A 144,179-nucleotide genomic window follows, 5' to 3' on the forward strand; every position below is an offset into this window, starting at 1 on the left:
GAATATGGCGCACGAAGTTTTCCTCTCGCGACGCGAGCGCACGCGAGGACAGGCGCACGGTATAAAGCGCATTTCGAAGATTTATCGAACGAGTTATAAGTCGGCGGGCGGTTCATCGTAAACGTAACAATATCCCTTATCCTTTATTGGATATTTAATATTATCTTTTTATACCTTTATTACCGTATATTATATTTATCCTTGCTCCCTTATTGCCCGGGCCGCCACTCCTTATTAGCATTTTACATTTTTATCGCGCGTTATTATAAATTACCGCGGTAATCGTAACGACGTGAGGATCTTAAATTGCATTCACGTGCGCGAAACCGGCTCGCGAATTAGATGTGGGTTAGGGATCCCAAGGACGTACGCCACGCCGCCGCCGTCGTGACTCGCCGATCGGTCTCCTCTTCGTCTCCTCTTGGTCTCCTCCGGTTCTCGCGCGCTTCTTTTTCTTCCCATTGCTTTTTCTCTCGGTTCTCTCTCGGACCCATCGACGGAGGAGAGCCGCGCACGTCTCTTTTCCTTCTCTTTCTCTCGCCGCGGCGCGTTTCTGCCGACACCGGTTTGCGGCGGTCGCGTGCCGCAACAGGCTCCCTTCGCGCGAAGCGGATCCGAACGCTTTAATGCTCATCTCCCGAGAACGAGGCGATCCTGTCAATATAAACGGCCACGATTTTCTGCGTGAGAAGAACCACGCGCCCCCCGGGTGGGCAAAGAGAGAAAACGTCGAGACTCTCGAACTCTTCCTTAAATTCTACCGTAACGATTTCAATGTCTACCTTCTGAATATTTAGGGAAATGAATCGGAATTATTATTCGAATATTCCTGAAAAATTGTATTCCGATAATTTAATGTTAATATTTACTCACACGGGCGACACTGTGACACGTTTGGTGTCGCACGCACGCCATTATGGTGGTGCAGATACTGCGGTGGTCGCAGGGATGTTTGCCGATTATCTGATCAGGTTGAACCGCGGGAGACGACCACCGTCGGAACGGAGAACGGTCGCGCGATCGCAACCCCTTAGGAAAATAAATAATATGGTAATCGGTCGGTGTCATCTGCGCGGCCGCTGTCGATCTCAAGGGCGGCCGCATCTGCTCGCCTCACTCGAAAATTGATAGTGACGTGATACACACCTCGTCCTCGGATATTACTCGCACGTAGTTGGATAATCGTCTCCTTGAGAGAAGAATGCTCGCCTGTAGCTTTATGTAGCGGACGTGAGTGGTGTCGTGCGTCCCGGGCTGACTCGATTCTCCCTAAGTAGCGCGCGAGTAAACTGAAATTAAGCCCGTTTTTCATGCTAATTTTATATAAAATTTACGAGGCTCAACGAGCCATATACTCGGATCGCCATTAATGCAAGTATCTCCAAGGTAACCGGGCCGAACGAGAGCGGGGAAAAAGATAAAGCGGGTAGGAACAAATCAAAGTCAATGAAGGCAGGATTGGAATCAACCTCCGTGTCCGTTCTTGACATTCGCAGGCTTAATAAAGTCGTCTCCCCCGAGGCTCGAGCAGAATCCTTTCACGTCAAGATCGCGCCAGCAGGTGCAACCGTAAGAAATTCGTGTTATTACCGTTGACGTTCCGTAATTATTAAATGACGAGCTTAATTGCCGACACTCGTAAAAACTCTCTCCGCGGAGAAGCGCGTGACCGGATCTCCCACGTCGCGCGAGAAAGTTCATCGGTGACTCTATCGCGGACGTCCTTACGAATGTCCTCGTGCATCCTTGAACGGTTGCACCAAATGACGCGCTTCGTACGAAGAACGAGCACGATCGTAGCTCCCGTGGACCTCGGTATAATTGACGTCAGACGGTTTTTGTACAGGTGACCACCGTGGAATTTCACCAGAGTCGAGAGAGAAAGAAAAAGAGAGAGAGAGAGAGAGAGAGAGATTGGAGGGTTAGAGCGCCCGTGCACGGATTCCCGCGGAGACTTGGAGCGTCGAGATTGCAATAAATCAAACACACTAGTCGGGGATCCTTAGAAGGTGGAGTGAAAGTCGGAGGAAAGAGACGGGACAAGAAAGAGCTCTGTTGTGACGTTAGATGATAATTTGTCTGGGCGTTCCGGCAGTTTGCAAGATTTAGGCACAAAGATCTCTATGCTTCAGGCACGATAGCTTTATCCTGAGTTCCGAAGCTAGTTCTTCGACAGTGGCAGGTTCTTCAGAAATAATGAAGTCTGCATCTGTCCGCTCTCTCTTTCTCTCTCTCTCTTTGTTTTTCTGTCTTTTTATATTCGAAGAGTATTGTGTATATCAGAGTATAAGTACATTTATAATAATATAAGAAATAATTATGATTTGATTGTGTTTCTTTATCACGATATTAGATAACTGGAATTGGATAACAAGTTCTACATAGTAGATGAAAAAAGGTTCATGATAAATTCTAGATTTTATTATCCTAAATGTACAGGTAACCATCGTGGAATTTCACCAGAGTCGAGAGAGAATAATATTGTACATATATTTTAATATAAGTATTTTATTATAATTGAGAATAATGTATAATTTTTAATAGCGCGAAATTATACATATATGTGGTTTCTTAGCGTAATTGCTGAAAGGCGCCAGGTGAACCCTTGCATTTTGAAAAAATTTTCGCAGACCGTGTTGCATGCACCTATCCCGCTCGCGGCACTTACATGCGCGTGCACAAATGCGGCTAGAAAAATGTCGCAGCTGCAAAACTGTGAAAAAGAGAGAGAGAGAGAGAGAGAGAGAGAGAGGAAGGAAGAAAGGAAAAGAGGAATAAAGAGGTAATGAACTCGACCGTTAAGGTTGCTGCGCTGACCATGAGTAAAATATAATTACAGCAATTCTTCTCTATCTTTATACGGCTCGTTATCTATCACTCAACTTATCGCGTATCAATCGTCCTTTATATATAAATAACATTCGTCTATAAAAATGCAAATAAAGACATGTTGTATTTATCGAAGCGTTCAACAACTGTAAGAAGTCTGTTAACCGCTTTTTTCTCGAGAAGCGGATAAATAAATCGAATCGAGAAAAAAATATTTTTCTTAGCAGCGACAACTCTACGTTGCTGTTGTCATGTCGCGACAATCTAGTCGACGGGAAAAGTTCTGTGTCGCGCTCGCTATCGTTTCGTTTTCATAGATTCAGTAATGCTACCCCCATCGTCTCTTATCATGAGACTTTACGGATACCCGCGTGGCACCGACTCGCGTGTAAAAAAAAAAAAGAAAATAGAACAAGTAAAAGGAGAGAGAGAGAGAGAGGAGGGAGAAAGAGCCTTATCTGATCTTACGTTTCACGACAGATTAATGTGGGATCGAGCCGCGATCGAGCACGGCGAAGAAGTCACTGCGCCTTTTATTACTCGCGTGATGGATCACTAATATGGGATCCGCCACACGCACGAGAGGAGGAGAGGAGACGCCGAATGATCCGATTGTCCGCGTGGTCCTTTCGACGCGCGTACGACGCGCACGACTCTCTCGATGTATCCTTTTCATTTTGTCGTTCCCCCTTCTCCCCTCCGCACGTCGAGAGAAAGTCATTCTGAAAGAAGTGCTCCGTCGCTTCCTTGAAATCGCGGATTCCCAGGCGATTATATCTGTACGAAGAGTTAGATCTGGACACGGACGACGCGCCCATTGTCCCTCACCCCATATCGGAAGAATTTCTTCTGTCCGTGCCCCTTTCCCCTCCCCCTTCTTCTTCTCTTTCTTTTCGTCTTTCTTTCTGCGCCGTTTTTTTTTTTTATCGGGAGGACACCCCCTTTCGCTCCTCTCGCGAGAAGTCAATGGCTCCGGCTACGACGAGGTAGCCCCAAGCTGAAACCCGGTCTGAATGAAGACCTCAAACCCGAGGAGCCCCCAGGAGAGAGGGAGACGCAGGTAGCCCTTCTCTTCCCTTCTAGGTGGGCCAGCACGACCGCACTCCCAAAACCGGCTACAAAACGTTTTATTTACGCAGTTCGAGGGGGAGAGTCCCTCGTCTTCTTCGCGGGCCCCGTTCCGCTTTCTCACACACTTCGCGGAGCTTCTCGAGGCCTCTCTCTCTCTCTCTCTCTTTCTCTCTTTCTCTCTCTTTCTTTTCTTCCTCTCGTGCCGCCTCTCGAGGGAATCGCGCAAGGTGTTACACGAACGACCTGATTTCGGGACTTTTGCAACAAGTGCTACTGTGCTGCGATCGGCCACCGACCGAACGTGTAAACCTCGTGGCTGCTTTCAGACGGTGACTGAGATGCGGAGATTTCCCATTCTTGCTTCTCCTCACGAGTAATCGCCATTGAGAGATTCCTCCACTCGTCATAATTTCTTCGTCTTTTGTCATTCTCATTTAGAACGTCGGATTCTCGTTAGACGCGAAATCGCATCGATCGGCGTCACAAGAAGCGCAAAACGTGGTGATTTTCTCCTCGATCCCCGCCTCTCCCTCATCGCGCGAGTGCACGCGTTTATAATTGACGCTAATTGGCCGACCAATTTACGTTAGGCCGAGCGTTACGAGCAGCTAACTAAGAAGACGCTCTAAGAGAGATGCGACGTTAAATGGCAGTCAGAGATTATTCAGTTAATGCGAACGATATCTTCAAGTTACCTGGAATTGATCTACATCGGTACTTCGTAAAACCTGTCCTGGATGTCCTCGGTTGCGCGCATAATTTTTACTCGAAAAGATCGTACGGAGATAATTGAATTTTAATAATCCGTACGCGTTAATTCCCAGCCAACACCAACTGAAAATTACACAACTGTTACATAACTCATAACAGGTAGTTGATATTTGTTGGGTTAGATCCTTATTTTTCGTATTTGACTAATTTATGCGTCTGCAATAATTAAAATGTTAATGGGCTAATTCATTCGTATCAGAGAGATACGGTCTATTTCTGGATCCTATTCGGGACACCTTTATTTATGAAAGGCGTTTATAAGCGAAGGATGCGATTACTCGCATCATTAAGTCGATCGTACGTCGATGGACGCACGGGGGGGGGTGGGGGATGAATCTCGCGCGATGTCGAAGGCAACGGAGGAGCGAACGGGCCCGAGGAAATTGAATTTACGATACGTGATGCGCAAGCACCAGCTGTTCGTACGAAATTAAACGTCGACTTAATGTTGCGCGGCACAAATGTAAGTGCATTCGTGCCCTTGACATAACGCGTTCGGGATATCTTCGTGCTCGTAAACGGCCGTTTCACAGCGCTTCAAAGCACGGCGATCATTTCTCTCGGACACACAGTCCACCGTGTGAATAAAGCGACTTTTGTCATACAACCGCTGAGATGTACCTGCGCGGGTGCGATAAAAGGAGCCCGAGGAGTCGATTCTCATATTTCCAATTGTTTTTAACGCGCGCGCGATTATCGTGCATTTTAAATCAATTTTTTTCACCTTGGTCGATCACGAGCGACGCGATAATTGCTTTTCGTCCGACGCTGCGAGAATTCCATTCGCGGTCGTTGTTAAGGGAGTTTCTTTGCTCAGGCACAACAAGTGGCACAGGGATTCGAGTAAAGAAAAATATTCAAATGACCATTTTGTTGCCTTTTTTTTGCTGTACATGGTCTAAAGTTAATAATGGTGAATATCAGAAAAAATTCGAAAGTACTACCCCCCTTCATACAATATTATAGTACAACTTATTACATTAAAATCTCCATTTTATGGCAGCCATATCATAAGTTGCATAGACCAACGTTATGATTATGAGAACTTTAATATTGTTTAAACAAACTGTGACCTATATTATTGAACAACTAAAAAAATATGGTTGGGTCCAAAAATTGCTATACGTTATAGTGATATTATGGTTAATAATATCTTAATCTATAAATGGCATTCATGAATGGCAATTTTTTTTTTTTTTTTCATTGTGGGAATAAAAAATAATTTAAGCGATACGCAGTTTGGCAACTCTCACCTCAATCAGTAATTTGCCAAAAAAAGTAAGAGCAGTTCCATTCCGAATTCTAAAAGCGTCGGGACGAGATGACGTGGAGGTGACGCGCCAGTCCAGCGGCAGCGCAGCTTCTCGGGGTTGCGAAAAACATCCCATTGTATGGCGATTCGCCAAGCGGCGTGGGCTTGCGCGTTTAAAAGGATTTTCATTGCGTGCCGAAGGGTTCCGGGCGAGCCGCTTTTCACGGGCCGTGAGTGCGGCAGGTCACGCATCCATTGTGGCCAAGAGCTTAATGTCGTTACGTGGAGTCGCGATGTTATACGAGCGCATTATATGGCGACGCGCCGTGCGACGGCGCGACCACAATACGCACGTTGCATCGATATTCATAGGGAGAGACATTCGACCCCCTTAGCCCCCCCTCTGGCCCCTTCCTTCGCCTCCCCCTTCTTGCCCGAACTCATCCCGTCGGAGCAAAAGGCGCGTGCTCCTCGTCCAGGTGATGCCAGACTGGTTGCCAGACTGCCGGTTGCTCGTCCGCCGTTCGTTTTCCTTCGTCCTTCTCGTTCGCCTCCTCTCGCTTTCACTCCTTCGCGCACGCCCACGGGAGAGAGAACATATGTTTACGAACAATGCGATTTCAACAAGGGCGCATTCTCGAAAAGCCAACAAACCTCGGTGATCGCGCCTCCGTGATTCGACAGCTCGTCCGATTCACCCTCGCTTTTCTATTTCGCCGTTTTTGTTTAATTGCTTTCACTATAGTTTAGTTCTCTCTGTGTGACGAACACATAAAAATGTTTATGAAATTACACGAGAGATATCAGCACAAAACTCCAACTATGAGTGAATAAGGTTCATCTTTATTAACTACATTTTTACATATCGGTTTACATTTGCCTATAATTTTTAAATAAGATATTGCGGAAAAAAAAGTTTTGCTAAACTGTCTAAGAATTTAGTTGGATGTAGATCTGAAAATAATTTTGTTAGGCCATCAAAATAATTAAGGCACTTGAAAATTTATTCAAATAGGAGGACGCTTGAATTGGTTGTCAGAATGTCAAAACTTTTTACAGCATTACGAATTATGCTTGAACGTCTTACGTAATCATTTCAATGACTTATAAAAAAAAATTATTTTCAGATTTGTATTTACAGCTAAATGTTCAGATACTTCGGCAAAGCCGTTCTTTCTGTGTGTTCTTGGTAGAAGAAAGTGAGTCACATATGACAAAGGATCGTCGTCTCATTATCGTGATGTCGTTAAGGACGATGGAGAATTCAGAAGGCCCGCCGGCTTATCGGTGAACGTATGTTTCTTATCGTAACGCCAGTGATCTTTAGGGTCGAGCACGATCGGTTCTTTATCCCTCACCGTTAATCCCCTCTTAAGCCGCGATAAAGACCGCCCTTAAAGATCAAGTAATCTCGATCCAATGGCATTCGCGTTGCTCTTAATTATCAAGAATTCTCAGGCATTTTGTGTGTGATGTGATCTCTACCAGATGATGTGCAGCTTATTGCAATCGTATTCGTAACTGTTGCAAAATGCTTCTGTAGGAAATAGCCTTTTGACCTTAGTAAGCTAAAAATGTTATAGTACGTAATCAGACATGTAATGAAAAAAATGGCAAGATTATTATATTTTTGTAAGGATTTATGATATAAAGTGAACTGATTGTATAATCAAAAAATATGAAATATAGAACGAAATTATAAATATGACAATTTTTAACTATTTTAAAAATAATAAAAACTTGCAAAATATTATTTTTTAATAATTAATGTTTCTTAATCAATTTTATAGATACCATCTAAATAACATTAATCTAATTATGTAACAAATTTATTTTTAATATCAATTTTTATAATATTTAAAGATTACAATTGAATTTTAATATAAAAATATAAAAAATTCTTAATTATAAGTTTCTTCTTGTAAGTATTCTGACATGGAGAGAATTTATTGTTATTAATTTTAAATTTGTTCACAAAAGTATATAATACATATTAAAATTCAATTATAATCTTCAAATACCTTGTCGCACTTGAACATTTACTTTAGTTACAAATCATAAGCCACAAATTGAAAATTAAAGATAGCACTTCTGGTGAGTCGAATAGCAACACTCGCGCGTGGCAATTTTTAAGATGAATAATCTTGCGCGCTCGCGAAGGTCATAATGAGATGAGGAAACACTGCGGCAAAAGAGAATCACGAGTTGAAAGGTTAACCCGAATGAATTGCGTGCTGCGCAGGCTGTGGCGGATAATAAAAAATAGTAAATATAATTTCGCGAGACACGCAAAGAGCCGAGGAGATGCACAAGCGAAATCGGACGTCATACCTCGAGACCGCATCTGCTCACCTCGTAATCGCGAAAAATTCTGTCGCGGAAAAAAGTCGGCAGCTGCAAACCGCCACATCATGTGGCACACGCCGAACGTTTACTAGCTCACGCACGGTGCACGACCGCGCGATTTCACGCCTATTTCAATCTATATCTGCACGTTGGATCGCTGTATAATTATCTCTCTTCTTTACGCATAATCACACACGCAAATCACCGCTGTCGCACATTTGTATCTTTAAACTTTGAAGCATGTGGCAAAGAGGTTTATAATAAATTAATTTGTCGAAAGCTTAAACATTATTAAAGATTAGTAATAGCTGAAAAATCAGGCAGACAATTTTCAACGTTTATTTGAATACAAACCAAGTAGGAATATTTATAATAAAATAACAACTTAAATGGTACACATTTGGTAACACTCTCTCAATTGTTTATATGCATACAGAAATATATGTTATTTTATTTTAGTCGATAGCTTTAGTGGAATTACGAGTACGAAATTAAGGTGCTGATAAGACGAGATAAGCGACCTTCGGGGCAATGTAAAACATCTATTTTTGTTTTAATTGGCGACTGACTCTACTTGGTGATCGAACCAGTTTCTCTGGTATAACTGACCTACACTTAGCACGTCTTGTAGCACGCGTAAAGACAGCTTTTGAGAGGAACAGTTTCTGTCGTCTTGTTCGCCTCAGGCGCATCGCCGACGAGTCGTCGAACTCTTTATGGTGCAATCTTCTGAGTTGGGTTTATGTCTCTAACCTTTTTTTCCCCCCTTTTAAACCATAGATCGTATTCTTTGTCCGTTTTTAACTCTTTTATTTTTGATTCGTCTCTATCTGCACTTTCCTCTTCTTATCAAAATTTTATTTGTCCTTCCTGTACTTGTCTCGTTGTTTCCCAATTTCTTCCTATTCGTCATTTTCTCCGTCCGTCGGTTCTCCTTGAGACGCCACGTTCGGCTCCTTTTCTTCTCGGTATTAACCGTGAAAACATTTGACGTGTAATAAGGCGTCGCGTCGAGTGGAAGCAAAGATCTTATTTAGCCCCGAGCGCTGGGCATGAGCCTGTTATTAAAGGAATGCTGAATTTAAAGGAAATGAAAGTGCTCGTTAGGTGATTACGCGCTGAAGACGTATCAAATTGGCACGTAATACCTTCGCACGAAACTTTTTTTTTTTTCATTGTTTCATCGCCTTGAAACTGGCGCATCTTTCCGAAGGATTTTAATTAATTTATATCTCACATCCGAAAAAAAAAGGATTTAAGTTTGAGACAGGTCGTTTACGGATACGCCTTACGCAATTAAGTCCGGCTTAAAATTGTGTTTGCTTTTAGAAAGACTTTTTTTTTAATCTCTCAAATCACCGGTCACCTCAATCAAGCCCTCGATAGAACGTTTAAATCATCATGTGGCATCACGTGACGACAATCGTGTTTCAGTGTTTTAGACTTTCCCAAGCTCACGTTTAAGTCAAGTGCCGAACGTCAAACCCTCTTTATAGTGTGTGAACACGGCGGTCGCTACAATAACGTTGTTCGATCCCTCGAAAACCGCGGCGCGTTCAAGTAGTCTCGATAAGTGTACTTGGAACGATCAATCGTTCACGCCCGTGTCGATGAAACTAGAAAATTTCTTCAGGGTTGACAAATTCCATATTTTTTGTCCATGCCAATGGTAAAAATCGGTTTTTACCAGTATAATCCGGAAACATGCACCGTGAACAAATGATCTTTTCTATTAAAAGCGATAAAATATATGGAAAAATATTTTTATCTTGTATCTCGCCATTTAAATTTAATTGACGAAGAAATTTTGAAAATAAAAAGTATTAGAGACTTAACAAGAATTTTACAAACTCAAAAATATTGCGAGTACCGAGTATTTTTTACATTAACACATATACATATTGTATAAATAAATTAGCTTTGCGTTACAAAATGTTGAACGAGATGATGAACATGAGTCAGATTTATATTGATAACAAAAAAATGTTACATTAATTTGAATGAACAAAGACTGTTATTGTAAAGTTCTGTTACTATCGATTGGTTTCATTTTTCTTTAAACACACAATATCAATGTATTATTTCGAAACTAGAATTTATTTACCATGACTTTTTTCTATCCACTGTAGATGCCAATTATATAGATTATAAATTTCCTTCTTTCTGAAAGTCAAGCCGTTACTCTGAACTATGCTAAAATTTTAATAAACAGAACAATTCGTTTCTTTTACGTACGTAATTAGCATAGGTAAATGTGTCAAATACCAAGAGGGTAACAGTCGCCCTTCTGACTTCCTCTATTCCAAGTTTGCCTGTACGTTAGGCACTAACCCCCGCTGCTTCGCTGCCGCGTTCCCCACTGTTTGGACAAATTCGATGCTATCTCCGAAAATCGCCTTGAATGTACCAAGACGCGAATAAAAGGAACGACAAGAGACCCGATCTCTCGGCGTCGCCGATTGGAAAAGCCTCGGCTGTGTTACGATTTCCTGAATGGATTCGGGCCTCGTCTATTTGTAGCTTTTTATACTTGTGACATTTAGGTCTTACTCGAGCGCATAGAATGCCCGGCGTGTCGCGTTTCAAAAATACCTTCAGTAGCGGGCTAGCTGACGTGCGACAGGTATTTTTCCACACCGTTCGATCGGCCGCGGGGGCATTTAGTTTCGCGCGAATTCAAATCGAAGGGGGAATATTTAGGGCGGCCGAGAAGATTATCGCGGTTCGGTGGAATTTCGTAGTCCAAACTGTCCCCCCACGTGCTTGTACTTGAATTTCATTCTTGTAAATCGATAAGCCGGAAGTCACAATTCGACAGGTATATACTCCGCGTACGGGTGCTCTTAATGCTCTCGTCGTAGCCGCGATAAAACATTCCCTACGTCCGTCATCTTTCCGCCGGTAGGCGGTTTTTCTCGCGCGGATCGAGGGGATTATCATCCCCCGGGTGAGACACGCTTACGCCTTCGTGCATTCGCGCGTAGTTTCGTGAATATCCATGCGACTCTTCCTTCCTCGTCTCCCGCGTATCCAACTGACATTTTAAGGACGCGCCGACGACGCGTGTTGGTTTATATACGGGCTATTTGAGGGCCGGCGAGAGGGGCATTCTTAGGGCTGTTTCTCCACCGTGCACTCGTTGCACAATGTAACATTATCCCCCTTTGTAACAGCGCAGTCTTTGGAGTGTCTTTAATGCGAAACCGAGCGCGAACACGCTTGCCGCCCTGCATTATTACTTTCCTTCTTTTTTTTTTTCATGAATAATCCCGTTACGAGCATCTAAGAGACCGGAACTTTAAGGTGGCGTTTCACTTTCTGTTCACGCGTACGGAGAGAATTTGTCTTTATATTTTAGATATTATTACGCAAAACATTATTACAGAGATTCCTTAATCTATTTGAAAATTTATCGATAATTTTAAGATTATCAGTAAATGTTGTCAATCTAGTCAACTTGCGTCAGACCATGTTGTCCCCAAAATATTTCGGCACACGCTAGGTGTCATGGTTGCTCGTTAGTATTCATTGTCCTCTGGTTGCGAAAGTAGTTGAAACCTAGCGCTTGTCACGGATTAGGGAAATTTATGTAGGATATGGAACTCCCCTACTCGATACTCATTATTTCCATTTTCATCACAGCGCTTTGCTTGAATCGACCGCAAATTTGAAATAATATTCTATCACTGTTTAACAGACACATCGAATATTATAACATTTAATTGATCTTTAGATTTTTACAAAAATAATTATGATTTTATAAATGTAGTCGATATTCTGAAAAAAAGAAGACTACGAAAGTCTTGCAACACGGAAATGGCTAATTTCGGTCACGTCCGCCCTCCGGACGACTTCCCACTAGAGCAGCGGTGAAGGAGCGCCGAATTTCGTTACAATTGAACGTTTTGCAAGTAAGGGGTGTGTGTTTCGCGCTCACAATAAGTCCCTGAAGTGTCTTTAGCGCGTACGGTAGCGCGCCGTTCAATGGCCGCGGCTCACAAATGCGCAGCGGGGTGTCCGAGGGGCCTCTCTCGAGATTCGCCACTTCGATATGAATGTCGGCGATCGGGAGAAAAATTAATGTCTACTCCGTCACGGCTCCGGACGATTTCCCGCGGCCAATACTTTACCTCACAGGTCGGGACTTAATATGTTTATTGCTGTGAGAATGTCGGCCTCGGATAGGTAGATTTTTATCTGCCAACGCGCCTTTTAACTCGTCTCTTTCTCTCTCTCTCTCTCTCTCGTAACATTCAACAACTGAAAAGCATATCCGGATTCTTACCCTCGATTCGGCTTTCGTTTCTGGATCTAATGATGTTTCTTATGATATCGTAATTTTTCATGCCGCTTTAGTACAATATATCCCCTGATTTGTGAAATATTAAATAAGCGTTATTGTGCAAGTGTCTGATTAGCGCAAACGGTAGAGTAAAAATTATTTTGTCTGATAATTGGTTTATTTCGTATCAATAGAATTAATTAAATTATCAAATAACTTCTTTGTGAAGTGCTTTTGTAACATGATATACATATGTATGCAATAATACAATTATATGAATGACTACATTTGTTATCGCCATGATAACGTCCCATACGCTTTTGATTAATTATATCTGGATAATATATTTGAGCGTATTAATTGATATCAAGTCGGTCATCGCTATTTGTTATCATCTTTTAAAAATAAAATTTTTAAAAATACAAATTAGTATTTGTGAGTTCTCTCTGTATAGTGCTTTATTTTTCTTTTTTAAAAGAAATGCAGCAAATTGCTAGCAATTTTTAATTAAATTAATAATTGAATAGTAAGTAAAAGTACTTAATATTTACAAATTTAACAAAAAATTCATTTAAAAATTCTATCAAATAATGAAGGATGATGACATTTATTTTAGAAATAAAATATATTACATATGTGTGTGTGTGTGTGTGTGTGTAAACACACACATACACACACAATATAGTATATACATATATATACACATATACTTTTTCTTGTACCGTTCTACCGATAGAAACGATCTCTATACAAAATTTGCTTTGTGCAAGCTAAAGGCATCTATTGGATTAAAGAAGAACTAGAATTTTAAAGTAATAATCATGAAAAATATATGAAACTTAATTTATTAATTTATGTATTTTTGTATTTAGAAAATGCAAGAAAGAGATGAAAAATTTTGTGAACGGACAATTGTGTCTACCAATCAATATTTGAGCGTTCAAGAGAAGAGTATTGAAATACCGATAGTCGACAATAAAGAGTTGAAGTAAAAATTTACTTTGATTTATATCTATTATATTTTTTATTATTTGCAAATAATTTTATCACTGATTTGCAGTAGTATACTTATAGCTGTGATTGACAAATTATAAGTATATCACTGAAAATTAATGTATTTTTACTGATTGTAACTTAGAAAGTACTGAATGTATTGTAATTCGCATTTTTGTTGCGCGCATTGCTTAGGAAAAATTTAATCGCGCGCATCGAAGCTGTTACGCTAAAAATAATAGAGCAGATATCTGTCGGACAGGCACCGTATTTATCGTATTCTAATGGCCAAAATGTCATTTCGAAACTGAGCGTGCGTGAAAAGAACGTCTATTCTAAATGCTCAGGCGATCTTCAACGGAAAACGATGTTCTTCAATGATACCGTGATTGATTTGGCTGAAGAACAAACTATAAATGACGAAGATACTTCTCAAAAGTCAACTGAAAAGACAACCGTTGATTTCGCGATAAATAGCAGCAGAAATAAATTTGTCCTAATGATGGTAATGATAGCAGAGATTCATCATTTGCTGCTAACAAACACGACTAGAACCAGACGATCGTTATATTATGATCTGAAAAATGAGACAACCAAATATTTGGTGCCACATCAAGGATACGTCGATCGTGCGTTGAACGACATTGCTAATTTGTTAGAATGCGCGCCGTGGGATTTGCGTAAGTTTGCTAATAAAATATTAACTAAGAAAATTAATCATAAACATTGATTGAATACCGACGGAAAGAAGTCGTCGAAAAATATAAGAAAATTTTTATTAAGTAATTTATTTCATTAATAACTTAGCAAAAAAGAATAAAACATTAAATATAATTAATAAGTAACAATTCTGAAAAAATGACAAAATAAAACTGGTTTAAATTTATTTGTGCAATTGACATTTTTATTCATATTAATTATTAATTTTATTATTATTACTTACCTATATTAAATAAAAATATAAAATATTGATACGCATTTAGCAATTCTTCCCTACATTCTATGAAATAATTTACTTAATAATAAATATGTGAAAAGAATGAAAAAATATAGAGTCAGAATCGACAACTGAGAATCCTTCCACAGGACTACTCGCGACGACTAAAGGATTGGTGGCAGGAAATATGGCTATCACGCTAGTCGACAATCAAGTCATTGATTGTACGATACCAAGTGGCGCGCAGATTCCGCAGATCATTTCGAACGTAACTTACATTCGTGCGAAAGCCGAGTTCGTCTTGGTCATTGAGAAGGACGCGGTCTTTCAAAAGTTACTCGAGGAAAACTGCCCTCGCGTCCTAAGATGCATCCTAGTGACGGGAAAGGGATATCCGGATGTAGCTACGAGAATGCTGGTTAAGATGTTATCTGAGAAAATGAGTTTACCGGTCTACATACTTGTAGACGCGGATCCCTTCGGCGTAGACATTATGTTAATTTATCGGTAATTTAATAGCCATTATGTTTTATTAAGGTTGTCAAAATTCTATATCAAATTTTCTTTATTCTATATTTTTCGGATAAAATTCATGCCAGTGGTAAAAACCAATATTTTTCTCGAAAAAAAATTTAATGAGAACTGAGTTTTTTTTTTACCTTAGCGCTTTGTCATATTCTTTCTCAAGGCAAAAATTAAATATATTATAATTTACATTTCTGTCACATGCTAGTTTAATTTTTCTTCGAGAAATATTATGTTTACATATGTATTTCTGTTACACTGGGTTTTTCCGCAGCTTCGGCTCATCGACCCTTTGTAAAGTAAACGAGAGCTTAGCTTGTCCTAACGCACGCTGGCTTGGAATCTACCCCTCAGAACTGGTTGCTATAGGAGCGAAAACAATCCCGCTCACCGAAACCGACCTCGTAAAATTGAAATCCATTGAATCCCGGAGTTACACAAACGAAGCTATATCGAAGCAGCTAACCATATTGCGGAAGGGCAAGGCGGAAATAGAAGCGGTGTCTTCCTTCTCAAAGAACTTTCTTACTGAAACGTATTTACCTTATAAAATAAATGGCCAGGATTATATTTAAAGCGTAATCTGATAAGAGATTCCTTTTTAATTTAGTAAGAAAATATTTAGTTTGAATTAATCAATTATATGAAATTGTCATTACATTTTCTCATCAAAGGCGATGTAAAAAGAAAGGAATTTAGTTAGAGCTTATAACGAATACAAATGTATATGTTACTTCAAATATATGTGACTTTTCGTGATTCTAATGTCCATGCTTCCGGATGAACAACTTTCTCGGAAGAGCTTTCGTTGCTGTCCTCTAACGTTACAAGTTGCGGACTTTTATGAAACGATCCTAGATATATAACACTGTCGTTCGATGGCCGTCTCGATGGGACGAGAGATTTGAGCGTCGTCGTTTCTATCTTACTTTTCGAACTCTTCGAACGCGTCTCGTACGGATGCTCGTGCAGTCTTGAATAAATAAAGTTTCATATAAAGTTTCGACCATCCTTCGAATAACGCGTATCACCAAAGAAAAGATATTTTAATTTAAAAAATTGCATTCATACTGGCTCTCCGAATAATTGATGGTTCCGTGCTCGTGAAAGTTTTTCTGCTTTGAATCGTTCGGGAAAATCGTGCACTTCCTTTTTTTCGTTCGACGAGAAACCATAATTTCTCAGGTCTCTCGATGCTGCAATTTTGGCGTCTCGGATTATTACGTGCTGTCAAATCTTCGTCAAAGACGGGTGAGACGGTGAGGAAGAATTAAGAATATATTTCAGATAATATAACAGTTTATTGAAAACACTTTATCCGCCCGTTGTCCGGGCCGAGCTTCGCTGATATTAAAAAACGCAGAATCTTAATAACATGATTATTTCGTGGGTGTTACGTGGAAGGTTACTTGGACGACATCCGCGAAATCGGCGGCGCGTTATTCACAAAAATGAAGTTAACTACAGTCGCTTTCGGAAATTCGATCGAGTGCTTCTGATCTTCACGGTCACTTGTCAATCTGCCGATTTGCAGGAAAGATTTTAAACATTTTTTAATGAATTCTGAGAACTGAAATAAAATAATATCATGAATAGATCTTGCAGATATATTATAAACTTTGAAATAATATTTATGATTTCTATTAAGCGCGTCAATTGTAATTTATTCTTTGAAACAATTTTAAAGTTTCTTTTCTTTATACTGATGAAAAGTGTTCCTACATTGAGAAAAAATGGTTAATTTTACTAAATTTTTTAACTTGATAAAATTCCTTTGGTTCAAGTATTTATTTAAGAATTTAATTGAAATACATAAATCACTTGAACTTCAATTCAAATATTTATATATTTGAAATGCCTAATATTTGAATTGAAGAAATTTAAGCAAGTTAAAAAGTTTAGTGTACGAATAACTTTCTTCTCAGTGTAAACATAATAAAATAAAAACTTGGAATTAATTAATCTGGATTGTAGCCCATCAAAGCTTACTTCTTTTTCAACTTTACCGCTGGTATAAGCCGTTGATTGGCCGATTTCGTGGATGTTTCCGGTGCAGGTCCGTGCGAATATCGCGAAAAATCGAGTAGAAATGACTTTCCGTGCCCGTTCCACGCTACGAATCGAAGGCGAGTATCGACCGAGTAATCCGAACGACATCGTAGACTCTCATGTGGCACGCGTATCAAGCATTTCGATGAAATGGATATAAAAAACAATCTTTCGAGTTTGCTGGACACGCGTCCAAGGGGGGCATAGACGCGTTTGGAGCTACAAATCGTTGAAGAAAAGCGCCACTCATCTCCAAGAAGTTAATTTGCTCTTTGTCGCTAGCTTTCGTTGATCGTCAAACGATTAAAGATGAAAATTTTTCTTAAAATGTGAAGAAAAAGAAACGAAAAAAATGCATAAATTATCTAAAATTTACATTTCTCATAGCAATCATTGCAGATTCTTACGGATGAAATGTTATATTCATTGTTTTTGTGTGAAATCAATATCATAATCAGTTAACTCTAAAAACCTTAAGACGTGAATTAAATGTTAATTACTTTTAGGAAAAAAATAAGGTACGAAAAAGTCAACTCGTATTGTTTGACGATCATTCCGATCGGTCGATCGACCTGTGTACTTGATTCGCATTAATTTATTCATGCGTTCGCACGGGCCCAATCTTCATATTGACTTCCGCGTGAGAAATTTATCTGTTTTTCTTTTTTTTAATATATTGCGCGCGTGTGTGTATGTGTGTGTGTTTTTGCGTGTATCTTTACGTATGCCCATACGAGTGTATTTTTCATTGCATTTCGTTTACGTTTTTTTTTTTTTCTTTTTAGCGGCGATAATACGTTTACCAAAAGCTATAGATACCCTTATGCGCTGCTACCAACATTTCTCTGTTGCGATTAATTTCATAGTTCGCATGCTTGTGTTGCGTGATAATCTTTTTTTTCTCCGATGCGCGCCCTATACTTTTACGTTAAACGATTTACCTCACTTTCTGCCGTTATTATAGTTAATAATTGATTGTGATTTACACATGCATACAGTCTCTCGCTCTCATTCGCTCTCACCATTATTACTTCTTCTCCCCCTCCCGCGATCCTCCTCCCTATATAATTCTCTCTCTCTCTCTCCCTCTCGCGTTTTCTAATCGATTGATCAGCCACACTCTCCCCCGCTTCTTCTCGGGATCGAACAATTCGCGTTTCGATCGCTCACGTTATATTTATTCAGGAATAAATGGAAGCGACAACGAACATTTTGTTTCACTACGAACGACCATTCATTTATCGCGAAATGGAGGAATATAATCCGGTTAAATACATATGTAACGCCTGTTGCGCGTTGCACGTTAATTTCACTGGAAGATTCGTTACAGCCGTCTGATTTTCAATGTTTTAACATCGAGAGATACCGAAAGAAGATATTGGAGCAAATCCTCCCTAAAGGATAAATCCATTGAAACGTAGAATTTTTCTGAGGCCTCCATTGCGCGTTACATCTTTGTACTTTCTACAGTCGACAGCGGGCACATCATCTCGACCTAACGACCCTTCTCGCGTCTATAATACTTTTATCCTCGCAAAAATCGCTCTCGCGAAGTCTTCTCGGTCGCGAGTGGTCTAAGCAATGCCAGACCTCGTCGCGGTTTACAGTACACCCGAAATAACCACAGCGATCATTCACGAGTATTCATTAAAATTATTAAGTAATTTTCTCTTCTCTCCGTTTCTATTTATTATCGTTTGATTAGTTGCACTAGCCTTGATTGTCGGCATTTAAGGGCTGCTGTGACACGCAGCATACACATGGCGACATACGCCACTTCCTCGTCTGAGCGCCTCCTCTAATTAATACTCGGGCTCGTAAGATTATCTTTATCTTCGAACTAGAAATTATATTGACATTTATCGTCTCGAACGTTATCTGCGATTTAATAAAATTTTTCTAACGAAACCATGAAACGTCTTTTAGTTACAAAGCGTATTCTGCAGTGCAATTAATGTGCAATCAATTATTTACATTAATTAATTAGTACAATTAATATAACGGAGATAAATATTTTGTCTCAAATTATTGTAAAACTTTCTATAAATATTTCTGTAAAGAGTTGAAAAGACCAAAAATGCCATTTTTGCTCGTTTGAACCTAATTTGCTCAAAATTCTAATGTGCTATGCAAATTCTCACGTAACATTGTGTTCAGTGCAAAAAATATCTTTAGAGTACGTACTACGGCACCTCAGAAAGAATTTTGGTGTTGATTAGTAATAACAAAACGAGTCATAAATTAAGACTCGTTCTATTAAAGATATATGTAGAGAATTTCTAACGTCTATTTCCAACAATGCAGATTAACTTTAATCCCCGTTTAACTTGCTCCTTATCTTTTTCTAGTTCTAAGCCTTAGAAAAAGATGAGGAATAAATTAAACTGAGAAAATGAACATTAGTCTTTAAAATTCTTTTAAAAACGCAAATAATTTGCGATGTCACATTGTAAGGCAAAACTCCCGAAGTTTTCACACATTTCGATTTTTGAAATCTGTGTAAAACATATGTCGTACATATTGTAAAAACGTCAACGTGTTACCGCAGATATTTCCGAGAAGTTTACGAGCCCCGTTCGACGACGACGTCGCGTTAAAAAAAAAAAAGGTTTCCGAGCATTTGCTTTTACTTAATAGTGGAGCAGCGAAGTCAGTTATATGTGACAATAAGCGTACGGTGTCTCGCCATATCTTGTCTTCCACTGTTCCACCTGAAAGAACGGCAAGCAAGCAGGTACTCGGGAGCCTCGACGTCTCGTATATGCCGATCGCACCTGATCGATGATCGACAGCTAGTCTCGACGATTGTAAGTATATCGTCTATTTAGTATAGTCGTTCATCCATTCGGAATCGATCGATGTATCTTGAAGAGGTATACAATGAATTATCTGATACCTGCACCTTCAACGAGATCCGAGTTGACACCGTGTGTTTGACTAGCGTATTTTCGTAAATCTTGTCGAAAATCGGTTATTTAAAAAGAAATGATATATCACTCCCTTCTTCCTTATCTATGGATCATTCACGATTCCTGCGGAGGTCGGCACGAGACCTCGTCGAAGGTGCTTCACATTTCTCCTGGGTGTATATATATGTACAAATATTCAAAATTTAAACGAGTAGGGAGAAAGGGGGAGGGGCAGGTCGAGATGGAGGGGAGGAGGGGGGATTTACTAAGGATCTGTGTGGAACAACTTCTTACGAATGTAACATTATGATACATAGAACTAGGCGCCAAGCTGTGTACAACACAAAATTCACAGTAGCTGTCTCCGGATTTCTATATATGTATATATATATATAATGGTAAATATATGTCGATGCCTGTGGACGAACGTCACCGCATATAGGCGTACATACTTTTTCTCCGTTTAAAATCGGGGAGGCACCAGTGACGTAGCTAGAAAAAAAGAGAACGTGTGTAAGACGGAAGCTTGCAAACTCTTCTTCCTCCCTGGAACATACGTAACTCGACTCGGGAGACCGTTAAATGCTCTAGAATGCTCAGTCTCGCCGTAAAAGCATCGATCGCAGTCCGCGCAGAGCCGCGGCCCCCCGTATCGCGACGCATCCCATACAGCACCGAAGCGACATTGCAACGTTGTATAGCGCAATGTTGTAGAGATATAGATTGAGAGCTACAATTTTTCTGCGCTGTATGGGATATTGGAGTTATTTATTCGAGCAATCTGTGTGATTCGATAAATTCCGTCGGGTAAGTGGTGGGGGGGGGACACAAAGAAAAGTGCAAGTTTGCAGACTCCCAATAAGCTCTGTACGTTGAAGTGTTATTACTGTATTAATCACGCCTTTAGTCACTCGCTACGAAATTTCAGGCCCTTGTTCCTATGTGTGAACGCCCTTGGGACTTGGAACACAGCAAGACGTTAACGACGAGCTCGCAAACGCTCGGTGTCGTTTTCGCAATCGTCGTCCCGATGGCGCTACGCGAACGACGCGGACTTTGCGAGCCGTCGATATAAGCTCCGCACGTAGTAATTCGGTCTCCGCGCTTTCGAACACGCGCCTCGTTTTCTTCGTTCCGCTTCTCGAAACTCGCCCGATTTCACGGCACGTACGCGTGTTGGTTTGAACAAGCCGCTCGCGCGGTTCGGTGGAAATTCACGTTGCCTGCACAAATCGTGGGCCTGACGCAGACCGGATTTGCGCAGGGAACGCAAGCGGTGTCGATAATGTACAAAAATTCTGTGAAGCAGAAGGGGACATCCGTCGCTCCTCGTTCTCGTCGGATTGTCCTTCGTCTGGATTTCTGGATATTCTCTCTGGCGATATAAGTATCGCTAGCAGCGCATCCAGAGGGAGAATGAGTGATTTTCCCGCGAAAGAGGAATCTTTAGGCAAATGATATATAGTACATCGTACTGATATTGCTCAATACGAATGCTCTACTCTCGTCTTCTCAGTTCTTCCTCCGTTAGTTCAACCTGCGCTTTTTTTTTTCGCTGCATAAATTCGTACATACGCGCGTCAAACGGCGTTTCTATTCCTCTCTATCTTCCCGAATAAACGATTGCTCTTGCTTTCTTTTCGCGTTTAGCAGCCTGACTTACATCGCGATTCAGGCTCCAAACGAGGAGATTATTCTGTTTGCGAGTGTAACTGCCGTGACCTCGAGGACGAGTCTCCGTATTAACGTCCGTTTTAGTTGTATCGGAAATAGACGCACTAGAGACAACAAAGGATTCTTCGGCTTGAGGCACTAGGAGGGATCCAGGGCGAGGCACTCGGCAAGGAAGTCCTCCATGGAACGATAAGCGTGTTCGAGCACACCTCTCAGGGCGTGACCTTCGTCTGCGTAACTCTATTTTTGAAAAGAAATTATCAATTAGCTCGAATGTTTTTTGACGCATCTGCGCTCTCTCTCTCTCTCTCTCTCTCTCTCTCTCTCTCTCTCTCTCTCTCTCTCTCTCTCTCTCTCTCTCTCTTTCACCTGATATCTAAAGATGACTCCCGCTTCGGACAAAGCCTTGGCGAAGGCAACGCCGTGAGTGTAAGGCGCTGTGAGGTCGGCTAGGCCATGTAGAAGATAAAGGCTATGACTGGGCACCAATCTTGCTCGTTGGGTGAGATCAGCCTCTACGTAGCCCTTGTAGTTCTCAGCTGGAGCACCGAGGACTCGTTCCGTGAAAGCGGAATCTATAGTTGAAAAAAGTGATTATTAGCAATGTTAACGAGGTGTCTCGGGCAAAAAAAAAGATACAAGAAAATTTAGACAGAAATTCTACAAAATTTTTGAAAAATTCAGAGAAAGTTTTTAATCAGGAATTTCGTGTTTTTGTACAATTTATATATACTTACTGTAATACATCCAATCGGCGATCGGATTTACCGCGACGCCACACTTAAAGACATCCTCCTGGCTACCTAGGACCATAGCAGTCACATATCCACCATAACCCCATCCCCACACGCCTACTCTGGTGACGTCGAGATACTTATGCGTCTTTAAAAGGTGTTTCAGCACAGTGAGCTGATCTTGCACCTCGACGCCGCCTATCTTTCTAAAGAGATCCCTCTTTCCCTGACCACGGGCGCCGCGTACGTCCAACCTCACGTAGACCACGTCGTTGTGACTCGACATATACGTTCCCCAGTCTATCCGGAACTTATCCGTGACGGCCTCGCTGCCGGGGCGGCCGTTCACCTCGACGAGCACGGGAAACGCCGCGTCCCTGAGCTCCTCCCGCCACGAGGGGGGCAACAGCAGCTGCACCTGAGCCTGCCAGCCTTGAGGTAGTGGCACCTGCCAATAATTGCAAGTTGCACCATCAATGTAAATTTGCTCGAGATTGAAATGTAATCGGAACAATATCCAGACAATATACCCACCTCGAAGTTTCGCTTGAGAGGCAATGCCAGCTGTGACAACTTGTCCGCACGTTGGATTCTCGTGTCGTATAGCACGCGGATCATCTTATGTGTCGACACCGTGTGCACACCGGCGAGAGGGAGACCGGGACCTTCACAGTACAGTACATAGTAACCCTGCGTGTTGTTATCCGTTGATGGACTGACCGAAGCTCCGAAATGAGTGCAATTCGTATAATAGAATCTGCAGCGTCCAAACAAATTCACTCGTTTTAATTTTACACGATCTCGAGTCGATTACATCGATTTGTTTGTCTCTTTTTCTTATAAAGATGGAACTTGCCTACTGTTCCAAAGAACGTCTCCAAGATCGCACGTCACGCACAACGGCTCGAAGTGACGAGGATCGTCCGCGGCGGGGTCGCGTACCACGTATAAATGTCTCTGACCAGGTTTCTTCTCTCTGGTGCCCAGATAATACACGAGATGCGCTTTGGTGTCCCATGCCAAGATCTCACTTACCTGTTTTAGAAAGGGCAATTAAATCCTTTTATCTTATATCGCATATATTTTTTCTTCTAAACTCTGATACGAATTGTCGTCTAAAACAGAGTTTAAAACTTAGAACGTGTCGATTCTAAAAGCCGCTCACCTCGTAACGACCATGGGAGAGCACTGCTATTCTTTGTTGCGTGAGTGTGACATGTTTTATATGCGTGAAATGCTCCTTATCACCCTCTTGCACCGTGGCCAACAGTAGAAAGCTGTCGCCGTCCGGAGAGAAAAGAGGATGCGGTTGGGCGTCCAGCCACAGTCCTTCGGGCGCCCGCTCCACGTGAGTCTCCTCGCATTCCCACGTGGGAGCACGACAGGCCGACACTATAGATAGATTCTGCATCCTTGTCATCCAGACGACGGCAATCTGCGAGGTGTCGTCGCCAACCCAGCCGGCCGATATCAAATAGTATTCTCTGAAAATATCCGCGAAAACAAAACTTCATTGAGTACTCATCAGTCGTACGAGCAAGGCGATATATCTTACGCCTTTGTATACAATTTTTTTATAATTTTTCTGTATATTATTAGTTTAATTAGGGCAAAAGACAAATTTGACATACTGTCCGTTGCGAAAGAACGGCGGTGGCGTCAGTCTCATTTTCGTTGACCATGTGACATTCCCAGTAGCGTTGTAATTTCCCGAGCTAACGTTTCCAAGGTCCATGACCCACAGTTCTACTTCTGGATTTGGCGAACCTGGTCTCGGGTACCTGACCGATCTGGAAGGGGGAAAGGAGGAGCCCGATGCGCTCAAAGGAATCGGACTGGCGCCGTCCTGATTCGGCATACCGAACCAAGGGAATTCCAACGCGGACACTTTGGTGTCGTTGAACGTGGCGTAGAGGATATGCGTGCCATCTGTACTGGGCCAGATCGCTTGCGGTCTCGGCAGAACTTCTTCCTGATACAACCAGTCGGGCACGCCGTTGTAAATCACCCCCGGTACACCCGTATCAGTTAAACGGGTGTCCTCCGTCGCGGCGGGCGTAGCTCTAAGAAAAATGTCGTTCTCGGAGACCATCAGGAGACTGGTCGTGTTGCCCAACCAGGCGGCATATTGCAATCGCGACTGATGCATGTGTCGCGATGCTTGTAGGCGAATGGGTGTGTGATGGCTGGCAAATAAAGAATTACAAAGATTAGCGTATATCGTATCCCGATTCCAATTGTAGCCTAGTATATTTTTATATAATTTTATTCTTAAAAACGCATTTAATGCGGAAAAATAGTGAAAAGACATTTGTATATATTTAAGTAAAATTGTACTCCTATATTTGAATTATTATTTAATATACTTACTCGTTCGTGACATCGTAGACAGTGTAAAGAGCGGTGAAAGTGTTGCGAAAGACCTGCAATTTGTCGACGTCTGTACCATATAAAATACGAAAGGATCGGAAAAAAGAGAAGGTTCATAATACAGGGGGTGAAATGTGTTTTCGATAATGATAATCGACAGTTAACTGCAACTAAATTGCACCGCGTCGTGTTACACATCCGAGCGGTAAGCGACGGATCAGAAAGTTAGGATGCAGCTGCCACGCGAAAAACTTCCCCCCCGAGAAACTTCTACGTTTAAGCTACTTACCGGCTTGACATTGTGCCTGAACAATACGTAACGTAGATCGGCGCTGCATTCGTAGCCCTGAACGTTCAATTGCCTCTGAAAGCAACGTTTAATAAAGATTACGTTACCTTTGAGCAATATTGAGCAGAATCCGATCGAATTTGCAGTTACAATTCGAGAGCCAATTGTATTACTAAAATCTTACTAAAGGCTTTTATAGAATATTTTTGTATCACCAAAAATACTTTTTTCAATCTCTGAATCAATTGTGTATCAAACTAGTTTTTATTCTGGGAGTAAATATTAATAATTCTTTCCACGTATATAGGTAATGTTTTCCTTATATATATTTTAAATTAGTATTTTAAAATAAAGCTAGAAAGATTTTTTGAATTCAACTTTTAATCCAGTGTCCATGTTTCTGTAGGCCTTAATCCACCAGATTTAAATTTTGAAAAAGAACGGACCTAAATTAAGAGATAAAGTGTTTTCATATGTACATAACAGAGAAGTTGTTTCATTATTAATATCCACTGTGCCCGAACACCTGGGTTCTAATTCGAGTCGCTTCTGTTTCATTTTTTTTTCTTTTTTAATCCGCCAGATAATTTTATCTCTTGTTTCATGAGTTTAATAGATTTACAATTATTATTTGCAGTTGTAACCAGCTTTATTATGATTTGTAGCATCACGGGTTTGTTACGTTTATCTTTAGGCTCAAGTCTGTAGTAGAGCCGTGCATAGTAAATATTGTGGACTCATACTCGTATTCAGGGCTGTTTAAAACATAACGATTTATATTCCAATTTAATTTAAATTTAATTTTTAATGTTTAAACTTGTTTATTTTTATTTAAAATCTGGATTTAATCCTCCTTCTAATATTTATTTATATTGTAATAACATTATATTATAAAACAAAATGTCCCTATAAACTGGGCATAAATATTTTTTTTAATTCTTAAAAACATTTTAAAATGAAGTCTAATACAAAAATGTCGAGACTGTAATAGTTTTCATATGGGTAAAAATCATGAATAACAGGACTAGAATTTCACGTGTTCAAGAACGGCAAGTAATGAAATTATTGTACAAATATGTAATGTAGAAATTTTATTAAAATACTTTTTTTATTTGTTCTTAACGAACTTGTTGTAAAAATGGTTTAAAATAATTTTATTAATGGTTTAATATGTATTGATATTAATTAATATTCTTTCTCTTACAAAACATCCTATTGAAAACGAAAAAAAAATATTAGCAAAAAAAAACTGTTGAAAATTGTTATTGGAAATTTAAAAAACAATTAAAATCTAATATTGTACGCTATATTATTATTATCAGTACGTTACTGTCATAATATATAGCGTGTAATGTTGGATTTGAATAGTTTTTCAAATTTCCAATACACTATTATAATTAAAATATTGTTTCAATATATTTTAAAATTTGAAAAATGTTTTAACAAAAAATCACACTGTTTTGTTCTTGAAAAATATACATAATTTTTCTCAATCCTGCTCCTGTCCGAAAGAGTGGCGAGACAAGAGACGGATGCGGCGTATCCTGGTGGACGCCAGATCGGATCAATGCGCCGTACACGCTATTCTATACGTCGTCTCTCGCTTCGAGAGGGAAAAAGAACGCGGATTTGGAGCTTGTCCAGATTAAGTGGATCGGATCTCTCTTGCGCACGCATACTTAGCGCGCTATCGAGATCGATCACTCTTTCTGTCTCATTATGAGCCGCTTCCCTCCGCGCGTTTTCTTTTTTTTTTCTCTCTCACCGCCGAATGGAGACATCTTGTACATTTCATTTCGCGACTTTCCTACATTTCCGTTAATTTTTTTTCCGCAATACCACGATGCATTAGAATTCTCGGAATGATATCGTCAAGACGAAAACATTTAATCGTCACTTCCTCTGCCCCCTCTGAGCCAATTGTAATCGAAATGCCTCGAGATATACAGACACAATCATTGAACCTGAAGCGCAATATCGCAGTATCTAGAATATCTCATATTTACCCCGCGCGTGCCTGCAGCCCCGGGTAAACCGTGGAATGCTCCGGATTCCATTTTATACGCGGTCTAGAGTCTTTGTTCCGCAACGCGCCGCGGGGCACAAGGTTTGCCTATCGGTGGAACAAAACTAACTTTCGATACAAAAGGGTACGGCTTACGTCGTGTGTATAAAAATTTTCTCCATTTGCAAAAATACCTATTCGACTGTTTATCTCAATTAGAAATCTGCCGGGAGCTCGAGAGGGAGAGCGAGAAAGCAAACTGAAAAAGCAGTATTTTGCGTGAACATACGTACATGTCCTTCTCGACCGAACTCATCTCTCGAGGGAACCTTAAACTATCGCGCAAGAGAAATTATCCGTCTCTGGCGGTACGTATTTAACTCTGTTCTTTCTGTTATTCTTCTCTTTCTCACACGCAACATAGAGCACAGAAGTATTGCAGAAATATTTCATTGCAACATTGCCAAAATAGTCGGAGATGTTACTGTAAAATTGTAACACTGCATTTGCTTTTAGAAATAATGAAATACAATATGTTGCAGCAATGTTACAATGTAATATATATTATATAGTACATACAAATATTTATACAAAAAATCATGGCAATTTATTTTCACGACGCGTTTAAAATATTGCTGCAACATTATTAAAATCATTTATATTTTAGTAACGTTCCTGAAACATTGTATTGCAGTATGCAAGATTGCAATGTGGCTGCAATGTAGTTGTAAAATACTTCTGTACCGCATGTGTGAAGAACCTGAATCATAAATGGCTCAAAATTAAAAACTGTCCTCTGGTTGAAAAATTTTGAATCCCGCAAGTTACAAATGTTTTATATTCACAAATCTCTGTCTCAATCCCAAGTTGTTTATGGCTAGTAAAAAAAAGCGCTCGCATATTTACTTCTTCCTCTCTCCTGTAGGACTTAACTCGTCTTCCTGCTCCTTTTTTTTTCGCATGCGCACGTTTCACGGGAGTATATCTCCACTTAGGCAGTTGGCGCGTAATTATCTGGCGAGTACGAGGGTCATGTCTCCAATTAATTCTGGATAAGCGCGACAATAGCTCGGTATCGGCGGATTAGATACCAAGGGAGCTAAGATACCCCGGTGCATCACTAATGCGGATATTCCCGCCGTGGGTGGTGATTTAGGGTTTTGCCGAAATCTGATGGAATAACGGTCTTCTCTTGGTCGAGTAGATCTCGGATCCGGCTAGGATTATTGTCGGGTCGTGAATGAATTTGGCATCCGTTTCCGAAAATTCGACAACTCGTTTGGTTCCGAGTGTATTTCCATTCGCAATGTGTGCCGACCGACTTTACTTGATATGATATTCCAAACAGGATTTGTTTAATATAACGCGAATTAATTATCCTATATAAATAGAATTGACTCTTCAAATAAATATATTTACTTTAAACAGTGTGCAACACTCGTTAACTTCTTCGAACAACATTTAATATTTGATTTTGTCGATGATTAAAATAATCGGTAATAATTATGCACGGGATGACCCCACACATCCGGAAGACCAAATTAATTATAAATGGCACAACTGATCGAAGTTACATGTTCGAGCGTCACATCTTTTATCTCTCACAAGGTTTTTTTCATACGCATGTTGTTGCATAATTTAAAAACAATATAATTAATTCGCGATTGCATGATCATTTTTTCGTAAAAGTTTTATTACAGAGAAAAAAATTTATTTTTTACTCGTTAATTAATGCGTTATTGTTTTATTGAATCATGAATTTGAATTATAAGCGCTCTTTAGATTAAAAAATTTGAACATTTAGCAGTATATTTATTTGTTGTTTGGAATAATTTAAATATTTAATAACACTAGAATAGAATCGAGTATTTTTTGTCTAAATCATCTTTTTTATTGAGATTACGTCTTTATAAAACATCGAAATAAAGTGCAACCAACGTTAAGTCGTAATGATTTTTTAAGAAGCCTGTTAATAAATAATAATTCTCAAGTTTCTCGAGCAAGAAGATTTCAAGTTTTGTGCCTTGCCTTTTAAATTTCCATCTTTAAAGTGATTTTAATTTCCTAACCCACCGTCGCATTAGAGCACAATACTTTTTTTCATAAATAATACTTCTGATCTCTCGATCTATGGAACTCCCTTTCTCTTAAATTATTTTCCTCTCTTTAAAAATTACTCTCTCCATCCATTTTACGTCATTAGGATTTAATTAAGAAAAAATTCTTAGTTACTGCTATAGAAATTTGTCTTCTAGTTACAAATCTTTAAAATATTAAATTGGCGAAAAAATTTCTTGCAAACTTATTGTTAAATTATGTTTAGATATATGCCCAAAAATTATTCAGTTAACGAACATTTTTGGAGGACAAATTTATGATTTAAAATTTATCGTTATAACATAACGCGATAAATGTTTGTAAAAGAATAATGGGTTTATTTTTGGCTCTTGGAGTGACGAATAAAAACGGTACGTTTTTTGTGATTTTTGTCCTGCTGATGCTGAATTTTAAAAAAGTTTTGATTTGCCAAGAAAGTATATTTGAAGTTATTAAATCTAAAGTACTCTTGTTATTGTTGAACTTTACGAACGTATTAATTCGAAGTTTTTTTTGCTAATAAAACATAGTAATGCTTTTATCAACAATTTTATTATTTCAGTAATACTATTGTATTATTTTACTTTTAAATGTGCTTTTGTTACGTCTAAAATATTTTGTTTTCAAGAAAATTACAGATTTATATGTCGTCTCTGTAACTCGATACCTCATTAAAGCCTACGTTTCATGAACACGTATCAAGATACAACACGTATCAAGATACGTACCTCCTAAGAAGAATGTTTCTATAAGCCTCTTATAATTTCTAGAAGCAAAATTCATTTTAACTCCGCTGCAGTAGTAAGCAGCAGAATGAACTCCGAAGATTTCACAGGATAATCACGGATAAATTATTTAATGTGATTAAAGAAATTATTAATGTGAAAGAAATATTGTTAAAACAATTGGATTTTTTCTGTCGAACAATATGATATAACAAACCTAAAAAATTTGTATTCAACGAAATAATGTTTTACTTAAAGCCATATTATTTCTGTGAAGTAAATGTGTGGTCCAAACAAACAGAACAAATACTGAATATAAAAAAAATGTTTTCCTTTGTATTCATATGTTCATTTTAATACTTTCCCGACATAAAATGTTTTTAATGTCAAAATAAGATTCGAGTTTTTAAAATGTACAAAAAAAGAACTCTTTATTCTACTCCAGGAGACCAAAATCAGTTGATTTTACCCATTGTCCTTTATGGCACCACGAGTATAATCGTTGACAAAGTTCACTGCTATGCGACTCAACAAAACCCAAAGTGCGCACTGGCATGCATTGTATGTATATACGTACAAGCGTATGATTAGAGACTAAAAGGGACACGACGTTGTTGCGGGTGTCCAGGAGGGTGAGGGAACCATCGTCGGCTTGGTAGACGAACTTTTCGTGTGTTATCCAAGTCGGTGGTAACCTGTGCGGTGTCAGGTCATCACGAAGGCACTCGTCTAACGTAAGACGCCTGCCACTCCAATAGAGGAGCTCGTCAACGTACCTGTAAACAATAAAAAAGAAACAAATTTACAAAGGCAGTATAAACAGTTTTTCCAAGCATATAAATGGATAGAAACTATTTGGCTTGCTTTGGCATTATCTTTCTCTCTATTATATACCTAATTGTATCGTAGAGAATAGATTACTAAAAAGAAGACAGAGAATAAGTAAGACGAACTCACCCGAGGAGATAAATTGCCGTGACGATGCCAGCGATAACGAAACCGATGACCAGTAGTGAGAAAATTATACTCCGCCAATTGTGGCCGCCGTCTCCGTACGTTAAATCCTGTGAAAAAAGACCTCATACGTAATTATCGATTCGCGAGACCAATCAGTGGGTGTAGTGCACAAGCTGGTACAAGAGAACATGCAGATCATAAGAGAGAGAGGGGGGAGAGAGGGAGGAAGGAAAAGAGAGAAAATAATTTGAAAGTTTTAATAACAATAGGAAACGAGCGATCAATAATGTTCTAATTCTTTCATTTTAAGTTTTTTTTCATAGAGCATCTTCATTGCATATATCATAAAAGTCACAGATGTAATAAATGCATATATATATATATATATATATATATATATATATATATATATACACATAAATATAGATAAATATACACGAATATAATAACTACACATATGTACAAAAAAATAGAATACATATAGATAGAGCACAGTCATTATATAAAGAATAACATGTAGATTATAGTATAAATTATTAATTTTATTACTAACATATATGCAATCACGAAACTAATTTTCGAGACACAGGATTTGAGAGTTTATTTTAGATATTCGTTATTATTATTATACTTCAAATTTATTATTATATTTTTTTAGAAACATTCAAATAGAAAAAAAAACTTTTATTGATGATGCATTTCCATTTAAGTATATTTTATTTTTAGACATAATTTTAGACTTAAATAAAATAGAGATAAAATCGAAATTACGTTTTGTTGCAATTTTATTTAAATACTTTAATATTGATCTAATTTTGTTAATAGTTACATCTAGTAAATCTTTTTAGTTCAAACGCAAGGATGAAAAGTATCACTGATAAATTTCTATTTCTAATCGATTGACTTTTACTGTAAAAAAACCCGTCGCGACATTTTTTTGCGGTATTTTTATTTGATTCTCTTTGTTAAAATGTTTTTCTCTTTGTTAAAATTATAATTCTATTGCTTTTGGGACATAAAAAGGCAATAAATTAATTTATATAAGTATTCGTCTTTTATCAAAAAAGAAGATAAATGTTTTGTTATTAAAGTAAATTTAATTTAATTTAATACACACATGATATTATTTTATTTTATGTAGAAATTATTTATATATATCGCGCGAAATTAATTTGAAATGCGGAAGGAATATACGATGTATATTTATTTCATAATAAATTAAATATTTCATGGCGGAGAGCGACATTTCCGTTCGTATGTGGCATTTGACTCTCGGCGTTCGTTTTTCACAGTGACGTAGTTGCGTATATGTAGTAAGGTCATCATACTACCATTCGCGTATTATCGCATTATTCCTCAGAACGCGCGATTCATTTCCTGCGATTATTACAATTAGCAATTATTGATTCAGGCGATTAATTATCTTCCGCAATTAACGATTTGTAATTGTATCGAGGCGATGGCCATTTATCAAAGTATTTCGCGCGAATTATCCGTCTAAAATAGCAACCGGTCGAATGGAAATTGCTGGAAAAGTATTGCTGTGATTGAGTGACATTTACAGGACAATTATTTAACCGTATTTTTCATATCTTATCGCGCTTCGAATCTTTTTATCTAAGTATAAATCCATTATTTTAGGACGGAGAGCACGAAATAATATATATCGCCGGATTGTGACTTCAAGTAATTATTGTAAAATCCGAAAAAGCCGATGTACTGTGAAACGATTCGCCGAGAAAGAAGGGAAGTTTTGTTTCACGCGCTCGTCAGTCAGCATAAGCCCGCATACAGCTCTTTTCCGGCTCAACGTAATTTCTTTTGAGAAAATCATTTGTTCAATCAAATCTTCTTCACTGTTCGTCTGATTCTCACAATGGATTCTGAAATTTGCGGTAATCTAGGTGAATTTTTTTCAAATAAGAGCACGATATAATTTGCATTATAATAAAGATGACGTTTTAACGCGATTTATTATCGCACCTTCCGCTCAATTTTGTTAATCAGTTAATTCTAAAGTGCTACTCATATGTTTCTTACTCTCTAAATTGCAATTAGTGTATCACTGATTTGGTATAACACTATAACTAAAAAACTTTTCAACAAAATAAACGATGTTTCTTGATGTTTAACATTTGTTTTTTTGTTATAATTATTAAATCTGTTTTTAAGTAAATATTTTTTTAATCTATAAAACATTTCTTTTAATCAACAGAATGTATTAATTTGTTTCGAATAAATATTTAGTCAGGAGTATGCAAATAAATCTTTTTATTATTCAAGTAAAATTTTATTGATTTTATTTTAATAACTAATTTTCTGTGTGTGTATTTATGTAGTTGAGATGTTTCTTAAATCCGCATGCTCGTTTTTCAAGAACAGATTTTATTCTCGTAGATCGCAAAAACGTTTTTGGGGTCGCAACGTTCGATCGCGTTGCCTTCAAGAATATCGTGGTTTTCGATCGCTTTCGATGGTATGTACGTCACCAGCTACGTTATGCATATTGCATACGGGTTATGTCCGGCGGCGCCTGTACAGTCGTTCTTCTGTCCATCCGAATAACACGTGCAGGTCGTGTAATACAGATGAGTCGCACGGTCGCATCGGATTTCGTTACGAGGCGCAAGTTATACGACGCGCGGATCGTACTTGTTAGAGCAGCTTCCGCACATGTTCCTACACGCCAATTTGCCCTCGCTTTGGGTAAGTGCGGGAGAAGCGACATTTATCTTCGATGCATTTGATTTCGGCTGAATGTGGCTGCTCGAGAGGAATGAAAAGTAGAATTACCAAACGTTCCCCTGTTTTTCGGAGATAATTCCCGGATTGGGCTCTGTGCCTCCGGACAAAAGGACAATGGATAAAATGAGCTGGTTTTGGTTCCAGGAGTGGCATTTAAAATTGATGTTCTCTAAATGTAGTTTTTGATCTACTGAATCTGATTCTAACTTTTGACAAATTTGAATTTGTCGCAAAAACATTAAAATATATATAAAGCGAATTATGAAAACGGTATGTTAATAAAAGTATAAAACAATGAAAGTAAAATATCAAGTAAAAATGAATTAATATAATAATGAAATTGTCATTAAATGGACATTAATTTGATGTAAAAATTATCAAATTAATATTATGTCGATATCGATTCGAAATGTCAAATAAATAATTTTTTTGCTAGAATATTCATAGCTCCTTTGTAGATAAAATTTTATTATACATCTATTATAAAAACAAGTCTAATCTAATTTAACTTTTATATATAATCGTTAAATTGTTGCATCTTGTGAAACAGCATAAAATATTTGTATAATTGAAAAAAAATGTTTTACATCAAAGCGAAGGACTTCTAGAAATCGTATACAATAACTTGTAAATATTTTGTACAAATTTATGTTAAAGAAAAACAAACGAAAATGTAGCCTATTGTGCCAGTTATGGAACCTATTGTGTCAATTTTTCAAACATTTATTTTTATGTTGCGAAAACATTAATTATTAGAAAATTGAAAACGATATTATAAAACTGTTATATCATCTGAAAGAGAAATATCATTTTCTAGTTTAAATATATATTTTCAAAGTTTTATTTTTAGATTTTATTTTAAAAATATCATCCAAAAATACAAAGTGCACCAGTATTGGCGACTTTTCTCTAGCGGTGATCAAAATTTAAAATAATTTTTATAATAATGCGTTGGTTTTTAGATATTAATAATTTTTTAAATCTTTTATCAACCAGAACATTAGCTATTAGAGAAAGAGAGAAAAACTATTATGTTTTATTAGTAAGAAAACATGAATTAATACATAAAGCTTAAAAATAATAGCTTGCGGTACTAAATGTTTAATAGTTTAAATATGTTAATTTTAATATTTTCCTGCATAATATATTAAAATTTTTTGAAAACCAAAATCAGATTCAGCAGCGCAAAAACTGTAAGAAAACATACTATTTTTACTTGTCACTTTGGAGACTAAAATCGATTTATTTTACTATAGAGTATCATTTTTGGTGTACAAACATATTTAGAAAAAAGTTGAAACTTGTCCCCAAATTAAAAAAAACTTAATGAAAAAACCTAATGAAAAAGAAATTTATTGACAAACGCATGATTCATCGAATGATTAAATTGCATTACGGGGTAGTTTTCCTAAATCTTGCTGTAAACAAGTCGCTTAATGTAAGAATTGGCACAACCAAGTGTCCATTTACATTTTTTTCGTTACATTCACGTTTATAAAACTCACGACATAACAGGGCAGTCGCAGTTGTACGATACACAAACGTCATAACTGCATCTTATTGTTCGCAATAACTGATGGCTTTGCGTTTGGAAAATAAACACGCGCACAAAGGAGGGAATGTTTCTCTCTCTTTCTCCCTTGACTGCGCGCCATTAGCGAAGGAATATTCCCAGCCTCGAATATAGTTTAAAACGATTTAACCCCCTTCCTCCCTCCCCTTTCCCGCTTTATCTCGGATATTGCCGATAATGATGTTGCTACGAGGTAGACAAACGATCGACCGTCACCGCGCCGATTGGCCGACATTACGCCGCCCGGTAATCGCTTTCGGATGGCCCGACCTGTTTATTCGGATAAATAATCGTCGACGTCTCTGTTCGAACGATTCGCTATTTTCTTCCCCGGCACCCGACCTGCTCCTTCGCGTCGATCGATTTGCCGCCGTCGCTTTGAATTCAAAATACATCGCGTGCACGTGTGCGCGGTACGAGATATACAGATATACAGAGCGGCCATAAATTCGCCCTGGCGCGGCGCGGAACGCGCGCGACACCATCGGACTTCGCGAGCTGATATCTACATTGCGAAGAGTTGCACGATGCGGACATTATTTCGCGAAGATTCACGCTGCTTTATAGTGGCAATAACGCAAACGGCGGAGATGGAACATTCAATTTTTATCATCTTTCTCCCCCCCCCCCCTTGTGCGCTGATCTCATATTTCAAATATTATTCCGCGGTGCAAAATCAGAGTCCTGTAAGTTTTGCTCGCTATACCTGTGGATGCGTTAACAGTTTTTATGTAAATTTTTTATGCAGCAGGTATGTAACATGTGTATACGCGCGTGACTACGGCATAACAATCGTATTGCGAGAAGGTCAAGATAATTTCGCGATGAACGATACTGAACAGTGATGGTGCTTTCTTTTTTTATTTTCTTAGCAATAGTATTCGCTCGGTCATCTTTGTCTTCTTTCGTTTACGAGAAGCGTTTATGGGAAGCGACTTCTATGTTAAATAATATACAATCTTCGTATGATACTAATTTTATTGGTTTTGTAATTTATTCGTCTCATAGTTGCCTTTATCGTATTCAATGAAGATGGAACAATTTTGCGACAGAAAGGGAATTGTAGCTAAAATGAAGATGAAGATAAAAATATTTTTACAGAACGAGTATTTATAGAACGAAAAGATTAAGAAAAGATTTGACAAGGACAAGAGTATTTGATATTAGCCGCCATTCGATATATCAAAGTTTAAGATCTTTCTTACTTCTTAATATTTCTTACAAGGGAAAAGTTCAACAAATATACAATTTAAAAAATTTTAAATTTTTTTTACGTTATTTAAGTATAGAATACATGAGCCTCATCACGAAACAATTTTTTAACTGTTGATAAACAATTTTAAGAGTAAAAAGTCAACAGTAGATTCAGCTTTGATTGAATAAAATTATGTTTAATTATTTATAATTATATTATTGTGTATAATTACTTATAGTTGTATTATATTATTAATTTATATAAAAATTTATTTATAAAATTTTTTTTATTTGGTATTATTTAAAGTTAAAACTAAAGTTAAAGCAAGCACGATATGTATTCCGGTTTATTACATAATATAATAATAGTATATAATCAGTATCTTATGATAATCATGAGATATAAGAATTACTCTCTAAAGATTGTGGTTCAAATTCGACCAGAACATATCAAATTTTTAATTGATCACCACCTCTTGCAAGGCAATAGTAAACCACCGAGAGCACTATTACCGAGACGGTCACCATGCATGAGAGTATGCATCAAGTAAAGATCACGAACTTCAGATTATGACGGATCGACTTGAGAAAGAGATAATAGTCAAAGTATATCGTAAGAAAAAAGTACGTGTCTACATGTATTAGATATACATCAGTGTATTCATTTATTTTAACATCCATTTACTGCAGCACATCAATCTCGATAATCTTTCAACTTTCAATTATTCAGAATCGATTTTATTTTGTTTAACATTAGATTTTTATACCCTAATCAATATACTGACTTTTGTAAACAAATAATGATATTAATATACATATTATATTACTGTTTTATATATACATTTTTTGTTGGATATGTGTAAAATATAATAAATAAGAAATAGGTATGTAGTACACTTACATGATTAGATTTATTACAAAATAAAGCTTTCAAGGATATGTTCACGAAATACAATTCTGTTTTATATGATTAAATTCGGTGTGAAATAAACTTTAATTAAAACTTAAATAATTTTTAATTAAATTGCAAAACAATTTTTTAATTAAAATAATTTTAATTATGAAAAAGATAAGTAGTCAGAATATTTTTTAAAAATTTAATCATACCATTATAGTATTTTCAAAAACATGACATTTTTATTGCAAACATTTTTTTCAAATTTCTCATTGTTTTGTCTTGAAACGTTATTCACTTAAAAATATAAAAGCTGATTTTTTTCAAGAAAGCGAGAGAGAGAGAGAGAGAAAATGCTTTTACTTTCAAAACTGTTTATTAACTACAAAAAATTGTTTTATGATTAGGTCAATTTACTTTATACTTATGCAAAGAATTAAATTTTTTTTTATTTACACTTACCGAATTTTTCTTATCAGTTACTTATTTTATCACTTTTATCTTTTATTTTTCTCCGACATATTATATTCATTTTAAATAAATGCAATTAAAGAAGCTCAATCTTTTTCAATTTAAATATTTAATTAAAAGATAAGAGACTTGCTTACTGCGAACATTCTACATTGTTTGTGTAACGCACTGCATTACGGAAACATAAAAAAACAGTCCAGAGAGCGAAAGAGAGAGAGAGAGAGAGAGAGAGAGAGAGAGAGAGAGAGAGAGAGAGAGAGACGCAAGTACGGTATTACCGCTTTTATTTAAACATTCTGATGTGTTCTTGCGCAAAAACGCGGCCTTTACTCGCAAGAAGAAAAACATACGTTTAAATAAAATCTTTGTCGATTGTCAATTAAACTCCGACTGACAACAGTTTTTAAATGTGAATAAGCTTTCAGTATTTTCCCCCAACTTTTTCAATGTTTACTCTTCTCGTTTTTTTTTATTGCCCACGTCTATTTCACAGCCAGCTGGCGAATAGCCAAACGACGTTGCGAGAAAGTTGGTTTAATACAATTTTTTGCAAAATTTCTCGTGTGACCAATGCCTCACATTAGAATTGGGAACGTTACTTCATAAGTTTGATATATATAGATACTTTTTTAGTACTGACAATGAGTTAAATAGATGCTTAACTTATATAAACATTTATTATTTAAAATATTAAAAAATAAAATTAAATATGTGGCATATGTGTGATAATATGTGCAATAAAACTAAATAAAACTTTTAAGTAAACTTATAAGTTTTTTTATATACTTTATAAATGTTAAGTACATAAAATATGTATGGCCAACTATCCTATAATATTATTCTAGTCATCTTTATTCTAAAAGTTGTGAAAAATGTTCAATGTTCATGTTTTAATTTTTGATAATGTAAAATTTTTATCGAGTATTTTTTCTTTAATGTCGACAGTGTTACATGCTTTAAACTTCAATAAAGTAATATAGTAAACGCTAAAAATAATGAAAATTAAAGTATGTTTTTTGCATTTTAAAACACTATGACCATCATACCCGAGTTTACTCTAATAGAAAACTAAATAAATAACAATAAAAGCAAGATTATATTTCTTATTATTACTGCAAAACTGTACCGGCATTGTCATTATCGTTAGAGACGGAAAAAGTAGCAATAACCATAACGGTATTAGAAGTAACGTGCGTAATTCCAAATCTTCACTATTTACATATAATAGTTTATATGTAAGAGTTTTTTGCATTTCTTTCACAATTAAATAAAACTTTAAGTGCATAATTTGCATTAATTTAGTAAATTTTCAACATAATAGACGGTTATTCTTTAGTACCTAAAAGTTGGAAAGTTTTGCAAAGTTTACGTAAATTGCATTTTATATTGAAAACATAACATTTCAAAGTGTGCAACGGTTTGTAACTTGAATCTTTTTTTTTTAAATAACCAAAAGTAGAAGTTGAAACAACTATTTATTTAAAAGTTATGATAATTTTCGTAAGTGGAACATATATGTCCCTGAAGTACGAAAGGATAAAAAGTTTACATTTTTGTAGCCCGGTTTCCTCTCGTAAAAGAAATACAGCCTTTTAAAATCCTTCAAATGAATTAAATTTCATCGGAGTATTAGATAAAGTTATTAGTTGGAAGGCATTAGTTGAGATAATAATAATAACAACTTTATAAGCGCAATTAATTTGTACTCTGACATTGGTGTGATGATTCGTCCAACAAGTATTCGAGATAGTAGTTCGTCAGACAAAATGCCCGTGCTTATGCATGTGGCACATTGAGCGAACCGAATACAATAGGGATTAATTCAAAGGAAATATCTACAGCGATCGCGCGGTAATCCGAACATGACGGTTTTCGGGTATTCCACCACGGCGTGTAGTGAACTGCAATGGAATGATAGATAAGGCCGTCGCGCGCGCACACAGGCATACCGGCACATTGCATTTATTGCTGCACGTGTTCGCGGTCACGTTGCATGCGTTCGGTTTATTCTCGCCGGTTTATGAAGCGCGAAAAACTGACAAGAGTGAGCTTACTCGTTTCCTCTGTATTAAATTCTAGTGATAGAGTTTTTTTCGATTGCAACGCCGTTTTCCTCAAAGTTTCGGCAAATGGAGTATAAGGATATATGTGTAAAAGTATATTTGTAAGAGAATACTTATAAGGAAGTATGTACAGGAGAGTTGCCGACTTAATTGCTTGTTTAAGTTATTTTTTTATTATATTTTTTATTATATCATAAATGTTGGGAATTATAACTCGGTGTTTTAGCCTGTTTACTGTATTTAAAAGCTTTCAATATAACATTTTTAATATCTAAATTTACATTTTATAATCGTCTGTCCATGTCAATGCAAGCTTGACTTGATGTATACTCTACTAGACATCTACCTGCATGGGAATATTGAAAAACAACGTTTGTTAGCTTTAAAAACAGTTTAAAAACAAGCTCGTCAAGAAATAAATACAAAAATTTATCGATACAAGTACTGATAAATGCAATATTACATCGATGCCACGCTTATATTGACATAGGCAGGTTTTATTTTGAAATCCAAACTAAGATAAGAAATTATTTCTTGCTGATTTTGTATTTTTGCTTTAATTTTTAATAAAGCATTTTAAGACCTGTGTTTATATAAGATTTTTATCTTATTTTTTTCAGCTCATGGGACATACAGTTTATTCGAGCAATCCTGAGGAATTCTATGCATCTAATTAATGGAGTAAGTTTCTTGCAATACTTGCCACGATATATCCTTAGATTTAATTGTCGAATTACCAAACTGAAGAATTTTTTAAAGTTTAAAATACCGCCAGTGCGGTTTTCTTGTTTCGAATTCACCGCTTTGTCATCGGATAACTAAGTCACGAACGGAACGCGATCGTTATTACTGTTACGGCCCCAATAATGCCACGCGATACCATCGCCGTTTCGCGATTCGCGTTTCCAATCGTAGACCGTAACATGCGAATACGCCGCGCGCCGTGTACAATTTCATGTAAAATTGCTGTATCGGACGAAGCTACGTTGAGCCGCGATCGAGAGAATTCGTTGTGCTACGTCATTAATAATCGATAATCCGGTACAGTGTTCGACCGTTCGGAAATCTCGCGGCGGCGGTGGCCGACCGGCGCGTAACAATGCAGTTATTACGGTGCGCGAAATCGTAGAGGCGAGAAAATTGGGCCACGGCACACATCGTGAGAATCCGAGGCACCTGTCGGCGCCAGACGACCCACGTCGGTTTTACGCGCGGCAGAAGTCAGCGTTTACGTGCGAATTTAAATCTATATACTACTCCGCTCTGCCAGAAGTTATATTTACTGGCGTACTTAGCCTGTTCTTTTAAACGTCCTTTTAAATCTGAGATTATCGCTTTACAAGGAGCGATTGTTTTACAGAAATCCGTTCTGACTACAACAAAAGCGTCCGTTCAAATAAATTGCATCGTCCAACGGCTGGTCCCGCACAAAAAACTTTTCAGAGAGAAATGAAATCGAGTTAGAATCCAGCTTAATTTTTTCAAAAAAATTAAAAGTTTTGGATCTGTGAAGATTCAGATTATAAGTATAATATTTATAAATATTATGCAGTATAATACTTTCTCTTTTGATTGTTCTGTAATTGTATAAATTTGTGTGTATTTTCATGCATAATATATTTTGAGAAGACAAGTCGCATTTTCTTAATATTAAAGTTTTAATATTAAAGATGTCGTGTGGTAAATAATGATAATTTATGGCTGTAAGATCCTATTAATTAATATTGTCTAAAAGTATTAGATTTAAACTTCAAATCATATTTTCAAAAAAATGAAAGAGATAGAGGAAAAAAGACAGTTATAGATTAGATGTAGAATTATGGAATTCACAATACCCTTTATTATGTTACAAAAAAAAACAAGAGAAAAGAGTGTTTTACTGCATATTTATAACATTTTATCCATTTCATCCAAATTGATTGGATCTGAATAGGTTTCCCTTAGCCCTTCCTAATGCTTTTTTCTAAATTTTGATTCTTATTTTGTATATGCATGTTAAAACTGAGCCAAATCTTAAAAAATTAATTATCAAGAATGTTGGTTAAATGATTACATTTTTGATTACATTTTTAATTAAATTTTTCTTTTCTATAAAATATATTTTCTCTTCAATTACTGATTATAATAATTACAAAGCTTATAAAATTAATATTTGTTTAATTGTTAAGGTAGAAAAGAAATACGTTTTGTTAAACACAGATGCACTAACACAGCAAGCTTCGAATTAACTTTAACAATTCGAACCATCACATCATTGATTCTGTCAATCATGGATTGTAACTATAACAAATATGATATTTACTTTTTTATCGTTGTGCTACAGTTTCAATAAAATATTTTTAAAATATCGATATTAATTACATCAATGTAATATACACAAAAGGAAAGTTACATGCAGATTGATCAATATCATTTTTTTTATTCTACTGAAAACACACACACATACAATATGTTTGATATGAAAATGATATTCCTTCTTTAATTCGATAACGCAAATTCTTGCGTTATTTCTGTTTCAATCCCGAGCAGAAAACGTATATGTCTGAGATAAAAATAGATTTCCTAATTATCTCAGTGCGATTATCTATCTGGAACAAATTTGGGCATTTTAACAGTACTCTGAGCTACTTGGAAAAACTTTTGGGAAATTTTTACGGTTTGTCGAGTGATCTGAGGTCTGAATTGTAAGTAATAAAGCTGTGATTGCTTATCTTCCGAGAGACTAGAAGTCATGGCTGCCGCCGCTCCCTTCACTGGCGTTCGCGGGGACAAAGATTCGTTTTCGTTTCGTCACGAGCAATTGTCGGCAGCGCGCACCATCGCACCGTTATTTTTTCCCAATAATGCGAAACACACATACACACACACACACACACCGCACCGAAGTTTTCACCCGTTTCACCCGACGCCAATAATTAATTCATCCGTTCGAGAGGCACAGACTGCTGTGCCCGCCTGACTGCCGAGAGCCAAGTTCAGCCGCAAGTAATCCACCGCCCACCTTCCGCCACTCTCCCCCTCCGCGTTTTTCTCTCCTCTCCTCGCCCGCGCGTCTACACGTATATACATTCAGAATGGTAAACACGCGGGCATATGCACACGCGTCGTTACGCCACGTGTCAAAATATCACGCGGTCGATCGGAGCTATTCGCGATCGATCGCGCGTCCGTTCTCCGCGAGTACGATCGCGCGAAGCGACAACGCGCGGACGCGCGATACCAATCGGCGGCGTCCGTCCCCGCGGTCATAATTCCGCGGATCGATTTGTGTCTATGGTCTATGTCACTCTTCGTCGACAATCGTCCGTCCTTCGGAACTATCAGCGCCCGACTAAGCGCGTCCTAGCAGCCGCTTCGTCTCTTCGTCGTGATTTTCTTGAGGGGCGGAGAAACGCCTCGGGTGATAAAGAGATCCCACGGCGGCCGCTCTCTTTTTGCCGTATACTCTCGGACAGGAAGTTCAAAGGGGCGACACATGTGCGCACACGTGTAAGCGAGGCCGCATCACCACACGTACGACGATGGTCTCTCGGGGTCACGGGATCGGTCGTGCAAAAGGGCCGATAATCGAGCGCGAGCAGGCCGCCACTCATTGCGCGTGTTCGACTTCTTTTAACGCGACAAAATTGTCTTCGATGGACCACGGCACATTTTTTGTGTATGTATGCGATTTCGTGAGAGGGAAAAACTGGAGAAAATCGTCTTTTTTTCAAAGAGAATGAGAATCGCGCCATCAGTCATTCATTGAATTTTGTCGACCCAAATACAAAAATTTTAAATATAAAATAATAGCAATATTAATAAATTATGATATATTTTTATTCTTTATTTTTAATGGCAATGCATTAAAATATATTTTTAATCTTTTTATGCACATATTCAAAATGTTAAACGTCTTTGGCATTTTAAATGTCTCAATATATGGTGCAAGGGAAGCACTTAATTATTATGTAAAATTTATTTAAAAAAGAATTTAATTTTAATAAATTGTAAAATTTTTCAAAATAATTTGTGAATTATCGTCCAACATCAATCAATTCTTAAATAGTAAAGGGAGAATTTTGCTGAGTGCAGACTACTTAAAGAGCTATTCTAATTTAGAGCGAAAAAAATGTAACTTTATTTTATACAAAATTTAAAGAAAGTTACCGCATATATTATATATTTACTTATACTTTTGCATATCTAGATACTTGTACATACATTTGTTATATTATATTATTTATTATATTAGAAAATATTTATAAATTTTTGGCATGACTAAATGTGTAATAGTTTTGCTCTTTCTCAAAGTGAATTTGGTGAATCGGTAATAACGTTTCAGTATTCATAATTAAATATACATTTTCAGTCCTGCATAACTGTATACTCAAGTTGTCGAACTTAAAACGTAATCATAGACTAAAGTTAGAATTGATATTTCAAGTTAAATTGATCGTCAATTTGATTTCCTAATAAGTTCTTTATAGATTTTTTTTTAAGACGCTTCTAGCATCGTAATCGAATTGACGATCAATTTAACTTGAGAATATTAATTTTAGCTTCAGGCGTTACAAGTTCAACAACCCGTATCAGCATGCGCAATTATATAGAACTGCAAATATATATTTAATATTAAATATTAAAATTTTATTGAAGATAAAGAATTACTTTGATTAGAAAGAAACATACAATTATGTAAAAGAAATAGGATTTTCTTTTAAACGCACTTATATACGTTTTGTTAATTGTTACACGTTCTTGAAGTTTTATCATTATACTAAAAAAATCCAATGTGGGATCGCAATGTTCATTATTTTCGTGTAGAAAATAATTTGAAAAATTTCATAAAATATTCTACAATAATATAACCTATTAAATTGGTTGAAGTTTGAAATGTTTCTAGAACAATTTTTTTAATTTTTTGAAAATAATTTGTCCCGTTTTTAATTTAGCACAGAGTAACTTTTAATTACCACAAACAAAACGCAATACTTCTCAATCGATACACACATCGGAAGACACAAACCACGATAAATTCAATAAACCACCTTTCAAATTATTTGCAAAATTCTGCATAAAAAATGGTTTGCTTTAGTCCTCCTAATTTTACACAAAGGGAAATTATTATGTATTGTGTGTACAGAAAAACTATTTCAATACACAGATCAAAAGGTATCTTCATGTTTAATAAATTACACTTCAGATCATTTAAAAAATCTTCCTGTATCAAAATCGTTTATCCGAGAAACTGGACAATTGTTCCAGGAACATTACAAACTTTAACAATATATAAACTATCTTTTATGAAAATATAAAAATTCTATATAAAATTGTATAATTGCATTATTATTAGCTGCATAGATTAAAAATCAATAATAACATTAAAAAAAATAAAACGTTAATATAATTTTTGAAGTGTTGTTAGTACGCAAAACTCACTTCTCATTTACTTCACATCTCTGTCACTAAATGTTACTTACACTAACTAAGTAAACATACTAATGAGGCGAAATGATTCAGGTGACCGATAACGCATTCAACAACTCCCCCTTACGACCGTACGCCACGAGCATTAATTCTCGAGCGCGTGTATGTGCCTGGTTGGAAATAATTCGCGCGGGAGTTTCGACGTGATGACAAATGGGGATGAAAGGGGCTTCAGGATGCTCCGTCGTGCTTCTCAGCGAGGAAACGGGAACCGCGACCTCGAAAGTCAAACGCAAACCCGAGGATTTCTACGTGCCGGTCGCGATACACCACAACAAGTCTCTGGGAAATGAACGTACGCGCGCGCGCTGAACTTACCAAACTGCAGCCAGTTTCTACGCGGCGGCAGTGGCAGTTGGTTTCCACCTCGGCGGGGGTAATGCAATGATTTTCCACGCCGCGCGACTGTTCGAGTTAAAGGGGTGTACAACCTGTTATTCTCTCGTTTTCGCACCGCCTGTGTTGGGAATTTATCGCCGTCTTCTTCGGAACGCACACGTTGATAGAGATCTACGTTCGGCGGAACGTCACGTTAAGGTGGAACCGGAACCAGGCCAACCTAACGAGAATGAACGATCGCGAACAAATATTTATCTCTTATAAAAATGTAATACTCCGAGTAGTATTAAATTGGCCAGTAATTAATACTTATTTTAAGTATCAAAAGCACTGCTGTTAGTACTTTTTAAATAGGATTATATTTTTATAAAGAATACACACGAAAGTGTCTTGTTCTTGCTGTTCACCCTGACTAGAGCAGGCTCAATCGCGATATTCGCATGATCTGCTACCGTCCGCGGAGGGTGATGAATAACGCTATCGATCGCGAGATGTTTCAGTCGTCGGCGGATGAAGGGGGGGTGAGCCGGGCGCGTGCTCCGGGTTTCGAGTGACATTTAACCCTTTTGTTAGAAATTTACCGAGGACACGGATGTCGCGCGACGGCCATCGAAACGGCGATGAGCAAAACGGCATTGTTGGTTTTGCGGTGGCGGCTTCGCCGAGCGTGTTGCACTGGCTCGTCGGGGAGGATTCGTATTGGGTTTGCGGGACGCGCGTGTGGGCGTGTGTGCGTTGCGCTCGTACGTGAATATCGAGAAGAAAGTAGGCGAGAGAGTCTCCGATTTTCAATTCTTCCAGGTACCAATTTCTCCTGCCCCTCCCCTTCCCTTCCGCCGTCCATCGTTGTATTATCAGGTAGTCCGATAATCGAGTTAGTCCGGGTCCTTGTGCGCCACCGGACTAACAGAAGTTTCCCCGATTCTATCGTCGGACTGTCCCTCCACCGCGTGCTCCTTGTTCCTTGCGATTCTCTCTTCGTATTTTCTGTCCGCCGACGCGGACGGCGGGTGATAAATTTGTTTACGCTACGTAGGTATCGAGTGGACACACCGCGCACACACGAAAATCGCATACGAATGAGAGGAGCCGGCAGACCTGATCGATCGCCCGCAACATGCGGGCGAGAGGCGGGAGGCGGAGGGGGACGTTTGAAAAATTATTGAAAATTCGACTGGCCGTATTCACACGCAGAAGAAGAATTAGCCAGCAAAATTGAAGTCGTGGCAGCTAAAATGTGCCTTTGAAACAGTTAACGTTGTTGCTATCGAAGCTCATTTTATCAGCTGTTAAAATACAGGTGTTAGAGAAAAAGATAATTACTGTTAAAATCAAAACGTTTAGCTAAATTCATTGTACTATTTTCTTTTCGCAATAGAAACCACAATAATATTTATAGTGAGACCGAAACCCGTATTCAAAATTTAGGCCTTATATTCAAGATTTCCTTAAGTTTCTTTAAATGTTCTATAGCCAATAATACAATAAACCGTAGAACATCTGAAGACTTAAAGAGACCTCGAGTATAAAATCTGACTATGAATATGCGCGTAAGAATTTTAGCTAAAGTTATATGTGCTCCAATGCTAGTGCTTGGAATTTTTTCTATCTAAAGGAAAAAATATCAAGTTTCTTGTGTTTTAAGTAGAAATACACGAAATTGTACTGTCAAAAAACGTTTTATTTACTTTCATGTTGGAGCTTAATTTTAGAAACTCTTTTGCGAGGAATCCTTTCATAAAATAAAATCCTCTTGTCTAAAGACAAGAGTGAAAAGTCTCATCATGCCGCGTCATTTATTTTATTTTGTGTAATTCTTTACTTACAAAAAAACTTATAGAAATATTTTACCGCATTCATCTGTTGTGCTGCGCACAATTACGATTTGAATATTCGATTTCACGCACGTGCATAAGTGGAATTGTTGTCACTTTCTTAGCTAAAATATATTTTTAATTTTATTTTTTAAATAAACTTTATATTTATCTAGATAATTTTACATTATCTAAGCGCGACACAAAATATTTAACTGATATTACTAAATTATTTCTTTGCGTGTAATTACGTTACCAGTCGAGTTAAGCGACATTGATAATGAATTTCTCGTTAAATTGCCAATTACGAATCTTTTGTACCACGTGGAGAGGTATTTTGGGGTTTCGCCGCAAGTCTTTGAACTTTGCGGGAAATGTTTGGACAGCATTAAGTACGAATTATTTATGGTACTTTTGATGAAGGCTCGCGAATTCGACCTCTCGACTGTCAAAGAGCGAACCGTGTCGGTTAAAAGATCCTCATGACGGTCTGTACCTTCAATCGACTCACAGAGTCGGAAGCCAAGTAAAAGTCAAAGTTGACCAAAGGACAAGCGGACACGGTTCGTGGGGGCCACCTTCTGATGATTTTAATGGATCGGCGCGATAAGGTCGCCCATGGTCGTTAACTGCTGCAGTTATAAAACGCAGCTCTCTCTTACAAAGTATTTCGGTCGAAATTCTCACCACGGTCAATTACGACCGCGAGATAAACTCCTCAACTTTTCAAAGTCTCTCTCTCTCTCTCTTTCTCTCTTTCTCTCTTTCTTCGACTAAATACAAGTACAACGAGCGGAAGCGATTTCGATGTAATTGAGAGAAACGCGCGCGGGCGGCATAATAAGAGTGGTTTTGCCGCGATTTATATTTCGTTACTTATGCAGAGGAATAAGAATGTCGTCCTTCGCCGAATCGTAGCCTTTGTTCCGGACGGTCGGTTAATTTAAATATAATTAAACTACTTTTCTCTCTCTCTCTCTCTCTCTCTCTCTCTCTCTTTCTCTCTCTTTTTCACTCGTGGAAACGGAGGAGGAGGTCGCGAATAAACGACGGCTGGAAACTTTAATAGTAACACTTTCCGCGGTCTCGCAAGTGCTCGTAAACCAGAACGAAAATGCCGTCTGACTGTAAGGGGTGAAGAAGCCGTTTTTACGTGACAAGGCGACGCGTGTTTCGAGGAGACACGCGCGCGAATCGTACAACTTCATAAACGTGAGATACTTTCGCGCGTGACCCTATCATCACTTCCTCGCGACGTAACGGCCGCAATTAATTATCGCGTTATTTCGCGGCCTATTCAAGTTTACGCGGACTTACGAAATGCTATGCTTTAGGCGTTGTTTTTACACACACACGTCCGAGGGAAACATTGACGCGTCGCGTTAACGAGGCGTCAGCCGTTTATTTTAATACTCGCTAAGAGCACTTCTTTCATATTCGCTGGACGGCGTATAATTGACGCCTTTGGACGTCAATTAAAAAGTTGAGGTATCGATCCGGTAGTCAAACCTTGTAGAAACGTCGCGGAATAACTGTAAATTTAACCCTTTTGCTAGCAATTTGTTCCTTTTGGCCGAGCCGGACAAACAAACCGACTTGGTTATCGAGATTTCGACCGGATTTTTCTACCGGAAGGCGGTGTTTTTGCGGAAGGTGCGCCTTTGGAATGGAAAGAGCCTTTTGTGAGAGAGAACTAAATATTTACAAAAATCGTGCGGCATGAATATCTAATGTCTACTCGTGATGCGAACTCCACTTCGCCAACTACCGCGTCGGGAACGATACTCGTTATCGAGTTATACTTGTAGTTTATACGCGACGTAACTACGCTATTTGAATATATTATTCTGAGTGGTCACTAATGCCGCTATCGACACTCAACGCAAGTAATTCTACCACTTTGCGAGCACGTGCGCCTGCCGTGGGGCTTAATCGTCGATACGATCCGGCACTCAGACCTAACGTTACCTAGTACAGAATGATATGCAAAATGCACCACTCACAGTCATGACACAAATTATAATTTCCACTGGCAATGATGGGCGTACGAAATTCTTTTTCCGAAAATTTAGAAATAATCTATTTTTGATATAATGGAAGTTTCGAATGTCTTGAGAAACTCTAGAAAATCTTAAATATCTAAAAACGCTAGAAATATCATAGAGACTTTAATCAATTTTAAATAACATTTCAAACGAAAAAAATTTTTTTTTTAATTTTTAAGTAATTAGATTAGTCTCAAGCCCATCACTGTTTTATGCCCTGAAGTTTTTATAGGAAAGTTATTAGATAGAAAAAAATAATGCAACATTTATCTCCACACTTTTGATGTTCCACTACGTCTCTACATTAGACACACTATCATTTCTAGAACGTGTAGATGGGATTGTTTTGTAACTACTTGGAGGATTATATATAGATGAAAGAGAGATTAATAAGACCTGACTTCAGGCATTCACAGATTTGTCATTATGTGTGACTACACTAAACAGTCCAGTACACCGATCAAGTCACTAACACCACAACCTCGTAAGTTTTTCTACGTTTTCCAATCTAAAAATTACGAATATTATCGCACAATACGGTTTATTAATTCGCTCCGCATAAGCTTGATTTCTTTTCGTTCGCGAATTAATAAACCGGTACTGTACCGCGTTGGTTTTCATCAATCGTGCACCTACATGCATTTTAAACCTGATCGCACAGTCCACGAGAAGTACTCGAAGATTAGGATAGGGACCACTTGCTGAGCGATTTACCTCTTTTACCTGGGCTGACTTTGAACGGGGATCGGCGACCTGGACGGTCTCATCGGGAGGCAGCCGCCAGGAGTTCCTCTCGATGTTAACGCTGGCGTTCATAGCGGCCTCCTCCTCCTCCTCCGCCTCCCGTATCCTTCGTCGGTCTCAGCCACTTCGTCTTCGCGCGATCGCTTCCCCAAGGTCCCCAGGGTAACCCCCGGGCCACGCCTGGGGCCGAGGTTTTATTACGCCAATCCACAGTTCCTCACCTGAAAAAAAAACGTAAACGAGATCTAATAAATTTATACGGTAAAATGAAGCCGCAGAAAGATATACATTCAACCAATCTAGTGGTAGCAAAATCACCGAATGACCTGATGAAAACTGATGAATATTGAATTGGAGAAGATGGAATATTGAAGGATGGTAGGAGATAAAGAAGATAGAAGCTATAGATTCATGAGCGGTAGAAACCGGGGGAGTAAAACTCAATCTGAGGCCTAGAAGTTAAACATGGTACAAAGAGATAATAGCAAATTCAACCCGCGAGCAATTTATGTCCGTACGGTACAAAGCTGTATTCGTACGAAATTCATTCGAATATGCAGTAGGTTTCATAACATGTGGACATAACTTTAGAAACGACTTCACAAAAATAATACAAAAACTTCATACACTATAGATCAATTAGGTTTAATTATCAAAAGATTTAGATATCGCGATAACTAACAAATTATCTATCAGTGTAAATGTTATTATTTTATAATTTTATTATCCTTAGAACCTAAAGTATACGTGAATAACCCATAACTCTACATTTAATTTATAACCGCCTTCTTTTTCTATTAATAAAATCTGTAACTCAATAAGCCGAAATGACCAAATATAGTGTATTTGCTGCAACGACGACTAATAAGATAAAATTTTCCAGTTTGAATATTTTTAGTTAATAAAATTTGTAACATTTTAAAATTTAATTTTAATGTAACGATTCGGTTTATTAATCGTAGAGGACTAAAAGTAGGTTATAGTGTGTTTAGTTTTTGTTAGAAGTCTCTTTTTTGCAGACAGTTAAAAAATTACAAATTTTTAATTATAGTATAAGTTAATTGGATTAGTTATACATTTTTATGTTTATTTTTGTGTTTTGATATTACGTCGGAAGTTGTGCCCATAAACCAATATAACATATATTCGTGTGCGAAATTGCAAGAAAATCCAAATTGTTCAAGACAAACAACGATTAAGCCGTACGATTTAATCGAATTTCTTTAGTATCCTTTTATTCGCGTCCTTATATCGCAGGTATTATCAGCGGCCAATCGACGATCGCTTTCCGACGTCGTAATTTTTCCGAAGGAATTTAATATCCGAGCGGTACGCGATTAGTCAACGCTCCGAATTCCGCGAGAAAGTTGTAGCGTTTAATTCGGGATTTGTATTGGGAGGAGAGGAAGAAAAGTTTCTCTGCTAACCCAGTTATTGCGCGTTCTTTTCGGGCAACGGGGCTGCAACGGTGTGTGTTTTCGGTAACTGGAAACGGGATCGCGATAACGAAGTACCGATTTTGGCTGCCGCGAATTTATGGCGCGTAAAAGAAATACAATGGAGTAGCGGGAAGGAGGCGAGTCATCGAGAGGGCGGTCGATCGATCTTTCCGCTCCTGTTTTTCCCGTTGTTACAAGGAATAATGTGCCGCTGGAGATTCGAAGAGAGCGGAAATACATATGTAAAAATTACGCAGCCCGGCTAATATCTTACCGCAGAATTTTACGCGACGCGAAAATCGTTTTACATCGAGTTTTAAATCTCGAACCCGCTTACTCGCTCGTTCATCTCGAGTTATGAAGTGTGAGAGTGATTATCATAATATCATTTTAATACGACGGCAACTGAGATATTATCCTGTCGAAAACTTTGAACAACTTTATGAGGTGATTACGTAGGAAGATTGAACTCTTTGTCTATGTAAACTTATCGAGAATGCGCGCGCTTTGTGCGATTGACGATTAATCATACGTGAAACATATGTGAAACATATGTGAATTTGCACTATCTTTGTATACGGTATACAGGTAACAGGGATCAATCATGTTAAATTAAATATCGAATCTCTGCTCCCTCATCCGAGAGGGCTGCCAGTAAACATCGCTGTTAATCATTATTACCTCTCAGCGCAAACATTCGTTGACAAACATTGATACGTCAGTAAGAGCGTGAGAGTACACGAGGAAGAGATGGTAGAAAAAAAGACGAGGAGCCTCGGTGAGAGGGAGCGTTGTCCTCGTCGTGGGGGATGCAGGGGTAGCGCGCGCCGTGTTAGCTTCACGTGTGACGTCAGAACAGTGTGACGTCAGTAGCGCGGCAGACTGTGTGGGTACACACCCCTCGATAGTGATGGTGGAGGATGGCTGCGCTACGGAAGGGACCATCAAACTAGAGAGAGGGGGAGAGAGGAGAGAGAGAGAGAGGACGGAGGGATAATCGAGAGGTTGCGGAAGTGAGAGAAGGAGAGGAGGTGAACGAGGGTGATCGCGGGTGAATTCGCGGATGCCGCATGGAGGACGGGGTTGACGCAGAATAAGGTCGGCCACCCCGGATCTCCATCCCCCTCCAGATTTCATTCATCAGTCACAGTCGAGCATGGCCCGCGCGGGCTAACCGGATTAATCCTTTCGCGGTTGTCTGCACAGCGGAAAAGACAAAATCGAATGCGACTTGTGTCGCAATGGAATTTGCAGAAGCTGTGATTACGGCTTTTGAAAGGTGGACACGGTGGTCACGTCAAAAGTGTATATCTATTACGTCACAGGTAATACGGCGGCAAATTAATGGCCCCGGGAATTAGAGATGGGATTATTTCCCGTCGCAAGAGAGATAGATCAGGGTGTTTGTCCGAGAAAAACTTTTGGGGAGAAAAACCAGGGAAAAAACCTATAATTTTCCGGCAATTCCTTTTTTTTTATCTTTAAAAGTCGTGGAATTTTACTGGCACTCAGAGAATTTTTGGAATTTTATTTTTAAATTTAAATTCTATTTTTCTCTTTTTAACTTATTTCACTTATCATTTTTTAAACAATAATAATTCAAAATGTTTATAATCGATTAATAGTAAATATGGCATATACATTCATATACATTTACGTAATTCTCGTATTGCTAGCAAATTAAAAAATATATCAGTAACATTGCAAAACGGAATTAAACTAAAATATCTAAATTGACATTTAATCACCTTTCAAATTCGATATTTCTGATAAATAGGATTTGTGTATTGCGAGTGTAACATCGTTATATGCCATTTAGTTCATATTATTTCTTTTTACTTCTTTCTCATATTTAATATTTATATTCTCTGTAATTTTTTTATGATTATATAATTGGGGAAACATTAAAAGATATAATAAAATAAATTTATTTTAAAGCTGCACAAAAGAATTCTTTAATCTCATCTAAAATTTCTTAAAATCCAGGAAAAATCAAATTCCAAGGAATTTCTCTATAAAATTACGAGTAAACATCCTGTAGACGGATCAACTTTACAGCATCGTAACGATGCGAAATGTTTGAGATAACGAAAGGGAGGTTCGAGCCGCCCGAGTTTCAGTGCAGCCGTGAGTTTATTTCGCCTGCGATAACAGTCGAGTCCGACCAATTCGCCCTATGTCGTTTTATTTGATCCGCCGTTGTATCGGGGTCGTAAATCAATTTCAAATCTCTGTTTCGCAAGAAAGCCCGTAAGAAACGCGCACCGGGTAATCGAATTCTCACTGCAAGCACTACGAATGGATCCGCAATTTCGCTAAGCTCACTTCTACCCAACTTTTTGCAAAAGCATCCTGCTTCGCTTACGAGCTACGCGGCGCCAAATTGGCTCGTGAAATATTTCATAGGATGCTTTGGCCGTCCTCCTTAGTTGATCGATCGACAAACCATAGATCGGTTAAACAGCAGGGTTGGTGATCGAAGTACAGTTTGTCTTTCTTTATAAAAAAAAAAAAAAAGAACGAGAAGGGATTTCTCAACCTATAAAAAAATAGTTACAACTATGATTCTCATAGGTATGTTTTAGCCACTCCATTAAAGAGTACATTTATTGTAATTATATAAAGTAGTACCATTGTAGACGAGCAGGGAAATATTGATATGTATAAGCTTCGATGGCAATGCAAAAATTCTGAATTCACTCTCTGTCACCCATATTTTTCGCATTCATACGTCTCCAACCGCGAATCTCTTCCTGCTGAAGTGGGGATATAACGGCAAAGCTCTGCCAAACGACGATCTTGTGTGACGAATTCTGCAGATATCTCGCGTCTATATCGTACTACCATCTCTAACGATGAAATTCACCGTGACTTATTCTTACAACACAACACTATCCTTTAAAATAGGATCATTATTCTCAAGCCGAAAACAATTGCGCTCCTCCAGTAAGTTCCAGATGCTCGCCGGCTCCTTTTTTTCGAATATTTTTTTCTCCTCGTCTCCACTGCGTTTTCGCAAAAATACATAGACGATGCAGCTTCGTGAGGAAAATATCGAGTGTTGAGAATTGATACTAGCCACGTCGACCTTTCCAATTGTCTTCTCCCTGTCACCACCTGGTTTTCGTTTCCATGTTACATCCGACACCGTCGGCGTTGGTATCAAGAATTTTCCTCTCGAGGCTCGTGAATCACCCGAGAAGTCAAAAAGCGCCAATCCGTAACTACCAACTGACAGATAGTTCGCATTTATTGAATCCACAGTATCTCGCGCGCGGCTCAACAGTTGTTTACTTATTTAGCGCTTACGTTAAAATTTTCACGACGCAAAAATAGCCTTTTCAATTATTTCAACGGCGTAATATTACGCGGTCTTTTGCGAATGTCCGTTCCGTCCGATAACGTATAGCAACGCGTGCATTTTTCAGGTCCTTAATTCCAAAATTAATGTGCGCGCGGTTGAAAATTGCGCAATTTATTTTTCGGGTTTAAAGCCCCGTTGGTACATCACGTAATTCGTATCTGCGAAAATTTTCGATTTACCGGGGAGCAGAGAAAATCCCGTAATCACGCCAAAACTACGAAGGTGGTGTGTTCTATTATATTGCCCTCGCGTGCAATTTGGATAAAACGTTGCGAGGGCGCGTATGCGAATGTGTTAATGTAACACATTACTGTTTTATATATGAAACTCTTATTGATTTTTGTTAAATCGTGTTAAAGGCATCTTATTTTAGATCTTATTTTGCAAATTTTTGTGCGGTTTTATACCAAAAGGAGCTGTGTTATCAAATACTGCAGGAAATATTTTGTAATAATATGGATATAAAATATGTATAAAGAAAACCAGAATGGGATATCGGGATGGAACGGAATATGAATCCTACTCGCAGGTTAATACACTTTATTCCTTGGATAAAAAAGGAGTAAAAGCTTTCTCTCGAATTTTTATTTAATTCCATTGCAATTTCTTTTATTATTTTTATGATCGTAAAAACGTCTGACTGAACTATGTCTCTTTCACTTAAAAATAGTTTTCTTCTTGCCAAACACTAAATGCCTACCTTATTTTGCATTAATTCTCGTTTTACAAATTTTCACGCGATTATTTACAGTTTCTTTCAAACATGCCTGACAGCCGGAGAATAAATAACGTCCACGTTGCTAAACCGTTGCTTCTTGGATGAAATTTCAGGTTTTGAGAACGAAGATGCGTGAAACTTAAATCAACAGACGCATATTGAACGCGAATTGAACGTACGTATATTGCGTGCCGGGTTGCCAGTGACGGCGTACAAACACGATATCCGTGTCTAAAGCTTGCTATCGCGTATTGCATGCACGTGCAGACGCATGTATGGCAAATAACTGCGAGGTAAATACGTTGGACCGCGCGCAACACTGTGTCCCGTTCTTTCTTGCGTCACGACCGATTTGCATCCCTCGCCAGACCCGCTCCGAGACAATACACCTCATTTCGTGAAAGACAATTTTGAAAAAGACAATTTGAGAAACAAATGAAGCGTTTGTTTCTAAGGAAGGGGGGCTTTAGTCTACTTTGTCTTCCTCTCAAAGCAATTCTGCTTGCTTGAATTGCTCTCGCTGTTATACGGAGGTACACATTTGCTTAATGCGAATCATACACTCCGACCGATATTATACCGTTTTACTACTAGTTTAGATTGCGAGGCTCTTGCGTAACCGCGGGTAAATATCCGGATAGAAATTTGACATGCCTGCAGTAATAGTTTGGATCCACAGCCGTTAGAATCGTAAGTTCCCAGTCTTTTGAAATTGAAATACGAACAGTGATGTTCGTCAATATTTATACTATTGAATTTTATTCCTCTTCTTTTTTTTTGTTAAAGTACAGATATTGTGGAATTGAGTTTTATTTAGTCGTATGTTATAACAAATGACTCAGATTGACGTGTATTGTCTTTCTAAAGAATGAAAACTTTGATTTTCTTACTGTGAAACCTTCATGTCAATCCTCTTCCATATGAATTTACAATAATTTCACAAAAGAAAAATTAGACACAAATATTATTACGTTAAGAAAGAAATAGGTACAATTACCTATTTAATAATTAATTTAATAAATTATTACCATAATTTAATTTATAATTATTTTTGGTGGTAACTGTATATTTATAGTTGTTTTAATCATGCAAATATAGCTATTAATTATTATTATTATTAATATTATTATTAGAGAAAAAGATGTATTACGACTCTACATTTACATTGTATAATATAATGACTTTGTTAATAATTGCTTGTTAAAAATACAGCACTTAATTTTATAATATTTTAAAATTATATACTTATTTAAGATAAAGAGAAAATATAGCGGAATATATGTAAATGTACATGTAACTCTTTTCTATACAAACTGCAATATTAAAAATCTGTAAGCTATAAATTAGCAGTAAAATTGCATTCAATTTATGGAATATTTACTTTGATTTGAAAGAGAGACCGCATTAGGTTCGTTGAGAAACATCAGTACACTTGAGCTAGCAAAAACCCATATTATTATTCATAGTGTAAAGAAACAAGGTGTGTTCTCGCACAACCGATTAGGATGATGGGACTAGCAGCTGGGCATATTCATGTATCAACTAATCAGTGTTTTGCCCGCGCTACTCAAAACGTGATATAATTTAAACGAAGATAGGAGTATTAGCATAACGACAGACTACCGAACAAATATTTTTGTTATTACATGATAATTCTGATGATTCCATAAGTAATTAGTAGAATTCGTTTAATAACAAAAATATTATGAGTGGCCATTATATTGATAAAGGCCATAATGCTACCTCCTGTTTTAATAACCAAATGTTACAAAAATAGCCCACTATAATATGATTATATTTACCACACAAAATACTCATTTTACACCATTCTTTACCAATGTCTTATTTTATTAATATTAAAAATTGTCACCATTTATAATAAAATGTTTTCATAATTGATGGGATTATAAACATAAGATTATTAATATATGTTACAATAGTAATAACTTTTAGAATGAAATTTCTAATCACAATTATTTTACCATGCAATTGTAGTCATAGATATTTAAAAAGTCACAGATGTTCTCTCAATATACTAAGCAAAGTGCAGTATTGTGTCTATGAAAACGCATTTTGACGGTCCATTATCCATTTTTCGTCGCAAATCGACGTGTTAAAAAGCTCGCAACGGAACCTATCATCGAATCAAGAATCGCATGCGAAGGGAAATATCCTGAATGCCGTAACTTCATCCCAGTTGGAACTTGAGTAAAGAGGACTCTGTACTATCATCTCGAGGGAATCGACGTCTCGTAAATAACGTTGCACTCGCGCCGCGATCGCGATGCAAACGCGCGCGTGGTGATGCATCCGCACAGCGGTACGCCGATTCCCCAAGCACGAAGTTAACTCTCTTTTAACTGCCGGTAATCAATGTCCGCTTACGCGGAAACGCAACTCGAAAACAAAGCCATTTGTCTGTCCCTAAGCGAAAAAGGAGAGCAGTGATCCGATCCGACGTCGCGCCGCGCCGCGCCGCGTCGGTAGCAGTGCGAAAAACGATGACGAATGCGCCGGGATGAATTTAAGCTAGCTTGCACTTTTGCGCCGAATAATGATTCGTCGGATATCCTTGGTTTTTTTTTACCTTTCCGCAGAAGGGAAAAACGCGGATCGCGTGCAGATGAACGGATTGACGATGATTCGCGCTTTGCTTTAAACTTAGGATCAAAACACGTGTCAAACGTGCAGTATCTCTCTGGCGAACGCGAAAATTATCTTTGCCTAACGGGAATTCAATTTAGCGCCACTTTGCTCGCGTAACTTTTGCTTGTTGCGATATTAAATATCTTGTGTAAACTGGAATTAAGTTTCATAATAAGTAAGCTCCGTATTAAAATTCCGAAGGAAAACTCAGTTTGAATTAACGAAGCCTGTTAACTTGCAATAAACACTCGCGCGGTTATGCTTAACATTTTTCTCCGGGGGAGGCGAGTTTACAAATATACATGTTTGAAAATGTTTCTCGTAATTCGATGTGACAACAAATTGTACGCCGCGAAAAAACGTAGTTTACATATAAATGCACGTCAGGAAATGCATTATGAGTTTTTCTTATAACGATGGTGATTTGCTCAAAGATTTGTAGCAATCTTTTGTTTTTTACTCTTTTTCTTTTCAGTTATGATTTAAATTTCTGCTCTCTTCCGTTAAAAGCAAACAATGAAATTGAATTGAGTATAATTTGTAGAGATGTGCGAATCAGAGTTTTCTGACGCCGAATACTGACAACAATTATGTTGTTAATTAAAAATTATATTTTAACAATTTGTTGATACGTTGATAAGACTGATTCTAAAATTTTAATTCCTATTTCTAATATCTAACTTTTTTTTTTTTTACGCAAACATTTGCGCACAATGCCTTAAGTTATATGTTTTGGATTAATGTCTCTCTCAGGTAACTTGAGTAGTTCCGCGTATTCAGATTAGATATCCAGGTACTCGCGGAACCGACAGCATCAGTGAGCATTCAGATCGTGTTAGATAGGCTTGATACGGACGTTAAGCGTGTTCACTCTCAAGCAAATCGATCGATTGCGTTCGGGTGCGGATACAACAGGTAGTTTCGGGAGACAATAACGCGATTACCGTAAATCCGCGACGTGATCGGTGGATCACTGCTGAAAGACAACACGTACAGATGAAGCCCGTTCGTCTCCGTCGTCGTCGACACAAATGGAACCAACGGGTGTCAAGAAGAATCCCGCAATTACCGTTAATTAATGTGTTTCGCGTCTCGAGAAGGAAAATACACCAGTGAAATTCGAGACAGTACTCCAGGACAGTTTCCAGGGGAATGAATTTAGATAATTCCACCGGTAATCGGTCCTAGATACCAATTAGAGTGCTTGGAAATTTTTTCACGGCGAAACGCTTATCTCGTTCGCGACAATTAGCCGGACCTATTACAGTTAAGTAACTATTTGTTCCCTAAATTCAACCGTGTACGATAAATCTCTTACTCTTTCCTTGATACTTAATTAATTGTTAAACGAATAAAAACTTTTTGTCCTCTTCTACGTTTCCTCATCGATATTCAGTTCATTTAAAATTACTATATATTACTTTAACTTTCAAATGACTAGAAACGTGCAAATTATTCGAATACGATTCCCATCGAATCAAATTAGATGAGTTTCAATTCGGATTTGAATCTTTATGATTCTGAATTTAAATTATGTGAGAAAATTTTGAATCTAAAAAATTCAAATACGAATCACGTATATATCTGTATTGATAATTTTATAAAATCATATTTAAAATAATTTTGTATCATACAACCAATATCGTTTCTCTTATAATATAAAAATCCTTTGTTATTATCTATATCCCGTACAACGTATTAGCTGTACATTTTCAGGAAACCTTTTCACAACCTTTTACAGTTTCATATGCAATAATTCTGGAAGGATTCTGCAAAATATTATATGAAATTTTACAGTTGAAAAATGTTTCTAAAATCTATTGTAGTAAATTTGAAAATACACTCAGAAGCCGAACAAAAGTCGTCATTGACGTCAAAATAGTCTCAAAATGTTTATTAAAAGTAACTTCCTGAGAATTATACCATAAGCATAGTGTAAATACTATGGCAGTTTAGTGAGAGACACAATAAAAACCTTTACAATTTTTTTTCCTTAGCCCGCATTTAATGTTTGCCGCAGTGTAATTCCCGATATAAAACCTTCCTCATGTATATCTGCGGATTATTCACGCAGCATTAGAAAATTAAACGGCACTCAGAATTATAATCCGCGCGGCCATTGCGGTATGCGGCGTGCAAGGAGACTCGGACGCCGAGGCGGGTTTTAGACGCGCTTCGCTAATCTTGGGATTGTTATTCGTGTCAGGGGGGGGGCCGACAAAAAGGTCCGCGGGGACGCGCGTAAACGTCGACGGGCGCGCGTCCGTCTTTACGCGGCGACACAGAAATAAAGCGAGATGGCGACCTGGCTCGCAACCAAGGCGGTTAATCCCGCCGACACGAAATGCGCGGTTTCCGCGCGTTCGACGACTACAAATCCCGGAGAATATCCCGGCCATGCGATATGCGGCATGCGGCATGCAGCCGCGCGCTCGCGAATCGATCTTCCCCGTGCGCGTGCAACGTCCCTCCGTCCAAAGTTCGACGTTAAACTCACGACTTCATTTTATCACGAGAGGAAGATAAAGGGCGCCGTCTCGAACTTCGCTCCGGATAAATGATTAAACGCGAAATGGGAATTTTTCATCGATCCACAATGAACGCGCTATTAATTACAGTTTGATCGCACGACCATCACATGATAGTGCGGATCATTATATCGCGACAGTGGTGCTTACGGGATAAATTATTGCCACTGAGATACGAAGGTATGAACCATAAATTTCACGTCGCCGATAAAGCTTAATTTTACGAGCAAATTTTATGTAAATTTTCGATGGAATTTACTAGCAGCCTGTAAAATATTTAAATCCAATATGGCAGCGAGATCTTTAAGATTGTACGTTCTGTAATATAGTACAATGCATATTCTATGGATAAGTCGTATATTAATCGTAAATCCCTTTAATTATGGCGCATTAATCATATCAAGTTTTAATCCGACGGTGGCGGAGCGTTCGCAGGAAGCTAAATCAAGAACGCGCACTCAGAATTACGTTAATTATTCGTGTGCATTTTTGTGTGAGGGAAAAAATCGCAAGAAGTGAAATAATCGCGCTTTTACATCCGAGTCTCCCTCGATTGTTCCTCAGAAATCGCTGTCATTCAGGAAAATCGGCATAGTGCTCTCTCTCTCTCTTTCGTTTCCGTTTTTCCGCACAATCCTTTCCTGCAGCATGAATTCCTGCAGAAATGCTGTCACTCTCCCGTTGCAATTTCAACGTTTCGCATCTTCGATGTCACCTGCCGACGCGGCGATCGCGCGACGCGTCCGAAGTTTTATCCCCCTCCCCTTTCGAGCTAAGGGTTCGATTTCTTTCCCAGGAACTTTATACCCCTCGTTTTCCCCAAGTTTCGTTCCGTCTCCACATCCCCTTCGCAAAATGATCCTTTCCTGGTTGATCCTGACGGATAACTCTAATCCATGTCTTTTTGTTTCTCAATTCTTGTCTCCTGTCTCCTGACGGTGACTCACCTTCCCCTCAGCTGTGAGAGGACTACTTTCGAGAGATCGTTTTCACCGAGCAGATTTACGGAGAGGATCAATTCTTTTTTTCTTCTTTGTTTTTCCATTTTAGTTCGAAAAACAAAAATACCGTTGTGATCCAACATTAAGAAAGTCTTATGCTTTCTTCAAACTATGTATTTTAAAACATGGTAAGGCCTAGTTACGCAAAGTCGCCAAATACGTCGCCGGTCGCCTAAAACATATCTCATCAACATTTTTATATTTTTATTTTGTATAAGCAACGTTTAGTGACAACAATATGAATTTAAATAAGGAATGAGTAATACGGACAAAATTTAACTGATCTTGTTTTGGGTTAACAACATTTAAAAAAGTAGACCTGAACATATTTGCAATTACTATAAAAGTTAAATAATATATTGATATTTTTAAAATCTATCAAATTTCTTAATCGTATCTCTAAAATTTTATTATAATGAATAATATTAATGTAAGGCTGATAACTGACAATAATAAAATTAATAATTGATATGATTAAAAATATGTCAATTGCAAAAATAATTTCAAGCAGTATTATTTCAACGTTCTCACCTTTTCGTTATTGTTATTATAATTATTAAATATTTGTTTCTTTTAATAAATTATTAATAAAACATTTTAATTAATAATTTGTTACATTTGTAATTATTTTTATATATTGTAATAAAACTCAAATAAATTTGTTGCTTTCAAAGGCAATACAGTTAAGCAATCGATTACCTTAATTCTAGCATATTGCAAGAGGCTTATAATAAATTTATTATTAAAATCATTTGCATAATTCATGCGTACGAATCAGCATTAAATGGGAAATATAATAATAACTTAGGCATTCGGCGACTCTCTTCTATTTTTTCATCGTAAAATATGTTTACAAAGCACCGTCTCCTATAAAAATTTCTAAATTACCATAAAACACTTTAAGTGTCGAAATAAACATGCTGAAGCGTTTTGAAAATATCAAATCAATCTGTTTTTAGGAAGCTAGCCTCGATTTTAAGATGCGCGTTTTATGGGGAAACTAGGGTTGCACGCGTCGTCGGTTTGACGGCGCCAGAATGATCAGAATGCTCGCGTATTTTCGCCATCGAACGTTACAGTAATGGACGGACGCACGACTGGCGAGCCGACGCGGCCCCTTCCCGGCTGTAAAATGTCTGCGGGAAACTTTTACGCGAGTTTTCGCATGAATTGGGAACGCGAAATGTCTCGCCGACGCTTGGTCAACGTTGTACTTTCGTCCCCCGGCCGTCCGTGCGGCGGATCTCAAGCCAAAAAGTTTTACTGCGACAATTGCAGACCGGCACGATTCCTCGCGATCTTCTCTGCGATTTCGAAAGTGCCTAGATAAAAAAGAAAATAAAAGCAGCTGCATTACGCGCGGAACGAGTGAAAAATTGAACTCGCTTTTCGCCGAGCTCATCGTTTTCTCCAAAATGGAAATATATCAAGATTCAAAGGGACTGTGACAGTGATCGAGGGACGCCAAAAACGCGAATATCGAATGCATTTCGCGACGCGGCGCCGCGGCTCAGTTATTTACAGAATTGACAGGTGCAACGACGATGGCAATGAATCTCTTCACGCCGAGAGAGAGAGAGAGAGAGAAAGAGAGAGCTCTGAGGATACAAATTTAATTTTCACGACCGCAGCGAAGTTACGATCGGTCTGGAAATAGTGCGTGTCACCTCCCTCTCCCTCCCTTCCTCTCTCTCTCTCTTTTTCTCTCTGCGCTCTCAATGCGAGTTTAAAATTTGTCAATTTTGTTGTGAACAGCGAATTTCCGCGAATATAAACGTCAGCGCCATACGGGGGAGCCCGCGCGGGTAATCCATTTGCCGCGGTACATTTGCCGCGTAGTGCCTATTATAACTCAAACGGCATTGTGTGTCGGTTGTCCCAGCGCGAACGCACGTGTTGCGTCGCAAACCGGCGACCTTCCGCGTGGACGATTCCGCAATAGACGAGAGAGAGAGAGATGCGCGGCTGTATTTTATTTCCATTAATGGGACCGCATTGTACCCGACGGGTCGTTGACGGGATTGGTCGCAGGTACAAAGAGCGACCGGAAAAAAACATTTTTCCGTCTGAACGATAGGGAAAAAAAAAATGTCCGCCACGCTCGTGCCGGCGATATCAATTAATTGCCGCTCTGGTAACAATCGCCGATTAACTGCCGTGAACAGCTCCGAGAGATCGGCGAGAATATTCTCCGCGGAACGATTGGGCTTCCTCCCAGAAAATTTCGAATTACCTCGCGGGAGAGTTAATTAAACAGCATTTTTATTTCACGGTGCACTCTTGCACTTGTATAAATATTACAAAGAACGTCGAACGAATAAATTTCAACGCGAGCGCATATTCACTTCCGTGGAACGGAAGCTCGTTTTTTCTTTTCTCTTTCGGATAACGGATATATTGTTACGTAACTTGTGTGCCGTTTAGCATCGTCTACATACATATCTCATATTCGCGATAAATTCGTGAAGTTTCTTCATACCGCAAAACGTAAAACGGTATGAAAGTTTATTTTGCGAACTATCGGGTGCTAAAAAACTATTCCGCAAAAAGTGGGAGAATTTTTTCGTGAAATAAAAATTACCGTGCAAAGGTGCCCCGCTGTTGAAATCGGCTAAACACTGTTGAATACATTTTAACGCATTAGCGGTCGTTGATAATGCACGCACGTAATTTCTACACGTGGGACTCGGCAAACAAATATTGCATCGCACGGCGCGCGGAATACATTATAAAGTATTCACGAATACCGCTCGGTTCGACTTCGGTCTCTCTTTTATTTTTTTTATTTTTTTTATTGCGCACGCTGTTACCGTAAGAGCGCAGATTGTGTAACAATAAATCCTGTATTCGGCCATGCGGCAATTAAAATCGTTTATTACATTTTCAACATGGCTTACGGATACAATTGGTTTCCGTTTTCTGGACGTCAAACAATAACGACGTAACGGGTTAAAAGTGTTTCTTTCATAAATTTAATTTCTTCTTCCTTTTTGATGCGTTTGGTATTCTCCCGAATTACCGGAAGTACATAGCTTACGTACATGCAACAACCTAATCTGAGAAAAAATTGTTAAAAGTTTAACGCTGCCAATCTTAACCTATAATTTATAAATTAACAACAAATCCTATCTAAAAAAAGGCATGTAAAGTCGATTGCTCGCATTTCTCGAAGATCATTGTTGTCGCTTTTCCGCGATGCCAATTGGTTCTCTCGCTGCGCTTACTTCTTGAGTGAGTGAGAGTGAGTGAGGAGTGAGTGAGGAGTGAGTGAGAAGTGAGTGAGGAGTGAGCCGGGAGTGAACCGGGAGTAAGCCGGGAGTGAACCGGGAGTGAGCCGGGAGTGAGCCGGGAGTGAGCCGGGAATGAGCGAGGAGTGAGCAGGGAGTGAGCCAGGAGTGAGCCAGGAGTGAGCGAGTGAGTGAGCGAGAAGTGAGCGAGGAGTGAGCCGGGAGTGAACCGGGAGTGAGCCGGGAGTGAACCGGGAGTGAACCGGGAGTGAGCCGGGAGTGAGCCGGGAATGAGTCGGGAGTGAGCCGGGAGTAAGCCGGGAGTGAGCGAGGAGTGAGCCAGGAGTGAGCCGGGAGTTAGCGAGGAGTGAGCGAGGAGTGAGCCAGGAGTGAGCCGGGAGTTAGCGAGGAGTGAGCGAGGAGTGAGCGAGGAGTGAGCAGGGAGTGAGCCGGGAGTGAGCCAGGAGTGAGCGAGTGAGTGAGCGAGGAGTGAGCGAGGAGTGAGCCGGGAGTGAACCGGGAGTGAGCCGGGAGTGAGCCGGGAGTGAGCCGGGAATGAGCGAGGAGTGAGCAGGGAGTGAGCCGGGAGTGAGCCAGGAGTGAGCCGGGAGTGAACCAGGAGTGAGCCGGGAGTGAGCCGGGAATGAGTCGGGAGTGAGCCGGGAGTAAGCCGGGAGTGAGCGAGGAGTGAGCCAGGAGTGAGCCGGGAGTTAGCGAGGAGTGAGCGAGGAGTGAGCCAGGAGTGAGCCGGGAGTTAGCGAGGAGTGAGCGAGGAGTGAGCGAGGAGTGAGCAGGGAGTGAGCCGGGAGTGAGCCAGGAGTGAGCGAGTGAGTGAGCGAGGAGTGAGCGAGGAGTGAGCCGGGAGTGAACCGGGAGTGAGCCGGGAGTAAGCCGGGAGTGAGCCGGGAGTGAGCCGGGAGTGAGCCGGGAGTGAGCCAGGAGTGAGCGAGTGAGTGAGCGAGGAGTGAGCGAGGAGTGAGCCGGGAGTGAACCGGGAGTGAGCCGGGAGTAAGCCGGGAGTGAGCCGGGAGTGAGCCGGGAGTGAGCCGGGAGTGAACCGGGAGTGAGCCGGGAGTAAGCCGGGAGTGAGCCGGGAGTGAGCCGGGAGTGAGCCGGGAGTGAGCCAGGAGTGAGCGAGTGAGTGAGCGAGGAGTGAGCGAGGAGTGAGCCGGGAGTGAACCGGGAGTAAGCCGGGAGTGAGCCGGGAGTGAGCCGGGAGTGAGCGAGGAGTGAGCCAGGAGTGAGCCGGGAGTGAGCCGGGAGTGAGCCGGGAGTGAGCCGGGAGTAAGCCGGGAGTGAGCGAGGAGTGAGCCAGGAGTGAGCCGGGAGTTAGCGAGGAGTGAGCGAGGAGTGAGCAGGGAGTGAGCCGGGAGTGAGCCAGGAGTGAGCGAGTGAGTGAGCGAGGAGTGAGCCGGGAGTGAACCGGGAGTGAGCCGGGAGTGAACCGGGAGTGAACCGGGAGTGAGCCGGGAGTGAGCCGGGAGTGAGCCGGGAATGAGTCGGGAGTGAGCCGGGAGTAAGCCGGGAGTGAGCCGGGAGTGAGCCGGGAGTGAGCGAGGAGTGAGCCAGGAGTGAGCCAGGAGTGAGGAGCGCGCGCTTGTAATGTTCTAGTAATAAAAAAAAGGAGCAAACGTTGTCTTTCAGTAACAAATGTTAAATTGTGAAAAAAATAAAAGTAAGGTAAAAGTAAAAATCAAGGTGAAGTTTTGCAAAAGAAGTTATAAAGGAATTTTTGCCTAATTAAATTTAAATCGCTCAATTATTTTTATATCAATCTAGTTTGTTCAAATTAATTAAAGTCTATAAAAAGTCAATATGTCAACGTCAATACCCGAAAAATATTGTACAATAATTTTTGTACTATTAGACGACTAAGATGAAAACCTGCGCGATGGAAAATATCAAAACTGGTCAAAGGTACCCAGCTTTCTCCAACTTCATGCATTGAAAAGCGATCCGCCGAATGCTTCGGTGTGGCTTAAAGCACATGATGTAATACGTGATGTTTACAGCATCGCCGTACGCGTTTTACGACGACGGCCTTTCTGTTTGTGCCGATCCGGGAGGCGATGGTGACTCCACCGTGACCTACCCTGCATATATTTACGATGTTTGGCGTTTGCTGGCACTCGAAAGCGCGACGAGTAGAGATCGCGGGAAGTTGAAATTCCTTTCGATTCCGAGGATGGCTCTCCGCCAAGAAAGAAAACGAGAAAGAGAGAGAGAGAGAGAGAGAGAGAGAGAGAGAGAGAGAGAGAGAAAGAGAGGGGCTGAGAACCGTATGTCTCTTGAAGAAATTCTCCTTCACGATACTCATCTCTATCTCTCGCTATCTAAAACCGACCGCAACGAGTCTAAAAATTTCGCATAGATGCAAAATACAGACTGAGGAGAAAAGACGGGGAAAATTGGCAGGAAAATCGTGAACAAGAGAGAACAGAGCGCGCGAACGTCTTTCTACTTAGATCTACCTCACTCCCCCTCTCATCCTCTACGTCTTGAATTCTGGAAAAGATTCTGAAAACTACTTGGATCCCGCTGATCCTCAAAGTTTCAACGGAAGGTATCCGCTATTTTTTTCTCTCTCTCTCTCTTTCTCTTATGTTTCCGCCACATTCTCTTCTACCGCACAAAGAGCCAGGCAGTGTTTCTCGCGCGAAGAGCAGGTGCAACATCCTCCACGTCGAACCGCTCCACGTCGAGATTGCCGAAGTTACTTCCTAATTGTTCTACTTTTCGCGATGAAATTCGCAGCTTATTGTGGCGTGCGATGTTGCAGGTGGCTTATCGCGCCGCGAAATAAATATTGCAAGGCACTGCATCGACGCGACTCGGCTGAAAGTTCCCGGCATGTTTCAATCGGAAAGAGTTAGCGAGCAGCCGCTGCCGTCGCATTAATTAATCGAGGAATATGAGCGAGGACGCCCGACACGACGGATATTCCCCCTCGCGTTACAACATTTACACGGGTTTACGAGAAGCATTTGTCATAACCATGAATCCTTATTCCATTTTTGAAAATGCACCTTGGAGATGCAAATTAGATATACGCTGGCATGGCCATTATTTTAGAATTAACTTCATTAAGCATTCGTTTGCGTATTTCGGAATTAAATTTCCGGTTTTCATTTTATCTTGACGGCAGAAATAATTAACGTCACATCGGGGTAGTTTTGCACCCCGGCGCAAATTTGAATTTATCCTAATTTAGCAGACGAAGGAATCGACTCGAAACACCGACTATAATTCAACTTAAAGTCTCATGCAAAATCTACGCAAATTCTTCCGCACTTGTCGCCATGCATTCTACCTTCTCTCGGCCCGCTGTACCAGAAGTAAAGAGACGATCGCGAGAATCAAGGAGGAAAGGAACGCGCGGTGTAGAAAGAAAAAAAAAAGAAGACACGCGATACAACGCCGGTGATGCTGCGGATTCTCGGATTTTCGTGGAATGCAATGCGCGGAATTTCCTGAGCTCCTCGCGTACACGCGTGGTACTTGAATGCTTGGTAATTTCCGTGTCTGGAATTAATTTGCTGCCGCAATCATGAAATCAACGACGGATTTTATCGTACGAATCTTCGAAATCAACGACGCAGGGCCAGCTGAGAAGTTTTCGCTCGCATCTTCGTGTTGAGACGTTCTGAAATTTCTGCCTCGCGCTAATTTCATGAGAAACACGAGCTGAATGAAAAATATTTTTTTTATGTTTAATTATGTATTCATTTACTGATTTATATACTGAAAGATTATGTATTTAAAGTTTCCTAATACCTTCCTTTGACAATTGAAAATGTTTTTGAAAATTTATAATAATTAGATATTGCATATTATAATCAGAGTTTTAAATGGATACAGATAATAATCACATCTTGCCATTACCTTTACTCTCCTATACTAAATTTTTGTACTAACTTTTATATTTCCCAACCGTAATATGTACACGCAAGAAAAATGAAATTCACGGAACATTAATTGTTCACATTTCTTTTACAATACGCTTATACTATGAAAAGAACCGTCACTAACTGTTAAACTAGCTGCGAAACTCAACGTCGACCATTAATCCATACGCCGTAAAGAAGCAATGCGCGCTATTTCCCTTGTTCCTTCACTCTTTCGCTCGGTCACTTTTTTGATTAACTCTAAAAGCAGCCGTCACATTTGGCGACTGCCCGAGCCTCGAGAATAGCTTGGCGTTACGAGCTCTTTCACGTCGCTTGATTTATTATATTATAGAAAATATTTTTTTACAAATTGAAATGATTTATTCAATAGGAAAATTATGTTCTTCAAATAAATAAATAGAATCCCTTATTTGAAGAAAATGCGTTCATGGTTGTATGCAAATACATAGTTTACTAAAATTGATATTTTTCTGTCTGTAGAAGTATACAGGAAGTGTGAATTTTTGCAGATGTAATCTTTCAAAACGACACTTTCTTCGACAGCTTTTTTATACATAAAACCAGTTAGGGGAAAATGCTACACTTAAAAATGTTTTTCTTCTAAAATAATTTTATCATGTTATAAAATTAATGAGAAATTAATACAATATTCTTGAGACCTTTATTCATTTCAATAAGCCTATTCTGTAACTGTTAATCACATTTCGGTATCATTACATTGAGAACAACTAATCTCTTTATGAAGAATCTGTAATCAAAAGTCAGTATTTTCTCAATTAGCATTTTCGGAGAGAAAAAAATTACCTATCATTTCGTGTTATCGTGATAAATTTGGACAACGGTAGGACATAAAAATGCTTTTATTCGCTGAGAATAGTTTTGGTAAATTCAAAAACTCTGCTACAGTTGATATATGGATTTTCCCTGTCATCAATGAAATGACAACAAAATATAATTGCATAAAATAAATTTTCGAGCAGCGAATTCCTATTACTGAGACAAATGTTTTCAAATTTATTCAGCAATATTTTTCTATAACTTCGAATTAAAAGTTCTGCTGTAACATTGAGAATAACTGGTTATTTGTCACTTTTCCATATTAAATATTAAAAAAAAAAAGCAACGACGATATTAATATGACAGCAAAGCTTCTACTTTTTATTAACTTTACATTTTTTTACAAAAATGCGAGATTGTCAAATAAAATAAGACTGTATCATTCTCTAAATTTGTTTCAAGAATTATGGTTGTGAAAGCGATGCAACAAAATATATACAGATTATAATGTATATAAAGCAACAACGAAAGGTAATCGAAGGAACTTATATCTGCGATTGGATCAATGGTGGTCTCGGCTTCACGTTTTCCGGCTTTTAAATTACATCACGCTAACTTCCGCACAATGCCTAATCCAGAAAGAGTATCAGCGTTCGGATAAGAACGATATATCGGCGGCGAGTACCTGACTGCTCTGACACTGACACCGAGAAAACTGACGGATTAATGGGCACGAAGGTGCGATGAGAAAACTCGCAACGGCAAGGAAACGAGAGAGAAAGAGTTTCTCGAAAATCTCCATTATCGCGTGCAAAGTGCGCCGCGGAAGAAAGAAATTAATCACTGCCGAACGTCGGCCTCGTTTCGAGGAATATTATTCGCGCCAAATGTTCCGCGTAGAAACTGTCCCGGAGACACATTACTTTCGGATACGCTCCGTTCATTTCCTTGGAAAAAAAATATAAGCTTTATCTAAACTGAGTGAATGAGAGATTAAGCTTAATGAAGTTAATTCTGAAATAATAACTTCCTGTACCAGCGTGTGTATTTAACTTGAAATTTTAAGACATACTTTCAAAAGTAGGACAAAAATTTATAACTTTAAATACAAAGCGTGCACGGAAAAAACAATTTTACTATAATCTCTGAAATTTTAGCTGGATGCAGATCAGAAAATAATTTTATGTTAGATTATCAAAGTAATTATATATTTATGTACTTGAGACAAAAATATGAAAGAGGAAAAAAGATATATTCCTTAAATTCTATGGCCAAGGAAGGTGATTACTCAATTCACTTTCTTTTAATAAATAATGTTTATCTTCAACAACGAATATTTTCTTGATAAAAATATTAAAATCTATTTATCACAAATAAAAATTCTATATCACACATTTGAAAAAAGAATTTATACTCTTTTGTAGAATATTATTAAAACATTGAATCGAAGAAAAATTAAAATAGAAAATTAAATTTTTACTTTTGTTTAATATTCTTAAAGTATTAAATTACTGGAATTTAGAATATATAAATTTTTGAGTAAATTTGACGAACTTATGATAGATTTTCAGATACGTAAATTTTGAATTACATTTAAAATAACTAACATTTATTTAATTCAAATATTTTTCTGTGTCACAGAAGTTTTATTCAAGTAAATGTTACTTGTTTCAAGTAAATGAGAGTGTTTTAAGATTATTCATCATGATATTCCTTACTAACAATAAGATAACTTAAAAGAAATTATTTAAAAGAAGAATACTAAGAAAAGAGCGACTGCTTTCGTTAGCATAAAAATAATATTTTTCTGTGTGTAGATCTTTTTTTTTGTGCAACGAAGAAATGTTTCAAATTTTCTGTACTATTTACGTTGTAACCGAGTGATCACGGCTGAAGTGGTGGACGTATCGTATTGCACAGATCTTATAAGCCGGCTATAAAGCCGTGTTGAACTACCGCAGGGCGTAAACAGCCGGCGGCGCGCGGCGTGAAGGCGCGCGAGGGAGCAATGATCAACGAATTACTGTCGAAGTTAAGAATCCTCGCCGACGTGCCGTTACAGACTCGCAGGACAAATCCTCGACGTCAGGACTGATTGTCACGGCACGTCTGGCGCTACGTTCCGAGTTATTTTCTCTCGGCGCAATTACGAGAAATTTATCTCGCCTCCGTTTTCTCCTTAATTTACATTACGCTGCGAAAATTCACGCAACTCCGAGGCGAAACTTAGACGCAAATAAGACCTCCCGTGCGCCGGCAATTTCAGGATACTCCTTTGCTTTTCTTGTTTCACCGCGCACAAAAAAAATGTAAAAATGTCTTGATTCCAGAATATATTATACTTAAAATAGCGTCAAGAACAAATTGATATAAGTGAACATCTCTGGTTGAGGACAGGCATTTCATGCTCATATCAAGTCATATAGCATTCGAGAATAAAAATTTACTTGCAGCAAGGATGCATTTTGTGTGTGTGTGTGTGCGACGCTTCTTTACTCTCGACGGTTACCGTAACGATATCAGCTCGGACTGAATTGTCGCGCGAGGAAGACAGATACCCCTTATACGGAGGATGCGCGATAAATCAGTCCATAAATCTACAGATTGGCGTCGCGACGCTTCCCCGGACCGTTTGAGAAATTTACGGCTTCGGTATTGCGCGCGCGACATCGGCCGTCAAGTTCGCGAGAGATCGGATACTCCCTCGTGATCGGTAGGGACGCCGATCGGTTACATCGCGCGGCTTAATGAAGTGCCATATCTAAACGACGGGAGACGGCGTGCCTGGCGGAGGCGAACGAAGGATAATATCTGCGGCCGCGGGGGTAGGCGAGGGTAGGTTCGAGTGCGGTCAGGCGCGTGATTAATCGCACGGGGTCTCTCGAAATGCTGACTAAAGAGCCCCGCCTGCCTGGATTTCCGCATCCGCAGGTCTCCGGCACGTCGATCGGCTCGCAAAATTAATAACTGCACACAGGCGGCGTTAGGTGAAACGTAGAGAGGCTTAAGGATGGTTGCCTCGCAACCACCCCATTGGCAACTGCTGTTCGAGCGAAACCCCGGATCCCCAACGAAGACACCTACCATGCCCCGTAACGACGGTTATGTGTCAGCGATTTCTGCGGGGAGTCATAATCTGACGTCTATCTCGTTTCCCGTGACACGAGAACTTGAGCGCGAAGTATGGCTCTTGTTCCCCTCCCCCTTTTTTTCCCCTTATCGATCGACACGGATGGTTAGGAACGCGAATGTTTATGTTAGGATTGCACCGGATACCCTCTGAGACACTTTAGGATTTATTGGAGCTTTCGATATCGATTATTTATGTTATGTGAAGGATTATGTCCGAAACCGTGGGGTAGATATTTTAGAATCTTAATACGGCGGACGTGCACAGAAACGGAATGAAGCCCATGGTTTTCCCGCATTTCCCCGGACGACTACTCTTTACTCTTTTAAACAGAACAGAGATTCCCCGAAGGATTGTCTACGATAGCTCGCGCGGGTACAATCTGTACTCCTTCGGTCGAGAGATGGACAATTTGATTGCGAGAGAGATCCGCGACGAATTTTGCAACAAGCTCGAAATATCAACGCAGTGAAATCGTCGTTGGATTAAAAACAATAGGAACAGAATATCGAAAAAAAAAAATCATTTTTTATTTATCTGAAACAAATACGGCAAACCGGCTTAGGCGATTAGCTCAAATGCTGTCTTAACATTATTCAGACAAAAGATTATCTAGATATACAATCTAGATAAAACTGTTTGTGAAATGTCCGCTTGAAGCGTTCAGGAAGGAGTTTAAGATTAATTAGATAGCGTATCGCGCGAGAGCTAGTATAAAAGTATCACATTGTGTCTGTCCGCTGTAGCGATTCACAGTTAAATCCGTCGGCGCCGATCGATACGTATTTATTATTCATTAAAACGTGGCTCCGGACTGTTTATCTTCTCAAGCAGCGATTAAGTGGATCTGGCAACCGGATATTAATAACTCCGATCACATTCGTCGTCACGCGCTTAGGTCCCTCTAATAATACTCATCTATTCTTACCGCAATGTATTGCAGTAGGTTTACGAGCCTCCGGGACACAAAATGTATACTTTGTCAAACTGTCAAACTAATTGCAAAGTATTCTAGCTATCCGTAAGATGTAGTAGTGGTGTGTCCGCTTGGGTCATTGCAACGTAATATATGTTCCGCCCGGAAAATTCCTCCGGGCTTTCCAGTCGACGTAATTTAAAAAAAAAAAATTAGATTACATGCCTGCATCTTGCTGTGGGTACAGTATAAAACTCTCAAAGTTCTTGGCTTATCTTAGTGCACTTTGGTGCGGTTTGGAGATTGGAGTCGGAGGGAAAGTCCGTTGATAGGATAGAAACAACACGTGCGATATTATTTTTAGAGCTGCTTATAGGAGAGAGTAGTTGACCAACTTTTCAGCTTTAAATTTTTGCAGATAAAATTGATTGAAAAAACAAATTCTCTATCAATTATTCAGGAACATTAGATTATCTGATTACATTATATTTTAGTAATAAGTGAAAACTGACAACTGATATAAAAAATTATCGTTTTTCGAATATGTTTCTTATATGTCAAATAGCTCCAGAGTCTATCTAGACTGATCTACATCTTCACTTTCGATCTAGTCTTTGGAAAAAAATTTTCATGGTATGCAAATAATACAGATGAACAAGATAAAAATGTACAGGAATATATGTAAAAATATATTCAGACAGTTGCGTAATAGTTTAAGGATAAGAAATATAAGACTAAAAATATTTTCTTGCTTACATAATTTTTCGATAATGCTTCGTAGAATAATTATTGAATGATATATGCATTTGTATCGAAATTTGAGCAACATCTGCTTGCGTGTTATCTCCTGCATTTTGTTTTTAATATAGATCTAATTAGTCAACTTACTGAAACAGTCAAGCAATCTGCTGTATACAATGCTATTTTAAGACGGTCCCTCATATATCGTATTTCAATCGAGAAAACGATAAATTCACAAAAAGCAATTTATAATTCCACATACGTCAGGCAACTATCGAAACGTTCGAAGTTCCTGCCGCGCAGTAGATTCATTTGCATACTTCCATCGTGCCGTATGGCGGCTCCCAGATGCTATTTAAACTTTAAGTGACTTTGTGTTGAAGAGCCTTAAGCACGCTAATTGAAAACAACGAGCCACCAAAGCGGCCGCAGACGGGCTAACTATGGCCGTGGTGATTCCGCGTGGCCCACTTAGATGGATCAGAATAGCATGAACACCACGCGACGAAAATTTTCAGAGACCCTCCCCTTCTTACGCGCGCGTGCGAAGAAAATTCCTCGTGACGTTCAAGAGCGGCGTTGCGTCGCGACGGACAAAAACGGTCTGTTCGTTTTCTCGAACGAAAATTCAAAATTGCTGTCAAGAATAAATTACACCTAATGTAACTATGTACCCAATTTGGCTCATTCCCAATTTCTAAATAGTTACACAACGAATTTCACAGATAACGCTAATTGCTCAGGAAGTCGATGCGATGTATCTGTGCCAGTTACCTGGTCAGTATCTGCTTTCTACGGCTTGTAATCACTCGTCTTTGTTCCAATTGTGATCTAAAATTTCAAAGATAAATTTTTGCTTTGTGTAACTATCATGCAACGATTGTAAATATCCGCAATCTATATTATTGTAACACTTTATTTGTGCTTTTCCGCGAAATGCTCTCTTTCTGCAGCGCGACACGTGACAACAAATGACGAAGCGTATCGGAGATCGCGGCAACCGACGGATTTCATGACGGATCGTGAATTCGCAAATCCGTTTCGGATCTGCAAATGCATCTGCTCGCTCGCACGAGAATCATGTCTAAGCGCTCGGCCGCGTTCGGGGAGACATCTTACTTTATCGGGGTAAGTGCACCTCCCGCCATATTCAACTTTGGTGTGCAAAGTTGCAAACAACGGACAAACAAAGCGAGGATTAATTCAGTTATCCGATGTAACTTGAGCATCCTGAGTACTTGAAATCCACGGCTGAGAAGGTGTATCCATCGAGTGAAGATACTCCGCGGCGCGCGGGCGAAATAGTGGTAAATGCAGTAGAAACGGCGGGCTATAAGTCAGCCGTGGCGAGGGCGAAGCATTGACCGGCTGTTACAGTCGACACCGCATTGGAATTCCTCACAGTCGAGCACACTCGAATCGACCCGAGTACTGCGTCGTCCTGCGTTTTTTTTTTCCCCTTCTTTTTTTACGAAACTCAACCGGATGTTAAGAACTCGCGACTCCGACGCGAATTCATTGCTGTTACGTTTGCCGCTTGCCACTTTTATCGGGTTAGTGTGGTTAGTGCCGCATCGGAAGCTACAGCGAGGAGACCGATTTTACATCAGCGTATTTTTTTTTTTTTTTTTTTTTAAATTATATATTATGAATGCATGGAGAGTTGATAAAATTTTACACGAAATTTTAACGCACTTTCGCGTAACGAACTAAATTAGTAATCGGCACGATGGATCAAATGTTTTTTTTTACTTGTAGCTCAGAAAAAAAGAACATTCTTGTTTTTTTAAGCGAACTTTGGGGCTGATAATTTGCGTAAATTATATAATTCCCTGTTTATGCGAACGCGCTGGTTATTTGTCGATTTTGAAATAGTCTAAAGTTTTAAAGTAAGTTAAAATTATAGCCAGAGTGTATAATGTTACAGAATAAATAGGTAAGCAATGTAATAATACAACTGATTAAAGACAAGTCTTATTCGATTATTTGAGCCTTATAATAATTATTAAAAAGAATATATTAGTTTTTAATTTGACATTAATTTTTTGTGTACTATGTATTAATAATGATTAATAATAATTATTAATATTTGTAAAATTGCTTCATTTATACGCAGTTTATAATCGTGACACAACAATCTTGCTATTCAAAAAATTACGCACCAATTTGTATGTAAATATTTCTACCACTTCTATTCGCCCACTTGTCACTGTCATGCCACCAACAATATATCACCATTAGCCACGCTTATCAATGTCGTTCAAAATGAAAATTTCTTTCATATCATTCTGCAGAATTCACTAGAAAGAATGGTAATGTCAGATTATATCAGTGCGTTGACAAATAGCGCCCGTTAAAATGCGTCTTAAATATTTCACTGAAAAATTGCAGCGTGCAACGAGTGTCGCGAGTTACGTACCGAATCATTTTTTTTTTTCAGCACTCCCGGAAAGTTAAACTTATGTTTGAACGTTGTACGATTTCGCAACGCAAAAAATAGAAGAGCGTTCGTTTTATTCGTCCGTTCTTTCTTTCTTCTCGTTTTTAGAACGGAGGAGCTCTAGCGGCTTCGGGTTCGCGACTGAATAAACACTCGTCTGTCTAATTTCTCGTTCCCTCTCTTAGCGTTCGTCGTTCTGTTGCAACGTCGTTCTTTGCTCTTCTGTTCTTTACGTCTAATTTTTTTTCTCTTTCTTCGCCTCTTTTACATTTTCTCTCTCTTTTTCCTATTTCTCATATTCTTTTGAAAACATGGAAAAATGAGAACTAGGTATGATAAACAAAGGAGTGAGAGAGGGAGAGAGACGAGAGAGCCAAGTTTACCTTTGAAAGAGTACTCGAATGCCAAATAGCTGGGAGCACTTTGGCTCGATATTTTCAATCGATCTAGGATTTGCTGGCCGAAAATGCAAACCCCATCTCTCGTGGCTTTTGTTCTATCTTCATTTGATGATATCTCGATGTTGGTCAGTTTCGATAACCTCGAAACGGAAAACAAAAGAAAACACGAAGAGAAAAGAGAAAAAAGAAAAAAAGAGAGAGAAAATTAATATCGAGATAAAGAACTCTTTAGAACAAGGGTTCTCAACATAAAGATTGCGACTCACTAATAAATTGTAAATTTTGATGGGTCCCAAACAATTTTTCAGCTATGGTGGAAATTAAAACCAAATTTTAAAATAAATTCTTAAATGGTTAAACTTTGTTTATGATTCATTTTGATGCGACGTCAAAAATAGTCCAACTAACTTTTTGTATTAATTTATAACACAAAATAAATGTTAGAAAGTATAATGATGTGTAAAAGATTAACGTAAGAAATTAATATTTTAACACAATTTGGCAAATTATGTGAAAGAACATTTCTTGATTGAAATTTACATTTTATATTGTGTTAACACATACAATTTGTTTATTTATCTTAAAATTAACGTTTTAAAACTGCGATATTTTTATATTATTTTATATTTTATATTTCTATACTCATAAAAAATTGTTATTTTAATATTAAGAAATGTTAAATATTAATTTAACACAAGATATTTGAATAATACAATCATATTATGTCAAAGTAACACTTGAATGTGTTAAAAATTCAATGTAAAAATTCTAGCAAAAATCAATTTTAACATAAATACCTACAATGATTCCCATATTGTTAAATCATTTTTATCGATAAAAGTATTTTTATTGATAGAAGTGAGTTGACAATATGTATTAAAATGTTTTTTTTCACTTTGAATGCCTAATTTTATATCGATTTAGAAATTAATAACCTAAAAGTTAATAACCTAAAGATTGATGTTGATAAGCGATTATTTTATACGGCAGAAGGACCGGTGATCTTATCAGCGACATTTTTAATTACCTTTATCCAAGAAATTGTCGAGTTGCATCCCTAATTTAGCTTTTCTCTTGACCCTCCAGCCGCACTTACGAACAATCGCCTCTCGAAATTCCAAAACGAAGGGGAAACCGAAATGAAACTTCGCAGATCGTGCGATGGAAGTAATATAACTTGCGGAAAAGTTACTTCGCGACCTGACGCTTTTAGAAAGGCAAAAGGAGATAATGAAGAAGCATAAATAATATTTCCCAATTAAAGAGTGGTAAACGTCCGAGATGTCGCTTCCAAGTTGCGCTTTTAAATCGATCTTGGAAACCTATTATCTCGTCTCGAAAGTATAATACCTATCTCATTAGCATCATTTCCTTTCTTAATGATTAAAATTGAAAATGATTTACCGCGAAAAGTTAGGAAGATAAAACAATTTGTTAAATTATACAACAAAATCTTGTACAAAAATTATAATCTGCAATTATGTAGATATATTTACACAAAAATAGATGTAAAAATATTAACTTTATACAAAACATTGATAACTGTTTGTGTGCAATTACTTTCGAAGTAATATAATATTTCGGCAAAGCCATAACGATATAAAGAAGCATCTTATTTCAGTGGTTTGCAAATTTAAATTTAGAAATAAATTGTTCAATAATTTAGAAAAATATATCATAAAATATTATACATAAAACACAGGAATGTTATCAATCCATGTATGTCTGTGCTTATATATAAATGCACAATTGTATCTAAATTATAATGTAAAAATATTGCAACATGAAGTATTACACATTCAACGTGAAAAAAAATGTAAAAAAATAAAAACGATTTCTTAAATAATTGTAAAGTATTTATTTAATTTTTGACAAATATTGTTTTGAAATTTTATTCCGCTGCAAAAAAAACTGCTGTATTATGGCGTATTATCTTAGCGTAGATACTGCGAAATATTTGCGAAACGTTCCTGTCGAGGGATAAAATAGTAGATTTTGCGCTCGTGCAATTTTCATCGAACTAATTTGTCCCGTTTTCGGAATAGTACCGCATTAATAAAATCGAGAATTATTTCGGAATGCAATCCAATCGCAAAACGAGGTTGTTTCGACTGTGACGCGGCGGACGGACTGCGACTCTTCGAAAATAGACGCGCACGCCGACAGTTGCCGGGCGTGTTATTTCATTCTCGAAATTGACGGCGGCATCGATCTTCCGACGCGATTACGCGCCGCGCCTGGTATCGGGGCTCCGAAATGACACGTGAAATCGGATTCCCGCGGAATAGAAAACGCGATGAAAGATCGCGGCCGGCGCGCGATATTTCGGTGAGCCGAAAATAACGGAGCACGTTTGTCGTTTCCTCTCGCGTCGAGAGTCATGCCTCGTGTTTAGACGGCGGATCGGAGATCTGGAGGGTAAAATCCGTATCTCCGGCATCGCGCGCGCAAAAGGGGTGGCTGTACGACGGGAGTAGACGCGTGTTTCCGAGTGCGGGAATACTGAATGACCCCGTGCGCGCCGTGCCATTCAAAACGAAGGCCGGCGGGGTTGGCGCAGGGTTAAAGATCGATGTCTCGATTCTCCGGCGCGATACACCGCGAAATTACCTTCCAGGTGAGGCTTGTCGTTCCCATGGAAACCAAGCTAGCCCCGGCTGTCTCTCTCCCTCCCTCCCTCTCACCCTTCCTCTCTGTCTCTCACCCTCTCTTTCTCTCTTTCTTCTTTTCTTCCTCTCTTGAATTTTAAATAGAATTTTTTTATAATGATCCCTATCTTAGATCATAGTTAAGAAGGCAAGAAATACATTTCAGAGACTCGGTCTTATATCTTGATCTCACCAGTTCTCTCACGAGAGAAACAAGTGGAAAAGACGATATCCAAAGTCAATTCTGTAGTTTAAGATTTGCGAACATCTCCGGTTTGCAAGCATTTCCAATTCTTCTTTGTTCTCGGTTGGTGATCCCTTATATTTCCATTATTAGATAACTGCATCTCTCGGTGCTTACCAATTTACCAAGTGAACTCGATCTACGCGTTTGCATAAAGCAATAAATGTCTGTATTAAATTCTTTCGAGTAAAACAAGGTGAACATGTTACGTCATATTATAATAGATTTCACTGGCTCAGAGTCAAACTCAAAAAAGATTATGTAGTGGGATGCTTGATGTTCATCTTATATAATCAAAAACCTTGCAGCTTATTCAACTGTTTCAAATACAGCAGAAATAAAAAATGGACCGTTGATAGAACTCAAACTGATGTATACGACAGTTAATATATTAACAGATAAGATATGTATAAAATTATATAAATAAAAATTATTTATAAATAATATAAATTATATATAAACGCATATCTTAAGATGAGAAAAAGATTTTTCTGTTAGGAGAAATGGTAACTTGATTGAAAATAGGAAAACGACACTTCATCCTCGTTACTGTCCACATTAATTTAAATAATTTGAGGAAGATAACCCCTTTTTTACTTAAAATAAAGATAAAGATAATATTCTGAGAAAAAGTATAATTAACTCGACTAAATTTTCCAAGTTGATTTAATTTTTTAGTCAAAATATTTATGTATTTAACTCAAATACACAAAATATCTTCACTTTAATTCAAATATTTATACATTTAACTAAAATACACAGAAAAACAAATGTTTGAAGGAATTTAATCAAGTTGAACAACTTAATTAATTCCTTTTTTTCAGTGTATGTTTTTTCAGTGTCATGTTTTCATAATCTATATAAAAATGCGATGAACCCAGTAGATAATTATTTAATGTTACACAGATAATGGCAAACATTGCTGATCGCCTATCATCATTGAAAGCATCCCCGTGAAAAGCGTTTTTGTCGCTGAGATTCTTACACGTTCGATCTTGTTATTACCGAAGTATTATACTTATGGACGGATTATGCGAGCATTTCGCCACTTTGACTGCGCGCTTTGGCCCTCCGATTGTTATCGCCCACGATGATCCGTAAACCCGTGATGTTACGATTATTTGTGCGCGTTCTGGTATAATAACGCTAACGAGTAACGATGGCATCGCTGATCATTCTCGAGCGCCCAGTTGGCGTAAACCAAATTAACCGATCCGCCCAATCGGTTATAACGACCGTTGACTTTTTATCCCGACTAACGTGGCTAATTAGCTAATTCGATACGGAGATACGATGGTAGGAAGCGTGTACGCGCCCTTAATGAGATAATAATTTGCATATTAATGCTCCCCATTGGAAATTCACTCTCGGCTCGGGTACAAGATATATATATATAGGTAACGCGAAATTTTATCCGCGTAAAACAAAACGGCCGCCTCGCGTTCTCGCCGGTTCGACCGTCCGTTAATCGCCTTGGCTGTTGATTAAAAATCGAAACAGCTACCGAGCGCGCCAAGAATTACCCAGCGCTATACATTCTGATCGACATTAATTATTCCGCGGAATTAATGGAACCGCCACAGAGAGCCCCGTGTCCGGGCCCACCAGTCGCAGCGTAATATTTCGAATAACACGGCATCCCAGTACCCGCTATTCACATGTTTTTCTCATCGAACGTCAACGACTGCGCCGAAGTATTGCAACAACGTCGGAAGTGATAAAAAGAGCGATCGTTTGATTTCCAACCGTCCTCGTATTCCTTCTGTATTCCGCGACACAACCGCGCGAAAGCGTAGATCTGCAAAAAGGGCAGTATTGCTTGGGCGCACGCGGGCGGTCTTCACATGTATCGAGATATAAAAAGTCGCGGCGACGTATCTCCCGATATATACAGCTTCCCTCCGCAGACCAAGCCATGCCGACCGACGACGACGACGACGAATGTACTCCCGAGATAATTTTCGAGACGTCTCCGGGGCTCAGGAGTCCGTCCTTGCCAACATGACGTCGACTCTAATCCTCGCCTTCTTCGAGGAGAGTGTCGTTTCGAACTCAGAGATTTACCTTCCTTATCCCGCCTGAATTCAGGAGAGGATTTATCCTTCAGTCGGCACGTGTGCGTGTCCCTCTCCCGAGGGAGGATCGATAGAGGAACGACCACGCATCTCTTACCCTTGCGGATGGAGAAAGAGAAAGAGGAGGAAGGCGGCTACGAGGAAATCTGTCCCTTTTTTTACTTCTTCATCTTTCCCTGCCTCTCTCTCTCTCTCTCTCTCTCTCTCTCTCTCTCTCTCTCTCTCTCTCTCTCTCTCTCTCTCTCTCTCACCCCGCGACATATTTAATTACTTACTTGAACATTCCGTTTAACTTTCAATTTTAGAGCTATCTCGCGGTAATCCTAGGGGGAATATTTTTTTCTCCCTCCGATTATCAATCCCAACTCCCAACTCCTATATAGAGTCTGAAAATTCTTCGAAAGGATATTCTATTAATCCCTTACTTATCCATCTATCGCATTTATATCGATCGCCTTTCAATCCGAGTTTTTGAAAAAGTTTTGGCGAATTGTGTTTGTAAAGTTTATTGACAAAATAAAACATTAATAGATAACTAACTGATCTTTATATTGCGCATTTTTATAAAAAATTTCGCAGTTTACTAGATCACGAACATTTACGGTAATAATAAAGAATTAAATGTTTATTTGTCAAATTAAAATATCCTTTATGTTACAGACATATACTGAGATAATAATTTATTAAAATTAAAAAAAAATTTTTTTAAGTGATTTATTTGTATAATTCTTCTAACTAAATATTTATTTGGAACAAATTATTATTTTGTTACTTAAAGAAATGTTTTTTTAAATTGAAAAAAAATTATTTGACAAAAGAAATTTAATAATTACAAAAAAAAACCAAACAAATATTTACGTTAAAAAGCTTTTTATTTAATTTAAAAGAATAATGTTTAAAATTAAATAAATTTGCGATTTTTTTAATTATCAATGTTATTTTAAGATATAATTGCCTATATGGTTTGCAGCGAATATTGGTACCCACAGAATATTTTTCTGTGAATTTAATATTTCTAGCTATAAATTGCGAAAAAATCATAGTAATAATTAACAAATCTCTAGAAGAATCTTAGAATTTCTCACCTAATAATAGAAATATTATTTGGTTGAACAGTCATGATACCTACAAACGCCGTAAAATATCTTTCGCTTTCTTCTCTATTAATACACTGCAATTTGTAGTTTCCAAGAAATGAGGGAGTATCGCAATTCCAGTATTGACTTTCCTCTGTACTGAATTTTTTGCACGTCTCCATGAGATGTGAGCAATTTGCAAAATTACATCGTTAATAAAATGTGGTTTACACACATTTCAACCCGTCTTCAATAAATTAGTATTGCTCTTTCACATACCACGATCACAAATATGTAAGATCTCTCGGCTTGTTCAATCAAACCGTTGCGAGAGGAGAGATCGGCACCTCCTTCTCTCGCGGTATCTCGTCCCGCGGATATCGCGGAAAACCCCGACAACTTGTCAGACATTTCGAACGAGTGTCGTCCCATAATACGTAACACCCTCGTCACTCGGGAACTAGAATCTACAGAGGAGATACTTGGGAGCGCCATGCCCGATGCGGCGCATCGATTCCACAGTTTACTGCGGCTCCGTTTACATTTAGCGGATAGCAATCTTTTACATGCATCCACTTCCAACTCTCATGCAGCCGGGTGCCTCCCTTTCCCGGCGAAGAGATAATTCTTCGACGAGGAATACGTACACTCCCGTCACGTAAAGCTCTCTCCCCTATATCTCGCCGCAGGCAAATTTTCTTCTCTGTATAAAGGAGGAGTGCATTTTTTAACGACGTGTATGCACCGAATTAAAAACCACTTCCTTTGTAACGCGGTTTAATTATCAGTGTCGCGGAGAATAATCTTTATTTCTCTTGTTCCCCTCTCGGCGACCTGGTTCCGTTAAACAAATAGCGCTCACGGATCGCTGAATACGAAATGGATCATCGTTTAACCCGGCTGCGGGGTCTCTCGTCCTCTGAGTTTTATTGTATCACGTACATTCACGCGGAGATCTTACATATTGCGCACGGAGTAACGACCTTAGGTGGATGACGTTAAGATATCAAGACGGAAATCTCGATATCCCGATGACGAAGGTGGAATATATATATAGAGAGAGAGAGAGCGAGAGAGAGAGAGAGCAAGAACCCGGACCAATCGTGGCGATTCTCTCTTTTCTTTCTCTTTTTCTCTCACTCCTGTTCGCCCTCCAGGGGTGAATTTCTCATCTTCTTCATCCTTCCACCGTAGAATATTCAATCGCTCATCCTCTCCGTTTCGTCAGCGAGGCGTGAGCGCGAGATTCAAGTGAGCTCCTTCACGAAGTTTCACCCTTTTAGCCGAATCGAAAGCCATTCCTTTCTCCCTTCGTGCTTCGTTTCAAACGCCAAATATCCCCTCCCCCCTCCCCTCTCTATCTATCTATCTATCTATCTATCTCTCTCTCTCGACTTTGTCTCAATTGTTCAGGCCAGCTGCATTTTTCCCGGACCGCCGTCGTCCAGGCTCTTGCTAACAACTTGACACCCGATATGCAAATGTCTTGCAATGAAAACGTTACCAGCCCGGTGAATAAAGAATGAACGGTGCGCGAAAACTGACGGTCGTAATTGAAACGAGTGCTCATTATTGGGTCATTCAGGAGAGGGGATGGGGGAGACGGCAGTAAGTGAGCCTCATAAATTCCCACGTTCGACGGGAGAAATGCATCGATCGCATTTTTCAAACTACAATATTCATAATCCCCGACGCGGTAAAGGGCTTTTATTTCGAGATCTAAAGTTTTCCGTTTAATATTAATTACGCGGTATTGCGCACCGCGCCGCCGTTGAAATTCGCGGTGAATTTTGCATCTGTGATTATTCGGCAGCCCGGCGGCCGACCGGCGTAAAACAATTATAGCGGGGGGAAGGGAGGGGGAAGGGGGCAAGGGAAAGGGAGTAATTGGACATAACCGCTCTCTGATTACGCGCTTGACCGCACAGAACGCGCTAATTACATTGTAATATTCAGGCGAATGGTATTTCGAAAAACTGTGCGCTCGGCCGGCTCGTGCGCGACGACGACGACGACGCGACGCGCGCGCGGACGCCGGCCGTCGGCCTCGTTGTCGCGTGGATGTAGAAAACGCTAATTACACGGTTGCTTTGGGCATGTCCAGCGTGGTTAATTCAAAACGTCGTATTAACACCGTGTTTGGCGAACCGCGGGTCTCGCCGCGCTATTTAACCCGCTGCATTCTTTTTTATGGTCCTCCGCTGCGAAATTAAATCCTCTTTTTGCCCTCGCGGAGAAAAGTTTCCTCCCGTCGCATTAATTACCCGTAGCGTCTGTGCGCGCGCACTTTATTCATCATATATACATATATACATACATACACATATATATATATATATATATATATATATATATATATATATATATATATTTTATATACACATTATTATACATATATAATTCATCCACTCATATAAATGCTAATGAAGAGCGCTGTTTATTCTTTAGTCGTCTCGTTTTATTCCCGTCCCAGGCGTGTCTCCTAAATTTACGTAACTCGCGACAATTAAATCATTTTGATCTCTCTCTCTCCCTCTTTCTCGCATTTCGAATCTGCATCGAAGGATGTTTAAACGAGTCCCCTCGAATATAGTTACGCAATCAAGTTCCTCTACGACTAGGCTTGTTAGTGCTTTCTCCCAGCAAACGCGGATTTTCGCGGATTGACGGAAGAGCAAATTCAGCACGAGACCGGGCGGGAGGAAGGGGGGGATAACGGGAAATACACGAGATAGAAAGAGAAAAGGAAGAAGAGCACGCGTAGTAATAAAATGTGTATTATGATTGCATCACAAGATACGTTGCATTGTTTTCCGAAACGTTTTTCCGTCAGCGCATTCGGCGTTTCACCCATCGACGATATTACCACTCGTTCTAATGACAAAGCGTGGATTATACGACGCGACGATCCGTTTCGCAAACGCATAACCACTTTTTGCTGAGCCATCTCGAGCCGCCAAAATCCTAGGGCTGCGATAAAAAAGGGACCATTCTAAAGGAAGGAGAGCCCTTGGCCGAACGAGATTTATTGGTCGATCCAGAACGACGATCCTTCAGTGTCAGTCTTTCCTTCCGCGACGATAAGAGGGAAAATTTAAACGAAAGGAAAAGGGGGGGAAATGAAAATTTCTTATTTCCGAGAATCTCGATTTGTCCTATATGACGCATCGAAGACGCAAACGCGTCTTTTGCTTGATGTATGCGGAATTACTTCGCTAATGAAATTTACATAAAAGGTATGCCGGTCACGCTTCTCCCTAACGGATTGCATTTCAAACCGAGAGCAGGGACTAACTGAAACTGTCTTCGAGAATTGGCAACGGTTAATGTGACGGTTTCAATTATGAGTCAAGTTCTAAGTATATTTCAAATTTGCAAAATTAAACGTTTCACAGATATATTGATAGATACATCGACAAAATTATAGAAATTTTTCAACGTACAATATATTGACGTACATTTAATTATGCCAATTTATAATCAGGACTTATACATGAACGTTTTTAAATATTTCTCCAAAATCTACAATCAGTTTATTAAATATATAATAATTTTCCTTTAAAATTGCAGAAGAAAGGCACCACATTTGAAACTTTGTTTTTGGACTATGCCTTTTAACCAACAACTAAGTGAATAAGTATAAAAAACATGAATATAAACTAGAAATTGTTTTCTATTAAATGATATAATAATTTTTATAATACTATTTTACATTTTTTTAATTAATGTTTTCACGGAAAGGCATCTAACGAAATGTGCGCTAAATTTGTAAAGAATTCATTAATTAATCCAAAATATAACAGTATAAGTGTGTGCGTGTGAAAAATTTTATATTAATTTTTATATTGGTTCTTTCTGAAATTGTAAAATTTGTACACGATCAATGAAAAGGAGTCACGAAAAAAAAACGTGCTAAAAATTAGCGCCGAAACGCACACGACATTCGCAGATCTCTCATAGATTGGGGATTTCCACGAATGAAGAGGAGAAAAAAAACACGCGAAACGAGTGACCCGATCGAACCTGAAATTGGCCCGGCCATCCGTCCTTTTTAATCACCCTTGTTAATTACTACGGTTTTCTCTTCGGCAACTGGCTTTTCCGTATATTCGCCTCCACTCATCATCACGTTCGTCCCCATCGTGCAATTGTCAAAGTAACTTCCTTCTAGCGGAAAATGGAAATAGATGCGTTCTCGACGTAATTTCTGTCGAAGGAAAGTGGACTAATAATTCAAATTCAAAGGGATATATATTTTTAATCCTTAATCCTCTGTATCGGCACGAGTGACTTACCGCACTTTTTTTCCTTCGAAATACCACAAACGCGGAAGGATAAATTACGGTCCCTATTTTTTTTTTCCTAAAAAATGTTTATTATCTAGGAAACAGGCTTGGTGCGAACATAAATTTGAACCAAGGCGTTTTAAAAGGCTATTTTGAGACATCCTATCGTAGGAATGAATATTTTTATAACTGTAAATGTTTAGCTTCTGTTTATTTTTAACTAATTTTTGTTTTCGTATTTATACTTTTGATCTAAAATGCAAAGAGCGTCACATATTTACATATTTAAAAATATTCTTTGTTAATTTTGTAACATTATTGTCAATAAATGCTACCAATGTAACAAAATGTGTGTCTCATTAATTTTTCCGTGAGGGCGTTATTGTCTTCTCGTGCATGCTGGAAACACTTCGATTTCCAGATGACAGCTACGGCTAAACGGAGTTTAATCTCCAAAGGTCGAAGGCAGAAAGAAAAAGAAAGAGAGAGAGAGAGAGAGAGAAAAGGAGAGAGAAAGCGCGAGAGAGGCGCAGAAAAGGTCAGCGTAACGGACGCTGAATTTTATTTGTGGCGCATTTCCAGACATTGATTTCCATGGCCGGCGGTGACACGTGCGCGCCGTTGACATTTTATTTCTATCGAGGGTGGAAAAAGTGTACACTCGCCATAATGAATTACTCGAGATTCGCACCACGTCTCGCGAAGCGGATAATCTGCTTTACGGTGGAAGGGAGGGGTCGGGAGAGCATTTCTTCTTGCATCTCTCCGGATCTCGCGTAGCATTGCCGTCTGCAGGTCGCCCGGTTGCGCAAATCTCTCGTCCACACCCCTTTCGGTCTCCTTGCCTTGGATGTACTTGAAATTCGCTCACGGGGAACGCGGCTAATCGAATCGGAGAGTACGCGAATAAAGATCCTTAAATTATAGCACAGCTGATGGCAGCAGCACTGCGGCAACATTGGAGAGACGTTGGAAAGATTTCTTCAGTAATATTGCAGTAGCGTTTCAAAATTCTGAAGAATAAAGTCCTATGCTTCAGCGAAATTTTGCTTCTTAGTAATTAAAAAAGTTTCTAATTCGGCTTGCATCTTTTTGTGTTCTACGGGCGTAAAATTCGTCGAATTCGATTGACGAGACCCCCAGTGTTTTGGCCTCGCGCCGCGCACATTAACAGCAAGGTGAACGAGGGTGGGTGGGCTGCCGTTGGAAATGCGGCGAGCTTTCTGCATTAACGCGTAGACACGGAACTGCGCACGAGCCGCGTATACGTACTCGCGAACGCGAGTGTAAGTAACCGAAATATAACATGTACTCCGCGACTCTCTGACACCCGTGAAAGCTCTCTGGACGCGTCGGGTCTCACTTGAAAGCGAAAGACCGACCGACGTTCCCGCGAGCCCTGGTTGATTATTCATAAGTGCGGACGCGCGTGTGTGTATTCCGGCGTACTCGCGGAGCGTACGTACTTCTCCGTGGTGGATTATCATTTCGCCCTCTTCCTCCCCCCTCCCTCCCCCTCGGACGACATCGTCGCGGGGTGTAAAAGTCCTCGGCGACGAAACTCGCATTTAAATCTACCTTCTGTCCGATTTGGCGCGCGTACGTTTCCATTTTCCTCTTTCTCTCTCTCTCTTTTTTTTTTTTTTTTTTTACTATTTTCGCTCAAATGAACGACACTTGTCGCGACGCGAATGGAAAAAATAATATTACTACGGGAGTCGAGCTGAAAACGTAGCTCGCTTCAAGCGGGAGATTAATGAATCCCTGTATTAATGGGCGCGCGAGTAACTTTCGGCATTATCGACTAACGCTGCAATTGGTACTCCACCCCTCTCTCCCTCTCTCTCTCTCTCTCTCTCTCTCTCTCTCTCTCTCTCTCTCTCTCTGTATATGTAGCACAACCCCGACATGCTCTCCTGTACTGTATGCCGGCGGACATCCTTTTCACGTGCCGAAGATTTCAATTCGTCGCGAGTTAAAACGCGTATACGAACCGGAGACGGGAACACCGCTGTACGGAAGGATCGATCGAGGTTTGTTTGCCGAAAGCTTGCGCGCGGAACCCCAGAGGCGGCCGCACATCCGCCTCTCTCTAAATATGCGATGTGTAATACTGGAGCGAGCGGCGGCGGCTCGCTCTCCCAACGATTTGCCATCGCTCACGCGGTATCGCTTGCACCTCGTTTACGTTGCGCAAACGCGCGGTTATCGTCCGGGACAACAACACGCGATTTTCGCCACGGAGAGATAACGTCGCGAATTCTACCGTGGAACGGACCAAGAAACGGACACGTGATTATCTCGGTACTGCACATAATCGAGGGACTTCATAGAAAAATCAAACAAGTCCACGAAGTTAAATTTTTGGAAATTTTATATATATATATATGTATGTAAATAAAATATTGCGTTATACTATTACAGTCTTTTTTCATTTTTATAAATGTATATATGTTTACTTCAAAAGTTACGGTAAGGTATTACGAAGTTTGTAACATCACACTCGTGAGCAGCGTCGTCGCCGTGGAAAGGACTACGCCAGTCTTTACGACAGCGTCCGCAGTTAAAGATTAACGTAAGAAGGTACGCGCGACCAAAAACTTAGCTTTATATTCGCACCGTTACTTATGCAAATGCTCGTCGCCAGGAAACGCGAAACTTATTACAGCTACGCCCGGAGGCGTAAGGAAAACCACCCTTCCGCGTCTTACCGCGAGAAGACAAAACTTTGACAGTTGCCATCGGATGGCGTATACAGGAGTGTAGACGGGCTTCGCTAGAATAGTAACGAGATACCGATGCAACTTACGTTTGCCTTTTCATATTTCCGACATTATGAATCCTCATCGCGTTGCCGCCGCGACACGCGCAAAGACGGGAAGAGCACATACACCCGCAGGAAAGTGCTTTCCATGGTGCTGATGAAATCGACTTGGAAATACGTAAATGTACGTGCAGGAAGCATTTTACGAGAATAACGAGGTGATTCCTTACTTTTGATTTTTTTTCCCCTCACTGTGTATATGTTTTTTGTTTGCAAATTTGGTTGAATCTATGTGTGTTCGTCGTTAAGCTAAAATGCACGGTCTAGCGCGACGAAAACTTGTGGGCGCAAGAGCAAAGTTGCTTACAAAATAAGATCTCCCCGCGCGTTCGCTTTCGCGCCCAGCTTTGGAACTTTGTAATCAGGCAGCCATTGACGAGGTGAAGAATGTGCCCGACGCTATTAATCCACGATAGTCGGGCTCGGCGGCCAAATAGAGTAACTTAATTGTTTCTCCCCACTAACGGTGCCGGTAATGGCTTGGCCGAGGGCGTATTTTGCCAACTAAAGTTTCCCAGACCAGGCATGTTGATGCACTCGCCGGGATAGGACGCGGATAGTTTATTCGAAGGGTATCGAAGAGAAGGGGGTTCTTGCGATCCGTTACTCTTCTTTATCTAATCGCTTACACCGTGTGAACCGAACGGATTGCTGGTTTATCGAAGGTGCGAGGCGCCTGTACCGACAACTTATATATCAATGATTCTACGCTCTAGAAATAGAAATAACACTTCCCGCGTGACCCGGAAAAGTATGAAGTTTCCCACTTTGGCGACGCCGGACAAAGGAACTCGATAAATCGCAGAGCTCTGCGAGAATTGTCGGAACCGTCGCTTTCGGTCGGCGCGAAGTTTAGGGGCAGGATTGCAATTAGCCGACTGAGGTCCGCACATACACATCAATTGGTGTCCAGGCCGGGCGTTGACACGCCAAAGGGAAGGAAAAGGGAAAGGTAAACGGCGGCCGGGCGTCGACCCGCGCGCAAATGAGAAATACGCGCGCGGGCAAGTTCTAAAATTAATCCTTTCATTTTTAAATGCGCGACGGTCGAGCTAGTAGATAATCATTAAATCTTTGCGATCGTATCAGTAAGCAATGTATTCTCTTTTAGAGAGGCGACGTAACGCGATACCGCTTGAGTCGATCAATTCCACGATCGAGTAGGAAAAAAGGTTAAAAACGAGAGAATTGGCCTGTTTTTTTTTTTCGCTGCACTGCTGCACTGGTGCAATAAGTTAAAGTGAGAAAAAATATATTTGTCTTACTCTAATCTGTTGCACCAGTGCAGCAGTGCAGCGAAAAAGAACAAGCCAAATATTTCGCACTTCGAATTTAACGAGCTTGTCTCGAGCTCGGATGCCACAGGTGCTCGCGGCACTCTGGATATCTCACCGTCGCCATATCGCGTCGGGAATCGCGAATAACGATTTTTTTTTTTTACATTGAAGCAAACGCACCAAGAATAATTATCAAGAAATCTCCACATTTACACGGGCCATTCGACGTTAAATTCTCTCCGGCGTCGTTCGCTCGCACGGACGCCCAGGTTTCATAATGCGCAAATGTAGTTTTCTGCTGAAAACGCAATTTCATTTTCCGCGACAAGGAACGAACAACGAGTGAGTGGATGTAAAAAAAAATTGTGTCGTAACGTAGCGTCGCGTCGGTGCAAAGTGTCGTTTACGAGCGCTCGCGCTCGTTCATTTTGAAAAAGCTGTACTGTCGGCCGGAATTAATTAACGATACTGTAATTGTCGAAATGCTCCATTTTTTTTTAAGAGAGACAGAGAGAGAGAGGTGATGCGTTTCAACAAATCGCAGAGATGTCGATTTTGAAATTTTTGTATTAATAAATACTCTCTCTCTCTCTCTCTCTCTCTCTGTCTTTCTCTCTCTTTCTCTCTCTTCCCACATTAAATATTATATAGAAATTAGTATAACATACTTTTGTAAATGTTGAAAAATATAGTTGTTAACTGGAAGTAAATTAATTTCTTATTGTAGTAATATTTTTTGCATATAAGAAAATACTATTATACAATATCGTAAGTATCGATATTTTATTCTACAAGATGAGATTGACACATCTCCAAAAAATCTAAGTTTATTCAAACTTTAATTCATTTAACAGTTCTTAATTTTTTTACAGATGATAATTAAGGCTTTAGAGAGCCTAAAAAATAGATCACATCTTCACGTCCTCAGAATTAAAAAAAAAATCGACACCTCTTATGGTAGCTATCTTATTTCCCTTACATTTCTGTTTTTGTGTGTAATTATTAAAACTCGTCCAGTGATATTTTTCCCAGCTGCACATCTCAAGACAGGTTCAAAAATAAAATCCGCGATCTTGGAGGTATATATTAAATATTAAGCTGTGGTAAACATTAATGCAACATACAGCAGAAAGAAACTTTCACGATCTCGAGGAAGAATACGATTTGGATCTGATTTTCGGAAAAAAAAAAAAGGACACAAATATTCTTTCGCATCGCATAAAATCGCTGTCTGCGGCCTCTCGGCTACGTAAAATTCTCTCCCTTTCCTTTCTCGTCCCGCTCTTTCTTTCTTCATAAAAGTCTTCTGCCTCAACATACACGTGGAGAAGCCCTTGAAAGGGATGAATGTTCTTCGGGGAGGGGATAAGTCTCTCTCTTTACGCGTCTTACTACTGACTGAAAAGACGTTTTTAACCATCGGCCTGCCATTGCCCCAAGTCAATCTAGTAAGAGGCCGGGCTGTATGGTAATGCAGTTCCCCTGGAAACCGCGAACCCAAAAAATTCACTTCGGGATTCGCCGTAAGGAACTCCCGAGAACATGGAGAATTGTCGTGCGCGAATACATTTTCTCCCCGAACGTCCCGAGGCAGGCCAGCCTCTCGGCGAATCGAGGTTTCCTTTCTCGATATACAATTCGAGTCTCGGCCGACCCCAGGATACGAGCTTCTACGAGGTCGCGTATTAAATACAGCGAAATGGCTTTCCGTTTTGGCCGGGGCTCGCTCTCCTCCTGCAGCATTCCTCTACAAAACACGTATATACAGCCGAGTTTGTTCCGCGGGAATAATTTTATTACTCGTCCCGGCAAAGTGGAGCGTATCTCTCGAGGAGTTGCGCCCGCGGCTCTCACGCGGCTCTCACACTCCTTTTGTATCACCGTGTGCACACGGCAGAAAATTTTAATTCGATTTCCCCACGTACTACGGGCTTTCGGCCCGCGATCCAATCGAGCGTCCGGGAGCATAATTCGTCACAATATTGCAATAACGCAGCGGGCACTACGCATGCGATCGATACTGCCGTCAACCGTCGTCCATGCCAACTCTGACTTGACTGACTAATCCCGGACGCACGTGTATGTACATACGTGCAGAAGAGACGTGACGTTGCTCCCGCCGCGTAGGACAATGCAAGGAGAATTTCCGGCGACAAGAGAAACAGACAGACAGAGAGAAAGAGAGATAGAGATAGAGAGAGAGAGAGAGAGAGAAAGAGAGAGAGAGATGTTTCCGAATGGCGGCGACGTCGTTGGCGACGTCGGTTTAATTGGCGACCCGCATTCTGCGGGCGCCACGAAATCGGGCGCCTCAGCACCAAGGAAAATATCGAATTAGCACGACGAATTCCGTGTATGTACTCGCGTTTCCCGCCGCCGCCGCCGCCGCCGGTTTCCGTCGTTGGAACAACGCCGTTCAAACGCTGCGGGGCGGACCATTAATTATTCGCGGCGGCATTGTCGAGAGAAATGGCGACGACGACGACGACGACGGTCCGCAGATCTCGATGCCGCGGTCGGTACGCGAGGGTACAACACGCAGTAGTACAACCGGCTAATTCGCGCGTCATGAATGTTAATTCGCTCGGGACTAATCCGAAATAGCGTTCCTCCTCCTTTGACACGGCCCCGTTGTTCGGACGAGCTTAAGTGCGCGACGATGAGCACCGACAATCATTATTTCATCGCAATCGTCCCGGCGGCACGGGGGGAACGGAGGCTCTAATTGTGCGACGACGAATTAACTGCTAATATCTCTCGATATAAAACTAGAGTCCGCGCCGGGGAGAAAAATCGAAATGAGATTCGCGCACGTATGGCGGAGAAAATTGAAAAATGTTCAAGTTGTGACTAATAATATTGCGAAGGAGTAATAAGTTCAAGGAGTAATAACTGAGTGAGAGTCGCTCGTGCTTTCGGGCGACGTGCGCGACGACGGCATGGAAATATGATTGATTTTTCTTTGTGGTTGAAAATAAGTGGAAATCATCCTTTTTATTAAGGATATGAAATTTCTTTTTATATGCAAAATTATTGCATGTAAAACCTCACTCTTCCTGTTTCTTTCGTTTTATTATGAAAAGTTAGGTTTTTTTATTATAAATGAGCCTCATGCAGAAACGTGTGTTTCATAAAGAAAAAAAAGATGCACACATAGTTGGAAAATTTGTGTTAAATTTATACTACTTAAATTTTAATTTAACGCGGAATGAGTATATGTTAACAATAACGTAAATATTATTTAAAAAATTAATTAAAAATTGCAACACTGCGATTATGTAAACATATTTCTTCAACAAAATTCACGTTTATAATATCCTGGCATACACCTTTTAGAATCTCTGTTTCAAAATTACATTATTTTTGTATTATTTATTTATTTGCCTATAAATTTTATTATAACATTAAGAAATGAATATCAGTTTAACGCAAAATATTCAAATAACACATTCGTATTACATTATACAAATTAATACTCAGATTAAAACATGAAAATTTTTAGAAGCAATTTTAACATAAATACAAAATATTTTAAAGCAATAAAATTATAACAGATATTTGAATTCTGCGCGGAAGAAAACCGGCGATACGTTAGGGGATTTCTTCGCGTCGCCGGCAGGATGGCCGCAGGCTCTCGCCTGTTTTCCGAAAATTAACGGCTACGTGCCTTATCTTCGGGGCCACCCCTCTTCGCCTCGATATTCTCTAGAGGGAAAATTAGAGGTTACGAAGGGAGAGAGAAAAAGAGGAAGAACTAGAGTACCTCAAAGAAATGCCAAATGGCATCCGGAATCTAGAGCAGTTTCGATTGGCTCGGGCCATTTGTCCGAAAGTAACTTTCGTTACATAACATTCCGCTGCTCTCTGTAAAATTCACTTTTAAAAAAAGAAATGAAGTCGATAATCGAATCTATCGAAATGTTGTCACCGCCTTTCCGCTATGCTGATTGGTTCCCTTGCTGCACTAACTAAACACGCTCGTGAGCGGTTGTCACCGCGGAGTTGGCAGATGATAATTTGAATAGATTATTGAAATTTACTTTTATAAAGTAAAAAGAAAAAAATTAGTGCGCGCGTAAAAGTGAAAAAATTCGCGCTGAAAAAGTGCAACCGATACTTTCGTGAAACCAGACAAAATTTCCGCACACGTTATTAATTCTCTTTTTTGGGGGGGATATTCGAGAATCGAACGGTGAAACAATCGCGATAAATCGCGCGGGATTCGTCGAATTATTCGATACGAATTTTTCCACACTGGCGTGTCCAGCCGTAATTAATTCCATTATATGGAGCCGAAAGCGAGATCACGCCGATATTTCTCCCGTGCAAAAGTGCCCGCTCCCCTCCCAAAATCTTATTAGTCCCCATTAAACGGACGCTCGAGTCTCGTTTTCTGGAAGACATTAAACGAGAGATGAGTACTCGACAACGCGCGAGCGCACGGACACCGCGCCGGCCGAGGCGGAGACGTGTAATGGGATTTGCGGCCAGTTTGCGGTCGTACATCGTCGACACGCACACGACAATAGCACACTGCCCTCGCCTAAACCACGACGACGACGACGACGACGACGACGACGACGACGGAGCCACTCCTTCGCTCTTGTCAATTATAAAGCGGATAATTAATCCCGCGTGAGCCCCCTAAATGCCAGAGTGTATCTTGTTCGATCGCGCGGATTACTCCGAATGAAATCTTATCCGCGATGTAATCGAACGGGAAGCGAGGAGCGGCCGTCCGTTCTTTCCGTAATTTCCTTTGCAGCACGCCGTGACGCATCGGAGCAAAAGGGGAAAGATAGACGAAAAGCGCGCCCGCGCGTCAGATGCTGATTGTCAGGATATGGATTGGACATCCCGAATCCTTTTCACGGCTCCGGGATGAAACTACCGGGCGGATCGATCGGGGACGGGCGGTTGCTTTCTAGATTGCCGCTATTCCGCAGAGAAAATGATTTCCGGCATCGGAGCGCGCGTCGTCCTCCGTGCCGGTGTGTCAACAAGGATCGGCGATTTCGCTCGAGAGTAGACAAGTATTATAAACTGAAATTTCTCGTCGAAGGATACAATGCGCGCGCGCAGAGCTGTATTTACGGGGAGGCCAATACGTTCTTGTTTCGGGAATATTTTTATCTTCGAAATGTTAAATTGTGGAAGTGAGATTGTATTTTTAGTCCTCAAACCGCGCGAATCCTTGCGTCATTTTTGCTTAAGCGATTTTAACTCCACCTGCGAGTTTTTATCTCACAAAATAATAAAAATTAAATATTGAAAATTAATTTTTATTACAGTTAACGGTTGGGACATTTAATTTACATTTCAAAACTTTTCTCACTTTTTTTTTTTTCTAAACATATTAAAGTGTTCTAATGCGGACTGCGGATATAAATGAATCAAGGATTCGATTTACGTTGACGGAAAACAGCAGTTCGGTTTGAGGATTAGGATCTTACGAGGCCAATAATACTATCAGTGCCAACAAATGGTGGTAATATATCATTGATCTATATTGATGATATTCCTCACACTGGTGCTCAAAATACTGATGCTCGAGAATCAAGAGATCCGAATCGAGATTCTACATCAATCTATCAATGTTATATAATCACAGATGATCAATAATATTTTCAGTTTATATATTATAGAAAATAACAATATCTTCAAACAATCATGTGTATGCGTTTTAAATGACTATTATAATATTAAAAATATAGTTTGGTGAAATATAAGATTATCATTACTTCGTATACAATAAGCAAAAAAATTTTCTAATAAGGTACACTGAGAGAAAAAAATACTAAATTCAAATAAATATTATTGATTTTCTATAAAATATGTTATTAGCGCTATTCAGAGAAATTATTTATTTGAATCTAGCTTTTTTTCTCAATGTATATTAACTTCAATTTGATACTAATGTTTTCTCCGTGTGTGATGCGCGAAACGTGAGTATTTTTCGCGCTTTATCTTCGGACAACACTTTTCTCTCCATCCCTCGCAATGTAAAGGATCGACATATTATTTTACCTCGTATCTACTCGTCGCTAATAATTCAAGGGGAAACCGTGGTTCCCGCGAGTCGCGTTTCTCCATTGCAACGAAGATGAATCGTCGAACGATGGATTCACGCTCGCGATGGGATATTAATTCCTAGTTCGGCCGCGCGCATACGCGCGCGATGAAACTACGGTGAAACTGTCGTGTCATCGGCAGAATTCATTTAACGTGAGCGCGCTCCCGGCACATTCCGCATTCAGCGCGGAAGCTACGCCGCGAACAAAGCCACCTTTGCAACGCCGACGCGACGCTTTGTTGGAGCAAGGCTTTTGTGTCTCTCTCTTCTCTCTTTCTCTTGCGCCGTCTTCCTTTTTTTTTCCTCCGCAAAATCGAAAGCAGCTCAAGAATCGAAATCCGCTCGAGCGAATCGCGGAGAAGAGTCTCGCGTGGAATGCGCGCGGCTCGAATTTCCACCTTCTGGAATTCCGGAATTACCGCGACGATTAGGAACGACTTCCAATCTGCTCCGCCGGATAAGTTTGTTTGCCCCGGGGACAAGTGTCGCGCGCGAAAGCGATCGGGGGTGACATAATTAATTCGCATTCACGCGCCACGTCGGGGTAAACAGCGTCGTCCATCTGCGATCTACGTCGAGATGGACGACGAGAAGTTCGCGTAATCCGAGTTTGCGAGTGAACGCCGTCGTCGTCGGCCGTTGTTTCCGAAGCGATCGTTCAATTTTGAAAAATACGTCGCGTCAATAAGGTCGACAAATTTGTCTGCCGTGACGTAACATGGTGTTATCGTAATAGCGATAAAATAAAGGATAATTACAAAGCGTCCCTCTCCGTCGGTGATGTGACGAGTTTTGAAATGTCGCGTTCGTCTCTCAACACGTTACGGGGAATGGCGACGACAGTAATGGGCAATGTAACTCTCTCCCGTCGGCTTCGTTTCGTCGCGGAAAGTGCAAACGCTCGTTTCCCGCGAGTGCAAACTCGACTTTATTCGAGGGAACCTCCCTCGTGTCCGCCTCGTGCACTCATGCACGTTCCGCGTTCTTCGATTTTTATTTACTGCACCGGTATGGCGAGGTTCGAGTTTCTCGAGAACAGAAGAATAGGATCTTCCGCGTTATATCGACGGTCGCACAGATTACTGGAATCAATTAATTATCCTTGAACGATGACGAGAGACAGCCATTTCATCATTCATAATGAAAAACGCTCTCAATTTTTCGCATAATCACGATTCTAATTTTTGCGCATGTAACAACGATAAAAACAATTTTTATTCTCATTCTAAAAATTAAATGCTGCATATAAGAAAAAAGTGCTTGTTTTAAGAATATCCTTATTTTTATGTTAAATATTTAAACAAGATGGTATGCAGCGTTAAACTGTATATATAACTTGTTTAAATTTTTGAAGAATTTTTTTTGTATAGGTACACATTTTTAGCAAGAAAAATACATTTGATAATAATTTATTTATAATTTAAAAGTAAAAAATATTGGACACATAATAATATAATGCTTTTAAAATTAAATTTTTTTACTATTATTTTCAAAACGATTATGCTGTGCTCTTTTCAGATGATTATTATAATATTAAAATAAAAATATTTTGCTGAAATTTGAGATATATTTTTAAATTCATCAAAAAATGTTGAATTATATATAAATAAAAGATTATCGTTGTTTCATACACAAAAAGAGAACATTTTTGTTTTAAGAATATCTCTATTTTCATAATGTTAAATATTAAAATGGCATTAAATAGTAATTTGTTTACGTGAAAAATTGTATGCAGCTTTATCAAGGCAAAATATAGCTACACATTTTCATCCAATATTTATGAGTTGAAAGGAAAAAAATATTGGATAAGAAACAAAATCTAAACCAAGAGTTAGAACTTTTTTCAATACATATTATCCAAGCAATAATATTATGCTCTCTTTATATGACTATTTACTGCTATAATATTAAAATAAAAATGTAATAAATATTTTATAGGAATTTAAGATTATCAAATTCCTTAGGGAAGATGAAATTACAATCTTCTTTACCAGGAATTTGTCGTTTCAAATATAAGCAAGAATATAACTTCTTGTTTATTAATGTTGTTAAAAACTTACTAGTTTTAATTTGACATTAATGTTTGATTCTAGTTCTTTTGTATGCGCGTATGTACACAAAAGAACGTAGCTTGACGGACGGAAGCTTTCACGTGGATACATCGTTCTCGTACGGCATTCCGCAGTCGCATTTTGCCACATCTCTGCGGCACTCTCCTACGTTGCAGCGCGAGATAATAGAATGAAGATTAATTCCTTCTAGTACGGGGATTAATTCTCGCAGCTTAATGCACGAGTGTACGCCTCATGGATTTATCACATCGCGCGATCGCGGGTTGCACATCCGGGAGAGAGAGGGAGAGTATCGTTTTACAAAATGGACTACGAATATAATCCGATGAGACGGTCCCATGGAAGAAGGAAAAGGAAAATATCATCGACGCGTGATGCAACGCGCGAAGGTGCAACGTAACGATAATTCGCCGGAGTTCAGGAAACGATGATCCGGATGAATAACAATCGGACGCGCGCTAATAAATCATGTCCCGGTAGAAGAGCCCGCTGATGCTCATCGGAACCGTCATGATGAACGGCGCGAGTCGCGAAGCGCGTCGATATATTTTATCGCCAATTAAACTGAATTGCCGGCGAGTATCCCCTGGCTTTCGTTTCGCGATACTGTAGCGCAATAGCGACGATAGCGCGTGGCACACGTTATCGGCTGTTGTTTTTTTTTTAATGCGTCTATATTAAAAGATTCGCCGTAAATAACGCGCCGCGGCAATTTGCAGTAAATCATCGATAATTAAACGGCATTAATACGCCACGGCGTTGATTAATTGGACGTGATCGATCGTCATCAGGCTGATTCGAGGGGCGATCCAGCGGCGGGTGCTTTTATTCGGACCGTACTATTATTTTCTCACCGGGCTCTCATCCCCCTCCCGTCGCCCCGTCATGATCTACTACCGTTTCGCTCTACTCGTGCTCGAAGATGCGGAAATATCCGTTTCCTCTGTTATCGATAGCCCTGTTGCTGGGCTGTCCCAGCGCCCGATGTATAGGACGCGAAAAAACCGCCCACCACGATAATAAAAATAATACAAACAGATAGAAGAAGGGGGGGGGGGGAGAGAAAAAGCGGATGCTCGAGAGATCGAAACGCGCCGCCGCCGTCTCCGCGTTAAAATTATATATCACGCATACATACACGAGAAGAGGGAAGAATTGGGATCCGTGTCAAGATTACGTTGGGCTATCAAAACAAGCGAGATTTCGTCGCGAGAAAAGCATCCTTGGGACGTACTAAATTTTTCAGTCGCAAAAAGTTTCTGAGACACGTGTTCACGAAGGAGACATAATAGCATGAAATTGTAACGACAGGAAGCCGCCCGTCGATTCCTAATTCGAGAAAGCGAGGGAACCCGATCGGATCGATCTTACGTCTCCTCGCCAGATTTCTGGATTGCTGAATTTCTACGACCCAGTCTTTTCATCAGTTCTCCTCCACAGTCGCCGCGAAGTTATTGTTTCGCGATTTACGCGGCGGCTACGTCCGCGCCCGCGTCGTCGTTAGGTAATCCCGGACGGCGTCCCAATTCACCGGTGGAAATTCCACGTTCCGTAGAGAATTTAAAATTAGGAGAGGAAAAACTTCCGCGCGCGTCCGCCCGACGACGTCGACGGCGACGAGGACGACGACGACGGGGTCAGAATGTCTCCCGTCCCTCCGAGTCCATTAACTCCCTCAAATTCTAATTTGGCCTATTAGCCTGTTTGAAGTAGCGGCTAAATACCTCGCTAAACCGGGGGTACCGAAACACTCGCGAAATTAAAATTAATGATTTTCTCCATCTTCCACGGCGCTCGCAATTTCTTGAAAAAAAAAAGAGGCTGATTACTTACATCAGTAACTCATGATGTTGAAGCAGTTCGCCTCAGTAACTTGTAATGTTTTATCAGTGACTGAATGCGAGAATCAGTAACTGATAATATTGTCCAGGTGACATTCAGTTTAATAATCAGTAACCATATACGATAATCAGTTATTGCTAATATATTCTTCAGTTGATGTTCACTTTTAATGATAACGATCAGTAACTGATAACACTGTTTTAATATACTAATTGTTTTCAGTTAATGTGCAGTTTTTTATTGGGTTTATGAAATTTTTTTCTCAAGAGATATTTCCGCCTGAGACAAACGCGCGGTTATCTAGTATTGTTATCTGTGTAAAATTAACTTTTTCCATGTACCGTAAGTATTTTTGTAATTGGCGTACGTCTTTGGTCGCAGTGATGCTTTTTCTCCTTTCTAAGAAATCTACTCGGCACTGACGACAAAGCGAAACAGATAATGTTCAGACGAAAATGGATAATTGAGTTATTTTTTACCCCTCGGAGACAAAGTCACAGAATTGGAAGTCAGGAAACTTACGGAAGGGAAATTAACAGATGTGCAGACCGGAAATGACCGTCCCCCACGTTAACCGGTTAGAAACGGTCGAGTTCGCGAAAACGATTTTGTTAAAGGAAATTAGTGCGCCGCCAAGTGAAATTATGGCTCGCACGGCGCGACGCGGCGGCACAGTGTCGGGACATCCGACATTCCGATTCGATGTTCGATACGAGAGCCAACTTTGTCAGCCGCGCGCGGTTACCAAAGTTGAAAACTCGTGTCACTCGATTAGCCTAGCCAGGGGGAACTTCTCAGCGTAAGGCGCTGCCATAATTCAGAGAGAGAAAGAGAGAGAGAGAGAGAGAGAGAGAGAGGATCGGCTAGTTTAATTATATAGGTACGTACGGATGTCGATAACGCGGTTAACGGATGCCGTGGTTGATACGCTCCGCGAGAATGAACACCGAGCCAGGATATTCATATCCTCGGACGAATCTGTCAATAAATCTGGATGCGAATTGTAATTTAGTTTTGCTTCTCGGATTATGGATACGGAAGGCAGGACAGATCAGACATTCAAGTGGGATCAAGTGCTAAAATATGCGGGATGAGAGGCGCGAATCGGCAGGATGATGATTAAATGCAAAAATCTACGATAAATTTCATGCGATGGCGACCGTCGTGATTCCCAGGGCGCGAATTAGACGGCATAGTTTTTACGAGGGCCGTCGTCTTTGTTTTGCATCATATCTTAAATGGACGCGGGAAGGAGATCGAGCCTACAGATACGATCCCCTGGGAGTCATGTCTCTTCCAACTCTCTGCTCCACTCTCTCCTTTACCCGGCGATCTTAAATGTTTCTCGCCTTAGCAAATATTACTCGTGAATGCGTAAAACGTTCTGTCACATCAAGGTGGAAAAACTTGGGGCACGTGACAGAGGGAAGGAATGATTTGAGGAAGTTATTTTGATGGTGAAAATATACGATAAGATAATAACTCTTTAAATATCCCAAGTGAGAATAGAGTACATTAAACTAGAGTGGAATATTGATAAGGTACCGAAAAATGGATTTCATATACATCTCAGTAAAGCAACAATGCTACGATACTAACCTAATGTATGAATTCATATTAAATAGTAGTACAGTATACTGCCAGATAGATTTTTGATACTCTAAACTCGTATTGAAGTTGACAAAAGAGCGAGCAACAGAACAGAAGTAAACTACCGAAAAATTTTCGATGTCATATTTAAAATTGATAGATTCCTAGCGCGAATATTATGGAACCCCATCGCTAGAGGGATGCATGACTAAACTCTCTCCCATAAGAGGAATATTACACAGCAATCGCGAGAGACTCGACATCTTTCTCTTCGCGTTAAAGTGAACTCCCGGAGTTTCTACACTAAAGAACCGTTGTAATATTGAGTTGAACCAGTATCGATTTTTGATACAATATAATGTTACAGTTTTGTGTGTGTGTGTGTGTGTGTGTGTGTGTAATGTAGAAGCGTACTGTATATAAGTTCAGTATTAAAAAGTATCGATATTTGGTATCGATGGCAATATCGGCAATTGGTGTCGATTCTTATACTGTTATAACATTCCCATCCTGTAATAGTACTATACTTTAAGGTTTAGTCCATTGCTATCATAATACTCCAGTACATCTCAACATTCTAGTATCTAGTGCCGTATCAATATTTAATATTACAGTTTTCTCTGAATCCGAATCAGTAAGATCTTGCTGCAGTGCTATACTTAAAATTATGGTCATCAATGATTATACATTGTCTTTCAGTAATTCTGAAAAAGAGAGTATTCTCACTGTTAGGAATTATTGAAAGACCGTGCACGGTATCGTTGATTAATATAGTACAGCAAAATCAATCATTCTATTCATTATCTTTCAGCGAATAATAACATATCGATTCCACTAATTTAGAGAGTTGATACCAGGCCAATATTTCACCGATATTCAATTTCCACTTAAGTATATACAAAATATGTAAGACTCTTACACAATATGTACATTATTCTTCCTAAAATATTCACGCTCGCATAACAACAGCGGCAAATTCTCATACAGAGTTTCATAGGAACGCGAACGTATTTCTCGGATCTTCATTTCACTCACGATAAAATGTGATATGTGTTTGGGCAAGCTTTAATTAACATGATCGTTTCTCACGATACCGGAGATACCGGGACTGTATGAACACGCTCGTAGCACGCTCGTCCATTCTGTCGACCGGGATTCATCGACATCGGGACCGCACGGTGTACCGGCCAAAATTCCTGGAGCACACGATAATAACGAGACGGTTGACGTCCACGTCAAACGTGCGCATTGTGCGTTACATCATGATTCATGCTTGAATTTCCAGTAATTAATGTGACGCTCTCACAGCCGCCGGAACGTCGCATAAGTCGAACGCCAGCATCCAAGAAAGGATACCATTATATAGTAATTGAAATCAATAGGAAGAATTTAATTCTCGGTATTTAAAAGACGCGTTTGGATAAACAAATGAAAACCTATGATGGCATATCTTTAATCTAAATATAATATCTATATATATATATTTAAATATCTCTGAAAAATGTTTGTATTATAGAAAATGAAAGGAGTCAAGCTTTTTTTAATTTAACAAAGCATTACTGCTCGATGGAACATTAATTTTTATTCCATTATTATTTACATATATTATCACCCGAAAGTATTTTCCTCTCTTCCGTCTAATTCTCTCACGTAGAAATGTGCTCGTTTATTTAAACTTCTACGATCTTCTAATTCTTATGGAGTTAGAGACTACTTGCTGGTTAATGACGCTGGTATGAAGGAAAGGGTGAGTCACGTAATTAATGCTTCCAATATTACATGATCGAATTCATGCATTTCGTGGGGAAACAGTCGAACTGTGGCGTCTACAATGCACAACCGATCATTGCCACTGACATGTCTTGAACCGATAACGAACGACGGTTATCCTCCAAGGACACGCCATCGTTGCTTGCTACAAGCCGGAGAACTGTGCATATCATTGACACGACGTAGCTCCGCACGAAATGATGGAGGGCGATTATGAAAGCGAAATGAAGTCAGGACCCTAGACAGGTTTCGTGAAGATTATGAAGAAGTGTTGTGACAAAAAAGGGGGGAGGGGGTTGAATTGAAGAGTCTATCGACTTTACGATCGCTTTGCGTAATCAGGTAGAAGTATCTCGGGAAAACGTAATTCATCAAACGATTTCTGAGAGAAGCGCGTCGTCGGGACTAAGTTTCAAAGTAATCCTCTTGACTTTTATTACGGCGAGGAGAAAGCGCCTTCCAATCAGCAGTCGCGCGGAATCCACAGCCCGGAAACTCACAAGTTTTCTCGCGAGTAATCACAGTTATAGATCAACAAAGTTTGGTTAATTATTAAATAAATTTTACAGGTTTGTCTAACTCAAACGATGGGGGAGAAACGTAAGAATGCAAAAGACCAGGAAGAGTTTTATGTTTCTTCGAAACGTAAGGGAACAAGGGGGTGCGTATCGCTTGGCGGGCGATAAATGCTTACGTTATCAACAAACGGAAATTGTTTCTTCGAATTGTATTTTACGAAGAATCCAAATTTGTTAACCGTTAATAAATGTCTGTGAAAAAATTGCGAGTTTTCGAAAGATAACAGAGACGTGCGCGAACAGAAATTACAGGAGAGATCTCCAAAGTGTAGGTACTTACGACTTGGAAAACGCCATTCTCAATCACGAGCCTCCATCGAATCCGTCACATTCAAATAAGATGATACGGATGTTGCGAACGCTTACTCCATTCACATAGTACGACCTGCATCCGTTCGGAAGTCGCGCTCTCGATCGGTCGAGCGCGGAAGACGTGGAGATTTCGCACGCCGTAGTCAATAATCGCATCTCCTGTCGGAGTCCGAGGATCCCGGCGGGCTCCTTACCTCTCAGCAGGAGCGAGCACGAGCAGCGGGCAACCGCGTCGGACAGGAAGACAGTAGCTGGACGATCCTGCTGGCTGCCTCGAGGGAAGCTCGCCCGGGCGGCATGGCTCCCACCTCTTCACCTCGATCCTCCTGGCCGCTGTTGCCCGGCGAAGGATGTCCCACCGTTTGTCACTAATTCCCGGGTTAACTCCGTATCGCCGCTCTCTCCCGCACCGTCGGCAATTCTCACCTCCTGCGTCACTCTTTCGTGGCCGCGTACCCCCCGCGTACGTCAGCAACACGAGTGACGCCTGTTAGCAACAACCCAACCCCCCTTGCCCCCGCACCAGGAAGTCAGGCCGCGTCTCCCGCAAGGGCGACCTTACCGGGTGTCGACGCACCAAGTCGCGTCGCGCTGGCTTTCATCGGGGATGGTCGCGCGATTCGTTCGATCGTCACTTGACGAAGAGAAGACCGAGAAAGAAGAAGAAAGGGAGATGGGAAAAGAGAAAGAAAGAAAGAGAGAGAGAAAGAGAGAGACCAGAAAGAAAAAGAGAGAAAGAAAGAGAGAAAGAGAAATCCGCGATGCTGGCAAGACACGATAGAACACCACTCGGTGAGGACTTTGCGGCCGCAACAGATGTAACGATAATGATAATGACGGCGACGGCGACGACGACGACGGCGACGCACCGTGCAGAGTTCGTATGACTGACGATAGGATCAGAGACGGAGAGAGGAAAGCACGGAGACCTGGGCACAGGACACGATGGCCCGGCCACTGCGCCGGCACTGAGGCTACGCCGCAGCCTCGGCCTCCTGATACTCCCTCTTCCTCGCGCTCTCCTGCCGTCCCGCTCCCGTTTCGCCCGTCTCACTCTGTTTCCCTCTCCTCTCCATCCTCTCTCTTTCTCTCTCTCTCTCTAACTCCGTAATACTCTTCCACCCCCGCCGCGGATCGCTCTCCCTTCCTCGCGTCGTACTCGCGCGCTCTTTCTCTCGCGCGGCCATGCCGTGATCGGCGAATTTTGGAGAACCCTCCTGACGCGTGTGTTTCAATCCCTCCCTCTCTCCCCCCCCCCCTCTCTCTCTCTCTCCCTCTTTCTCTCTTTCTCTTTTTGCAACGCAAGCACTCGTCTCTTTCGTAGAATCTAAATGAACTCTACTCTGTAGCTTCTGAAAATTTATCTTCCATCTCTTTCTAAGCGGGGGAGGATTGTCACCCTTCCGCCATTGCCACCACGTGAATTCCTCTTCCTCTGTTTCACGCAGTTTCCCCCTCTACTGACTATCTCTAATTTGCGTTTCTCTCGATCTCTCCGTTCGTCTCTTCTCTCTGCGTTTTCCTATATCTCCTCTCTCTCTCTTTCTCTCTCTCTCTCTCTCTCTCTCTCTTCCCCTTCTCTCTCTCTCTCTCTCTATTTTCTTCTCTTCTGAGCAACCCTTTCTTCCATCCGTCCTATTCCTATATTCACGTTTCCTCTTTCATCGTTTCTAAAACTCCGTCTCGTATCTTCAGCGCCACCGTTTTTGTCTCTTTCTGCTGCGTTCTCGCGTTTACCGACTCAAAATACTTGCTCTCGCTTTCTCACGATGTTCCCGTCGCCTTTTAACCACCGGTATTTTCTTCCTCTTTCCTGCACTTATCGTTCATCCCCTTTCAGCCGAATCGCTTGAATACCGCTCTCTCTCTCTCCTTCTATCAAACGTCTCCTGTAACTTCCTCTCCCCACCGTGTGACTTCTCTTTCTCTCTTCGTCTACTTTTCGTCCTTTCCTAACTTGCGCTCATCCCTTCATCCCTCCATTCGCGCTTTCCATCCTTCCTTCTCACCTACCATCGACTCTCCAGCTGCGCGCGATTCTACCCCTCTCCCTTTCAGGATCCTCCATCTCTCTTCCATCCCGTATCCCGTATGACTTTCATCCCTTTCGTTCAACCCGACGCGCTTCCCTTCATCCCCCCCCCCTCCTTCTCGCCTTTGCAACAGCGCTGCGATCCCGCGTTCTTTACATCTGTCGCGTTCTACCGCGGAAGTCAACCCTGTACCGTTGAGGGGGTGCATCTTCTTGCCGGCGTAGACAGCTGGGCGCGTAAATCTTGCGATACGTTCCTGAATCAAGTACAGGCATTCGGACTTTTATATCCCTAAAAATAATACAGCAAAATACGTTCGAATGGATAATAGATACTCTTGACAATTTTTATCAAAAGCATCCAGACAGCTCGCATGATCCGAGACATCATAGCAATACCGTAACAGCTCTACAATGTGTAATTTCAAATATCACTTACCGAAGTAATTTTAATGAGAAAATAATACGTTGTAATTACAGTTACAATTAGAACTCGCAACGAGGAACTTACGTGGCATTATGTGGCAGCGCCGGCGGTTAATATCAGGAAGCGCGCTTTCCTGCGGACTTTGGCGAATTAATTAAAGGTGGCCGCAACCGTCGTGTGAAACCAAACGTGAAAATAATATTGTCCGGTTTTTCATCCTAACCGCAAACTGAATTCTCGGGTTCTCTCGAAAATCAGCTTGATGTCGACGAACACTCTATCGCTCTACGTGGAGTGCACCTCGCATCTTTCCACGCTATATAGAAACTGGAGCGGATCGCGAAATACCGTATCACGTTCTTCAATTAAACCGCGCAACACCGTCATTCAACCGCTAATTTTCTTTCTCCTTTATTTGTCTCCTTTATTCTCCTTTATTGCCTTTCTGTAGAATTATATTTGTAAATTTGTAAAAACAAAATAGAATTATTCTGCTTTTATTTTATGAATATATAAAGAGCTTTTACGTCTTGTATTTAAGACTAAGCGTAATCGACTTCGACTTCATTTGACGACGATGTCGATAAGAAAACTTTGAAGTTAAGAGCGCAAAAACTAATCAAGAAAATAAAACGAACAAAGAGAACTAAAATGAGCGACGCTACGTTCTTAATCGATTATTAACTCCATTTTAATCTGGCAAGGAATATTCATTATCTTTTTTTTTATGCTGAGTGATCTAGCAATTTTTTCCAAGTGATCTAGTCTAGACAGCATCGTCATTCCAGATGAAAATTGACTTTTACGGGATTTATTATATCTTATCTATCTTGCAACTCAGATTTCTATACGGGTTTTTCTCCTCTCTTCTTCTCCTCTTCTTTCTTTCTTTCTTCCTTTCTTGCTTATTTTCTTCTTGTGCCAAGTAGCGCTGTGCCGAGATATATAACGTTCACGAATAACAGAATTGAGTTTCCCGTGCTTATTTAACTGCAAAATGGAAGGAAGGGATTTTTATAAGAATTATTCTTGCAATATGCACTTAAACTATTTTCTTCGAATAAATACAACTCAATCTTTTTGCGTGATTACAAAGACATGCAGAAATATTAAATGCAGCTTTTCAAATTAAAGTTAAAAACAAGTTTCTACATATATACACACACACATCTAAATTTGTATTTGTATACCTAGTTATATGTTTAGAGAAAAATTACAGAAAAAAAATAAAAGGATGTTTTTGTTAAGAGCAGCCTGCAAAATTTTGTAAATAAAAAATGAAAAAATAATTGCTTTAAATAATATTATCTTTTAATTAATATTACCTCCTCCACCTTTTATTATCATTAGTATTATTAAAGTTTGATGCACTCTTTCAATTATCGACTACCAAAATTTATTTTGAGAAAATAATTTACAGTATTCTTACTATTTCTTACCTTAATTTTGTTAGTTTGTCTATAAAGGTCTTTTTACATCCATGATTAACTCTCTTTCTCATAACTCATAATATGTTACGAATTCTTTCATTTTATATTTTTAAATGTGAAAGATATTAAAACAATACCAACAACGTTGTTGAAAGATACAACTCATATGCGGAAATGTCGCGTTTCATTGCTGCCTATGTAAAAAGATAATGGACCATTGTTTGAAGACCAGCGTTTATGTGCGGTATAAGGGATCCGAAACTGCAACGATGCCGTGGCGTCATAAAATACCTCGCGTGATACCGTCGTATCCGTCTTACTGTTTTACGCACCCCGGCTCCCAAGGATGCGCGCGCGAGCGCGGAGCGCATATAAACGTCGTCGGTTCATTCCATAAATTCACGAAGCGAGGAGGATAAACTCGCGGCATGAGAATATGCACGGAGAGAGGACGGTGCGTATCCGGCGATGCTGGGACAAGCCGGTTACAGTAAAGTGCGCCCAGTTTTGGATGATCTAAATAATTCTGCGACAGCGAACTATCGGTTCTGTCGGCTTCTCTTTCAAATGTCGCGCGAATATTCGATATTACGTACAACTGCCTACTCGCAGTAATAACTTTCCCGCACGCGAGACCGTCATTAGACCGTAACGAAAAGACGACGAAAATAGCAGTGCATAATTTCAAACGTACAGTCACGAAACTAATTGCCCGGACACGGGATTTGGGAGGTTACTTTATGCTACACAAATTCACAAAATATTATAATTTTTCAAAGGAAAACTCTTTCTCTCTTTCTCGCTCTAAGTGGAAACCCCTACTAGTGATGCGTTCCTATTAAAAGTATGTTTTTGATTTATGAAAAAGTCTCATATATACACCCGAGTATATTAATCTGGTGATATCAGAATTTTTAACTGATTATCAACTCTCAGAAAGTAGCGGCAAATTATCGATAGTACCGTTGCCAAGATTACTTGTATATACTTTCTCAAGAAATACATTAAGGAAACCTGGGATTGTATCTAATCTAAAGGACTAAAACACTATATTAAACTCTAAAGGAACTAGGAGCTCTGCATAAAAATCTATATTAAGTCTGTGTTTAAACAATTAGTTTCCTGGCTGTAGTACGTCAGAAAGAATTAATCCATTGCGTTACCGGGTGGTACCATCCAAGATCGTACCGAGGTCGACTATAGTCGGGCACAACCCATCGGGTACAACCCTTCCTTCGTGGTCACGCAAAATGAAAAGTCGCGGCGGTCGATCCTTATTCAAGGGATATCGATTGGCGGAAACAAGAAACACGTTGCATGCGCGTCCTTGACTCCGAAAACCTTTCCGTTTCAGGGGCCAGGGTCGGCAGGTGGGAGATTAATCGTCCAGGAAACCTTTCGCGCGCGGTCGTAAGGACGAGACCTTCGGCTGCTCCTCGCGATATACCACCCGTCCGATCCGACTAGATAAGTCGCAGGGTGAGTTAGGCGGGCACCGTTATTTTCCCTTCCAAGAGAATCATTAGTGCACCTAAATGACGACAACGAGGCGGGGTCGCGAACGAATCCATTTGAACCAAATGGAATCCCTCCGCGCGAATACTCTGAATAAAACGCGAATGAGTCCGTTTATGTTTTCACATTCCACATCTTCGTTTATTACGATTATCCGTATATTTTTTTATTTTTACGTTTTTAAAGACGCTCTTGCACTCCAGGTCGTTGACAAACATTTATATGAAGTTGCCGCGGAAGGTCTTTTTCCCCCCATCGAGTTTCTTTACTAAACAAAGTTAGAAAATTGAAATTTCTGAGAAAAGAAATTGAACAAATTTTCGTCAGATAAAAAAGAAGTGTATCGACGCTCGTAGCTATAATTTTCCTTCCATTTCGCCGAAGACTCGTTTTTGGTTTTTATTTGGCGGAAACCTTTTGCATCGATTAAATATTTGTACTTATTGTTCCGGCACAAAATTTTTTCGCTCTGACTCTCCGGGTCTCCCAGGAAAAATGATATCGCCGTCCACTTTCGGTTACTTCAGCGGGACAGGAATGCTATGCAATAAATTCGAGACTGACGCCGTACCGATCGCGCAGAAAGGGCAATAACGAGCTTTCGAGAGCTTCGAGCCGAAGCACGAGAGCCAGGCGGAAATTCGTCTCGCGGGCGCGATCGAAAACGCCGTTTCGATCTGCGGTAAATTCGCAGCAGATCCGGAGCGGATGTGCGCGCGACGAACATCGGTTGCACATCGAACTCTCCCCCGGTGACATTTCGCGCGAAGGCCCGCAGGTCGATCACGCGACGATCGGCGCGGTGGGAATTTCTGCGCGAGATTCGAGTTTCAGGGGGAGAGGAGGGGCGGAAAAATGAGGGCAGCATTCACGACCGCGGTAACACATTAAAATCACCGGTTGTGATTCTTTCGCCGAAACAATCGAGCTAAACAATCGACGCTGATCAAGTTTAAATTAACAGTTTATTTATCTGGCGTAGCATCAGACACGAGCCCTTAACGTTCGCGAGATTTCTCTGTAAAACGAGAGGAAGCGCGTGATGATACCTGCGTTTACATCGAAACAACTTTTGTCAGAACCGTGTTGCTAAACGAAAAAACAATAGGCGAATCGTGCGTTCCGTATTCCGAACGGCTTTGACACTTCCGCTTTACAATTGATTTTTTTCCCGCAAAAGCCATTGGCATGTGTTGCAAATATAGATAAAAAATGACATCTCTCTCTCTCTCTCTCTCTCTCTCTCTCTCTCTCTCTCTCTCTCTTTCTCTTTCACCTGTCGTTCGTTCGCCGATCACACCCACGGTGACGTTATTCGAAAGCGCGCCAACGCGCAATACGCTTTTATGGTAACAGAATTCTTCAATAGCAGGATGAACGTGCCATAGACGCGTGATCGCCTATCATCCGAATCTGCCACGGTTCTTCACTTTCTATGAATGCCATTCGGATGATAGATCACGGGGGAGATCTCGTTCGCAGTCTCACCGAGTGCCACTAATGCGAAGTACAGGTAGTGCACAGCAGAAAACATTTCGTATTTATGTTAAAACTAATTTCTGGTTGCAACTTTTATATTGAACTTGTTTGCACGTATTCGATTAAACTGCACTTTATCTTCGTTCCTCGGTAATTTTGCGAAAAAATCTTAGACGGACTATCGTACATAATTTTTATCCTCATTATATACACACCTCTCGCCGTGATCGAGATCCCCCGTGAAGTATCAAGTAACCGAGAAGAAGCTACTCTTCGTTTCGCTATTATTAAATAAAACGGAATGAAATTATCTCCGTGGAGTATCAAATCAGTTTGTCGCTTCGCTCCGCTCGCCCGCCCACTTCCCAACTGCGTCACGGTCCGCCCGTCTCGTTTCCTTCAGAAACTTTCCGGCCGGCGGAAAAGGGTTGCCGTCCCGTCGGCAGTTGGGCTCTCGCGCGCGCTATTCCGTCCCGCGAACCTACCGAAGATCGTTATCCGCCGATAACATTTATACGAACGAGCTGAAAAGGCGGCGGCACGATGACGATGACGGCGGCTCGATGACGGCGCGGCGCACGTGTGGTATTGTTTTTGCTCGTCGAGGAACTTGCTCGCGCGCGGCCGACAATGGCCAGCGCGCTTTAAACATCTCCCTCGACGATTCTTCCCCCGACGAGCACTGTCGCAGATTCCACCATCCGGTACAGCCCGAGAAATAGGCCTCCCTTTTGTTCAGAGGAAAGGAACTATACTCGGCCGAGCCGCGGTCTCGCCGCGCGTATAGTTTCCTCTTTCCTCCAACAATTCAATCTTAAAGACGACTCTTCTCCCTAATGCGGCGCGCGAATCGATTTTCCTGACAATTCCGCACCTAGATACTGCATCGTTCATAGATTCAAGCTTCTTTCATCTCGCGTTTCGTCTCGTTCGGGTTATTTCGCATTCCTTGTAATTGAACTTTCCGGCTACTTTCAGCCAGGACCGTGTACTCGGTGCATTTTCTCTTCTATACTTTTAATGCTCCCATCAATTAAGTAGAACAGAATATCAAAGGAAGGATTCTAGATTCTGATGTAACAAGTAAAAAAAAAGAGACGATTGTTTAGTGAATTTATTTAGAAAACTAATGGTAGCTGAATAAATTTTGGGGAATATAAAGCTGGATTCTCTCAAACTATAGAAAATTTTTTTTTATTTATTATATTTGAATAAATTTGTAATAAAATCACTTGATTAAACTGATGCACGATAAAACTAATAAATCGAACTGCGTTCAAAGTTTATTCAATTTGTTATAAACTTTTCTAGGGATTACTTATACCCTTATTATTTTAATTTTATGGTTTATTTATAACATCTTTTCATTATGTAATATGCATAGTCAACTTTTTGTCGAGAAAAAGGTTTTTCTTTCGCTGTACGAAACGGTACACAAAAAATTTATATTTATTTAATATTACGTTTCTTAGAATATAAGTTTTTTTAATTTTTTGTAGTTGAAAATTCTTCTTTATTCCCTTTATATTCCCCAAAAATTTATTCAAATATTATTAATAGTTTCCTAAAAAAATAAAAATTCATAAAGGTCACTTGTTTTTTTTTTTCTTACACCAGAATCTATTCTTAAAGTATAAAATACGTATTATTAGTTAATCGATCAATCAGTTCATCGTTTCGAGTTTCGATTGTTTTCAACCGTGAACTTAAGACCAGAAGTTTATCCGACGGCCGCGAAATTCAACCTTATCGAAAGAGAATAATTTCCAGAGCATATCTAAATCACAATCTGACTACCTACAGTAAGCTCGCGTGCCAAGGCAACCTTCACGATGTTCTTCGGCTATTAAAGCGTCGTTTAAGCTGTCGGTGTGTACGTGTGATAACATAGATGAGAGGTCTCACTTCAATTCTCATCGAGGTGGATATTCGACGTCATTAATCGTTAATATTATTTCCTTGCAATCATGGCGATCTAACTTGACGCAAACATATGAGAGAATAGAAATATCGATCTCGCTGTCTTTAACGCTATTACGTGAGCGGGGCGCGTCCCTATTACACATCATCGTGTATGAGCAATTAAGAAGAGTACGTCTGATTTTATTATTGAAATCTGTTAATAAAAGGAATATTAGTGATGCATTCTACAATGTGACGCCATAAACGCGGGCAAAGGTACTGCAAAAAAGGTATGATTGAAGAAGATATTCTCGCGAAAATCAACGGTATCGCATGGAAAGAAGATTTTTAATAGATAACCACAAAAAATCCTACTAATATAATAATAAATATACTTTTAAAATCTTTTTCCAAGTAGTAAAAAAATTTTACAAATCATTAAAACTATTTTGTTGTGGAATACTTATGTATCTTCAGATTAGAACAATTTTATAAAAAAGTAAAACAAGATAACTTTAATACTCCAAAATAATTATTTTTAGATCTCTCTCTCTCCCCCTCTCTCTCTCTCTCTCTCTTTTCCCCCCGTCTCTCCCCATCTCTCCCAGTCTCTACCCGTTTCTCCCGATCTCTCCCCGTCTCTCCCGGTCTCTCCCGGTCTTTCTTGGTCTCTACTGGTAGGTATGGGAGAAACGCAATTGAATAAATTGCAAGTAGCACAGAATCGGGCTATGCGAGTAATATTACAATGTAATAGATACACCAAAATAGAACATACACACGCGCGCGCGCGTAAAAAAAATTTTATTGGACTGTTCAAATTTTTACATACTCTAGCAAAATAATTCATTCTGTGCGGTGTTTTTATATACTACACAAGTAGCGATTACAAAAGCAGTATCGAAACTAACAATTTAAAATTGAAGGCCCAAATCAAATATCCGAGAACCATCTTAATCTTTACTGACCGAGAAGAGTCATGAAGTCCACGAAAACTCGCCCCGATTTGAACAAACATTTTTCTCCCCGACTGTCGAAGATTCCAGGTCAGCGAGCCAAGTTGCCTCGAAAATTCACTCATCTTCAACATACAAAAGGGGTTCGTGGACACGATTGATAGAATGATAGAAATTTTCTCTACAATTATTTTGTCCGAATTGAGATCCAGTTGGACAGGTAATGAGCAAAAATATAATCGTCAACGATTAAAGGAATGAGACGAAAGAATAGTGTATTATACATATTTACTATGTCCCATATATACAAAGTAAAAAAAAAACACAGAACTTATTTTGTCTTGATCGAAAATATGAATATCTAGGTCACTGAGCAGACGGATAGGTTTTGAGATTTATTGTGTCCTACGGACAACATAGTTATGATTTTTGTTATTCTTAAAATATAAATTCATATTTAATTGTTAAACTCTTTCCATTTTTTAATAATACTAATAACATATTTCATATTACTTCAAATCTTCTTAATAATTAAATTGTCAAAATATGTTATTTTTACGATGAAAAATCAACTGCTTATACGGCAGTTCAAAATAGTTGTGCTACAAAATAGGCACAACATCAAACGAATTAATCGATTAATTTATTTGTTAACTAAAATAATCGACAACAATTTGAAATATATATAATCGTAATCAATATAATCGAGACATAGTCTAAAAAATTAATCGTAAACAGACACTTTTAAAACTTGCAGTCATCATGTTAAAATACATTTATACATTTATGAAGAAAAGCTTATTTTCAACATAAATGCATCTCCATAAGTGGAACATAGCAATAAAGTCATATAATAAGTACGATTGTCGCTCCTCTAGCTGCTATGACGTATGCATGCAGATTTTGCACGAAATCATAATTAAATCTGAAACTAGATAAATTAATTAAAAGTTTTGCACTGAAAAATAAAAATAGTATCATCAGTAAAAGGATATAAGGATACTGTATTATTATTATACAGGCAATAGAATAAGATGTTATTCTAACAAAAAATGCATTTTTTATTTTTTAGAAATATACTTTTTATTTGTTTCTGTAAGAGAATAGAATATACTTTGATATTTTTGTAGGAAAATATCGAAGCAAAAAAGAGATATTTTAAAAAATCTTAAAATATATAAAAGTTCCATTATATATATATATATATATATATATATATATATATATATATATATATATATATATAGCACATATTGATTTCAGTTCAATGCAGAACACTTAGGAAAGAATGTGGTACATTTATAATTCAGTATTTCAGACGTTCGAGGCGAAAAAATAAGTTTATCATTCTAGAGTTTTTTTTTTTTTTTTTATTAATTGCAATTCATATTTGGGCACTAAATAGTAACAGGAACTTTTGTATATTATTTACAGGCAAAAAGTTTCTTTGGTAGAGCTTCGCTATCGAGATCAATGAAACAAATGTGAAAAAAAAATTAACAACGTACATGCACGTATAACATAAATAATATGTTATGTATAACATAAATAATTACCCCTTTCTTATAAAAAGTCTATATATAATCAAACCAATCCATTTAAATATTTTAATGGCATCAATAGGAAATATTAAAATCACAAAACTTTTTAAATTTATTTGTATGATGATTAACCTTCTAAAAATTATAAGAAGATTTCCAAATTGTATTCAAATTTATATGTTGGCTTGAAGTTTTCTTCTAAACAATATATTTTTATATTTATGTGAACTGCTAATAAAAAGCAAAACATTGCTCCATAATTTACTTACAATATTTTCCACCTCTACCATCGATTTTCAAGATTAGGTCAAGGCAAACTATTCGAGAATAGCCCGCCCTTAGTCTTAACAATAAGCACTTTAATGCCATTAATATTAGTTAAGATTCGCTTTTACGTCAAATTAATGTAAAACAAATCAAGGGTTAACTTCGAATAAGTTCAAGATGAGTCTTCAATAATTCTTAGTTCACATCAATTGCGTTTTCTCGTGTCGTAAAGATCTGATGTACAACGCGGAAAAGTTTGTAATCGTGAAGGCTAATTTTCTCTTTGACGAGTCTGATCAGCGGCTCTCCCATCTAAAGCATTCGCCCCAAAATTTATCCATTGTGTGATAGAGATGAGGAGATACCCTTTCGAGGGAGTGCGCCTCGTCCGTGTACGTGATCTGTTCAAACAGGATGTCATTATGCTCCAACGCCTTGGCAAGCATCATCGCCTGCTGGTAGTGCACATTGTCGTCCGCGCTACCGTGTATCAGCATGTATTTTTTGCCGCGTATTCCGTTCGTTCGTTGCGAGAGATCTGTGCGATTGTAACCGTGGAGGTTGTCCTCTGGAGTTGGCAGTCCCATGTATCGTTCCGTATAGATGGAATCTGTAACGAATCTTACAATGATTATTAAAGGACAATGTTGGATAAAGTTAATAATTATTTATAAACTAAAAATTTAGTTTTTGATTATAATGAATGATTAAAATTCTTTAATTATTTTGAAATGAATCCGAGGCAATAATTAATTACATTTTTTAAATAATAAATGGATTAAAATAAATCGTTGTATTGTGATTAATTCAATTTGATTGGAAATAATTAACTTATTGCTGTTTTGAAACATTTTATTAATTTTAGCCGTTGATTTATGGCTGATTGATTGATAGCTCTGAGAGAGAGAGAATAGCACGTCTCAATATAATAAATAAAATAATTTATTAACTAATACTTGGAAGTCTAACCAGATTTTGTTTTCCAATGTAACATTACAAGAAATTGAACAGCCAGTCTTCTCTTTTAATTACCATAATAAATCCAGGAGGTCACAGGTGCGATGGATATGCCACACTTGAAGACAGAGTTAACATCCTGCGCCATCACCATGCCAGTGGTGAAGCCGCCGTAACTCCAGCCATATATGCCAGTCCTGTTTGCGTCGATCCACTTGTATCGTTTCTGTAAAATTCTACAAGGCGGGCGACAAGATTCTCATTTTCGGAGCGACATTTGCTACCTAGGAAACGAAGCAATTTTCGATCACATTCACATTACTCACGCAGTGATGGCTATCGTGTCTTCAACCTCTACGGTGCCCATCTTCCGATATATCTCGAAGAGCATTTTGCTGCCCTTAAAGGCGGACCCTCGCGCATCGATCCACACGCAGACCACTTTTCGGTTAGTCGTAAGATAATGCTCGTATCCGATTTTAGCATCGTCGATGATCCTGACCGAGTTCGGGCCGGCATAGCTGCGGGTTCAACGTTTTGTTGGAAATGTTAAGTGAAAACGCGATTTCAAAGAGTAGCTTTCAGTTTTTATAATGTCGAGTAATATCGAGGGAGATGTGTTCGATTTTATTCAGCACTGAGCTACAAATGAGTAGCATGAATTTCTAAGTAGGTGGAGCGCTCGATACATATCGCAAATGCTTGCTTAAAAAAGAAGGGAAAAGTGAACGAGGGTCATTAAAGGTAATCAATCGCGGCAAAAGCCTCGGCATGAATCGGCCAAGCAAACAGACCCGATCAACGGTACAATTTTAAATGGAGATTGCAATCTTTTGGCGTGCTGATCAATCATAGCGTGACACCGATTCTATAATTGCACCGTAGCCACAATTAACTATATATAAACATTAAACATTAATGCTCAGATCTAAAATTAAATATAGTAAAATGATGAAAAATGAATAGAATTATAAAAAAAACATTAATTGTTCCCAAAAAATATACAGTCAAATTTGCGATTATTATAAACATCAGAGAACTGTAGGTTTAATTAAACCTATACAGTTTGCAAAACGTTTGTTATGCAAAATATCGCTTTCCTTCTGTTATTTTATTGTTGCAGTATAAAATTTTTTTATTTTATCAAATCTACACACAAAACGTCATAAAAAAGTCATATTTACTTACATTTGTCTTCTAATCAACCATATAGTGCAATGCATGATAAGCAATAAAAAAAATATATATATATATACATACCTTATAATAAAACTGATGTTATTGTCTAATATACACGTCAAATTTTATTTTGTTCAAGTTGCATTTTCTATCTTTATCTGTCTTTGTCGATTAAAAAATTTTGTTGTTGAACGTAAAAATATAAACAAATCTCTCTAGATGAACTATTTCATGTAGAGAAATGGCAGATATTTTTATTGTAGCAGAAAAGGATGTTTTTCAGAAAAGTATATTTCTGTTGTACTCGAAAAAAGTAAAATAAACATTATTTCTTATAGTTTTTTGAGACATGCAATCCAATAATATTAATTAAAATTACATGACAGAAACAGATTGTTATGCTGTATGTATTGTTTGAAGTAATACATCACGTTTTGACGTTAAAAGAATTTATCTTGTAAAAATTTTTATATTTATATTTTTAATAACAAAAATATCAGGAACAACGGTTGTGCACTTGCACGAATGTGTTCGAAACGACTCAGGTAAAGTTTATCAATATCAAAAATACGGGCCAATGTTGATTTATCGGTAAATAAACATTGATAAATAATACTGGCACAGTATTGACAGCTTTACTAGTTAAATAACGATTATGTATTGTTTAGTAGTAGTTGATATGTACTATTTTATAGTACATATCAACATCAAAAAGAAATACTGATATTACATTATTTTTTTAAATAATTAAATATCGATGATATTTTGAATTGCTTAGTATATTATACTGTTATAAATGTATTAACTTAATATATTATTTTCATATATTTTGAACATTATAAACGTATAAATTGTGAATTTTAATTTCTTTAATTATCTAAGCAAATCATGTTTTATCATTATTAACGCAAAATACAATATTTTCTTTCCGAGAAATAATGGGATGCCACTTTAAAAGACTTATGCCAGTATTGGCGACCTTCTTCCGTAGCATTTTCATAAAATATTCTATATTTTTAATATCATGATGTATCATATTGTGTACTATCAATACATATAGCGTAGTCTCGTAAATAACTGCGACGTCACCCATTTTTTCCCTGAAACTCACTTTTTTTATGTGTTTCCGTGACGTGATATAATTTTAACACCGGATTACTCGTCTCAAAAACTATAAAAAATGATGTCTATTTTTACCCCGAGCATAGCAAAAACAGATCTTTTCGTAATATTTTTCTTTCATTACTTATTATATCAAAAGGACATGAGTTACTTACACGAATACCAGCAAGGGGTACGATTTGCCTTCATCGAAATCTGGCGGCAGGAGCAATCTGACTCTACTGTCATAGCCATTCACGGTAATATTGAAATCTTTTCGTTGTGGAATCTGTCGTAGCGACAAAATCATTCTTACGTCCTCGTTAATGTTCCAAAACAAGAGCGACTTATTTTCTGCGTCGTTGATCGTCACCATAGTCGGATTAGGCCCGGAACAGGTGAGGGCGTAATACGATCTCTGGCTCGAGAAAGATGCGGTCGCGTAGACGCACTTGTTTCCTTGGAACATTTAAGCATATTTTAGCTGTTTAATATTAACTAAAAAGTTATTAAAATTTAAAAACTGCAAGTTTCTTAGACTTATTCTTCTTCTTTTCTAATCAACGGCAAAAATATTTTGGTCACGAATATTCGAATTTTAGTCCAGAAACCAGTTGCAAAGAATAAAACGAAGAAGAAAACTTTAACTTATTACAACTTGTGCAGCAAAAAAATTTTATTTTTTTAACTGTTATTAGTGTATGTAAAAATTTTAATTTGATTCATAACGCTAAAGGAAAATCGACCAAAAATGTCATTATATATATATATATATATATATATATATATATATATATATACAGCGATTTTGTTATCTGGTCGATTATATATATAATGTACGTAAAATATCGAGTAATATCAAGATGCGCAAAAATTTTATTCAACATAGGGCGTATCTCGCTAGCTCTCCGTTGCAGAAAACAGGAAACATAAATTTCGACACCCTCTACTTTTCGAAATAAATCCCGACACAAGCGTCATATTTTAACGGCTACATAATGGACGTACCTGTACTCGATCGAGGTACAGGTCGTCTCTAATAGACGTTGACTTTTTTTTCCCTGCGAGCGGAGATCAAAGCCGGGACGAATTAATCTCCCTTGCGCGAATAGAGCGCTCCGTCTAGCGGGCACAGCTGCAGCCGATGGCTCGCGCGAAAAGCTCGCGCAAAAAGTAATATTTCAGTCTCGCCGGTTCCACGCCTCGCGCAGGAATTAAGAGCCGAATTCTTTCGGAACCTCTTCGCGTAGCAAACGGCAGGAGATAAGCTCGCGCAAAGAGATAAGTTCGCGCCTGGTCCACGGGGGAGAATTCGGAAATTCTTATTCGAATCCGCGCAACTTTCGGCGCGCCTGCAGAAATATGCGAGGGAGAAAATTGCGCCGATTTTCTAGCGGAAGTTCCCGTAGATTGCATCATATCGTCCCGCTCGCGTAGATCTTTCCCGCGAGTCTTCCAACCCCCTCTCTGTCACAAACACACATATACACATACGCACATATACACGCACGCGCTCGCGTGCTAACTATTCATGAATTCGCGACTTGCGGTTTTCGTTAGATGAAATTACTCCCGATGGACTTTCCGTTTTAATTGGAACGTGTACCTATCGCCCGGACAAATGTTGTCGACGACGAGCCCCGAAATTTCTCCGCTACTTACACGGGACCTCCGTTTAAGCGTCTCTCCGAGTCTTCGACCTCGTTCGACGATTTCGCACGCGAATCTAAATAAAACGAACGACGGGACATTAAGGACTATGAAGTTTTCGCGTTCTCTTGCGTAAAATATTTCCCCCCTGAGAGAGACGTCGTAGTTTAAATATTCCGACGACGCCGAACGCTCTCGCGATGATAGGATCATTACGTTCTCGGGCAACGTAAACTCGTCGTCTAAATTGATGAGAAATGCCAAATGTCCCCTTTTTCATTTCTCTCTCTTGCTCTTTCTCGCACACACACACACTCTGCCTTTCTTTCTCACTTGCTCCTTTCTCGCTCATATTTGTGATTTCGAGGACTTACCTTCCAGCGTAAGCAGCTTGCAGGATATGCAAGTCGGTCTCTGGCTTCCGTCCAGAGGCACCGAATACAAATTCCTCTGGGTCGGTTTACCCGGCGCCGTGGCGAGATAGTAAACTCTGCCTCTGGGCAGATCGGCTGCCAGGATCGTGCGAACCTCGGAGGGACCGGGCGTGAGATCCATCGGTGTAACAAACTGACCATCTTTGAATTCATACCTAACGATACGATGTAAGCAAAATTACGAAAAGAAAATAGCAAACTTGAACAAATTTTATATAATAAAATTTTTATTGTTTCACATATAAGCAAGAATAACTTCTTTCTTAAATATATATGAAATAATAATTATTAAACAAAAAAATATATATGTTAGTTTTAATTTAATACTAACGTTTTTATCTATGCGATATCTTACCTGTTTATATGATAAAATCTGCCGGCGCTGGTGCCCGAATGCTCGAAGCGTAACAGTAATGCGTAATCGCCAACTCTTATAGGTTTATTCGGCCGTAGCCAACCTTTAGTTTCCTCGTCGTATAAAATCGATTTAGCGTCACCCCATATATTGTACATCATCATCTGGGATTGATTCTGCACGCGGTTCGTCCATGTCGCAATCACGTGTGTTTCATCCCACCAGTTCACGTTGTACAGAACGTGGTCACTGCGAATGTAAGAATGTGGCATGTAGCAATACGTTAAAGGCGATCATGAAATCGCGTCTGGAGATAATTAATATAGATACAAAAATGTTGCTTATTATTGTTGCGGAAACTGTTGTAAGCTTACCTCGTAACCACGTGAATGGGTGCTTCCAAGGTGATCGCTACTGACGATGAATTGGTTAAATCGATCACCGATAGAGATACAACCGGATTCTGTGTACCTACCTGAAAAAAAAAATATAGAGAGAAAGAGAGACACACGTACCTACAGGATGTTCTGCGAGAAAACTAATACATTACTAGAATGTGTCCTTAGATCGTTCTAAATAAAAATAAAGTACACTATGGGTTAATTTTTTTAATTATTGAAATAATTATTTTATATGTAAGTAGGAAATTATATTCTTGCTTATATAGAACAACGATAAAATGTTTGTATATAATCTAATTCTTCAAAAAATATAATAATCATTAAATTTCAGCAAAATATATTTTTTTATTTCAGTATTATAATAGTGAACTAAAGAGCACGATATAAAATTATAATTTTTTGTTTGAAAATATTGCTATTTTCTATTCTAATATTATTTTTTCTTAATTCATGAAAATTATAATTAATTAATGAGAATATATGTTTTTGATATTTTTGATAAAACTATATAAAATTTCTTCATGTAAGCAAATCATGTCTGTTTAACACATTATCTTATTTTGATATTTACTATTTTGAAAATAAAGATATTCTGAATATAAAAATGTTTTTTTGTGCAAACATTAATAACTTTTATTAATGAATTTTATCATTTTATTAAATGAATATTATTTTCCTAATAATAATTATATTATTTAAAACGTACATTTTCTGCTCGTAAACATGATACTGCTTGTTATAGAACTAGGGCAACTAATTTGAGTAAATTCAATGAAACTTTGCGCACAAGTAATATTATAAGAAAATAATATTTATGTAAAATTATAAAATAATAAATTTACTAATAAACATTATAAATGTAAATACATTGTAACTTGCGAAGAAAAAGTCATGGCTTAATTTTTAAAATTTTAGAGAAAAGATTCTACACTTTTAGAAAAAGCTGAAAAGGAATTTTTTGACTCCACACAGAGTTGAAGCTTTTTATCAATTTTCCACAACCGACTTTCAAATGATACCACATAGTGTAGAAGCGCCACCGAGGAAAAAGCTTGAAGAGATTTGAAAGCTGAGATTTTCGATTTTAAAATATTTCTTTAAGAATATCGCTTTTACCACTATTTCTTACATAAATATGTATAAACTTTTATATATATTTCTTTTTTTTTATTAATATAAAGTGGAGCGTAGATGAGATAATTAAATATGTTCGGTGTTAGTCACTTGAACAGTTCCAATTTGATTAATCCAAGACATTAACCGATTACAAAGATAGACTTGCTTGTCGCGTTTAAGAAATGAAGATCTGACGTAGAACGAGAAATGATCCGCGAACTTTTTTTCACGGAAGATTGCACTTCTGCCGGCGCACTTCGACATTAGATTATCCGCGCGTGCTGACACACGCACGCGGAAAATAGATCTATGGTAGAGTAAGCTCGAGTTAAACGGAAGAATGGCGGTCCTTTCAACTCGTTATGGCAATAACCGCTTTTACTCGAGTGGAGATGATTAGCCGAGTTCAAAAATAGTAACTTATATTATTGTATAATCGAAACAGTTTGAACGAATTTTTAGCAACAATATTGCTATGTTATTGATAAAATATTATTAGGATATAAGATAAAATTTTCAAACTATCTCAAATTTGCATCTTTCAGATTTTGAAAACAAATCGAATCGAATCACAATGAATTCGATTCGATTCAAATTTTAATTTTTGGCACATCTGTAGATATTATCGAAATTTTTGAGATATTCAAAAATATTTTCTTTTAATATTTATTTCTGAGAGTATATTCGTACTCTTCAGACAAATTTATATCAAGTATGTAGATTTAGCAAAACTCTCTGAAATAAAATCTCACCTTGGGATATTTTATCTTCACTTCTGTAGGATATTGGTCTTTGAAAGAACCAGGGGTGCCGTAATAAGAATATACTATGTCTTTTACTAGAGTGTCGTTGAAGCTGGCAAAAGCCAAATGCTGCCCGTCCGGTGAGTACCATATCGCGGTCCCGGACGAAAATACTTCCTCTGTAATCAATATTCACGATTATATCCGTAATTTACAAGTAATTATGCGGCATTGGCAAATGCGGTGCATGTTCTTTGTGATGTATAATTCTCCTTACACTTCTTTTTTATAATCTTTTTCTGTATAATATGATAGTTTTATAATATATTCATGTATTATAAAATATTAATAAATATGCATTGCAAAATATTTCGTGTAAGTTCAACACGTACAACACAAAGGAAAATATCAGTTTTATTGCTAAGAAAAACGATGTTCTCAATTTACTTTTCTTCTCTTAATGATTTTAACATTTAACAAAGAATTTTTTTTTTACAACAGTCGTAAAATATATTATGTATTCAAGAAAAGAATTTATAAAGTTCGAAGTATATTGTAAACTTTATCGAAGAAAAGACAAAATAATAAACAAATTAATTTTGTTTTAATTTAATCGAAGTATTAAATTACTAGGATTTAGAGTATATTTTAAACAAATTTAATATTTATGATTTGAGGATATATGAAATGCATGAAACAAATAATTTTTTTTTTAAATTAATTTGCAAAATAATTTACAATTTATTTTTTACTAAAAGCTAGATTTACCTTCGTATATCCAATCCGGAATTCCGTTGTAAACAATTTTAGGTTTGCCATTTGTTGTCAATCTTCGTACTACATTCTGATCGCGATTGAAATTCATATGATAAATATCATTATCAAGAACGTAAACCAAATCACTGCCAATCGGCGACCATAACGCCACTGAAATAAAAGCTTCATTCGCGATCTCTGTAAATGTGCTGCAAAAGTAAAAAAAAAATGTTATTAAAAGTATTTTCTGGTGACGAAGAATGAAAATCCGTTTAAAAATATTTACATAAGTGCACAAACTTTCATGTAAATTATAAGATAACGGGATAGAGACAGAGATAAGAATGATTGAAAAAAAATCCACTGGAGAGATTCATAATGGATTATTAAAAAAAAAATATTATGTTTCTGAAACAACTGTACATACACATGACGAAAGAGATACTCATTAAGATAATAAACAAAATTTCTAAAAGAAGAAGTAGTTAAGAATATATGTGTCACATTTCATAATATTATCAAAAATTTAAAAACTTTACCGATTATTTTATTATTATTGTACATTTGATAAAATTTTAATAAATATTTGTGCAAAAGTTTATTTGTTCTACTTAGTCGTTTAAAAATTGTTTATCAAAAAGTGTAATAAAATATCATTGATTAAAAGAAAATAAATCTAACAACCCAGCAGTTTTTAAATTTATTATTTTCAGCTAGTAGTGTAAAATCAAAACATCCTCAAACAGCAAGTCAAATTTTACTGAAGCTGAGGAAATAGATACGATTACATAATTTTATTTGCACTGTCTTTAAAATCTATACGTAATAATTCGATCGCATTAACAATTTATTATTTCATTTAGAAATGTAGAAGATAAAAATGCGTTGTGTATGATTTCATAATCAAGCTTATCAGAAAATAATCAATATTATCAACGGGCAATATGAATGGCAAAATGTGTGCGTACTATATATATAAATAATAAGCGAATAAACTCACCCGTTGCGTCTGTCATATATCACATAATTTTGAATGGTCGAATATCTGAACATCTGCGCAAATCATTTGTTTTAGTTTTCATCATGTCTCATCGAGGCAAAAGATATTAAATAATTAATGACTTACTGGTTTGATATTGTAACCAAAGAGAATGTACTGCCTGTTGGCCGAAATAGCTGCCGTGCTGAACTTGTACTTTACCTGAAACAATAATGACCTTAATCTTTAAGAACAAATATTTTCTATTTAATCTAAATATTTTGGCTCGCATAGGAATTTATTTTGCAAGAAATAGTCAAACAGATAATTATGTATCTTGCAACAGTACAAAATGACTCATTTTATGTTTTAACAAAATAAAACTTCTTCGTAAAAAACATAGCAGTTCGAAAGAATATTTCATTTAATGTCTATTGTATAGTATAAATATCAGGATATTTATAAATTTGAATAAATATTAATTGTAAATAAAATTCTTAAAGTTAAGTTTAAAGTTTGCATGGTAAATGATAAAATATTCTTACCGGTAAATTTATTCCATCAAAAAATTGTGTAGTATTCCCTGTTTTTACATCGAAAATAGTAATATTGCCTTTGCTTATGTTTACGATCATAATTTCGTGGTCAGAAATCCACACGCCATTGAAGCCGAATGAATAAAAAACGTGAAGATATGTCTCCTCCAAAGAGAATGGTTTCCTGTACTGGTTGTCATCCTTGTTACGGACGTAGGTATCGTTGACACGTGGAACTATACAAACAGATTTAATACATTTAAAATATGAACAGAATATGGATTAAGATTTATTAAATTCATTGATATTTACAGCACCGAAATTTTTTTAGAGATATCTCAGAAATGTTTTAACTGAAAAGTGAAACATTTTATATAAACATTGAGAAATATGTCTGCAACATTTCTACAACAACTCTGAAGTAGCAAAATGTCCGTGAATCTTGCACTTGAAATTTTATAGAAAAGTTACTAAACACAGAAAAACTATAGCCAATAACATATGTCATATGTGATTGCGGGCTGCCAACTACATAAAATACTCAATACAATAATATTTGCTATTAATGCAAGTACAATGTTGATACTGCAATAGCATATATTATTGTATTGAGTATATCTGTAATTGGCAGCAATAACATATCTTATTGAATATATTACTTTTTTTTTTCAATGAAGGATTACTAATCAAATCGGCAACCTTTCTAAAATATTGCCAAAAGGTTACTGAAATAATTAAACTATTCAAAAATTTATTTTATAAAATTTTCCTATGAATTAATTAATCAGGTCTTTTAATTATTTCTCAACGAGAACTAAACAAAGTTATATCAAAACACATTTTCTTTATTTTTATCTTAAAATCCAATTTTGCGATTTATCTCCGAAAAATCCTTTTATTTGAACAGAGGTGATGCTGCTTTTAAACTATTTTGCATAGTTTTCACTTATAAGAAATAAAAAGTTCACGTCTGTACCATGTACTGCTCGAATTTTCCTAATCGTTTTATGCAAAGAAGCTTTACGTAACATTCAATGTTTTTGAATTTAATAGATTAATGAATATAATAGATTTTAGAATTTTTGTTACAACATTTCATGTTATATAAATCTTCTCAGAATTGTTGCACATGAAAATAAGATCAAAACGATTTCGAAACCTTTCTAAATATTTTCTGCAAAAATCTCTCGGTGCTGTTTATGGAACAATTTCAAGAGTAACGATTAAACTGCATATTTGCCGAGCATTGATTACGCTAACAGTTACGCGAGATATCAAATCAGTTGACCTACCTATCCGTGATTGGCCGATGGTGATCACGAAGGCGCACAGTATTAGAAGTTGAAGGGGCTGAAAGAATTTCAGATTCCGTCAGGATGCGCGCCACGAAAATTCCTCTCGAATTTTTCGTTCCTTCATTACGATTATATACACGTAAATTCAACGAAGTAGACCGAATATGAAACGCAAAAAATTTAGACGGTTAAGTTACGATTATCGTCGAAACTTTCGCTCGTTGCCCTCGTATCTTCGCGAATTCTCAACTTCGGTAACTGCGAAAAAAGCTTCGCTCCGTTCCACGGATCGTTAGCATTTCTTTCGGCCGATGAACATTATTTTTACGACGGGAAATAATCACATTTTCCTCCGCCCTCTAAAATTGAAACTTCGGTCACGAATAAAAAAGCTGTCGACTGACAATCTTGCTAACAATGACACGGAGTTCACTTGGAAAGCTCAATCTCTCTCTGCCATTCGAGCAAAAACCGCCTGACGTCATTTCTACTTAATTGGAGATTGGCATTTTTTTTTTATTTGTCCATCGATTATCAATTACAATTTTATTATTAATGAAAAAGGAAAGTCAAGATTAATGGAGATTAGAATCGTCGCAATGTTGATCCGCGGTGAATCGAAATTGGCGACACAATCCCCGATATCGGAAGAATCGAATCTAAAAATAACTCGCCGCTACGAGTTTAATACCTCGAGCGCATCAACGTGTGCATTCTACGACGCGAAAGAAAAGGGAAGAGACGCGAGAGAAGAGAGCTTAGGCGAAGGGCGATAAATCGAGACAGTTCGGACCCTCGGAACTCTTCCATCCGCGGCGTGCATTTGACGAAAAGTGCTCTCTTTCTCTTTCTCTCTCTCTCTCTCTCTCGCGAACTTATCGACTCGATATGTCGGGACATTGTGCACTGTCCTCCCGTGAGTGAAATCGAAACAGAAGTAAGTCGGATAAAAGCCCTTCCGCGATAGTGGTAGATCGTGAGTTCCGATAGATCGAGACTTATTTTCGCGACCGCTCCCCTTAACTGCATCGCGGGAGAGAGAAAATGGGTCGGGGGACAAGTACTGCAAAAAAAAAGTAGTGTATTGGAAACATATCTCTCTTTTCCTTTTCCTCGAAACGTCCGCTTTGTACGGTAAATATAAGGATTCGAAAACACCGTTACTCAAGATCAGATAAACAATTTTTTTCTGTACGACTTGTTCGAAGACGAAGAGAATCGACGGGAATTAGCAGATTTGAGAAAAGAAATCCGCACGGAGAAAATTTTACAGTAAAAATTATAATAATAGATAGTAAGATGGTGGACCAAGGAAGGAATTATTAAAATTTTTACTATGTTTCTCACCAAATTACTGGTATTTACACACTATTTACGGTCTAATTCTCTGAAATTTCTTCGTATGGTCCTACTATCGTACACAGTAATTTTTACTATAAAATTTTCCCCGGCGATTATTGCAAAACGTAGAATAGAGAAAAGAAGAAGAGCAACCGGTTGTAACGTCGAATAACATACCACGTGTCTCTGCATGACGATGATCTTCGGCCGATCTACGAGTCGCGAGTTCCAGATTACGACGACGATGATCGAGGAGGCCGCTGCTCGCGCGATAGCCGATCTCGCGAGTGCCGCGCTCGACGAGGACTAACATATCGCGTGTTTTCCCGGCGTGTACGCGGCAGCGGCAGCACGTGCCGCTCCCACTTCATTCGACAAATCAGGGACATACCCGCGTATCTGCCTATACGTTTTTATGTTTTCTGCCTTGGACTTAACTGTGCTCTAATATTCGTTGGTGTGCCGATAAGGTGAGCCTCTCCTCACGCAAAGTCGGATTCAAATTCATAGAGATATTGTTGAATGGACCTGATGTTATCTCTCAAAGTTGCAATATTGCATTGAAGAAAGAAATTGAGAGGAAAAGAAATAGGCAAAAATGGATAAAAGCATTATCAATACATTTCAAATACGATGTAACATAACATTGAATTTTTTTGTAAATGAGACAAATGACGGATATTATTAATTGCTGAGTTTCATTGTACATTTTGATGTTATAGTTGCGATGCAAATTTGATTAGTCTGCTTTAACCATCATATCTAATGCGAGGCGGATCTACTAAGCTTTTTAAATATTGTTTTATTTTTTATAGATTTCTAGATATAAAATGTTTAGACAAGTTTTACTTCTTACTTATTTAAAAAAGATACTTGTTCTTGCAACAATTAGAAAGATGTCTAGTCTATTGTTAAAACCACTCAATTGCTATAATAAACGCATAGTATTAAATAATCTTAAAAACTTTCTTTTCTTAAAAGATGAAATTTTAGTCTTTTCTTTATTCGAGAACGATTGAAATGATTCGGTTTGTGACGGCGTGTCGCCTGAGTCATAGACAACAATTTCTTTTCTTAAAAGAGCAGTCGTATAAATGTCTATATTCTGCATAAGAATACATCGTGATCTGTGACGGTGAATAAATTTTTCGGAACGTTCTCTCTCTCCCTTTTGTAAAAGCCCTTTTGTAAAAGAAAATAAAAATAAATATCTTTTTATGTAATGAGGGAGAGAAGTTTGCTGGGACATATAGTTATCAATTATATAATTATTTTGTTACTTTTACATTTAAATAACTATACAATCATTTATGTCTCTATGAAGTTTCGAATCACTGTATACAGGGAAAAAAAACGAATTTTAATGTGAACTAGCTTACGATGCATTTCGCACGATAAACAGTATTATTTTTTATACGCGTAATCGCACCCGCCTTTCTTCCTGAAACGTCACGAATTGATAGGCGCGTCGTTATAACGATAAACTTTATAATCGTAAAAATTGTGCGAATGTCGTGACAGGAAATTCAAAGGTAGCAACGTGGGCGACATTAAAGCTCAACTGACTGTCATAATTATCAAGGTCGCCTGTTATTTAACTACACGCAAAAAAATATCTACGCGTATTCTCGTAAGATAAGAAACTAATACATATGTACTTGCTCGGGAAGTACCGAATATATGTTTATCAATTAAATAGATTAGGAGCTCTCGATTTTATTATCGAGCTTATTTCTTTATCGAGGAAATTCATATTTTATCGAGATAATAATAATAATAATTATTATTATTATTATAAACTCATCCGGTAGATTATTATTTGAATAATTGTAAATTGATCATTAACCCTATTTTAAAAAATCTTGTTTTATTTCTTTGATATATCGTGTTTTTTGTTTAGTAAAATCTAACTGTTAAGAAAAGATAAAAATAAACAAATTTTCTATCGTACCTCAAATTTGATTAAAACGATAACTATTTTTCTACAAAATAAGATGAAATTTCCATAAATTTCCAAAGTATTTAAGTTCAGTTTCTATAATTTTCCATCGTTTTTTTTTATAGGGAAGTGAAATACTGTCTTACAAAAATGGGAAGGAAACTCTATCTGTCTTTTCGTAATTTGATAGAATGAAGAATGATCGGAACATTTGTCGTGACGCCTTCCGCTCTTGCTGTCTAAAACTGCTGTCGGCAATAAAGGCAAAAGGTAACGATTTCTTCATATCGCGAAACACGTCGCTTCGAATATTGCATTGCGCGCGCCAGGCGTGTGCACCGTTTTCAATATTGTGACAATCGAAACGCACAAAGTGTGCATCGATGTCTGAACGCGCTCGGTTTCCTTTAATCTTTTTACATAAAACCTTCTACAATAAAGATGCCAAGCTATCGCACATTTTTCGTTTGGTGCACAAAAAGAAACTATATCACGAAAAAGGAACTTGTGACTCCTCGACTCCCCGTAGGCAATAACACCATCCGAAATAAAAGTCAGAGACCATCAGTTTCCCCGATGTCTCTTTCATCCTCGATTCTACAGCTGTTTCAAGAAATATGTCGTATTGTAGCTTGAGAGAAAACTTTCACGTCTCACGGTTTCATCCTTCGCAATGCCTGCACCCTGGCAAATTCTTCTCTTTTCTTCTTCTTTCACAAATACTTTTTTTTTAATCAACAGCCCTAAATTTTTCGCTTCACGTGAAAGGACACGATTGTCACGATTACAATTTGCGTTGGGAAATCTCGACATAGTTATGAAAAAAAAAAAATCCGTCCTTCCTCTCGTAGCCTCATCGCGTCGCTTAGCAAGTGACACACTTTGCGAGAGGAAAAATTGCTGTTATCATTGTCATCGCACGCGTCCCTCTTGGTCGGACATTATTTCGCACGTAGGTCGTCATCAAATCCCTTACTCGCAACAATCAGCCAATCTGATCCGGTCGTAAGGTCGCACGCACTGCCACATCGCTCTGGCTCGGAAAAAATCATATTTTACAATTCTTATAAAATTTACGAAAAAAATATATTCCACTTCTTGGAGCGCGTCAAACTAAAAAAATTTTTGGAGACAAAACACATTCTTACTTTTGAAGAGATGGCGAAAAGGAAAAAGATGAAGATCAAAATCCGATAAATTCTCTTTAAAGTAGAGATTTCAAGCTTCAAAATAAACAGATTCCAAATACGATAAGTTTTCGCGAAGTTCCAATTATTTGGAATTGAGTGAAATTTTGGTATAAATTTTTGTTGCTTTAATATTGGTGCTAAGAGTGCGTTCGGGGAGACGCTATTAGCGCTACCAGCATCAGTCCATCTTCATTACTCATTAAAAGTAGAACAAGGATAAATTGATGCTGATAGCGCTAATAGCGTCTCCCCGAACGCACCCTAAATGTATGTGTAGAAAAGCAAAGTAAAAAAATATGCTGATAAATGTCAGAAAACGGTAACAATTCTTATTTTAATAATAAGTATTATTTTCGATCGATGATTACGAAAGTCTAGCTTCTTTCGTTTTCTTTTTCTTTTTCATCAGAAGTCTTTTCTGCGCTTCTTTAACCTACCAATACTCCCTACCGATACTATCTTAGCGCACAGAAAGGGGGGTACGTTGTTATTTTTCATAAGTGAAATCCAAAAATAATATATTCAGAAATAAAGTCAGAATTTTATCTCTTTCATTTAAAACCTTTACGTAAGATTGCTCACTGCAGTGTATTGGAGGTAGTCGCCATCTCGTTCTAAGGACAGAAAGTGTAGTGGCGTCACGATCTGAGGTTACCTACTGCCAGGCCTTAGTTCAGTATAATATGTTTACCGCACCTTGGAATTTTGTCTGGTTTGCCAGCAGCTGTTAAAACGCAGCGACATATTTACGGGAGAGGTTCCGAGTTTAAAGTATTAGAATAGAATACATACATTATTTTCTATACATGTGCCGCACACAGTGATAAAATTATATGAAAAGATATTATATCAAATTTTAATTTAGAGTTTAATAATAATTTCCACACGACACTTAATCAAAGAAAGGAAGGTCGACTGGGTATCTTTGTAGAATAGCATGGACAACACGAAACCTGCATTTTATTAAAAGAAAAAAAAACAAGCTTCGAGCTCTCCAATATATTAAAGTACCTCGCAAACAGAGAAAGAGAGAGTTGTGACACAGAAAATATAAATCTTTCGAAGTAAAACTACCTCTATTTGTTTTTTCAACGCGAGTCCTCCCGACGTTCTATAAAAATAGCATTTCGCAAATTCAATAACGTCAGCAGCGAGATAGGAGAGAAGGGGAGGGGGCGAAGCAGGAAATGTATTATCCCGGGGAACTTTCGGAACAACAATTTCTTGCGTCAGCCCTTCTTGGCGCGCAGCCCAGGTGAAGAATATTTGCGACCCTTTCATGGGCGCGTTTATTATCGATCGGACAGGATATAACGCGTACCAGTCGTTGCCACGAGTCGAGGAATTGCCACAAGCAAGAAAGAAAGACAGAGAGAGAGAGAGGGGGGGAGGGAGAGGAAAAGAGAGGGAGACAGATAGGGTGCCACAAAGGCCACCCCTTTCGGACCGACGACTATAAGTACCGGTCGCGGTCGGTTCACGAGGCTCATGTGCGTCCCGCCGCGATCCCGGCGGATACGTGATATTTCGCGTTTCGCATACGCAGAAAAACCAGGTTGGACCAGGGTTTGCCCGAAGTTCCATTTTCGATCTATGAATAGATCCTGATCCGTTTCCAATCGCGCAATAACCGCGATCGTCGTCCGTTCCTCGTCCGTTTAATCGTGCCGAAGACCGTCCGACTCGCCGACAACGAGCACGTGGAAACCTCCTGCGAGACAAGAGGCAAGTGCGTGGTGTACGATGACGGCGATCTCATCGCGAGATCGGTGATGAGTGGTCCACGGGGAATCGAACTGTAATGGCCGGACTCGTGGCAGCGGAGAACCCGAGTGACCGACCGGGACAGATGACGTCGATGTCGCACAAAGTCATCGAGGGAAGTTAACCGAAATGAGGAGGAGCAAATCGCGGGTCATCGGGGACATATGCGGGTGCTCCGCTCTGTCGTCAATCATCCAAAGGAAGGACCTTAACTCCACCTCAGGTGAGAATAGGAGGAAATTTACCAAGCTGGGCAGGAAAAATAAAACTACCGCTTCCACGCTTTTCACCTTCATCATTAGATACAACATTTCTCGTTAAATTTCTGAGACACATTCCTTCGACGCCTCTCTTGCGAGACATTGTAGTATCGTCCTTCCGATTGTAAAGATAATTGTTCGATTAAATCCCGTAGTACCTGTATTAACACTAGTACTTTTAATACTAAAAATAAGGATTAATTACTAGGTAACTTAATACTCCCCAATATTATATTTTTATAGGAGTGTCCTTAAAAATTTCGACGAGTAAATCCAAAGTACTGAAAAAATATTGCCTTGACTGTTCCATATACTACTAACATAATCAATTCGAACGTGGCGGATTTATGAATTTGTCGATACCCGGGCGAGCCGTCCAAAGTTCGCCGACGGTACAATCGATCGTCACGCACGTGTTCTCCGACCGACAGCGACGGAAAACCCCCGCGCGATCGATGACGTGCTTAGCGCGCAACCTTGAACGAGAAAAGCGATCGTTGATCGTTTCCTCCTTTTCGTGGCGAAGAACTCTTCTAATACTTGGACGGAAGCACTTCCGTTGTCCGGCATCCGGATACCAAAGAAATTCTCCTTTTATCGAGTTTATTCCACATTTCTCTTTCTCTTTCCTTATCTTTGTGAAGTACTTCATTTATCTCATTGTCACGTTTTCTGGATATCTTCTTGAAACTAATGCTTTTTTCTCGTTGTTTTTAGCGATTGTTTTTGCCCCTCCGCCGTTTTCTCACATTGCTTGAGAAAATATTGCCAGTTACTAATAATCGAGATCAAACTTAATAGTGAAATAAGAGGAACTATATGTTTCCTTATAATAAAATTAATATTGCCATTAAAAAGCCATTACGAAAATTGCGTCGTTACTCGAAAATAAATCTTATAGACATTGTACTTATTTCGTAATTGTCTCGATCTTAATTGAATTGGTCCTAGTTTCTTCGATTTTATATTAGGGGAAATATAATGTTTTTATAAATAATGTACATAATATGTAGTTTGCTGTAATTGATTACTTATTCAACATAATCGCCATCATTTTCTGATCCATCATAGAAGATACAATAACAATCATATTATTGAATAAATAAAAAATTGAAACAAAACTATACCATTTGCATTATTTATAAGATGTTACTTTTTCATCTCTTTAATAGAATGACCGAAGAAGCTAGAGCGAATTCAATTAAATAAATTAGAAAATAATGGCGATTATATTATTTAATACATAAAAATTATATAATATTCCCAAAACTACATAGTATTTACATTATTTATTGTATAAAAACGACATTACATTACAGCCCTCTGATACTTTTGCAAACCTAGATAACAGTAACTCACGAGTGATATCTCCGGGATATGTATCGTCCACTTAGGGTATGACGAAAGAAACCTCCACGAAGGAAGATCCTGAAATCGCGATCGACACGTTAAACGATCGGGCGCGTAGAGATGTTCCCGCCTCCTCTCTACTTTTCTTCTCTTCTTTCCCGTTCTGTGCGTTCTCTGCCCCTTCCATTGGTCCACCACCAGCCACCAGCTGGTTTGTTTCTGGCCGCACGGACGTGCCCGATCCTTCGTAGAGGCCAGCTTTGAATCTGCGAGGCCAGTCGGCAGCCGGTGGCCGGTTACGTTTCCTCGGTGTGGTCCCCTTCCGATTTCTTCCATTAGCTTCTCGTTTTTCTTCGCACGCTCTCATTTCTTTAGCGTACGATATATTCGGCACGATACATCATTCGTCCAAGGATATAACGAGCGTGGCGGACAGCATGGATTACGTGACTTCGAAGTCGTGTCAACAAGCATTGTCGGGCTTGCCTCCTTAGGTCTCGCCCCACTACCTCGGCAGGGTGCCGGCTTGCTGTCCCCACGTCTGGACCAGGGGCCTCGAGAGGCCCCGGCAGGTGTAAGACAGTGTTTCCATTCACTGCGAAGTGGCAGCGAGGAGAGCAACGACGGAGACGTTTTTTTTCCTCGGCGAACCGTATTAAATGATGAATTAATGATACGATTAATGTTGCAAATGATTTAAGCAGTGACTTACTTAATTTGTGGCGATACAAGGCCAACCCTCGCGAGTCTCAGGTTTTAAATCTCGAAATTGCTTTCCGCGTTAAAGGAGATAAAGTGTCACTATACGTAATCTCAGGACGACAATTTTGCGCGGCAAAAATGTGACGTGGAGAACGCGGTGGAAAAGTAATTATGTGAAAGCGTGAAAATAGTCGCGGCGAAGTTTCGTCGAAATCGGACGAGGACTGCTCGTCAGGCAAGAGTCTCGTGTTGTCGGAGGGAAAGCACGAACCTGAATGTCGTTATCATGGTTTTCTTCGGAAGAAAAGAGAAGCTGGAGGATCGGCGATTGCTGGCCAGCATGGACGCCATGAACGGCTCGATTATCCATCAAAACGATAACGGTAAAGTTTGTTCACATTCGGCTGAATGTCGAGACACAACCGGTCCCGTTATCCCGCGTGATGATGAGATCGTGATTTCTCGTGCACGTAACGAGCGAAAATACAACGTTTCCCGCGAAATTGTCGCCGTAGCTTCCTTGTAATTAAAGAGAAATATTTTCTCACTTTACATGTACATGCGAATACGCATTCTCGATAGCGAGGCATATTTTCTCGAACATCCGGTGGGAGCGAGTGCAAATATTACGCCGGCCGTATATTTTTAATTCCTTCCTTTCCCATTCTCCCCGTCCGTGTTTGCTTTTCCCTTTTATTTTAACGTTAATTGTGAGGCATAACGACTTTCAATTGTCGCCATTTCTACCTGCTCGCCTGTTTATCAGGGCGTAGCAATAAACGATTCAGCTCGTATCTTATGAGTTTTTTAAAATTTCTTTAATTATTTAAGCAGATCAGTATTAATATAGTACAATCTATGTCAAGTTTTCGAGAAATATCCGTTTCCGATCAAAGAAATGCCCTTTTTTGACCAAAGTGAATCTTAATGCTTAATAATCTTTAATTATAATTATATATAATTTTACATAATTAAATATATATTTTTTTTAAATTATAATTTGCTATTATACAAATTATCGCTATTATACAAATATGCATAGCGTTTTTATTTTTCTATTTGCACATTTACATGGCATTGCTATGCAACATTTTATTATATTGCTGCTTTTATGTGATTCAGTGTCGATGTTAGAACAACAAGCATAAAAATATATTCATTCGATTCATAGGCATGAAAACCGGCAACATATCCCGTACACGCTGTGCACTCTCTCATGTTCCCAGTGCATGCTTCAGTGCTTTATAATAGCATACATTTATCATTCATACGCTGCATAGTTAGTGCAGGTTATTATTACATAGTCAAGTAGCTTTTCATCGAGTAGTTCCAAATGTGTCGGTGCATAATCAATGGACACAAGCATTTTATATGTAAACCATGCAAAAGCCGCGTCTCTAAAACTCAGAACGAATTCCGAGACGTACATTTTCTAAATATATATTTGTTTCGCTCGACCAATCGTAGAAACAGTAATCGTAGGTAAATTATGAGATAGAGAATATTTGAATAAAGAATATTCCAATGGATTTAAAGAAGTAGCGGATGTATCGCGATCGATAATATCGAACCGCCAACAGGTGTAACTTAAATGGAACATGATAATAATGCCTAAGAGGCCTTGGGAAGACGTACCACTTGTGGTCGCGAATAGAAGTGACGTTAATTGAACGCTCTTAGATATGTTATTTAACAACTTTACACTTCCTCGCGAGGCTCTCGAGCTCGCTCTGAATAACTTTCAACCTCGTTATACACTCCGTGCATTTTTAATTCCGCGTTTAGACGAATGACGATTCGCCGATAAATTCTCACACTGGTATTTTGTTTGTCATACGACAATTTTTTTTATTGTATTGATTGACTACGGAATAAAGAAATTCTTGAGCCTCTATTTTGTAGCTAATCAATAACGCTTAAAAAATTTATACAACAAATATATGTATTATATAGTATCTCTAATTTTCAAGAAGAGCTAATCACATATTTTTTTTTACTATGCGTAAGATATTTTGAAGTTTCGAGAAAACAAAATTTCTTATACGATCAGTCCATAAAAAGAAACTTACACTGATCGAATCGATTAGCGAGTTCTCTGGATATCCTTCAAAAGTCTTCCAAGCTCTCACCTACGTTATTCACGTGCATTTGTCCGTTCCATTTTATTTTATTTTATTTCGAAAATTATTTCTTTTGCACTCGATCTTTTAGCTTGTCAAAAGAGAAAGAAGTCGATGAACAATAGAGAAATGTTCAAGAGTCGAGGGAGATTTCCGCGTGACAGCCTCGGCCACCTGTAGCTGACGATATTGATCGGGCCGAAAGATGGCCACGCCCGGGTTCACTCTCGCGTCGCTGCGTGCCGGCATCCCGTATTCACCCTCTTTCAGAGTTATCTCCTTCTCTCCCTTTCTCGGTTGTCGCCGCCGTCGGTGGCCGCATGCCGCACGCGGCGACGCGCTGTTCCCAACCCCCGACGCACACATTATCCCGCAGCTGATTATGAACGAGTGCGTCGTCGTTACTGTTCCAGCCGCGTTCATGCACGTGCGCGACAACATCGAGGAATTGGGCAAAGTCGCCGACGACACGGACCTGCTGTTCCTGAAGGGCCTCCTCGACAGCCCGGTCGTCACATCCCTCGTGAAGGTGAGTGATCCTTATCTCGAAATTAAGTCGCGACCCGAGAGACCGTCTCGCGACATTCCTCGAAAAGCTCTTCATTGTCTCCTTTGGCTTTTTATTCGTCGGTAAATTAGATGTAGAAAAAAACGCCAACAAGAATATTTTATCGTCAGTATGTTTGGATTTTCCAAAGTGGAATGCGAAAGAAGAATATATACTTAGAAAAAAAATGTCTGTTTGAATAAATTTTTTAACTTGATTAAATTTCTTTAGTTTAAGTGTTTATAATATATTTCAGTTAAATATCAAAATAAGTTAAAGTTCAAATATTTTATGTATTTAAGTTCAACGTATAAATGATTGGACTAAAGAAATTTAATCAAGTTGAAAAATTTAGTCAACAACTTTTTCTTCTCAATGTGCCCAAGCAGAGCAACAGGTCACAATAATGTCAGAATGATGTTAAAATAATTCGTGAATGATTAAAAAATGATTTAATAATTATTCAAGAATCATTGACATCATTATTTAAACATTTTTTGGTAACTTTTTCTTGTACTTGAGTGTATCATATTCGATTAAATTTTCTTTTTTCTGTACATGAAGATCCTTTTCTTTTACTTTTAATTTCCTGTTTTTATCGTTCAGCGTTGAATATGAGAAATTCTAATGGGGAAACGATGTCAATTCGCAATTTTCTTTTTCGCCGTGAAAGGGTCGTAAAGGCGAGTGGATATCATTTCGGTCTATACACATTTGACGCGCACAGTATCGAACATCTGTGTTCGTGTGCTCATCAAACGATGTTTGCTATGATCACAGAAATTTATGAGACACACGGATCTTCTTGCGGTTGCCCGCAGTATTCCAATTCAATTATTGTCACTGAATGAGGAGAAAAAAAAATCGAAACGGCCGCATGAGCATTCTGGCCGTCTGCCCGAACAATCCGTGTGTCGTTGAACCGTCCAGGTTGTGAACGTGTTCGCCACGTTAATGGAATCGATCGTTTAGAATGGCGGACGCGCGACCGTAACCGAAATAAACCAGTCCCGGATTAAATCAGGGAATATTTTAGTACGTGGCCACGGAGTGTGTGTAGTGCATGATTCTCTACGAGAAAATGTGCAGTTCTCTAATTTCTAAATATAGTTCGAAATCTAGGTTTGTTCAGCCCCTGATGCTGAGAGAGGAGCGGGGTAGCAATAATTTCGGCATTTATTACTTATCGCCTGTATTTTTAATTTTAACGCAGTATTCTTAGGTCAAAATTCTCCAAAATTTAGGGAATAAACGATATTTTTTTCTGATTAATCTTGTCATTTTTTCCACCTTTTTTGTTGTATGTGCTTCAATTTTGAAGCTTTTTTACATTTAAGAACTCTAAGTAAGTAGTTCATCAATAAAGTCCTACCATTATAATTATATACGTGATATTTTTCGAGAAAAAAAAAGAAAAAATCAGTTGTCTCTCCTTTTTTTTTGGAAAAATTAAAAACACCATACACTATTAAAAAAATATGTAAATTGGCATTACGTGTATATGAGTTTAAAAGATTTTTGAAACAGAAGATAATTCATGAAGTTAATTTCTGCGCAAGTTTCTCCAATTACAAATACTTTTTTTAACATAAAGTGCCTGATACTTTTGACTAAGACCGTATTTGATATTAAACATGATATTAAACAACATATCCTATATTTCGATTCATTAGGATTCTATAGCCCTTCAATATCTTTTACGAAGGGAGGCCCGTCGGTACTCCACATTTTAATAGATTACATAGATAAGTTTTGTGCGTTTAATTTCGGTTTAAGGGAGAGCGGATAGCATGCTCGCTGGAATCCGATCGAACCGCGTGCTCTTCCGGCGGGGGTCGTACGGCGCGCCGGAACGGAAGGGTCGAGGCTCGTTCATCACTCAGCATGGGGAAAAAGAGGGAATTTCGGGAACTAACGCGCGTGCCAAGCGCGTTAGTTTTCTTATTTCTCTTCCTCGCCCGTCTCCCTCTGCGTGCCTTCACGTATCTACACCGTACGCTCGAAACATCCGCGCGACACCCACGCTATTTCGGTCGCGACACACTTCCCGCGGTCGCGAGAAGAGTCACGAAGAGAGATGGCCTTCGACACAAATGTTACCGGCGATGGCCTAGAAAAAAAAAAATTATTACACGATATGGAATCACAATCGGATCTTCTCCTTTCCCTTATTCCATCTCAAATAAGAACTTGTTTATTCTGTCTGCTCGGCATATGTACAGCTTCCTCTCGACAAGGAAAGCCACGGGAGAGTCTACATTCCCGCAATTTTCTACCAAGCACGCAGGTAAAACACGTGCACCACGGCAGGTAGAGAACGCCTGGTGTCGGGTAGCCGTTAAAGAGTCGGTTCACGTCTCCCGCCTTTTACGCTGAATCGAGCCAACAGTGGAAAGTGCTGACGAGCGCAGCAGGGCGCCCGCGTCCTTTGTAGAAAAGCCAAGTCGAGAAACCTCGCAGAGAGATCATCCAATCCAGATCCGGATAATTAGTCGATTATTGAGAAACGAGATGGCGGGGAGAAGGGGAGAGGGAAGAACGCGCTTGCCAGACTTTCGACAGCCGATAATCACCTTAGATTAGAGAGAGAGAGTACTGCCAGCTCATCCCGTATGAAAAATTATAATCTGCGTGTGAGAGGGATTGAGATTTACGGTTGCTCAATTGGCGAAATTGCCATTTCTCTCCTTGTAATGTAATAATTACGGGTAATTGGCTGTGATGACCTCGCGGAACCTCTTGATTGGGCGTAGGTCATAGGCGCCTGAGAGCGGAGTCATCGCTCGTACACGTCGCAGAAATCCAAGCGCAGAGCATGCGTACGAGGTAACGTGTTTTATAAGTCGCCTAGCGTGTACGTACGACGAGACGACGTATGTAATTTCAGTCGGTGAGTCGGCTTTATGATCGCGCGCTGGAGGAAGTAGGAGAAACGTAACACATGCACGCACGTGGCATATGTGTCGATCCGCGTATGTGAATGACAGGACTGTACGCTGGACACTCGGCCGTGGCACTTATCAGATACTCATATCTTTTTCTTTTTCTTTTTTTTTTTTTAATTTTGTTTTTACCCCGATTAAATTTTCCGCCGTTCCAATAAATTTATATACAGAATTATTTTCGATGGTCCTTTTTTTCTTGTATTGTGAATACCGATATCGAATACCGATTTTGCTGATCGCTACGTGTCGTGTCCCGCTCAATTGTTGCTGGACGCGGCAGTTACATCACTCGGCTGACGTTGTCGGTTTGTAACTCGACTCATACAAATTGCTGAGTCTACAAAACGGTGACACATTTAATGACGGAGCGTTCAAGTGTGCTCGATTGTTAAATAATCACGCAGTTTCCGTCGACAAAGAGAGCGATTCGTCTTTTTCGAGCTAAAGTGTCTTTACAACTCGGTTGTTTGCTAAACGTTGTTCTCTCCGCCTGTCTAAAATCTATAGAGTGATTAGTTCGTTCCAAAGAAGGCTTTTCCTGAATACCTGTACTTCTCATTTATACAGCTAACAATCGGTACGAGTGTGACGTCACTAGTACGACATCACGAGATTCCTCACTGCGAGTCTGTCACGAGGTTAAACCATTTTCAAGAAACTGAGAAAAGGAATATCGATGTCATTTCTATTGCAACTATCCTAAATAGAATCACTGATAAAGGCTCGCAAACGTAAGAAAGTAAAGGTTTGATTTAAACCTTTGGATTAATTAGAAGACGTGGACTATAAAATTGTGCTAAGTTAATGGACCTATGCATTTATAATCGCGTAAACCTAATTTTGATAGATTAATTTGCGAACTCGAATAAAAACGGGAAATTCGTGATAATTGACAAACTC

The 144,179-nt window shown here is 38.9% G+C and overlaps 5 protein-coding genes across 22 annotated transcripts in view; 2 read left to right on the top strand and 3 right to left on the bottom strand.

Moving 5' to 3' along the window:
- The first annotated feature begins 13,231 nt into the window (after positions 1 to 13,231).
- Positions 13,232 to 15,615, top strand: LOC105835482 (meiotic recombination protein W68). The gene is made up of 4 exons (XM_028193769.2): positions 13,232 to 13,539; positions 13,740 to 14,224; positions 14,631 to 14,988; positions 15,281 to 15,615. The coding sequence occupies exons 1-4, from the start codon at positions 13,427 to 13,429 to the stop codon at positions 15,579 to 15,581; spliced, it is 1,257 nt and encodes a 418-aa protein (XP_028049570.1). The 5' UTR covers positions 13,232 to 13,426; the 3' UTR covers positions 15,582 to 15,615.
- On the bottom strand, positions 15,591 to 16,670 carry LOC114255341. Its single transcript, XM_028193770.2, has 2 exons — positions 16,078 to 16,670; positions 15,591 to 15,979 (listed from the first exon to the last, which is right to left on the bottom strand). The coding sequence occupies exons 1-2, from the start codon at positions 16,179 to 16,181 to the stop codon at positions 15,742 to 15,744; spliced, it is 342 nt and encodes a 113-aa protein (XP_028049571.1). The 5' UTR covers positions 16,182 to 16,670; the 3' UTR covers positions 15,591 to 15,741.
- Positions 16,671 to 17,727: 1,057 nt separating this feature from the next.
- Positions 17,728 to 107,056, bottom strand: LOC105835483 (inactive dipeptidyl peptidase 10). Of its 5 annotated transcripts, none has more exons than XM_036292389.1 (13): positions 106,265 to 107,056; positions 50,138 to 50,388; positions 30,816 to 30,922; positions 30,436 to 30,634; positions 25,032 to 25,106; positions 24,743 to 24,795; positions 24,004 to 24,558; positions 23,538 to 23,856; positions 23,229 to 23,407; positions 22,907 to 23,129; positions 22,376 to 22,820; positions 22,008 to 22,213; positions 17,728 to 21,878 (listed from the first exon to the last, which is right to left on the bottom strand). In XM_036292389.1, exons 2-13 carry the CDS (start codon positions 50,237 to 50,239, stop codon positions 21,777 to 21,779), a joined length of 2,565 nt encoding a protein of 854 aa, XP_036148282.1. In that variant the 5' UTR covers positions 50,240 to 50,388; positions 106,265 to 107,056; the 3' UTR covers positions 17,728 to 21,776. The 5 variants fall into 5 exon arrangements, with proteins under 5 accessions (XP_036148282.1, XP_036148283.1, XP_036148281.1 ...); XM_036292390.1 differs by having other exon boundaries at positions 50,147 to 50,388; positions 106,039 to 107,056; XM_036292388.1 differs by having other exon boundaries at positions 106,039 to 107,056.
- A 10,109-nt stretch (positions 107,057 to 117,165) lies between these two features.
- The window catches only part of LOC105835356 (venom dipeptidyl peptidase 4), a 38,466-nt gene continuing 11,452 nt past the window's right edge, over positions 117,166 to 144,179 (bottom strand). For 2 of the 7 annotated variants that reach the window (XM_028193400.2, XM_028193401.2), the window contains exons 5-17: positions 127,836 to 128,062; positions 127,438 to 127,512; positions 127,312 to 127,364; positions 126,324 to 126,520; positions 125,565 to 125,734; positions 123,670 to 123,770; positions 123,296 to 123,544; positions 122,881 to 123,095; positions 121,033 to 121,315; positions 119,765 to 119,773; positions 118,903 to 119,097; positions 118,652 to 118,812; positions 117,166 to 118,229 (exon numbers count right to left, since the gene is read on the bottom strand). In XM_028193400.2, coding sequence (XP_028049201.2) covers positions 117,916 to 118,229; positions 118,652 to 118,812; positions 118,903 to 119,097; positions 119,765 to 119,773; positions 121,033 to 121,315; positions 122,881 to 123,095; positions 123,296 to 123,544; positions 123,670 to 123,770; positions 125,565 to 125,734; positions 126,324 to 126,520; positions 127,312 to 127,364; positions 127,438 to 127,512; positions 127,836 to 128,062 — 2,249 coding nt within the window. In that variant the 3' untranslated portion in view covers positions 117,166 to 117,915. Of the gene's footprint in view, positions 118,241 to 118,651; positions 118,813 to 118,902; positions 119,098 to 119,764; positions 119,774 to 121,032; positions 121,316 to 122,880; positions 123,096 to 123,295; positions 123,545 to 123,669; positions 123,771 to 125,564; positions 125,735 to 126,323; positions 126,521 to 127,311; positions 127,365 to 127,437; positions 127,513 to 127,835; positions 128,063 to 129,118; positions 129,177 to 130,639; positions 132,255 to 144,179 lie in introns of those variants that run through there. The other 5 variants (XM_028193402.2, XM_028193404.2, XM_012678543.3 and 2 more) reach the window with 5 other exon arrangements.
- Positions 134,414 to 144,179, top strand: part of LOC105835357 (MAGUK p55 subfamily member 6) — a 19,339-nt gene continuing 9,573 nt past the window's right edge. For 4 of the 8 annotated variants that reach the window (XM_012678549.3, XM_028193408.2, XM_012678548.3 and 1 more), the window contains exon 1: positions 143,381 to 144,179. This exon is cut by the window's right edge. Coding sequence is in view for 4 of the 8 variants with exons in the window: in XM_028193405.2 (XP_028049206.1) it covers positions 139,993 to 140,316 (324 nt within the window). In the remaining 4 variants the exon portion in view is untranslated. Of the gene's footprint in view, positions 135,579 to 137,938; positions 138,051 to 138,902; positions 140,317 to 143,380 lie in introns of those variants that run through there. The other 4 variants (XM_012678546.3, XM_012678545.2, XM_028193405.2 and 1 more) reach the window with 4 other exon arrangements.

Source organism: Monomorium pharaonis, chromosome 9 (genome assembly GCF_013373865.1).
Source record: "Monomorium pharaonis isolate MP-MQ-018 chromosome 9, ASM1337386v2, whole genome shotgun sequence".
NCBI classification, from domain to species: Eukaryota; Metazoa; Arthropoda; class Insecta; order Hymenoptera; family Formicidae; genus Monomorium; species Monomorium pharaonis.

What these genes read in the sequence shown, in the direction of transcription:
- LOC105835482 (XM_028193769.2), top strand. Translation starts at nt 13,427, where the DNA reads ATGCAAGAAAGAGATGAAAAATTTTGTGAACGGACAATTGTGTCTACC. An exon ending in GTCGACAATAAAGAGTTGAA is followed by an intron (nt 13,540 to 13,739) that starts GTAAAAATTTAC and finishes CGCATTGCTTAG; the next exon opens with GAAAAATTTAATCGCGCGCA. An exon ending in GACATTATGTTAATTTATCG is followed by an intron (nt 14,989 to 15,280) that starts GTAATTTAATAG and finishes GTTTTTCCGCAG; the next exon opens with CTTCGGCTCATCGACCCTTT.
- LOC105835483 (XM_036292389.1), bottom strand. Translation starts at nt 50,239, where the DNA reads ATGAACGCCAGCGTTAACATCGAGAGGAACTCCTGGCGGCTGCCTCCC. An exon ending in AGTCAGCCCAGGTAAAAGAG is followed by an intron (nt 30,923 to 50,137) that starts GTAAATCGCTCA and finishes CTTTTTTCACAG; the next exon opens with GATTTAACGTACGGAGACGG. An exon ending in TCTCCCATGGTCGTTACGAG is followed by an intron (nt 23,408 to 23,537) that starts GTGAGCGGCTTT and finishes TTTCTAAAACAG; the next exon opens with GTAAGTGAGATCTTGGCATG.
- LOC114255341 (XM_028193770.2), bottom strand. Translation starts at nt 16,181, where the DNA reads ATGGTTTCTCGTCGAACGAAAAAAAGGAAGTGCACGATTTTCCCGAAC. An exon ending in ATCAATTATTCGGAGAGCCA is followed by an intron (nt 15,980 to 16,077) that starts GTATGAATGCAA and finishes TATTTATTCAAG; the next exon opens with ACTGCACGAGCATCCGTACG.